Below are 144,179 nucleotides of genomic sequence, written 5' to 3' on the forward strand. Positions count from 1 at the left end.
GTGTTGTTATTCTTCAGGTCAAAAGCTCCAAAGTATTATACGGTGCTTGCCTGAATCATAACTTTTACATCTTGAATTTGGTTGGGATAAGCATGAGGTGTTTTACTTCAGGTATGATTGAAGTGATCCACTAAGGAGCTTTCATCAAACAAACTTTATTTAAGAATACAGTCAACGTGTATAGTAAGAAAATTAAAACTTTTTATCCATTACAAACAAGAAACAAAACCACTGCTCTAATGTAAAAACCTTAATGAATATTTCTAATGTGTTTCAATTAAAATCGAAATCCATAGACATTAAAAAACCCTTTTCACAGGTTTGACACATCGTAGATGAATGCTCACTTGATACTGGGGTTGATGCCATTAGTTGAATTTTGCAGTCCAATGCTCGAGACTCAGAATAGTCTGAAGATAGAATAACTTCCCAAAGCACCAGACAGATTCTCTACTCCAGGAAGGCTTTCAGTTATTCCCAAAACCAGGGAGAGAGACACTGCTTTCAGTCTGATGTCCACTCCCTCCTAAACTAAAACCCAAACCTGCAGCTCTGAACTGGGAAAAAAAACCTTGTCGCCATTCCATCTCCTAACAATGCAGAGTCATTAAAAACCCAAGTAAAAACAAACAACCCCGTTGAAGCAGTAGGAAGGGCATCTGATAGCCAAGCCCACAACAATGACATCACTAAAACTGAGAGCTGCAGAAATCATGTTCTTAAAAAAAAACCTCTTTTTAAGGGTCACTGACGTCACAGTGTGCTCAATGAATTTAATCTAACAGCCCAATCGATTTCACCAGGCTGCATTTCCATTTCTCAGGCAATTAGCCTACTTTGGGTACAGTTAACTTAATCTATTGTGTCAGAATTCTTTCTTTAATCCGTGAGTGTTTTTAATTAAGCTAAGTTTGAATCACAGTCTTGAGTCTGTCTCAAAGTGAAGGCACTTGAGTAAGTGTAATAAACTGGTCAAAGTGTCTATAGGATATTTCACAAACAGCATTGTGCACGAATTGCAAAAGATTAGTGTGCCGGTGCAGCATGTCATAAGGAAGGCAAATGGATTTTTGGCATTCATTGTTAATGGAACAGATTACAAAATAGGAAGGCGCTGTTGCAAATGTAGGTGAGGTCTATATCTGGAGTACTGTGCACAGCTTTGGTTCCCTTACGTGAGGAAGGACGTAAATGCATTAGATATGGTTCAGAGAAGGTTCACTAGATTGATTCCAGGGATAAAGGAGTTGTCTTGTGCTGAGAGGCTGAGTCGTTCAGGCCTATACTCGCTGGAGTTTAGAACAATTAAACGTCTAATTGAAGTATACAAGATGCCAAAGGCGATTGACAGGCATACAGATGTTTCCTCTTGTTGGGCGTTCTAGAATGAGAAGCCATAGTTCCAAGTAAAAGATGGCAGATGTGACCCCACTTTTTCAAAAAAGAGGGAGAAAATTTGGAATTATAGACCGGTTAGACTGACATCGGAGGTTGCGAAAATGCTGGAGTCAGTTATTAAGGATGCAATAACTAGGCATTTGGAAAGCAGTGACAGGATTGGTCCAAGTCAACATGGCTTCACTAAAAGGAAATCGTGCTTGATGAATCTTCTGGAATTTTTTGAGGATGTAAGCACTGGAGTGGACAAGCGTGAACCAGTGGAGGTTGCGTCTCTGGACTTTTGACAAGGTCCCACATAAGAGATTAGTGAGCTCATGGTATCGGGGGTTATCTATTGATGTGAATGGAGAATTGGCAGACAGGGAGCAGAGACTGGGAATAAACGGGTCCTTTTCAGAGTGGCAGACAGTGACAAGTGGGGTACCGCAAGGTTCAATGCTGGGACCCCAGATACTCACAACACACATTAACGATTTGGACAAAAGTTGAATGCAATATCTCCAAATTTGCAGACGGCACTCAGCTGAGTGGCAGTGTATGCTGTGAGCAGGATGCTAAGAGGCTGCAGGGTGACTTGGACAGCCTGGCGAGTGGGCGAATACTTGGCAAGTACAATATAATGTGGATAAATGTGAGGTTATCCACTTTGGTGGCAAAAACAAGAAGGAAGATTATCTGAATGGTGGCAGGTTAAGAAAAGGGAAAGTGCAAGGTGACCCAGGTATCATGGTGGAACAGTTGCTGAAGGTTGTCATGCAGGTACAGCATGAAGAAAGCTAATGGCATGCTGGCCTTTATAGCAAGAGGATTTCAGTATCAAGTTGGGGTGTCTTGCTGCAGTTATACAGAGCCTTGGTGAGGCCAGTATTGTGTATTGTGTGCAGTTTTGGTCTCCTTGTCTGATGAAGGACACTTTTACTATTTCAGGGAGATCAGCAAAGATTCACCATAAGAAAAAGTGCTGGAAAATCTCAGCAGGTCGGGCAGCATCTGTAAAGAGAGAAAAGAGCTGACGTTTTGAGTCCAGACGACCCTTTGTCAAAGCTAAAAAGCATACAAAGTGGGAGATATTTATACAGTAAGAAGTCTCACAACACCAGGCTAAAGTCCAACTCGGACTTTAAAGTTGGACTTTAACCTGGTGTAGTGAGACTTCTTACTGTGTTTACCCCAGTCCAGTGCCCGCATCTCCACATCAGATATTTATACTGCAGGGTGAGGGAATGAAAGATGAGTCATAGCCACAGAAACCAGGGGAAACGAATGCTAATGGCTGTCCACAGAGAGAATAAAGGGTATGAATGGCCAAGCGGCAGAGAAGTTCTAAGCTGTGACAGATGAAGAGTTTGAGGGTTGGAGAGAGTGAGCGAGAGGAGGCGGGGGGGGGGGGTGGACAGAAATAGGATGTACCAAAGGGGGAGAAAATGTAAGAGAAGGGGGATAAAAGAGGGAATGAAGTCCCCAGTTACATTTCATCCTCCACATCATTCGGCAACTTAACAAAAAAAACAAATTCCACCCCATATGTAACCGCCAGGATTACAGGTACTTCCAAGACATACAACATTCTTTGAACTGCAGTTCTTGCCACATCTTGAAAGTCACACTCAGTTCCATGCGCCGCCAGATGAAGACATTCAACATCGCTCTCTCCTGCAACACTGTCCTACACTTTCTCAAACCTGTCTCTGTCCGCCATTGAATAAGATCACAGCTGATCTCATCTTGGCATAACTTTAAGATCAGAAGTGGGCGTTCAGGGGTGATGTCAGGAAGCTCTGCCTCGCAAAGGGAGCAAAAATCCATCACTCTTCCCAAAAAATCGAGTGTGGCTGAATCAATTCAAAAGTGACCTTGATAAATCTTTGTTCTACCAGGATGTTCTGCAAACAAATCAGGTAAAATGGAGTTTAAAAAACATCACTAATTTTCTGTCTCGATTTAATAGACTAGAATAATTCAATCTATTCTATTACTGAACAGAAAATAGGCTTATTACCTACCTATTATTCTCTATTTGTCATGTTATTAAAATATCATGCATGTCGATGCTCCTGTTAAACTGTAACAGACTCTGCAAAGATAAATCAGGCCCTGGGCATTGAACAAATGAAAGATCGATGGCAGAACATTTTAAGGCCTCCCCCAGGACATCTCTGCTTTAAATTTCCCTTGGTGGTGACACATTCCTCTCAACCCTCTGAAAAGACATTGTTTCCCCTTCATCGCTCTTGTCAGAATCTTTAGTCCAAACCCTTGGTTGCAGACTCACCAACAATGAGAACAACATTTCACCTGCCCTCCAGGAACCTTGGAAAAATTCTTCGCTCCTGACTAATGAGTGTTTAAATGAGTAAAGCACATTTTTATTGGTGAATTTTCCCTCTTTGTAATTCTAATTCTCTTCACACAATGAGGTGCCCAAAATGTAAAAATTCACCATCAGTTTCTCAATTTCATATTTAATAGCTCTCTGATCCAAACCCAGGACCCTACCTTGCTTTTGTCATTACAAGGATTCCCATTCTGTTGCTCTGTGAAGAGCTGACTTCAGGTGTGCCTTCCACTGCATTCCACCTGTCTTTTCACACCACTCACCTCCATTATATTCTGTGATGGATCTTCCCAAGAGAGTCCAGGAACTTGTGTCCTTGGCCTGACACATTCCTTAAAACATTTTCTTTCTGTCCTTTCTCGACAGTGAAGAGAAATGGATGACACATGGGCACCCAATGCTTTCAGTTGAAGTTAGTTTAATGTTTGAGAGGGGTTATTATTTAATTACCTATCTTTTGATTGCTCTTTTCATGGCCCCAGTATATTACAATGCCCTTTTTGTCAATATAACCGTGACTACACTTCAAAAATGTTTCAATGTAGGAAACACAGCAGTCAGTTTGGGCGCAGATTCCACAAACAGCAATGAGACAACTGCCAGATAATCTGTTTTAGTCTACGTTGATTTCAGGATAAATACTGATTATAACAATGAGGAGAACTTTGTTTTTTTTTAAACGATGCCATGGAATCTTTTACCAGGGAACACACACAGCCTCAGTTTTGCATCTCAACTGAAAGGATTTATGACTGTGCAGTAATCCTTCGGTATTGAGGGCCTCGGGACAGCCCTGTTAGTGTCAGCCAGGATTATGTCACTGGACTGGGACTAGAACCCTCAATCTTTCAACTGAGGCAAAATCATTTTCCTTTAAAATGGAGCAGAACCAAAACACATGTTCATCCAATAATTATTCCATATTTGTGGCAAAGGTAAATGGTTGCATTCAGTTGCATCTCGCAGCTCAAACAAAAATCAATGGGAAGTTCAAACATTGTCAAGATGCTCTCAAGTCAAAGCCATTTAAGATTTGAACAGAAAATGGCCTAACAGCAGCACACAAAAAGGTTCCAGAATATGTAAAGCTTCAAAACAAAGTTAAGCTTTGGACAAGAGGCCAGAAACACAAAGTAACTGAGTAAATCCAAGTATCATTAGACCTAAAATGAGGAATATACCAGACTTTGTCATCAACACCTAAGCAGCATGAAAGGTTTTGCTCAAAGAACGGTAAAGTAATACAGCTGCGGGCATGTGGTGTTTGTCAATCCCACACACAGGGCTGGCTCTCTAGGGAGTCTCCTTGCACCCACAAACATTGAGGACATTTTGACTAAACGAGTCAATCGGGCTGACAGACATATTCCATTCATGGTAAAATCAAAGAGAGATCTGTTAGACGGTATGACAGGAAAACTCTCTTTAAATCTCCCCCCAAAAGCCTGTCAGGGCTGGGGGGTGTCAACTGTAAATTTCCAGACTAAGATTTGTGATTTGCATTCAAAAGGCTTTGAGAGGTTATGGACACACAGCAGGTTGATGGAATGGGACATCACTCAGCCTCAATCTGAATGATGGGAACAGGCCTAACATGTTCAGAGCCCAGATGACAAACATTTCAACAAAGACAATAACCAAGTCAGTTACAGCAGAAACCAGCCACCAATTTATTCACACAGCATAGGAAAGGACTTTGCATATTCAAACAAACTGTTAAAAAAGACAAAACACTACATGGTACCAACAAAAGAGGCTAGATCATTTAGTGAAAGCTGAGTTAAACCCCATCATTTTTTTGAACTTAAAAACCATGTATATTTGATCTTTTTCATTCTCAATCCTCGTTTTTCATTCATTTTGAAAGAATACATTTCGCAAAGGAGTGTACAAACTGCTCTGAATCCTACATTAAATCGAGCAAGTGTGACTGTGCACTGGGTAAAGTGTAGCAGACACAGATTTCATTCAATGCTGTTCAATTACAAACTCACTTGGAATTCTCTGCATACAGAATGGAATTCTCGGAGTGTATCCTCTGATATTTAAGTTAGGAATTATGCCACTGGGCAGGACATGGCAAGAATCGCTGACCTTTCCAGGCTAGACTCCAGCCAGTTCACAGCCACTGGCCCTGACTTACCCTAGGGGGCAAATGCCACTCACGCTCATAGCCCATGGACAGCAAGAGCATCCATAATGATTCTAAACACAGTGGCATGACACGGTCCTTGACTGAAATTACTGTAGAATCCAGCACTGTCCAAGTAACAATTACTTTCTGACCTGCCCTGAAATCTCAATCTCAAAAAATCAGTTTAATCAGAAGGAAGCAATCACAGGCCCCCTTTTCCTGGAGGCAGGTTTAGAGACTTCTCCACCGAGACTTCAGGATGCCCTGGTTGAATAACATGGCACTGAAATGCACAAACCAGGAAGACTCCACTACAGAAGAAGTCTTTTGTTTGCCTCTTTGATCTCTTTTGTGTTAAGCCTTAGCTGGGGTGACAATATCTGCATTATAATCAGTATTCCTAAACTTAGCTTGGAGAAAGTTCAGGCTTCGATTGCACTCCAGACTGCTGCCCATTGGCTGTTGCTATTAAGTCGATGGTACCTGTTATCACCCAGCCTGCGAGCGTTCACTGATTTAATACCGGGGATCTGAGTTTACAGTCTCACCCAGGATATCAGAATCAAAGTCTGCTCTGCTGATGACGGCCCTATCTTGAACATAGCAAGAATACCCTTGGTTCAGTCACTAGCAAAAGCTATAGTACTGGTCGAAAATCCCACTCTTAGGCTGCAAGATATCTGGTGTATTTCTCACAATTGTGCAGTAAGACCTCCCTGCCATTCACAGCAGTCGTTCAGTAGTGATGTGGGGGGGTTGGGGGGATCATCAGGATCATCCCATGGGTCCCTAATGATTATGTGGGCCATGCGGCGAAGACTAACAGGTAAGGGAGGCCCTTGTTTCAGTTCTGGCACCTACACTCAGTCTCAGCCCAGCCAGCCCTCCAAAAACTACGTAACCTGGTCTTGGGGATAAAGAGGAATCATTAGCCTGTCACAGGCCAGCAGGAGGGAATGGGCCGAGGCAACGAATGAACCATCAGACTGGCTGCTTGGGGCGTCTGCACCAGCAGAACCCAAACATCTCACGACAAGGGATTAGAGCGGGGATTCATAGCAAACTGCTTCAGAAGTAACCAGCAGCCATACACCAGTTGATATCTGCAAAGGAGCATTCTTTCCCAGCAAAGTTCAGCAGGTGCAACCGTGTCGACACACGGGAATGAATTGCACTATTCACTAAAACCGTGCTTAACAGGCTCTGTGATTTCTATGTGTATATACAGACACACTTATATAATCTATATATTAAAAAAACACGCACTCGACAGGATGCAGTGCAGACAGCATAAATAGAGCAGGAAAACAAGCTTCACATTTCCAAAAAATAAACACTTACGTAGTTGCTATTCCCTCCCTCCTATCTGTGACTGGTAAAATGCTGGGGGACCAGCGAACAATTGACTGTGGTCACAGAAACTGGCGATAAAAAAGGAAATATATATATGTATATTTCAAAATACACATCCATATATGGCAGGCTGACTGCTCAGACTGGGCCAGAATGCTTCAGCACTCAGACACAGAGCTCCTCACCCTTCACCAAGTATAAAATTCATTGTGAATGGCACATGGGATTCCATAAAACTGCAGCCAGCTTTTATTTTTGCATTCCAGATTATGTAAAGGAGTTACTATTTCTTGTCTGTCACTGTTACATTGCATATTTGTTTGTCCAATCTCTGGCCAGTTTGTTGTACCTAGAGAGAGTGGGAGAAAGAGAGAATATTATTGCCAGTTTTAAATATCAAAACTTTCTCTGTCCATCCACCCAATCAACTTGCAACAGCATTCGAAGAACCGTGCACCTGTTCCCCAACCTACAGGGATCCAGGCCATGCCCACCTCACACAGATCCCAGCCACATCCTGTGTCTCCGCACCCAACCTCTCAGATCCCAGGTGTGTCCAGCGTCACCCTTCAACTCTCAGATCCCAGCCATGCTCCCCTTCCCACCTCACTCAGATCCTTTGCTGTGCTCGCAACCACATCAATTCTGGCTATATTCAACCTTTAGGCAGATCTGCATTGTGTCCCCATTCCTTTGAAAAGTGTGTTTGGGACCAACCTCTATTGATTAAATTACAAGGTACCTTCTCGTGTCTTTCCATTCAACACGATACCCTCCTGAAGTTCTGACCTGAATCTAGTACTCAAGGTGCAATTTTGCATTTCATGACGAAAATATTGGGAATTCCTTTGTTCAAACAATGGAGGTTAAGTGGAGTCTAAAACTAGAGGGCGTAGGCTTAAGGTGAAGGGGGAGAGATACAAAAGGATTCAGAGGGGCAAGTCTGAACTCCATACAATATGGAGCAGGGCAAGCTTTCTCATCACACATTCGAGGAATCCCAACAAGTATATTAATGTCGGCATCATGTAAAATCCAAACTGTTTTGTAAACAGGACAATTGTTCCATCCCAGAGTGAGCTGCAGTTCTGAATACTTACTTCTCCCTGTCAGATTTGTAGGTGTGTGCAATCTCCGGTACCAAAGGATCATCTGGGTTTGGATCACACAGCAGTGAACAGATAGACAGAAGAACTGAAAGAGAGACAGAGAGAGAGAGATGGCAACAGGTTATTTAACAACACATTGCATTCAACCATCATCTTGGTGCCTGAAATTCCCAACAGGTCAAGGGAGCAAGGATCAGTCTATGATTCCCCAAAGGGTGATGGACAAGATGGTGCCAGGGCGAAGCGACTTCTTGCAAGCTGTGCCCAGCATACCTTCTAATTCTATCTTTTACTCTCGTTCTATGCTTCTAAAACTTAATTCTAACTCATTTAAACTCTCTAACAATGCTATGAATGTAACACTGCATTCTGCATGCTCGCATTTCCTTCTCTATGAATGGTATATTTTGTCTGTATAGAGCGCAAGAAACAATGCTTTTCACTGTATGTTAATATGTGACAATCAATCAAATCAATCTGTGTTTCTTAATTTTTCCCAGTCCCACTTCAGTGGACCAGGAACCACTGAAACCAAGGCAACTTACAGAGTCAGAGGTTTACAGCCTTTGGCCCAACTTGTCTGTTCCACTCTTTTTTGAATCTTGAAGCTAATCCCAATTGCCCACTTTTGGCCCATATCCCTCAAAACCCATTGTACCCATGTAACTATCTCAATGCTTTTTAAAAGATAAAATTGTACCCGCCTCTACAGCTACCTCTGGCAGCTTGTTCCAGAGACTCCCCACGTTCTGTGCAAAAATTGCCCCTCTGCACACTTGTGTATCTCTCCCCTCTCACCTTAAACCTATGCCCTCTAGTTTTAGACTCCCCACATTTGGGCAAAGATGTTGACTATCTACCTTGTCTACGCCCCTCATTATTTTATAGACGTCAAAAGGTCACCCCTCAGCCTCCTCTCCAGAGAAAAAAGTCCCAATCTATTCAGCCTTTCCGTATAACTCAATCCATCAAGTCCCAGTAGCATCCTAGTAAATCTCATCTGCACTCTTTCTAGTTTAATAATATCCTTTCTATAATAGGGTGACCAGAATTGCACACAGTATTCCAAGTGTGGCTTTATCAAGGCCTTGTACATCTTCAACAAGACGTCTCAACTCCTGTGTTCAGTACTCTGACCGACGAAACCAAGCATGCTGAATGCCTTCTTCACCACTCTGTCCACCTGTGACTCCACTTTCAAGGAGCTATAAACATGTACCCCTACATCTCTTTGTTCTCTAACTCTCCCCAGTGCCCGACCATTAACTGACTGTGTCGTGCCCTGGTTCAACCGAACAAAATACATCACCTCACATTTGTCTAAATTAAACTCCATCTGCCATTCGTAAGCCCACTGGCCCAACTGATCAAGATCCTGTTGCAATCTGAGATAACTTTCTTCACTGTCCACCATGCCACCAATCTTGGTGTCATCTGCAAACTTACTAACCATGCCCCCTATATTCTCATCCAAATCATCAATATAAATGACAAATAACAGTGGGCCCAGCACTGATCGCTGAGGCACACCACTGCTCACAGGCCTCCAGTTTGAAAAACAACTCTCTGCAACCACCCTCTGGCTTCTGTCAAGAAGCCAATTTTGGATCCATTTAGATACCTCGCCCTGGATCACGTGAGATTTAACTTTATGCAACGTACCATGGGGTACTTTGTCAAAGGCCTTGCTGAAGTCCATGTAGACAACATCAACTGCACTGCCCTCATCTACCTTCTTGGTTATCCTTCAAAAAACTTAATCAAATTTGTGAAACATAATTTTCCACTCACAAAACCATGCTAACTGTCCCTAATCAGTCCTTGCATCTCTAAATGCCTGTAGATCCTGTTTCTCAAAATACCTTCCAACACCTGTGAGGACCATTAGCTCTGTTGATAGGTTGCGACTGGAGCAGCCGTTCACCGATGATGTGGGAGGACAGAGTGAATCGTACTGTTTCCAACTTGTGTATATTACACTGAGTTCAGAAGAATCCTGGTGAGGGCCTGCAATTACAGTGTGCAAACTAAGGATGTCATTCTGCCCATTGACTTGCCTGGAGGCGATGGTACTCACTGCCTGAAAGGGTGCTAACAGCGTAGTATACGTGGCTGTGGACCAAATGCTGGAAAATGGGATTAGAATAAATCAGTGCTTTATGGCTGGTTCAGATACAATGCACCAAAGATCCTTTTTTTTTGTGCTGTAAAATTCTCCGACGCTATGACTTAACATTCCAAAGGGAACTCAGATCTGATTTTTGAGCAACATTTTTACGACAAAAACATTGCTAGCACGAGAAAGGCCAAATAGCATTCTTTTCCCCAGTTTAATACTATTCAGGATTATTCTTTCCTCAACAACTTTGTGTTATATTTTCAAAGCCCCATTTTTCTGTGTTTCTTTTGTTGTAATTCTGTTGGTCATTCGACCCACCAAGTCTGCACCGACGCAATCCCATCAGGCCCAATCCCCATAATCCCAGATATTTACCCTAGTTAAAGGGCAATTTTGCATGGCCAATCAACCTAAACTGCACATCTTTGGACTTGTATTCTATAACTCCTGGTCTGGTAACACCCAGACCAGGAGTCATAGAATCATGGATCATACAATCATACAGTGCAGGGGAGGACCTTCAGGCCATCAAGTCTGCACCGACATGCGAGAAACACCTGGCCTTCTACCTAATCCCATTTACCAGCACGCGGCCTATAGCTTTGGACATTAGGTACTTTTTAAGGGATGAGAGGCAATCTGCTTCTCCTATCCTCCTGTAATGGTAACATGATATGAGGGTCAGTTGACCAAGTCTGATTGGTCGCAGATGGGATTATGGTGAGTCTTTGTGGCCCAGGGTGTGGCCTAAGTGGTGGTGTAGTTAAGTTTCTTTATTAAACCTTTTCTTTGAGTTACTTAGCAATGTTAGCTCTTTTATTGACTGCTCTTACAGTGCCCCCAACTGCCAGATGAACATTCCAGACTGTTACCACCCTCTGGATAAAAAAGTTTTTCCTCACAGTCCCCCTAAACCTCCTCCCCCTCATTTTTAACCTATGTCCCTTCGTGACTAACCCTTCAGCTAAGGGGAACAGCTGCTCCCTATCCATTCTGTCCATGTCCCTCATAATCTTGTACACCTGCAACAGGTTGCCTTCAGTCTTCTCTGCTCCAATGAAAATAAACCAAACCTATCCAACCTCTCTTCATAACTTAAATGATCCATTCCAGGCAGCACCCTGGTGAATCTCCTCTGCACCCCCTCCAGTGTGTTCTATAATATGACGATCAGAACTACACACACACTCTAGCTGTGGTCTCATCAAAGTTCCATACAACTCTGACATGACTTCCCTACTTTTGTAATCTGTACCTCGATTGTCCTGGCAGGGAGCTGAGGGATGGGGGTGAGCACACGCTATCGACATTAAGAATGCTTGGAATTCACCAATGTTCTTGGGAGGTCACTGGAGATTCCGCAGCCTGAAACGTTTTAGACCTCCATCAAAACTCACATCAATCATCTTTAGACCAGAACCCCAACTTCCCAACCAACATCTCTTATCCCCGGAGCCATTCCGAGTAAATCTCCTCTGCAGCCTCTCAAGGATTCTCACGTGGCCTAACCAGAGCTTTGTACAAGTTCAGGATAACTCGTCTTTCATTTTCAAAACCCCGATTTATGAAGCACAAAATTCCATTTATTTTGCTGATTGCTCACTCAATATGTTCTGCCACTTTGAAAGATCGACGCACATCTATCCCTAGGTCTCCTTATCCATGCACACTCTTGAGAATTGTGTCATTAAGTCTGTACTGCTTCTTTCTATTAGCTCTGCCAAAATGCATCACCTTTCACTTCTCTGTATTAAATTCAATCTGCCCCTTGTCTGTACATTCTGCTGGCCTAACATGGACCTTGATTGCTAACAGCCTCATTGTTTTCCAACATCGAAGTTACATATCTGGCAACATCAGCAATGGTCCTTCACTAAACTTTGTGGTTCAATGCCTACCATCCTCCTGAAGAACATTAACTTACCGCAATTCATTGTTTTCTGTCCTTCAGTCAATTTTTAACATCCAATCTCAAACTGTCAACTGATTCCATGAGCCTCAATTTTATTAAGCAGCCTTTCACATTGTACTTGTCAAACAGTTTAAAATTCAAAAATAAAACACTCACTGCACTTCCGTCATCAACTTTCTCTGCTACTTCAACAAAAAAATCAATTAGATTAGCCAAGCATGATCTTTCTTCAACAAATCGATGCTGACTCTCCAGTTCAGTCAACCCCCCAGCACAACGACTGAGGAATCTTTCTGGTCAGCAGGATGAGTACAGTCAACAGGCCATGATCTTATCCACTGATCCCCTGCTCAAACAGGACAATAAAGAGAAGCTGCCCTTACCTTTTGACAATGTTAAAGCTGGAGACCATTGTGAGCGGAGAATATCAAGGCAAATGCTACCATTACTGTTAATGTTTGGATGATAGATCTTTGTTGTAAATGAAACCTGTGGAAAGCCAGGTGAAGAAGAAAAGACTTTTACTCCCTCTGTAGCAGGCACATTGACAAAGCAACAATGCTTTGAATAGCTGTCACTTTTACCTTAGGTGGCTTGAATGGATAATCTGAGGGGAAGTGGATATTCAGAAAGAAGACACCACCTTGGTAAGGGCTGTCACTCTACAATAAAACAGCAGAGAAGGGAGTCAGCAAAAAAATTGGCAGAGACAGTGAAAGACACTTTGTACAAAGACAGGATACTTACTGGTCCCATGATAGTAGCTTGCCAGTGAAAATCTGTGAAAGAAAGAGGAATGTAAGTTGTCGTTTGACTCGAAGTCAGAAATTATTTCATTCCTGTTCTCTATTTCTCAATCTCTCAACTCAGGTTTTAACTTTCCCTGAAGACTAGGGCACAAGACTTCTGAAATGGAAGAAAAACTTGGTGGATGTGGGGGGTGTCCAAACAGTGTGTGAAGAAAATGAACAATACACTGGCCTCTCTGCGTCCTTTGGCCCAAGCCTCAGTTAACTGAGCTTTCTGTTTTTGTCCTTCCCAATAGTCAGCCTCCAGAGGTCACAGACATCAGCCACTGTCACCCAGTTGTTTATTTCAAGGACTGTCAGCTATACATTGCTCTTATGTGTGCTTGTAGTGGAAGTACTAACACACAGGTCTTGACCCAGTGACCAGCTCGTGCACAGACCGTTTGATAAACAGCCATCATCCACTCGATGCATGTTGCTGGGCTGAAATTATGTTGCTGAATGCATGCTGACTGAACAGGATGCTCCAGGTCCTCCAAGTTGGCAACCCTGCCCTGCCAAGTGGCCGAAGATGGCAACCGTTCATCTTTTTCTAGCCTCCATCACTGCAGAAGAGTGCACTGGGAACAGGGGCGTGGTAGACTCTGGTTTGGTGTTCTCAGTCAGGTTGCTGTGTTCCACATGCTCATACTCAGCCCATGTTGCCCTGGTCAGACTGCAGACCTGGCTGAACACATCCACCTTGAATCCCTTCATGCCTACAGAGATGTCTGCTTCCATACCAGGACTGACGGAAAGCTATTCAGCCTTGGTTGCCTGAAATCCACAACAAGGGTGGACAATGTCTTTATCAGAGTGCTGTGCTATGTTCATGATCCATACCAAGGAACACTTTCAGCGGCAAACAGACTCTATCACATCCATAAAGAGTGACCACCAGCATCAGGAAGACACATTATGGTCATGCAGTCAGAGGTTTACAGCATGGAAACAGGCCCTTTGGCCCAACTTGTCCATGCTGCCCTTTTTTTATAACCCGTAAACTAATCCCAATTGCCTGCATTTGGTCCATATCCCTCTATATGCATCTTACCTCATGTAACTGTCCAAATGCTTTTTAAAAGATAAAATTGTACACGCCTCTACTACTACCACTGGCAGCTTAGACGTTTGCACGGAGGAAAGAAGAAACATTACAAAGACGCACTCAAGGTTTCCCTGAAGTCACTTGACAGAGACACGACCACCTGGGAAACGCTGGCACAAAACTGCCCTACCTGGCACTGCCTCATCCACAGGGGCTGTCAAGCTTCCGAAGCAAGGTGTATTGCTGAAGCACAACTTAAGCGCGAGCTGTGCAAGTCCAGAGCCATCAGCGCAACAATGACAGTGCCTACACAAGTCTGCCCAGTATGTGCCAGAGCATTCCGAGCCCAAATTGGCCTGATCAGTCATCTTCGAACACACCGCAGCCAGCCTCAAAATGACTAATGGTCAAAATGACTAATCGAGGTCCTCATCGAAGATGATGGACAAACAACCACCACCTCTGGCAGCTTGTTCCAGACACTCACCACCCTCTCTGTGAAAAAATTGCCCCTCCGCTTTTGTATCTGTCCCCTCTCACCTTAAACCTATGCCCTCTAGTTTTAGACTCCCCTACTTTTGGGAGAAGATATTGACTATCTAGCTGATCTATGCCCCTCATTTTATAGACCTCTATAAGATCACCCATCAGTCTCCTACGCTCCAGAGAAAAAAGTCCCAGTCTATCCAGCCTCTCCTTATAACTCAATCCATCAAGTCCAGGTAGCATCCGAATAAATCTTTTCTGCACTCTTTCTAGTTTAATAGTATCCTTTCTATAATAGGGTGACCAGAACTTCACACAGTATTCCAAGTGTGGCCTTACCAATGTCTTGTACAACTTCAGCAAGACGCCCCAACTCCTTTGTTCAATGTTCTGACCAATGAAACCAAGCGTGCCACCCTGTCCACCTGTGACTCCACTTTCAAGGAGCTATGAACTTGTACCCCTAGATATCTTTGTTCTTTAACTCTCTCCAACACCCTACCATTAACTGACTAAGTCCTACCCTGATGCAATCTACCAAAATGCATCACCTTGCATTTGTCCAAATTAAACTCCATCTGCCATTTGTCAGCCCACTTGATCAAGATTCCGTTGCAATGGGAGATAACTTTCTTGGTCCTGGAAGTTATTTATATCACTATCTATTAGTGTTGACAGTGCAACGTTAACAGTTGTTGATGGTCTCATTTCCCTAAGCTGCACAATTATCAGCAACCTCTCCCTTGATACTGAAATCAGCATATACATCGCAAAAGGTGTTGTATTCAAGTAGAGTGTGCGTGCACAGGTCTGTCACCGATTCACACTGAGGTACAGTACTGGTGGTCTGTGTTGCTGTATAACACTGGGATACAGTACTGGTGGGGATGGGTCTGTCACTGTATAACACTGGGGTACAGTACTGGTGGGGACAGGTCTGTCACTGTATAATACTGGGGTACAATACTGGTGGGGAAGGGTCTGTCGATATATAATACTGGGGTACAGTACTGATGGGGACAGGTCTGTCGATGTATAACACTGGGGTACAGTACTGGTGGGGATGGGTCTGTCACTGTCCAACACTGGGATACAGTATTGTTGGGGAGGGGTCTGTCACTGTATAACACTGGGGTACAGTACTGGTGGGGATGGGTCTGTCACTGTACAACATTGGGATACAGCACTGGTGAGGACGGGTCTGTCGATGTATAACACTGGGGTTCAGTAATGGTGGGGACAGGACTGTCGCCGTATAACACTGGGGTACAGCACTGGTGAGGACAGGTCTGTCACTGTATAACATTGGGGTACGGTACTGGAGGGGATGGGTCTGTCGATATATAACACTGGGGTACGGTACTGGCGGGGACAGGTCTGTCGCTGTATAACATTGAGATACAGCACTGGTGAGGATGGGTCTGTCGATGTATAACACTGGGGTACAGTACTGGTGGGGACAGGTCTGTCGCTGTATAACACTGGGGTACAGTACTGGAGGGGATGGGTCTGTCGATATATAACACTGGGGTACGGTACTGGTGGGGACAGGTCTGTCGCTGTGTAACATTGGGGTACAGTACTGGTGGCTACGGGTCTGTTTCTGCATAACACCACATTCAGATCTGAACAAAATAGCTGCATGTTACCCAGTCTCACCTTTGTGGATAGGATATAACTGACGAGTTTACATTGGCACATACATTCTAAACATGCACTGTGGAAATAAGAATGGAAAAAACCAACGAGAAATATGTGCATAAGAAATATTTTGAATGTATTAGTCAGAGAAATCATTTCACAAAACTGGAACCAGGCAACATTTTGGAGACCATACCTGACAATGTTTAAGCTGGTTCAACCAACAGGAGTGACCAATTCACCAGACAGCCATGCATAACCTCCCCTAAAGGCCTGAGGCCTTTTCTGTAACACTGATTTCAGAATAACAGCCACTCATCGCCTTTCTTTACAATAGAATAGACACAGACAACTGACACCAGAAATTCAAAAATGATATCAACACTTTTAGACAAAAAAACCCTTCCCACCACGCGTCCTGATTGAGTCAGAATGAGGTTTTTTCTTAAGACGTATTGGAATCGCTGATGTAATTTAGTGGGGTGACGACTGAATTCCTTCTCCCCCTTTCTTTCTCGACCAATGATCTCTGTCCCGACACTTATTGTTAAATTTAGCAGTTCAATTTGATCTCTCATGTTGCATTAACAGACCTGTCCCATCAGTACTGTACCGCAGTGTTATACGGTCACACCTATCCCTACCAGACTGTACCCAAGTGAGACAGAATAACAGATCTACACCCACCAGCGCAGTATTCCGGTGTTCAGCACAGGTCCCTACTGAGTACATATTATAAACCTCTTTTCCAATCAATAATGCACAGCAAAAAGGAAAATGACAGCCAGTGCAAAATGATGCCTTTGCTCACTTGTGGTCGATTCTGTGTTTGCGTTTGTCCTCAATGGACAATACCTGCACTGGAAGCGGTTCAGAGAAAGTTCACTAGGCTGACTCCCGGGCTTAAGGGGTTGTCTTCTGAGGAGAAGTTATGCAGTTGGGCCGATACTCAAAAGTTTGGAAAAAATGATCTTACTCAAACATAAATGATTCTCAGGATGGAATACAAAAAGGAGGGTGCACTAAGTTTCAAACGAAGGGGTTTAGGTCAGAAACGAGAAGGAATTCCTTCTCACAGAGCCATTAATCTTAGAAATACACTGCCACATAAAGTAATAAAGCTGGGTCATGTATTCACGACTGAGGTACTGATCTTTTAATCTACAAGAGAGTCTGTTGTTATGGGGGATGGGCAGGAAAATGGACTTGAGGTCACAATCAAGTTAGCCATGATCTTATTGAATGGTTTAGCAGGCTTGATGAGCTGAACGACCTACTCTTGCTCCTGTTCTTATGTGATTCCTGCACAGAAAAGCCAAATCCCTCTGATTTAATAATTACAAAGAACAAAGTACAGCATAAAAACAGTCCTTTTGCCCTCCCAGCCTGTGCTGATCATGATGCCCTAAGTAAACTAACTAAACCAACTAAACCTTCTGCCCTTACTCAGTCCATATTCTTCTATTTCCTCCCTATTCATCTATCCACCCAGATGCCTCTTAAATGTTTACTTGATTGTCTCCAACTTGCGTTAATATTCAGGACGCTGGGGGAGTGACTGACAAAGGGCAACAGTCATGGTTTTGATTGGCCTATCTCCTACATTGTGCAGAGTGAATTCAGATCTAAAAACAGGATCCAACTGGATCACAGCAAATCAAACATATTTTCTCCCCATTTTGCACTCACAAGCTTGGTCTTTGATTCCAATGTGAAGACCCACTGAGGCAGCAATGGTGTTGTTGTGGTGGAGCCTTCCTTGGCAACAAGGTGTGTTTACACTGTGCCAACTTTACCAAAGTGGTTAAAAATAAATGGCCGCAGGAAGTATACGCAAAGGCTGATGGATAGAATACGCAGACGTTGGATTCTCAATTAAAATAATATAGTGCTGATTTCGCTCAGCAAATGTCTGAATATATAGTAACTGTTGGCCCCACAAGTATTAATACAGTATTATTCATATTAACGTAAACATATTGTGATACCGACAAAGGGAATTCCATTATCCCATTTTCAGCACATTTCACAAGAAAACCTAATCTTGTCGTAACTCCAAAAATTCTACTTTATTCCCTAAAATTCATTTGTGTCATAATTTGTCACAGGCATGACCGCAGCGTGCCCAGGGCTGGGAACTGAACAGCGAAGGGTATTCCTTATTTAGAAAGGACAAACAAGAACGAAGAGGCGGTGGAGTTTCATTGTTGGTTAAAGAGGAAATTAACACAGCAGTGAGGAAGAATATCAGCTCCGACAACGTGAAGTCTGTATGGGGAGAGCTGAGAAATATTAAGGGGCAAAAAAACTTTAGTGGTGGCTGTGGACAGAACCTCAATCTCTTGTGGTGATCTTCGGGATGGCATTAAAGAGGAAATCAGAGATGTATGCAACGAAGAAACATCTATAATTCTGGGTGCCTTTAATCTGCATCTAGATTGGGGCAGAAAAGTGGCAGATGGATTTTAACTGATGAGTGTGAGGTAATGCATTTAGAGAGGTCAAACAGTAAAAGAAAATAAACAACAAATAGGAATATACTGGGAATAGATGGAGAGCGAGATCTTGGCATGCAAGTGCACAGGCCCCTGAAGGGAGCAGTACAGGTGTATGAAGTTGTAAAGGTGGCATATGGAATGCTTTTCTTCACTGGCAGAGAACAAAGAAAATTACAGCACAGGAACAGGCCCTTCGGCCCTCTAAGCCTGCACCGACCATGCTCCCTGACTTAACTAGAACCCCTTACCCTTCTGAGGACCATATCCCTCTATTCCCATCCTATTCACGTACTTGTCCCTTCAAAGTCACTACTGTATCCATTTCCACTACCTACCCTAGCGACGAATCCAGGCACCCACTACTCTTGTGTAAAAAAAAATCTGCCTCGTACATCTCCTTTAAACCTTGCCCCTCGCACCTTAAACCTGTGTCCCCTAGTAATTGACTCTTCTACCCTGGAAAAAAGCTTCTGACTATCCACTCTGTCCATGCCTCCCATAATCTTGTAGGCTTCTATCAGGTTGCCCCTCAACCTCCATTGTTCCAGTGAGAACAAATGAAGTTTCTCCAATCTCTCCTCATAGCTAATGCCTCCATACCAGGCAACATCCTGGTAAGTCTTGTCTGTACCCTCTCCAAAGCCTCCACATCCTTCCGGTCGTGTGGCGACCAGAACCGAACACTACATTCCAAGTGCGGCCTAACTAAGATTCTGTAAATCTGCAACATGACTTGCCAATTTTTAAACTCAATGCCCCAGTGGGCGAAGCCAAGCATGCCATATGCCTCATTGACTACCTTCTCCACCTGCATTGCCACTTTCAGTGACCTGTGTACCTGTACACCCACATCCCTTTGCCTATCAATACTCTTAAGGGTTCTGCCATTTACTGTATATTTCCAATCTGTATTAGACCTTCCAAAATGCATGACCTCACATTTGTCCAGAGGTACACAATACAGACATAGAGATATAATAATGAAACTGTATAAGACAGTGGTGAGGCCACAACCAGAGCAGTGTGTGCATTTCTGATCACCACATTAGAGGAAGGATGTACTGCTTTGGAGAGAGTGCAGGAAAGATTTAATAAAACGTTGCCAGGGCTGGAGAACTGGAGCTATAAGGAGAGATTGAGGTAATTTCTCTCGGAACAGAGAAGACTGAGGGGTGACACAATTGAGGTATCAAAACTATGCAGGGTCGGGAGAGAATAGACAGGAGGAACCTGTTTCTCTTGGCAGTGTTCAAAACCCAGGGGTCATAAATTCAAGCAAAGTGGCAGAAGGATTAAAAGGGACAAGCAAAAAACATTTTCATAGGTTTCTGGAATTCACTGCCTGAGTAGGTGGTGGGGGCAGAGAGCCTAAACACGTTTCCAAAGTACTAGCATCTGCACCTTAAGTGCTGTAAATTGCAGGGCTATGGGCCATGTGCAGGAAGATAGGATTAGAAAGGGTGCCTAGGTGTCTGGTTCAGCATGGAGAAGATGGGCCAAATGGCTCTCTTATAACTTCTTCCTCCAAGAGCACCGAAAGGAAGTGGCCCTCGAGGTAGTGGATGCATTGGTGCTCATCTTCTGAGATTCTCTCGGCTCTGGGACCATTTGGAGGGCAGCTGAAATGACCCCACCATTTAAAAAGGGAGATAGAGGGAAAACAGTAATTATAGACCATTCAGCATGATGTCAATAATAGGGAAATTCTGCAGTCCATTACCAAAGATTCTGTATCAAAGCACTTGGATAACAGTGGCAGAATCAGAGAGATCAGCAAAAGGGAAAATATACTTGACAAATCTACTGGAATTCTTTGAGGATGTAACTCGTGGAGTTGATGAGGGGGAGCCAGTGAATGTGGTTTACTTAGACTTTCAGAATGCTTCTGACAAAGTTCCACAGAAGAGATTAGCGGATAAAGTTAAAGTGCACAGGATGGGGGGTAGTGTATTGAGATGAATAGAAAACTGGTTGGCAGACAAGAAACAAATAGCAATAAACAGGTCTTTTTCCAATTGGGGCAGCACAGTGGTTAGACCGTTGCCTCAGCATCAGGGACCCGGGTTCAATTCCTGGTTTGGGTCACTGTCTGTGTCGAGTTTGCACATTCTCCCCACAAATGCATGGGTTTGCTCCAGGTACTCCTGTTTCCTCCCACATTCTGAAAGATGCGCTGGTTAGGGTGCATTGACCCGAACAGGCATCTGAATGTGATGATTGGGAGAATTTCACAGCAACTTTATTGCAATTTTAATGTAAGCCTTACTTGTGACTAATTAATAAACTTTTTTTTGTAACTTTTTGGTAGGCAGTGGCTAGTGAGGGACCACTGCATTGGATGCTGGGGCCCCAGCTCTTCATAATGTATATTCATGATTCAGATGAGGAACTAAACCTATCTCCAAATTTGCAGATGACACAAAGCTGGGTCAGAGGGTCAGCTGAGGAGGAGGATGCAAAGATGTTTAAGTGCGATTTGGACAATCACTGAGTGGGCAAATGCATGGCAGACGCAATATAACGTGGATTATATGAGGTTACCCACTTTGGTAACAAAAGCAGGAAGGCAAATATTTGAATGGCTATAAATTGAGAAAGGGGAATGTGCAACGAGACCTGAGTGCCTTCGTGCTGAAGGCAATCATGCAGGTTCAGTAAGCAGTAAAGGGGGCAAATGGTGTTATTGGCCTTCATGAGAGGATTCAAGTGCAGGAGCAGGGATATCTTGCTGCAATTGTACAGTGCCTTCCACACATGGAACAGCGTGTGCAGTTTTGGTCTCCTTATCTGAGGGAGTTCTAAGAAGGTTGACCAGACTGAGTCCTGGGATGTAAGAGAAAAGATTCACTCAGTTAGGATTATATTTGCTGGGTTTCAGAAGAATGATGGGGGTCTCATAGGAGCCTATAAAATTCCAACACGACAAGTCAGGGTAGATGCAGGAAGGATGTTCCTGACAGTGGGGAGTCCAGAACCAGAAGTCACAGTCTCAGCAATTAGGGTAAACCTTTTCAGATCGAGATGAGGAGAAATTGCTTCACCTTTTCAGGCCTAATTCTAGTCTTGTACCCACTTTGTGTCATGGAACCATGCATCCTTCAATTGCTAATATTGAGTCGTCAATGTCACAACACCATCAAGGGTTAAACTGAAACTTTCGTCAGTGTGTCAAAGTCTCTTTGAACTTCATCTTTAGTCAGAACGCTAACTCATCATTCCAGCTGAGTATTTCTCGGAAAGTAAAAATTTAAATGTGTTTGGATATTGGACCAGAATTCCAATGTATAGAATGAAGGCAGACGAGACCCCAATAGTGTTTTCTCTTTTGGTATAAATGTGAGAAGATGCTTCACTCCATGAGTAATTCCACTGACAAAGTAGGGATCTTTTACAGTAAAAAAATTTATTTAACACAGTTTAACTATAACTCTAACAAATGAAGCAGCTTAACCATTAACAGTTGAACAATATTTAAAAATGAAAGGAAACAACTTTCATTTCTAACTTATTACTGTTTCAGTTCCAAATAAGCAACATTTCTATTACAGACTTACAATGCCACTTTAAGTACCAGTTAGCACCCAAAAATATATTTGCTATCAAGAGTGCGGACAGTCTTCAAGCTTTGAGAAAGAATGAGTTTCAGCAGTTTGTAGAAAATTTGTCTTCAAGCAATTCTCAGCCAGAACTAAAAAGCTGTTTTTCTGCTACAGTTCTTGCTCCTCTCACATTATCACATGACCCTGTATATCTAAACCTACCTCCCATTCCTTTACTCAAAACCCCTAGGAGAAATTGTTATCTATAAACAAAAATCCATTAATTCTATCCTAAGTAAACATGGCATGAGTAATTATCTTGTTCTCCTAGTAGCTCAGCTAAAGGTTTTCCAGACACACCGGTTGCCTGCAGAAAAAAAGCTGAATTTTAAACATCCCCTAATAACAGAAAAAAGCAATATATGATATATATATATAGATTGCACATATATCATTACAAATGTAAGTCTTGCCCTCAACTGAACACCACAGAAAAAACATTCCCGTAAGTTCAGTGCACTTACAGTCATCTCCTACTGGACCTGCTGAACACAGTGCTGGAGGGTCACGCTCCAAGTCCTGGTATTCCTGGGGAAGAATAAGTAATAAACTTAAAACTCTCAGGTTTCATTTAAATGCAACTCTCAACATACATGTTCAGCAATACATTATGGATTCACTTTGATAGCAACAGTTGGGCTATAGAGCAAGAACCACAGTGGATATAGACTGAGGATTGACAATAATATACATAATAAAGCTTACGTCCTCATTGGCTTTTTTTTTTGCACACAATAAATCTTACTATTACTGCTGCAATTCACAGACTATATTCAGACCAATACCCCAAATTCAAAGTTTGATTTTAACCCTATCAACAGGAGAAGGGTAGCATGGGATTAGCAATGATCACAACCAAGACAAGCTTTGAACCAGTCATTTGTGTTTTCCAAAATCTTCGATTAACCCTTAATACAACACACAATGAAGCCATTTGGCTGCCCACACTGATGTAACTGTCACAGATGGCTCTTCCTCCATAACAGTACCACTGAAGTGACCATTGCAAAGTTCTAGTGGGGACTCTGTTTGCACTGAGATACCTGTGATATTGCGTGGCACTGATGAACGATACAGATTCAAAACAGACTCTCATGTGTCAAAATGGTGCTTTGGGCTATCAACTGTAGAGTTGTGATCAACCACAACCTGCAGCTTCGTGGTCAGGCTTATACCCATCTCTACTGTTAAATCAGGCAATCAACCCTGGGTCAGTAAGGAGTGCAGGAGAGCATAACAGGAGGATCAAGCATACACGGAAATACAATGTCAAGCTGGTGAAGCTCGAACACTCGCTTAAACAGCTGAAGGAGCTAAGCAATCCCCAACCAAGAGAGCCAATTGGCATTCCACAGTACTGTCCCACACAACTGTAAATGGTGTTGGACAAAGCAACAACTAACGTGAACATTATAACTGATGTAAATCTAGCACCGAAATCCAAGAGAGGCAAAAGCATTTGCAACCATTTTCAACCACAAAGGTACGTCAGGTTGAGAAAATGAAACTGTCTTTTCAAATTATGAGTCACTTCCAAAGAAAGGGAGAGGTGGTCACGAAAACAAAGGACTTGTCATATTTGTCTGTTGTGGTCATTTTACTTCAGGCCGAGGATTTGAGAGTAACTGGAGTAAGAGACAGAGTGACAGAATCAAACTAACATAAGAAGTGTCTGATATGGTAACTAACATGTCAGTACTTAAAAATGTGTGCACAGGAGATTTGGATGGGTTATTCTGATTCAAAAGAGAATAAATAAAGCTCGTATAAAAGATGCAAGGAAGTAAAGATTGGGCGAGTTTAATTTTCTTTTACACTTGGTGAGACAATGGAGCAATCAAGGAAGAACAGATTTAAGGAGACAGACACATGAACATGCAGGGGATAGAGAGATACAGGCCTTGATGGATTGAGTTGTAAGGAAAGGCTGGATAGACTGGGACTTTTTTCTCTGAAGCATCGGAAGCAGAGAGGTGATCTAAGAGAGATCTATAAAATAATGAGAGCGAGAGATCAGTTAGATAGTCAACATCTTTTCCCAAAGGTAGGGGAGTCTAAAACTAGAGGGCATAGGTTTAAGGTGAGAGGGATGACATACAAAAGTGTCCAGAGGGGCAATTTTTTCACACAGAGGGTGGTGAGTGTCTGGAACAAGCTGCCAGAGGTAGTAGAAGAGGCGGGTACAATTTTATCTTTCAAAGAGCATTTAGATAGTTACATGCGTACGATGGGTATAGAGGGATATGGGCCAAATGCGGGCAATTAGAATTAGCTTTGGGGTTTTAAAAAAAAAGGGCTGCATAGACAAGTTGGCCCGAAGGGCCTGTTTCCATGCTGTAAACCTGACTCTATAGGACCACATGATGAGCTCAGGCTTGATGGGCTGAAGGGCGTTTTCTTTATTCTTTGAGATACTGAAACCTGTGCGAGAGGTAACTGTTTAGATTTCCAGCAGACAGCAGGAATAGCTGGGTGGAACTCCAGAAAGCCGTGATCAAAATCAGACCTGAAGCCAGCCATTTTCAACCTCAGAGGACACCCCAAGATAAAGCAAAGGCATAGTACAGTGACAATTACTGGGATTTTAGAGGCTGCTGAACAGAAAAGGGGAAGGTTAGCTCTCAAGGCAAGTCATCCCTGGTTCTGCCAGGGAAACACAGTAAAAAGTCTGACAACACCAGGTTTAAGTCCAACCGATTTATTTGATAGTACACTCACCAGCTTCCAGGTTAGTCCCTTCGCCAGGTGAATGGAGAGTTCTGGCCTCAGACAGAGCATATAAAGCACAGACAGTTTACAGATTACTGATTAGAATGCAAATCTTTACACCTCACCTGCTGTTCAAGTCTTAAAGTGGCCGACAATATGAGTGGAAGGAGCACTGATCACAGGTTAAAGAGATGTGTATTGTCTCCAGACAGTACAGTGAGGTTTTGCAAACCCAGGCAAGTCACGGGGGTTAGACCGTGCGACATGAACCCAAGATCCTAATTGAGACCGTCCTCATGTGTGCAGAACTTGGCCACATGAGGCTAAGCGTGGCTTTATGGTGGAGAAGTAATGCCTGACAAATTTATTAGAATTCTTTGAGGTGGTAATGAGCAGGGGAACCAGTATATGTCATATATGTGGATAAGGTAACACACAAGTGACTCATAATACAAAAGCCCATGGTGCTGTGGGTAGTACATTAGCACGGAGAGACAGTTCATTAACTGAGAGAAGACAGAGTTGGGAAAGGAGGGGCAACTTAATAATGGCAACCTGTAACCATTGAAGCGCCACAGGGAGCGCCAGGGTCTCAGTTTTTACGAGACATATTAATGACTTCGATGAGGGAAGTGAATGTCAAGTTTGCAAATGACACAAAGATAGGTGGAAAGGCAAGCGGTGAGGATGGCACAGTCTATAGAGAGATATAGACAGGTTAAATGAGTGGGCAAAAACTTGGCAGGTGGAATATAATGGAGGAAAATGTGAAGTTGGAAGGAAGAATAAAGGAGCTGAATATAATCTAAGTGGAGAAAGATGCAAAAAATGCAAAACAGAAGGATTTGGGTGATCTTGTGCATAAATCACAAAAAGTTTGCATACAAGTTCAGCAGGTAATAGGGAGTCAAATCGAATGCTGATATTTATTTCAGAGGGTCAAAATAGGCAAGCGTTGCTAAAAGGTACAAGTGAAAAACTGCCAACAGTTTTGGTCCCCTATCTCAGGAAACATATACTGGCATTGGAGACAGCCCAGAGAAGGTTCGCCAGTTTGATCCCAGGTACAAAGGGATTTTATGAGGAGGTCGAGTAGGTTCGGCCTGTACCTACTGGAGTTCAGAAGAATGAAAGACAATGTTATTGAGACATTTAGATTCTCAGGGGCTTGACAGGATATATGTTGAGATATTGCTCCTCCCGTGGGAGGGTCTAGAACCAGAATAATCTCAGTAATGGGTTGCTCATTTAAAGATTCAGACTCGCATTCTAACCAGTAATCTGTAAATTGTCTGTGCTGTTATATGCTCTGAGACCCGAACTCTCCATTCACCTGACGAAGGGGCAAACTCCAAAAGCTTGTGAGGTTACTCTCAAATAAATCGGTTGGACTTAAACCTGGTGTTGTCAGACTTCTTACTGTGTTTACCTCAGTCCAATGCCGGCATCTCCACATCATTGCTCTTTTAAGACAGAGATGAGGAGGAATTTCTATCAGAGGGTAATGAGTCAATGGAATTCTTTGTGAAGGCTGGATCAATAATTCTGTTCAAGGCTGAGATAGATCGATTTTTAATCAGTAAGGGAAATTCCCCCTCCCCCCACATCTCTACCACCTAGAAGGACAACTGCAACTTCCCCATCATCCATACCATCCTGTCTTGGAACGTATTGCCAATCCTTTATCGTTGCTGGATCCAAATTCTGGAACTCCATCCCTAGCCCTACAATGGTTTCAGTTTGCTTCCACCTTCTCAAGGCTGGGTGTTATACCACTGATGCACACATTCCATGAACAACCAAAACAAATGACAGCACTTTTAATAAGAGCTATCCAATCAAGCCATTCCCTTGCTTTTGTTCTATAGGCTGTAATCCTTTTCCCTTAATTTATAAAAGAAATTGGACAAATACATCAATTATTTAAACAGCTTCCACACCTCCTTTGGCATTCCAGATCACTTGGGGAAACAAAGTTTCATTTTGCCTCTGGCTCTTTTGACAATCACTGCAAATGTGCCCTCTGGTTACCAACCTTTCTGCCGCTGGAAACTATTTCTGTTCATTTCCTCATCTCAGAGCTCACCGTCATTTTGAATAACTCTTGGTTCCTTAATTTCTCTCCATTGCTGAAGCCCCTCAACCAAGTATTCTTCTGGTACATCTCCTCTGCATCCTCTAAAAGGCATTGGTATCCAGAATTAACACATTGCTCCATCTGAGGCCTCAGTGTTTCTGAAAGCTGCAGCATAACCAGCTTGTTTTATAAAGAGCATTGTAGCAGGTTAAGGCCAGAAATGTGAGCACGAGGACAAGATAGTAAATTGAAATGGTAACCAACAGGCAGTAGGGAGCCATAACTCCAGACTGAGGGGTGTTCCCCAAAGTGGTCACCCAGTCTGTGTTTCCTCTTCCTAATGAGTGGAGATCACATTGTGAGCAGCTCTCAGTAAATTTAAATGCCTAGCTTTGAAGAACAATCATATGAACTCACAAAGTTAATTCTATTTCTCTCTCTCCAAAGATGCTGCCATACCTGCTGAGTTTTTCCATTATCTACAATATTTTCCTTTTATATAGCTGCTTGTTTTTGTACTCTAAATAAAGCCAATCACACATTTTACTGAAGAAAACAATTTTCTAACTTTGTTCCTTCATTCCCAAACAATTCTGCACACACACATGCCCAGAGCATGTAATTCCACACGTCACACAAGTCCGCATCCTCCTGCAGTCTGTTACTGACACCTTCACTGCTTCATCCATTAAAGCCCCGGAGAGCAGCAGTACAGTCTGAAAAACAATTAATCACCACTCCTTTCTGCTTTCTATCCCTTAGTCAATTTCACATCATCCTCACTGTCCTTTCAATCCCAACAGCGCTAATCATAATTGAGTGACGGTCCCTTGCACTTTCAAGGCAAGTTAACTTTTATGGAGGATTCATTGTTAACAAAAGGAAATGGAGGTAGTCACTAAGCGGCAAGAAACTCTGGAATTGCACAACTAAGTGTCTCATAAATAAGTGTTCAAAATCTAAAACAAATCTGCAAAAGTTTTTATGTCCAGTTTTGGGTTGTGCTGAAAAGAGTCTGTCTGGCCGAGGCCATCTCTGCAGTGTCACCAATGGGAAATGGAGACATCGAACCAAGGAATTAATGGTATTGGGAGAACACCATTGACACCATTTGGCCAAATCTCCCAAGGCAATGGACACAAAAAGATCAACTGTCATATTCTTCACTGGACAATTGTCTTCTTGCATTCAGATTGCCAAGCTGAGTTCTGGTGAACAACGATAAGTACAGCACAGGAACATGTCTTTCGGCTTGCCAAGCCTGTGCCAATCAGGATGCCCTTATTAAAGAAACTCTCTGCTCTTACTTGGTCTGTATCCCTCTATTCCCTCCCTATTAATGTACCCATCCAGATGCCTCTTAAATGTTGCTGATGTGCCTGTTTCCATCACTTCCTCTGGCAGTGCATTTCACCCACCACTCTCTCCGTGATAAACTTCCCCCACATACCTCCCTTAAACTTTCCCCTCTCACCGTGAACCTGTGTCCCCTTGTAATTGACACTTTCACCCTGAGAAAAAGCATCTGACTATCCACCATATATATGCCTCTCAATTTTGTAGACCTCTACTTCAGTGTCCATCTTTCCAGGAAAAACAATCCAAGTTTATCCAATCTCTCCTCACAGCCAACACCCTCGAGAGCAGACGACACTCTGGTGAACCTTCTCTGTATTCTTTCCAAAGCTTCCATGTCCTTTTGGTAGTGTGATGACCAGAAGTGCACATAATACTCCAAATGCAGCATAACCAAAGTTTTATAGAGCTGCAACATGATTTCCCAACTCTTGTACTAATACCCCGGCTATGAAGGCAAGTACGCTGTGTGCCTTCTTAATCACCTTGGCCACTTGTGTTGCCACTTTTAGGGAACTGTTGACCTGCATGCCCAGATCTCTCTGTATGTTAATGTTCCTAGGGGTTCTGCCATTTACAGGATAATTCACACCTAAATTTGATCTTCCAAAATGCATTACCTCGCATTTGTCTGGACTAAACTCCATCTGCCATTTCTGTGCCCAAGCCTCTTGTTGGATCTTCTGACAATCAGCACTAACTTCGTGTCAAATTTATTAATAATACCACCCACATTTTCCTCCAGATTGTTTATATATACGACAAACAACAGAGGTCCCAGCACTGATTTCTATGGAACACCACGAACTACAGATCTCCGTTCTTAAAAACACCCTTCCACTGTTAATCTGTCTTCTGTAACCAAGCCCGTTCTGTATCCATCTAGCCAGCCCACTTGAATCACGTGATTTTAATTTTTGTACCAGTCTGCCATGCGAGATCTTGTCAAACGCCTTACTGAGGAGTCTGCTGATGACTTTCAGAAACAGGCACATAGCGAGTGCCTGTTTCTGAAAGTCATCAGCAGACTCCTCAGCACCTCATCCTTGGAGATATGGAATGACTGGATAGAAGACGGTGCAGAGGGACCTCGGGGTCCTTGTGCATGAGTGGCAAAAACCCAGCCTGCAGTTGCAGCAGGTGGTCAGGAAGGCGAATGGGATGCTGGCCTTCATAGCGAGGGGGATTGAATATAAAAGTAGGGAGGTCTTGCTGCAGCTGTATAGGGCACTGGTGAGGCCGCAGCTGGAGTACTGTGTGCAGTTTTGGTCGCCGTACTTACACAAGGATATTTTGGCCTTGGAGGGAGTGCAGAGGAGGTTTACTAGGCTGATACCGGAGTTGAGGGGGTTGAGCTATGAAGAGAGGCTGAATAAACTAGGCTTGTACTCGTTAGAGTTTAGAAGAATGAGGGGAGATCTCATTGAGACGTATAAGATGATGAATGGGATGGATAGGATAGAGGTGGAGAGACTCTTCCCGCTCAGAAAGGACAGTAGGACTAGGGGGCACAGCCTCAAGATAAAGGGGGGGTGGTTTAGAACGGAGTTGAGGAGGAACTTCTTCACTCAAAGGGTGGTGAATCTCTGGAATTCTCTGCCCGTTGAGGTGGTGGAGGCTGCCTCGCTAAATATTTTTAAGATGCGGGTTGATGGGCTTTTGATAAGCAAGGGTATTAAGGGTTATGGGGAGAGGGCAGGAATGTGGAACTGAGACACGACAGATCAGCCATGATCTTACTGAATGGTGGGGCAGGCTCGAAGGGCTGGATGGCCTACTCCTGCTCCTATTTCTTATGTTCTTATGTAAAGTCCATCAAAACTACATTTACAGCCCATCCCTCATTATTCATCTTTGTCACCTCTTCAAAGAACTCAATCAAGTGATACATAGTGGTTTTAGCAGGCAAACTACATTTTCGATAACATGGACCAAGCTGCAGATTTGGATTGCATCAACACCTCACAATCTTAAGATAACTACTGATGTCATTCAATTAAAAGCATTCCCTCCAGCTCCATGGAAACTGGATATCATGATGTGGAGATGGATATTGACAGCTATCTTTGGACAGATATAATCTGACTTTGCCTCCAGAGACAAATAATTAAGGAAGTGTTTTGTTTTAAATTCGCAATATCACAGGTTAATTAAAAAGAGCTAAATTACAATTGAAAACAAACTGGGTTTCCATTCTACACTAAACTGTGGATACAAATTAGTTCTGATTGCAGGTCTGCATTGTCATCCATAAGAAACATATCGTTCTGATGAAGGTCAACTTGAATGTAAACTGTTTCTCTCTTCAGATACTGCCTGACCCGCTGCTTTCTGTTTTTATGACACATTTGCGTGGGGCTGGTGTCTGAGCTGAGGTCTTTCCTGTTGTTTATGTTCTTAAGCATAAAGATAGCTCACATGCCTGAGGACTTATTGTGGCCAACTGCAACAACATCACGGCCTTGACAGAAACCTACCTGAGGGGAGCTGAGAATTTCCTCACCCGGATCTTCCATCACTTGCCCCATTAAAACTATTGAATGTGACTCATTTCAAGCACAACGGATTTGACATGTCCATCTGGCACTTGCACCTCCTTGAGAATCTTATCTTGCTGCATCTCACTCAGTTAAGCCATTCACCAACAGATCTGGCTGGACCATATGAATCACTATCAGGTCCTCTCTAAACTGCCAAAGTGGCTCACTTACCTGGAAATGCAAATACAATCCTCAGCTTCTTTGTCAAACCCCTTTTCCTAGTCAACACAAATGATAAATGCGAGATTTGTCACTTGGAGTTAATTTGCCACTTGGATTGGGACCATCTCATCAGCTGACTCCCTTCCCCTAAGCCCACTGGACCAAACTTTCTCATAATTCTCCTTTACCCTTGCCCTGAATTTTTATTTTTCTGTGTCCCTCCAAACTCCTGTTCACATGAGCCATCTCCTGCTCCCATAATCCTATTAGCATTGAATTCAGATCCACACAACTTTCTCTGTCAGAGGTATAGGACAGATGTCAGAGCTAGGTTCTTTATTCAGAGTAGTAACGGCATGGAATATCCTGTCTGCAACAGTCGTGGACTCACCAACTTTAAGGGCATTTAAATGGTCATTGGATAAGTATATGGATGATATTCAAATAGCATGGGTTGGATGGGCTTTAGATTGGTTTCACAGGTTGGCGCAACATCAATGGCCGCTACTGCACTGTAATGTTCTATGTACTCTACACCATATACTATTTCTTGGTTCTCAGGCTGTCTGGATCAACTACAATTGGCCAATCACCCCAACAGGTCCACAGGAGATGCCATCTCCCTGGCTCTGCATTCAACCCAAGAAAATGACACCAATGTCAGACTCCTAGTCATAGATGACAGCTCAGCCTTTCACAGCATTATTCCGACTTGGATTCATCTCCAAACTTTGTGGCCTGGAGTTCAGTTCCTCCTCCTACAACTGAATCCTAGACCTCCTAACCCACAGACGGCGATCAGTAACGATTGACAACAATACCTCCTCTACAAACATCCTCAACACCAGTGCTGTGCCCTCAGCCCCTTACTATATACTGCTTATACACTTATGATTGTGTGGCCAAATTCCCCTCCAACTCAATTTTCAAGTTTGCTGATGACACCACCACAGTGGGTCAGAACTCAAACAATGGTGAGACGGAGTACAGGAAAGAGATAGAGAATCTGGTGAGCTCGTATGGCGACAATAATGTCTCCCTCAATGTCAACAAAACAAAGGAGATAATCATCAACTTCAGGAAACATAGTGGAGGGCATGCCCTTGTCTAAATCAATGGGGACAAAGTAGAAACGGTTGAGAGCTTGAAGTTTTAGGTGTCCAGGTCACCAACAACCTGTCCTGGTCCCTCCATGTGGACACTATAATGAAGAAAGCCCACCCAAGTCTCTACTTTGTCGAGAGACTAAGTAAGACAATTTGGCATGTCTGCTACAATTCTCACCAACTTCTTCAGATGCACAATAGAAAGCATTCTTTCTGGTTGTATCACAGCTTGGTATGGCTCCTGCTCTGTTCAAGACTGCAAGAAACAACAAAGGGTTCCGAATGAAGCCCAGTCCATTACTCAAACCAGCCTCCCATCCACTGATTCTGTCCACACTTCCCACTGCCTCGAAAAAGCAGTCAGCATAATCAAGGACCCCATAGACCCTAGATATACTTTCTTCCACCTTTTTCCATCAGCAAAAAGATACACAAGTCTGAGGTCACGTATCAACCAACTCAAGAACTGCTTCTTCCCTGCTGCCATCAGGCTTTCGAATGGACCTACCTTGCATTAAGTTGATCTTTCTCTACACCCTAGCTACGACTGTAACACTACATTTCCCACGCTCTCCTTTCCTTCTCTATGTAGAATATGCTTTATCTGTATAGTGTGCAAGAAACAATACTTTCGACTCCATACTAACATGTGACAATAATAAATCAAATCAAAAAACCACATTAGCCAATATTGTTCTCGCCCTTCATGTATTGCTTCGTCTTCTAAACTGCCACCATCACCTTTCACTTCAAGAAGCTAACACTCAACTTGGCCATCCTGGCAAATGCCTGCTCCATTTCCAATCTGCCTTTCCTCTCCAAGGTTCTCCAATGCACCGATAGCTCCAAAACCTGTGTCTTTCCTTCCCAGGCCGCGATGAATGAATCATTCCATAACAGCTTTCTAATCCTGCCAAAGTATCAAAATGACTCTTAACTCAGCATGGTTAACAACATCAGCCTATTTCAAAACCTCTGTGTCATTGACGAGCTGAATGGAACTGCACTTCCCTAGTTTCATAGCAATATCATTAAACTCATAATTATCACTTGCAATGGCTTCTCTACCTACTTACGTACCTTGGCCTGCACCTATTCCTCAACAACATAGGAATAGGCCATTCAGCTTGTTGAACTTGCTCCACCATTCAACCAGACACTTCAATGGCTTTTACGCACACTATCCCCATAACTCTGCACCTTGGCAACATCATGCAAAAACAGTCAGTTTTCATATCCATGCTGATGACCCAGTTCTTCAGTACTGCCTTTTGTCTCTTCCCACCCCAAGTGAAAATAAAGGGCGTTCAGCCCATCGAGTCTGTACTGACTCTACGAAAGAGCATCCCACTCAGCCTCCTCATTCCCACCCTTACCCACAACCCAATGCATGTTATCATAGCTAATCCGCCTAACCTACATATCTTTGGATTGTGGAATGAAACTGGAGGACCTGGAGGAAACGCACGCAGACACAAGGAAAATGTACAAATTCCACAGTCATCCAAGAGTGGACTTGAAACCGGGGGCCTGGCGCTCAGACAGCAGTACTAACCACTGTGCCGCCACAATGCTCACAATCAGACTCCATGAACAAAATTCAGAACATTTTTTCTCTTTGGAGGAGGCGGTTCAGCCCATCAAGCCTGCTTCACTATTTAATATAATCATGGCTGATGATCCAATTCAAAGCCTCTTTATCCAGTGTGACCTTTATTTGATATTAAAATCATCATCCTTGCTTTCAAATCCCTCCAGGCCCAAGTCCATCCCCATCTCTGAAATCTCCTCCAACTCCATAACTCTTTGTGCTCCTCCAATTCTGTCCTCTTCAGCATTCCTCATGTTAATCGTTCCAGCGTTGGGGATCATCAGTTCAGGACTCTGAACTCTGAAGTGTGAAATTCCCTTCTGAAAGCTCCCTCACTTTTTGCTCCTTTAAAACATGACTTAAAACCCACACGTTGTCAGCTGCCCGAATATCTCAAGAGGTTCAGTGCCAAATTTTAGGTTGATTTGTTAAAGGTGCTATTTAAACACAACAATGTAATGGCAATTGCAGTCTTTTTCAGATGTGTGCTAACTTGATGCAGCTTTTGTAATAAGCTTGTGGTTTCAAGTCTCTCTCCAGGGATGTCACGATAATGCAGGAGGGAGTATTCAAGTTTCACCGAGAAACAGCAAGCCAACCATTCAGCCCCTTAACTCTGAAAAGTGAAAAACACCATAGCTCATGTGGATTTAATTCCCTGCCTCCCATCCCCATCTTTCCATCAGATTTCCCAACATTGAACCAACTCCACCAAAGGTCATTCAGCTGTGAGCTCTCTGGCCACAGACTCCTCTCAGCAGTGTGTATGTTTATTTATAATTTCCACTTCGGGATTATTTTAGCTTATTTTATTCAATAACCTTTATGATCTTGTGATGCAGAAAATGGGATCTTGATGTTGAGGCTCAAGCTGTCCACAGGCTGCAGGGGAGGGAAGGAGGTTCAGGGACCCTGGCTGTGGCTGCTGCTGCCTGGGGTGGGGCACCAGCTCAGGGTCAGGGAGAACCAGCGGCCCCGCTGACTCGGACTCTTTCCCCCCCACCCCCGGGAGCTGCAGGCCCGGGGCCTCGGGATAAATCTCAACCGCCCCCCCCTCCCCCACAGCCCGTTCTGACCTCCCCAACTCGGTGCCCGCGGGACCCGGCGTCCCAGTGCCTGAAATCAGTGCCCAAATCGGGGCCTAAGCCAGGCCGGCTCCCTCCCTCTGGCCAGCGGCCTCGCTTACCTTCTGGATCCGCCTGAGCGCCATCCCCCGCCGGCCGCACAATCCGCTCCGTCACCGGGACCGGGGCCGCACCCTGTGCGCAGGCGCAGCGGCCAGTGCCGGGCGGCAGCCCATAGCGCATGTGCGGGAAGCTGCCAGGCAGAAAGTGGTCCCAGCTCGGAGCTCCGAGTCGCGCCGACCGGTCCCAGCCCGGAGCTCCGAGTACGCCGGCTGGCCGCAGCCCGGAGCTTCCCCACCCGCTTCAAGCCACGAAGCATCACTCTTCCCAACCAGCCCCAGCTCGGAGCTCAAGCCTGCTGTGTGCTCTCAAAACGGCGCCTCCAGCCCCCTCAGCCTGATCTGTCCCCTGTTCCAGGCCCAGCATTCGCCCCACATTCCCACCACAACTTTTTTTTAATCAGGAATTCCCCTTTTTTTTGCAGCCTTTTTCAGCCCCCTCCTTATTGGGCCCCATGGAGCAATCCAGTCCACTTTCCCGACCCCATCCCAAGAGCTCTGCAACTTGATTTTCCTATTAGTAATGATGGCCTGTTCCCATAAATGGCAATGTTTGTGTTTGTTCCATCAAACCAATGAGTTTTGTCTACATTTTGATACTGATTCAAAGAAATGAAAAGGTTGCATATTCATCAACTTTGGCACCAGAAACGACGTTGGTAAACTCTGCCCTTTTCTCCTTACTAACATCTGCAGGCTGATAGCAAAATTGCACAGACATGTCAAGCTGTACTCATGAAATAATATCTTACTGATCATGTGCCATGTATGTCCTTCCTACCCATCAGCAGAACAGACCCTGCAGAGATGGCAGCACAGCGATATACATAATGACATATTTGCCCTCTGCACAAGCCTCATAGTTCATGGGTCTGTTTCTCCAAGCCACATCCCCCCACTGAACACCACTTAGACAAAGCATTGAGGGTGGCAAGGGAGGCACCTTGGTGAAGGACTTCAGTGTCCATCCCCATAAGTGACTCAATAGCACCACTACTAACTGAACCGGTCGCGTGCTGTGGCGGCAGTAGGTGGAGAGAGAACTCGCCTGAGGGAAAAACTGACTTGACCTCAACCTTATCCATGTGCCTGATGCACAGGCTCTTTGTCAGTATTGGTAGGAGTGACGACCACACTGTCCCTCAGGAAATGAAGTCGAGTTGATTTTTCTCTACACCCTATCTCCGACTGCAACACTACATTCTGCATTCTCTCCTTTCCTTCTCTATGAATGGTATGCTTTGTCTGTGTAGCACGCAAGAAACAATATTTTTCACTATTTTAATATATGTGATAACAATAATTCAAAGCAAATCCTGTCTTCACATTAACATTACTCTCTATCATGTTGTGTGGCACTACCACTATGCAAAATGGGATAGACTTTGAGCAGATCCAGGAACTCAAAATTCAGCATCCACGAGGTGCGGTGGGCCATTAGCAGTATTCAATCACAATATGTAACCTCATGTCCAGCATATGGAACGTAGAACACTGCAGCACAAACAGGCCCTTCGGCCCACTCATTGCACCGATCACTTCTATACCTACTAAGCCATAGACCTATCTATAACCCCCAATCCCATAAGATCCCATATACTCATCCAGAAGTCTCTTAAAAGACCCCAGCAAGTTCGCCTCCACCACCACCGACGGCAGCCGATTCCATTCACTCACCACCCTGAGTGAAAAACTTAGCCCTAACATCTCCTCTGTACTTGCTTCCCTGCACCTTAAATCTGTGTCCTCACGTAGCGACCATTTCAGCGCTGGGAAATAGCCTCTGAGAATCCACCCTGTCTATTCCTCTCAACATCTTATAAACCTCTATCAGGTTGCCTCTCAACCTTCGTCTCTCCAGGGAGAAGAGTCCCAGCTCCCTCAACCTATCTTCATAAGGCATGCCTCCCAATCCAGGCAACATCCTTCTAAATCTCCTCTGCACCCTTTCAATAGGTTCCACGTCCTTCCTAGAGTGAGGCGACCAGAACTGCGGACAGTACTCCAAGTGGGGTCTGACAAGGATCTTATAAAGGACAAACCAAACCAAGCCATGGGATAAACCCCAGTTCAATGATGATTACAGGAGGGCATGCCAGGAGCAATACCAGGTTAACTAATAATAAGATGGCAACCTAGTAAAGCTACAAAACACAATGACTTGCATGCCAAACAGCAGAAGCAGCAAGTAAAGCTAAGCCCTGCCACATCCTTCAGCAAATGGTGCTGGACAACTAACTGGAGGAAGCAGCTCCACATATATTCCCATCCTCAATGATGAAGGAGCCCATGTAAAAGGCAAGTTAAAGCATTTGCAACAACGTTCAGCCAGAAACATCGAGTGGATGATCCATCTTGTCCAGAGGTCCTTGCCGTTACACATGCCATTTGTTAGCCAATCAGATTCACGACACATGAAGAAATGGTTGAAGGCACTGGATACTGCAAACACTATGAACCCTGAAAATAGTCTGGCAAAAGACTTGAAGATTTGTGTTCCAGAACCTGTTACAACCCGAACCAAACTGTTCCAGTATAGCAACAACATTAGTATCTACTCAGCAATGTGGAAAATCATCCAGGTACGTCCTGTACACAATAGCAGGACAAATCTAACCCGGCCAGTTACCGCCCCAGTTTACTCTCAATCATCAGTGAACGGATGGAAGGGACCATCGACAATGCTACTGAGCGGCACCCGCTGAGCAGTAACCTGCTTACTGAGGCTCATTTAGGGTTCTGCCAGGATGACTCAGCTCCTGGCCTCATTACAGCCTTGGTTCAAACGTGGACAAAGTCTCAGGTCATTTAAAAGGTCCCTGGGTCTTCATCTGAAGTGCTGTAACCTGCAAGGCTATTCAAAGACATAATCATCACTGAATTCCCAACTGGCAAGGTGCTGGAAAATGGGATTAAAATAAGCGGCTAGTTTCTTTATTCGCTTTTGTAGCCATGCAGACATGATGGATTGAATATCCTGTTTCTGCACAGTAACATTGCTATGATTTTAAAAAAACGCAACTCCAGAGGTGAGGTGACAGCCTTTGACATCAAGGTAGCATTTGATGGAATTTGGCATCAAGAAACTCAAAGAAAACTGGAGTCAATGGGTATTAACGGGGAAAACACTCAGCTGATTGGTGTCATACCAAGACAAAGGGCGGTGGCTGTTTGTCACATCACAGGCCCAGGGCATTGCGCAAGGGGTTCTTCAGGGTAATGTCCTCCACTGAACCAGCCTTAGCTGCTTTATCAATGACCTTCCATCATAAGTTTGGAAGTGGGGATGTTTGTTGATAATTGCACAATGTTCAGCAATATTCACAACTCCTCAGATAAAGCAGCAGTACCTGGACAATATCCAAGCTTGGGCTGACAAGTAACATTGGTGCCACACAAGTATCAGGCAACGACCATCTCCAACAAGGGAAAATCTATGGCAGATTTGACTTGAAAGCCCATCGATACTGAAAGGCATAATCATCACTGAATTCCCAACCAGTAACAACCTGACAGTTACATTAACCGGAAACTTAATGGGCTGGGCTCTCAATTTAAATACTGTGGCTACAAGAGCAAGTCAGAGACGAGCCTGTGGCAAATAACTTCCTGAATCCCACAAGACCTGGATGAGCACAGCTCTGACAATTCTCACAAAGCTCCACAACACCAACACAGCCCTCTACATCTGAACCTCAAAAATCAACTCCCTCCACCACTAACACCATCTGCAAGATGCACTCAGGAATTCAACAATGATCCTTAGACAGCAACTTTCAAACCCACGACTGCTACCATGTCCAGAATTCAAGAAACACCATCACTTGGGACACCCCTCCATGGCACACAACATCCTGGTTTGGAAATGTATCATGATGTGCAAATGCCAGCGTTGGACTGGAGTAAACACACCAAGAAGTCTCACAACACCAGGTTGAAGTCTAACCAGTCTATTTGATAGTAAATCCACAAGCTCCGTGCTTGTGGGTTTACTATCAGTTTCTGAGTTTACTATCAAATAAACTAGTTGGACTTTAACCTGGTGTTGTGAGACTTTTTACGATTGAAAAATCATCTGTCCCCATCACTCTGCCTCCCCATTTTTCTCCCCCAGCACTCTTGCACTCACTCCCCCTTCCCACCAGTGCTCTCCACTAAATTATTCCACAGATTCACTAGCAGAGAAATTCCTCCTCATCTGTTTTGAATGGACAAACCCTCACTCTGAGATTATGTCCTCAGTCCGAGACTCTCCCACAAGAGGAAATAACCTCTCAGCATCGACCCTGTCAAGGCTTCCAGAATCCTACATGTCTCAATAAGGTTGTCTTACATTCCACTAAACTCTAATTGGTACAGGACCAACTACTCAACCACTCCTCATAAGAAAATTCCTCCAAGCCTGGCATCAAATTCGTGAGCCTTCTCTGGACTGCGTGCATTGCCTGTACATGTTTCCTTTGAAAAGGGGACCAAAACTGTTCACAATACTCCACGTGTGGTCTAACTGGTGTCTTGTATAGTTTAATTCCCTCTGAAGTAAATGCTGTTCAATTTGACTACCTATTTATTACCTGCTGAGCTTGCATGCAAACTTTGTGATTTATGCACAAGAACACCCAAATCTCTGTGTTGCTGCATATTTCTCCATTTAGATGGCATTCAGCTCCTTTATTCTCCTTCCAACTTCACAGTTTCCTCCAATAGATTCATCTGCCAAGTTTTGGGCCACTCACTTAATCTGTCTATATTTCTCTATAGACTCTTCCATCCTCACCACTTGCCTTAAAGTCATTGAGGTTTACAACTTGGAAACTGTCCATGCTGCCCTTTTCTCTGAAATCACTAAGCTAGTCACAATTGCCCGCATTTGGCCCATATCCCTCTATATCCATCTTACCCATGTAACCGTCTACATGCTTTTTAAAAGACAAAATTATACCCACCTCTATTCCTATCCCAGACAGCTTGTTCCAGGCATTCACCACCCTCCGTGTGAAAAAATTCACTCTGTACACTTTTGTATTTCTCCCCTCTCACCTTAAACCAATGTCCTCCAGTTTTAGACTCCTCTACCTTTGGGAAAAGATATTGACTATCTAGCTGATCTGCGCCCCTCATTATTATATAGACCTCGATAAGATCACCCCTCAGCCTCCGACATTCCAGAGAAAAAAGTCCCACTTTGACCAGTCTCTCCTTAAAACTTAAACCATCACGTCCCAGTAGCATCCTAGTCAATCTTTTCTGTACCACTTCTAGTTTAATAATATCCTTTCTGTAATCGGGTGACCAGAACTGTACACAGTATTCCAAGTGTACAGTTCAAGGGGAACAACACTGCTAGTTTTCCAATCCTCTGGGACTTCTCCAGAATGCAAGATTCTTGGAAAATCACTACATGTGCATCCATAATATCTGTAACTTCCACCTTTATCCCAAGATAGATTAATTGAATTATACAGTGCAAAAGAGGACTGTCAGCCCATCACACGAGAAACAACTGACCTCCCACCTAATCCCATTTACCAGCACTTGACGCATAGCCTCAAATGTTGTGACATGTCAAGTGCTCATCCAGGTACTTCTTAAAGGATGTGAGGGAACCCACCTCTATCACTCTTCCAGGCAGTGTATTCCAGACCGTCACTACCCTCTGGGCAAAAATGTTTTTCCTCACATCATCCCAAACTCCTGCCCACCCCTCACCTTGAACCAAATGCCCCTTGTGACTGACCCTTCAACTCAGGGGAACAGCTGCTCCCTATCTACATCCGTCAATCACGTGTACCTTGAACAGATCACCCCAACAAGAGGGTCTCTGCTCCAACAAATCAACCCAAGCCTACCCAACCTCTCTTCGAAACTTAAATGTTCCATTCCAGGCAGCATTGTGGTGAATCTCCTCTGCATGCCCTCCAGCGCAATCACATCCTTCCGATAATGTGACCAGAACTGCACACAGTATTCTAGCAAAGTTCTATACAACTCCAACACGACTTCCCTGATTTTGTATTCAATGGCTTGATTGATAAAGTCACGATGTGGGTATGCCGGCGTTGGACTGGCGTAAACACAGTAAAAACTCTGACAACACCAGGTTTTAGTCCAACCTATTTATTTGTCAGCTGTTTGAACAGCAGGTTAGGTGTAAGGATTCGCATTTTAATCAGTAATCTCTAAACTGTCTGTGCTTTATATGCTCTGTCTGAGGCCAGAACTCTCCATTCACCTGACGAAGAGGTAGTCCCCTCGAAAGCTTGTGAGTATATTATCAAATAAATAGGTTGGACTAAAACCTGGTGTTGTCAGACTTTTTACTTGATTGATAAAGTCAAGTGTCCCATCTGTCTTTCTCATCCCCTACTTCAGAGATCTGTGGACAAACACACTAAGATCCTTGTTCCAAAGAACTTCCTCGTGTCATGCCTTTCATCGAATACATTCTTATCAAATTACTCCTTCCGAAAAGTATCACCTCATACCTTACAAAGTTAAATTCCACTTGCCGCTTATCTGCCTATTTGACACTCCCTCAGCCTGATTGTTAATCACACAGCCAATCTTTGTGTCGTCTGTAAACTTCGTAATCCGACCCCACAAAGTCCTCCAGGGCATTTACATAAATGAATAATAGGGGGCCCAGCACAGATCCCTGCGGTATGACACAGTCAGTAAAGCAGCCTTCTGTCAACACTCCATCTCCTACAATTGAGCCACTTTGTCAAATTACCCAGTATCCCATGTACATTTGCCTTCTTTTTAAGACTACCCTGTGGGACCTTGTCAGAGGTTTTGCTGAAATCCATATAAACTGTATCGACTGCACTATCCTCATCAACACAAAATAAAATCCCATTTGTTAGGCCTCTCTCTGACAAAGCCATGTTGACTAGCCCTGATCATGCTTTGCCTCTCCAAACGGAGATAGATCTCTCCTTCACAGTGTTTTCCAATAGTTTCCCTACCACAGATTTGAGACTCACTCAATTTAAATTTCAAAAAAATAGGCAAGTTGCAAACAAAAATTTTGTGGGAGAGCTGATTTTTAGTAAAATAGGGTAGGATCTGGCCAAGGTAGACTGGAACAGCTACCAGCGAGGATACCTACACACAAATAGTTGCAGGGGGGGCAGGCGTTCAAAAAGGAAATGAGGTTACAAGCCCAGCATATTCCCTACAGTTCCCTGGCTTTGCTCTATAACCCTTCTTAAATAGCAGAATTACTTTAACTATTCTCCAGTCCTCTGACGCCACCCCAATGGCCAGAGGGGAATTAAAAATTTGGGTCAGACCCCCTGCAATTTCTTCCCTTGCCTCTCACATCGGCTGGACCTGGAGATTTATCTACTTTTAAGACCACCAACACTTCCAATATCTCTGTCAATTTGCTCAAGAACGTCACAGTCTCTCTCCCAAAATGCCATACCTTCATCCTCTTTCTCTTGGGTGAAGACAGATCTCAAGTATTCATTCAACACTCTACCAATGTCCTCTGGCTCCACCACAGATTGCCCCCTTGGACCCTAAAGGGCCCACTCTTTGCCTGGTTATCCTCTTCCCATTGATATACTTGCAGAATATCTTGAGACTTTGAGATTTTACCAGCTAGTGCTTTCTCACATCCCCTCTTTGCTTCCGTAATTGCTTTCTAACGTTCCATCCTGTGCATTCTGTACTTCACTCTTGGCTGATGTGCACCCTTTGTACCTGCTCAAAGCCTTTCTTTTCTTTCTCATCTTGTCCTGAATATCTTTGGCTGTGGGATGAGAGAAGAATTGGCGAATGTTGACTGGGGGAGCGCGTTGGAGGGAGGGTCTGCTGAGGAGCAGTGGAGGATCTTTAAGGAGATCTTTCTTGGTGCTCAGCGGAAATTTATTCCGATGGTCAAAAAGGACAGTAGGAGGGGAGGTAATAAGCCGTGGATAACGAAGGAGGTGAAGGAAAGTGTTAAATTAAAAGCGGAGGAATTTAGAGTAGCTAAGAGTAGTGGGCGAGAAGAGGATTGGGAGAGGTTTAAATGAAGCTGGGCTAGCGCTTAATATAAAAAAGGATAGCAAGAGTTTTTATAAATATATAAAAAGGAAGAGGCTGGCTAGGGTGAACGTTGGTCCTTTAGAGGATGAGAAAGGGGACGTAGTGGTAGGGGATGGGGATATGGCTAAGGTATTGAATAACTTTTGTGTTTCTGTCTTCACGGAGGAGGACGTGAATAATTTGCCGGGTGTTAGTGATGGAAAGGTGGTAGGACTGGAGGGTCTAAATGACATTACTGTTACTAGAGAGGCGGTGCTCGACAGACTGGAGGGGCTGATTGTGGACAAGTCCCCAGGACCGGATGGAATGCATCCGAGGGTTCTGAAAGAAATGACGGAGGTGATAGTGGATGCCTTGGTGGTTATTTTCCAGACGTCGCTGGATTCCGGGGAAGTGCCGGAAGATTGGAAAACGGCTAATGTTACGCCGTTGTTTAAGAAGGGTGCCAGGCAAAAGGCGGGGAATTATAGGCCGGTTAGTTTAACGTCTGTGGTAGGTAAAATGTTCGAATCCGTCATTAAGGAGGAAATTGCGAGGCATCTTGAAGGCAATTGCTTGATAGAGCGGACGCAGCACGGTTTCATTAAAGGGAAGTCGTGTCTGACAAATTTACTGGAGTTCTATGAGGATGTGTCTAGGGCGGTGGATAGAGGAGAGCCGGTGGATGTGGTCTTTCTGGATTTTCAGAAGGCGTTTGACAAAGTACCTCACAAGAGGTTATTGCAGAAGGTCGAGGGACATGGAGTTGGGGGTAGGGTGTTAGCGTGGATAGAGGATTGGTTGTCAAATAGGAGGCAGAGAGTGGGAGTCAACGGGTGCTATTCGGATTGGCGGATGGTGACTAGTGGAGTGCCCCAGGGGTCGGTGCTGGGGCCTCAGCTTTTTACCATTTATATAGATGATCTGGAGGAGGGAACCGAGTGTAGGGTGTCGAAATTTGCTGATGACACCAAGATTGGGGGAATGGCAAATTGTGCGGAGGGTGTGGAGAGTCTGCAGAAGGATCTAGATAGGCTGGGCGAATGGGCCAGGAAATGGCAAATGGAATTTAATGTTGGCAACTGTGAGGTGGTCCACTTTGATAGGAAGAATGGTAGGAAGGACTATTACTTACGTGGTGAAAAACTGCAGCAGGCGACGGTGCAGAGGGACCTCGGGGTCCTTGTGCATGAGTCGCAAAAACCCAGCTTGCAGGTGCAGCAGGTGGTCAGGAAGGCGAATGGGATGCTGGCCTTCATAGCGAGAGGGATTGAATATAAAAGTAGGGAGGTCTTGCTGCAGCTGTATAGGGCATTGGTGAGGCCGCAGCTGGAGTACTGTGTGCAGTTTTGGGTGCCGCACCTGCGCAAAGATATTTTGGCCTTGGAGGGAGTGCAGAGGAGGTTTACTAGGCTGATGCCGGAGTTGAGGGGGTTGAGCTATGAGGAGAGGCTGAATAAACTAGGCTTGTACTCGTTGGAGTTTAGAAGAATGAGGGGAGATCTCATTGAGACGTATAAGATGGTGAATGGGATGGATAGGATAGAGGTGGAGAGACTCTTCCCACTCAAAAAAGACAGTAGGACGAGGGGGCACAGCCTCAAGATAAAGGGGGGGGCGGTTTAGAACGGAGTTGAGGAGGAACTTCTTCACTCAAAGGGTTGTGAATCTCTGGAATTCTCTGCCCGTTGAAGTGGTGGAGGCTGCCTCGTTAAATATTTTTAAGACGCGGGTTGATGGGTTTTTGATAAGAGAGGGGATTAAGGGTTATGGGGAGAGGGCGGGAATGTGGAACTGAGCCACAACGGATCAGCCATGATCTTACTGAATGGCGGGGCAGGCTCGAAGGGCTGGATGGCCTACTCCTGCTCCTATTTCTTATGTTCTTATGTTCTCTGGGCTTGTTACTCTTTCGCAGCATCCCAGAGGGAATATGCTGGGCTTGTAACCTCATTTCCTTTTTGAATGCCCGCTGCCCCTGCAGCTGTTTGTGTGTTTCCTCGCTGGTAGCTGTTCCCAGTCTACCTTGGCCAGATCCTACCTATTTTACTAAAAATCAGCTCTCCCGCAAGATTATTTTTGCAACTTGTCTATTTTTTTGAAATTTAAATTGTACCACATTGTGATTGCTGTCACTAAAATACACCCCTTCCTATTATTATTATTTTTACATACCTCTGCAAATTGTTCCCACAAAGCTGCATCCGATGCCGGCTTCAAGATACCACCTCCTTACCGCAGTTACTGACTCCTTAACTAATAATGCAATGTCTCTTCCTCTTTCACCCGCTCCTCTGTCTCACCTGAAAATTCTATGCCCTGGAACTGTGTCCTTCCTTCAACCACATCTCTGTGATGGCTGCTCTATCACACTTCCATATGCCAATCATCACCCTCAACTCATCACCTTATCGGCAACACTCCTGGTGTTAAAGTAGAGGCCATCCAGCCTGGCCTTACTCCCTTGAAACTTAGTACAAGTGCAGCTGTTTGTGTTACTATATGATGCGGCGCTCTTATTCTGCGAACCGTCTGTGCTGAATTAGTTTAAACTTTTCCCAACAGCACTAGCAAAACATCCCACAAGGATGTTTCTGCAGACATGAAAGAGAATCCAGGATGGTATGTTGCCTCCCTGGTGCGAGGGTGTCTCTGAATGAGAAGAAAGCATTCTGAAGGGCGAGGGTGAACAGCCAGAGGTCATGATACATGTCAATACCAGCGACATCGGCAGGAAGAATGATGAGGTCCTGCAGCAACAGTTTAGGGAGCTAGGTAGAAAGTTAAAAAGCAGGATCTCTAGGGTTGTCATCTCAGGATTACTCCCTGTGCCATGTGCTAGTGAAGCGGGAATTGGAAAGCAGAGCAGCTCAACACATGGCTAAACAGCTGGTGTCGGAGGGACGATTTCAGGTATCTGCACCTTTGGGGCCTCTTCTGGGGCAGGTGGACTTGTACAAGGAGGATGGGTTGCATCGAAACTGGGGGAACATAAATATTCTGGCCAGGAGGTTTGCTACTGTCATATGGGGGGATTTAAAACTAGTTTCGCAGGGGGGTGGGGAACCAAAGCAAAAACGAACTAACTGAAGGGGAACTAGAGAGCAGGGCCAATAAGACTCAGAGAAAGAGTAGGCAGGGTGAGGTTGCTAATCAACGAGGCTCTGGTGGACTGAAGTGCATTTGTTTCAATGCAACAAGTGTGACAGGTAAGATAATGAACTTAGAGCTTGGATTAGTACGAGGACTATGATGCTATTGCCATCATAAAGTCTTGGTTAAGAGAAGGACAGGATTGGCAGCTTAACTTTCCAGGATACAGATGTTTCCAACAAAACAGAGTGAGATGTAAAAGGGGTGGGAGAGCTGCACAACTGGTTAAGGAGAATATCACAGCTGTACTGCAAGAGGACACGTCAGAGGGCTCACACAGACAGGCAATATGGGTAGAGCTCAGGAATAGGAAGTGTGTAGTCACAATGTTGGGAATTTACTGTCGGCCACCCAACAGCCAGTGGGAGATAGAGGAACAGATGTGTCGGCAGATTTTGGTAAGCAGTAAAAATAACAAGGTTGTGGTGGTGGAAGATTTTAACTTCCCTTGTATTGACGGGGACTCACTTTGTGCTAAGGGAGTGGATGGAGCAGAGTTAGTAAGCTGCATCCAGGTGAGCTCCTTGAAACAGTATGGAAATAGTCCAACTAGGGAAGGGGCCATACTGGATCTGGTATTGGGGAATGAGCCCGGCCAGGTGGTCGACGTTTCAGTTGGGGAGCAGTTTGAGAACAGTGACCACAATTCAGTCAGCTTTCAGGTACTGATGGATAAACTAAGTGTAGTCCTGAAGTGAAGGTGCCAAATTTGAGGAAGGCTAATTACAACAATATTAGACAGGAACTTAACAATGTAGATTGGCGGCAAATGTTTGAGGACAAATCCACATCTGGCATGTGGGAGGCTTTCAAGTATAAGTTGATCGGGATTCAGGACCGGCACATTCCTTTCAGGATGAAGGACAGGTATGGCAAGTTTTGGTAACCTTGGAGAACAAGAGATATTGTGAGCCTAATCAAAGAGAAAAAGGAAGCATTTGTCAAGGCTATGAGGCTGGGAACACACAAAGCAAGTGTGGAATACAAGCAAAGTAAAAAGAAGTTAAACAAGGAATGAGGCAGGCTGAAAGGAATCATGGAAAAGCGTTGGCCAGCAGGATTAAGGAAAATCCCAAGGCTTTTTATACATATATAAAGAGCAAGCGGGTAGTCAGGGAAAGGATTGGCCCATTCAAGGAGAGGGTAGGGAATCTATGCATGGAACCAGAGAAAACGAGTGAAGTATTAAATGAGTACTTTGCGTCAGTATTCACCAAAGAGAAGGACTAGGTGGATGATGAGTCTGGGGAAGGGTGTATAGATCGTTTGGGTCATCTAAGATCAAAAAGGTGGTGGTATTGGGGTTCTTGAGAAGCATTAAGGTAGACAAGTCCCCTGGACCAGATATACCCCAGAACATATAGACTCAAGGGAGGAAATTGCTGGGGCCTCGTGAGAAATTTTTGCATCCTCACTGGCTACAGGGAAGGTCCCAGAGGATTGGAGGATAGCCAATGTTGTCCTTTGTTTAACAAGGGTAGCAAGGATAATCCAAGTAATTTCAGGCCAGTGAGCTTTATGTCAGTTATTGGAGAGGATTCATCGAGACAGGATTTACTCCCACTTGGAAATAAGTGGACATATTTGTGAGGGGCTAAATGGTTTTGTGAAGAAGGGTTCATGTCTCACAAACTTGATTTGAGTTTTTCGAGGAAGTGACAAAGAGGATTGATGGGGGTAGGGCTGTGGCTGTTGTCTACATAGACTTTAGTAAGGCCTTTGACAAGGTCCCTTCTCTGAGGTGAGCTGACAAGGTGGATACAGAACTGGCTTAGTCATAGAAGACAGAAGGTAGCAGTGGAAGGGTGTGTTTCTGAATGGAGGGCTGTGACTAGTGGCGTTCCTCAGGGATCAGTCCTGAGACCTTTGCTGTTTGATTTGGAGAAAAATGTAACTGGTTTGATAAGTAAGTTTGCAGATGACACAAAGGTTTATGGAATTGCAGATAGCAATGAGGACCATCAGAGGATACAGCAGGATATAGTTCAGCTGGAGGTTTGGGCGGAGAGACGGCAGATGGAGAACAATCTGGACAAACGTGATGTAACACATTTTGGAAGGTCTAATACAGATGGGAAATATACAGTAAATGGCAGAACTCAAGAGTTTTGATAGGCAAAGGGATCTGGGTGTACAGGTACACAGGTCACTGAAAGTGGCAATGCAAGTGGAGAAAGTAGTCAAGAAGGCATACAGCATGCTTGCCTCCATCAGCCAGGACACTGAGTTTAAAAATTGGCAAGTCATGTTGCAGCTTTGTAGAACCTTAGTTAGGCCACACGTGGAACATAGTATAAAAGCCAATTACCGTGGATGCTGAAACCAAAAGAGAAAATGCTGGAAAATATCAGCAGGTCTGACAGCTGTAACGAGCGAAAGGAGCTGATGTTTCAAGTCCACCCGGACTTTGTCAGCTCCTTTCTCTCCTTACAAATGCTGTTGGACCTGCTGAGATTTTTTAACATTTTCTCTTTTGGTTTATCAGGATGTTGCCTGGTGTGGAGGGCATGAGCTGTGAGGACAGGTTTGTTCTCATTGGAGCAACGGAGGTTAAGAGGTGACCTGACAGAAGTCTACAAGATTATGAGGGGCATGGACAGATTGGATATTCCCCCCCAAGAGCTGAAGAGTCAATTACTAGGGGGCATATGTCTAAGGTGTGAAGAGCAAGGGTTAAAGATGTACAAGGCAAGTTTTTTTTTACACACAGCGGATGGTGGGTGCCTGTAACTCACTGCCAGGGGAGGTAGTGGAAGCAGATATGATCATGACTTTTAAAGGGTATCTTGACAAATACATGAATAGGATGGGAATAGAGGGATACGGTCCCCGGAAGGGTAGGGGTTTTAGTTCAGTTGGGCAGCATGGTCGGTGTAGGAGGACCAAAGGGCCTGTTCCCGTGCCGTAATTTTCTTTGTTCTTTGATGCAAGTCCTGCTCTAGTTCAGGTGTAAACTGTCCCACTTTCCCTCGAAATGGTCCCAATGATCCAGGAATCTAAAACCCCCCCCACCTGCATCAACGCTTAAACCACACATTTAACTGCATTATCCTCACTGGCATGTGGCAGTGGGAAAAATACTGAGATTACAACCTGACAGGTCCTGCTTGTTAGTGGACTGCCTGACTTGCTGAATTCTTGACGCAAGACCTCATCCCCTTTCTATCAAGATCACCGGCACCAACACGTACCATGACTTCTGCGTTATCACCCTCCCTCATTCACAACACCTTGCCCCAATGCAGTGATATCCCAGACCCTCGCGCCGGGAAGGTATCACTCCATCGTGGACGCTCGTCGACAACCACAGGCGCACCCATCTGTTCCTCTGACTACAGGGCACAAAGCTCTATTGTTGGTCATTTTTTAAAAACGCTCAGTCCTTTGCCATCCTATTAATCCAAGCCAAAATGAGTATTTTTTTCTTTCATTTTAATATTGTCCTTAACTGGCTTAACTAGATTTAACCCCTTCCTAAAATCCTCCTCTCAGTGGAATCCAGCCTTCTCTCCCTTTATTACTTCTCCTCCACCTCCCCATCTTCCTCCATCCCCCTCCCACAACCTCCCCTTGCTCAAGCTCCCCAAATCCCTCTTGCCCCCATTCCAGCCCCTGTCCCTCTACACCCTCACCCTGACCACCCCCCCTCCCCCGCCAAGAGTTGACAACCATGGCCTGGGCCCCCGAGTAAAAGAGCCGGGGGATTGGGGGAGGTTTGGCCTGAGGTGCGGGGGACCCGGGCCTGAGGGCTCCCCGGGATCGGTGCCTGGGCTGCGGGCTCCCGGGCCTGAGCTGAGGGCTCCCCCAGGAGCAGGACCGGGGTCTGGGCTGCGGTCTCCCCGGGCGGCCTTACCTTCAGGATCCGCCTCTTCGCCATCCCCGTCCGGCCGAGTGTCCAACACGACGCGCTCACGTCACAGCTAGGGCACGCAACGCGATGGTGTCACAAGAGAACGCTTGGCGTCAAAGCTACGGCGTGATGACGCACAGTGAGCGCTCGCTGACGTCGCTCAAGGACAATCCACGCATGCGCAAATCCACCGAGCTTGATGCAGCAGCGGGGAATGGGCTGGGGGGTCAGAGGGCAGGAATTAACCCTCGCCCTCCCCCCCCCGGCCCAGACAACCACCAGGTTAACGTCCAACAGGTTTATTTGGTAGTGCAAGCCACTAGCTCCTTCTTTAGATCAGTGGGGAGTTCTGATCACACACAGGGCATCTCAAGGCACACAAATTACAGAGTATTGATTAGAATATGAGTCTTTACATCGAATGAAGTCTGAAAGGTGCAATCTCAGTGGAGATAGCATTTAGCACCAAATCAAGAGATGTGTATTGTCTCCAGCCAGGACAACGAGTGAGATGTTGCAAGCCCAGGCCAGTCATGAGGGGTTTCAGATTGGTGTGACATGAACCCAAGATCCCGGTTGATGCCATCGTCACGTGTGCAGAACTTGGCTATCAGTTTCTGCTCAGTGACTCTGCACTGTCTCGTGTCGTGAAGGCCACCTTGGAGAACGTTTACCCGAAGATCAGAGGCCGAATGCCCATGACCGCTCAAATGTTCACCAACAGGAAGGGCACAGTCTTGCCTCATTAGTATTCTGTAAACTGTTCGCCTTTATATGCCCTGTTTGTGATCCGAACTCCCCCCTCACCGAACAAAGGAACAGCACTCCAAAAGCTAGTGGCGTTTACTACCAAATAAATCAGTTGGACTTTAACCTGGTGTTGTGAGACTTTTAACTGTGTTTACCCCAGTCCAACGCTGGCATCTCCACATAGTGAACCAAGACAGAGAGATCCTGACATTGAGCTGCTGCTGCTACTGCTGTGTGGGAAGCCCCTGTTTCACACAATGGCTCTTTCAATCATTCAACTCTCCTCGTTTCACCCTTTATCATTCTCACTCAAACAGCCAGAATGTTGGGCAGATTCCTGATGGACATCCTCTCTTCCCTCCAGGACAACGTCTGTACTGATCATCACTGACAATGCACCTTCCCTTTTCCAGATCGTTGTTGATCACTTCATATTCTTGAATCACAAGGGGCAAGTCTTATTTGTCAGTCACCATGGAATTATAAGTGCAGATGGAGGCCATTTGGGCCATTGAGTTTACACTGATGCTCTGAAAGAGCATCTATCCCCGTAACCCCACGCGTTTACCATGACTATGAGAAGGGGTGGGGAATTTTTTTTCCTTTACACCAATGAGGTCCCTATCTGCTTCAAGAAGACAACCCTCATCCCAAAGAAAAGCCAGACAACATGCCTTAATGACAATTGTCCATTGGCTCTGACATTGATCATTATGAAGTGCTTTGAAAAGCCAGTCATGCCACAACTCAATTCCTGCCTTCCAAACTGACTGGACCCACTACTTCTGCCCTCCAAGCCTGCACCGACTATGCTGCCCAGCTTAACGAAAACCCCCTACCCTTCCAGGAACCATATCCCTCTAATCCCATCCTATTCATGTGTTTTTCAAGATGGCCCTTAAAAGTCACTGTCATATCTGCTTCCACTAGCTCCCCCGGCACTAAGTTCCAGGCTCCCACTACTCTGTGTAAAAGAACCATTAAACCTTGCCCCTCACACCTTAAACCGATGCCCCCTCGTAATAGACTCTTCTACCCTGGGAAAAAGCTTCTGACTATTCACTCTGTCCATGCCTCTCATAATCTTGGAGACTTCTATCAGGTCGCCCTTCAACTTCCATTGTTCCAGTGAGAACAAACCAAGTTTCTCCAACCTCTCCTCACAGCTAATGCCCTCTATACCAGGGAACATCCTGCTAAAGCTTTTCTGTACCCTCTTGAAAGCCTCCACATCCTTCTGGTAGTGTTCAATTCTGGTTGCCACATGATATTCCAAAGTGCAGCCCAAGGTTCTATAAATCTGCAACATGACTTGCTAATTTTTAAACTCAATGCCGATGAAGGCAAACATGCCGTATGCCTTCTTGACTACCTCCTCTGTCTGCATTTCCACTTTGAGTGTACCTGTGTACCTGTACACCCAGATCCCTTTGCCTATCAATACTCGTAAGGATTCTGCCATTTCCTGCGTATTTCCTTTTTGAATTAGACCTTCCAAAATGCATACCTCACATTTGTCTGGATTAAACTCCATCTGCCATCTCTCCACCAAAGTCTCCAACCGTTCTATATCCTTTCATGTCCTCATTGCTATCTGCAAATCTACCAACCTTTGTGTCATCCGCAAACTTACCAATCAAACCAGTTACATTTTCCTCCAAACCATTTATATATATTACAAACAGCAAAAGTTCCAGCACTGATCCTGAGGAACATCACTTGTCACAGCCCTCCACTCAGAAATGCACCCTTCCACTGCTACCCTCTATCTTCTTTGACCGAGCCAGTTTTGTATCCACTTGCCAGCTCACGTCTGATCCCATGCGACTTCAGCTTCTGCGCCAGTCTGCCATGAGGGACCTTGTCAAAGACCTTACTGAAGTCTTCGTAGACAACATCCACTGCCCTACCCTCATCAATCATCTTTGTCACTTCCTCCAAAAACTCAATCAAGTTGGTGAGACACAACCTCCCCTTCACAAAACTATGTTGCCTCTCACTAAAACGCCATCTCCCTGCCCTGCACTCAACCCTGGAACCCAGACAACCAAGACACGAACGTCAGACTCCTATGTATTGATGACAGCTCAGCCTTTAACACCATTATTCCTCCAAGACTCATCTCCAAACTTCAGGCTTGGGACTCGGCTGCGCCCTCTGCAACTGGATCATGAACTTCCTAACCCACAGACCACAATCTGTAAGGATAGGCAACACCTCCCCCATGATCATCCTCAACACTGGTGCCCCACAGGCCAAAATCCTCAGCCCCTTACTATATACCTTTGACTCTATGGTCAAATTCCCCTCCGACTTGATTTTGAAGTTTGTTGATGACATCACCTTTATGGGTCAGATCTCAAACAATGATGAGACAAGAAAGAGATAGAGAATCTGATGAACTGGTGCAGCAACAATAATCTCTCCATCAACGTCAATAAAAAGGAGATTGTCATTGACTTTAGCAAATGTAAAGGAGGACCTCCTCTGCCTACATCAATGAGGATAAAGTAGTTTTTAGATATTCAGATCACCAACAACCTGGCCTAGTTATTCTTCCCACCCCCACACCCCCCTCCCGCCACCAACCCAATGCTGATGCTATAATTAAGAAAGCCCACCAACGCCTCTACTTTCTCAGGAGCCAAAGGAAATTTTGCACGTCCACTACACCTACTACAGATGCGCCACACATAGAAAGCATTCTTTCCAGTTGTGTCACAGCTTGGTATGGCTCCTACTCTGTACAAGACCACAAGAAACTACAAAGGGTCACAAGCGAAGCCCAGTCCATCAGGCAAACCAGCCTCTCGCCCATTCACTCTGTCTCCACTTCTCGCAGCCTCGGAAAAGCAGTCAGCATAATTAAGGATCCCGTGCATCCCGGACATTCTCTTTTCCACCTTCTTCTGTCAGGAAAAAGATACAAATGTCTGTGGTCACGCACCGACTGACTCAAAAACAGCTTCTTTCCTGCTGCCATCAGACTTTTGAATAGATCCAATTCACATTCAGTTGATCTTTCTCTACACCCTAGCTATGACTATAACAATACATTCTGCACTCTATCCCTTCCTTCTCTGTGTACAGTCTGCTTTGTATAGCACACAAGAAACAATACTTATCACTGTATACTAATCCATGTGACAATAGTAAATCAAATCAGTGCAAGACAAGTAGGGTTACATTTGAATACACTGTATATGAAATAAGGTAAATGAGCTTGTAGCACAGATTGAAATTGACAGGTACAATGTTGTGGGCATCACACAGATGTGGCTTCAAGGGGATCAGGGCTGGCAGCTGAATACCCAAGGTTACACATCCTATTGAAAACACAGACAGGTGGGATGGGGTTGCCTTGTTAGTAACTGAAATTAAATCAAAGGCAAGAAGTGATATCGGGTCAGTAGACGTAGAAGCTGTGAGGGAAGAGTTCAGGACTCACGAAGGTAAGAGGACCATGATCAAAGTTATGTACAGGCCTCTGAGCAGTAGTCAGGATGTGGGGCACAAGATACACCAGGAGGTTAAAAAAAGGTGTCTAAGAAAGACAAGGTCACAGTGATCATGGGGACTTCAATATGCAAGTGGATTGGGAAAATCAGGTAGGTATTGGATCCCAAGAAAAGGAATTTGTGGAATGTCTACAAGGATCAGGGGTTATGGGAAAAGACAGGCAAATGGGGATGAGAAAAATATCAGTCATGATTAAATGGCAGAGCAAACTCAATGGGCCAAGTGGCCTAATTCTGCTCCTATTCTGTGTTGTGGTAACGGTATTACGAGGCATGATGGAGGATCTGGTCAAAATTGATTGGGAGAGGAATCTAGCAGGAAAGATGGTGGAACAGCAATGGCAGGAGTTTCTGGAAGTAATTCGGGAGAAACAGCAGAATTTTATCCCAAGAAAGGAGGGGGATTCTAAGGGGAGGACGAGGCTTCCATGGCTGGCAAGGGAAATTTAAAGTTTATTTATTCGTGTCACTGGTAGGCTTACATTAACACTGCAATGAAGTTACTGGTTGCCACACTCTGGCACCTGTTCGGGTACACTGAGGGAGAATTTAGCATGGCCAATGCACCTAACCAGCATGTCTTTCGGACTGTGGGAGGAAACCAAAGCACTTGGAGGATACGCATGCAGACACTGGGAGAACGTGCAAACTCTGCATAGACAGTGACCCAAGCCAGGAATCAAACCCGGGCTTCTGTTGCCGTGCAGTCCACTGTGCCACCATATCATCAGGGACAACATGAAAGCAAAAGAAAAAGCATCCAAAGCACGGCAAAGATTAACGGGAAGCGAGGGGATTGGGAAGCTCTGAACGACCAACACAGGACAACTAAAAAATAAATAAGAGGGAGATGAAATATCAGGGCAAGCTAGCTCGTAATATCAAAGAAGATTGATTGTCAGGTTTTTTTCTCTAGATACATAAAGGGTAAGAAAGGCAACAGTGGACATCGGACAATTGGAAAATTCCACTGGAGAAATAGTTATAGGGAACAAATGGTGGAGAAACTTAATAGGTACTTTGCATCAGTCTTCATGGCAGAAGACACCAGTAACATGCCAAAAGTTCAAGGGGGCAGAGATGTGTGTGGTAGTCACCGCGAAGGAGAAGGTGCTAGGGAAACTTAAAGGCCTGAAGATGGATAAATTACCTGGACCAGATGGACTACACCCCAGAGACTGTGAAGAGATCGTGGAGGCATTCGTGGCGATTCCTGAAAGATCACAGGAGTTAGGGAGGGTCCTAGAGGACTGCAAAATCATGATTCTAACATCCTGATAAGAAGGGAGGGAAGCAAGACAGAAAATTACAGGCCGGTTAGCCTGACCTCAGTAAGGTTTTAGAATGCATTATTAAGGATGAGATTTTGGAATACTTGAAGTACATGCTCGAACAGGGCACAGTCAGCATGGTTTCATCGAGGGGACATCATGCCTGACAAATCTGTTCGAATCTTTGAGGGTATAACAAGCAGGCTAGACAGAGGAGAGCCAGTGAACTTTATCTACTTGGATTTACAGAAGGCCTTTGACAAGGCGCCACACAGGAGGCTGCTGAGTAAATGCCCATAATGTTACAAGCAAGGGACTAGCATGGATAGAAGATTGGCTGACTGGCAGAGAGTGAGGATTAAGGAGTCCTTTTCAGGATGGCAGCCAGTGACGAGTAGAATTCTGCAGCAGTCAGCGTTGAGACCACAACTTTTCACTTTGTACATCAATGATCTAGGAACTGAGGGTATTGTGGCTAAGTTTGCAGATGATACAAAGATAGTTGAAGGGGCAGATAGTATTCAGGAGGTGGGGAAGCTGCTAAAGGATGTTTGTGCTTCATCCTCTGTTTAAGTCAACCATCGCATAAACTTTTGTTTCCCAAGAAACCTCAGTTTCTTGCACTTTCCTCTGTATTCATTTAAGACACACACAGAAACATAGAAAAGAACAGATGGAAGGTGGTCATTTGGCTTATCACACCAGCCAAATTGAATGATAATCTTGTAAACTCGAGGAATAAGTTTCTGCCTCTACCACTCACTCCTTCAATCTTACCTGTTTGACCACACTCTATGTGGCTGTGTGTCAAATTTTGTTCAGGAACAATCCTGTAAACTGCCTTCGTACATTTTAAGAGCGAGGAACACAAGTTACTGTTGGAATTCTTTCCTTTACTTCCCCACTTGTCACCTTGTACTTACTTTGTACTCTCTCCACTTTATTCCCACCACTTCTCCTTCAACTCATTTGCTACATTTTCTATAGTTAAAGGAAGCAGGCCCTTCAGCCCAACTTGTCTATGCTGCCTTTTTTTTCAAAAACCCCCTAACCTAATCCCAATTGCCCACATTTGGCTCACAACCCTCTATACCCATCTTACTTATGCAACTGTTTAAACACTTTTTAAAAGATAAAATTGTATCCACCTCTACAACTACCTCAGGCAGCTTGTTCCAGATGCTCACCACTCTCTGTGAAAAAAACTGTCCCTCTGGACACTCTTGTATCTTTCCCCTCTCATCTTAAGCCCATGACCTCTAGTCGTAGACTCCCCTATCTTTGGGAAAAGATATTGACGATCTACCTTGTCTGTGCCCCTCATTACTTTATAGACCTCTATAAGGTCACCCCTTAGCCTCCTACGCACCAGAGAAAAAAGTCCCAGTCTATTCACCCTCTCCTTTTAACTCAATCCATCAAGTCCCAGTAGCATCCTACTAAATCATTTCTGGACTCTTTCTAGTTTAATAATATATTTTCGATAATAGTGTGACCAGAGCTGCACAGAGTATTTCAAGTGTGGCCTTACCAATGTCTTGTACAACTTCAGCAAGACATCCCAATTCCTGTATTCAATGTTCTGACCAATGAAACCAACCATGCCAAATGCCTTCTTCACTACTCTGTCCACCTGTGGCTCCACTTTCAAGGAGCCAAGAACATGTCCCCCTAGATCTCTTTGTTCTGTAACTCTCCCCAACACCCTACCATTCACAGATTAAGTCCTGCCCTGGTTCAATCTACCAAAATGCACCACCTTGCAATTGTCTAAATTAAACTCCATCTGCCATTCGCTAGCCCACTGGCCCAATTGATCAAGATCCTGCTGCAATCGGAAACAACTTTCTTCATTGTCCACTATGCCACTAATCTTGATGTCATCTGCAAACTTACTAACCATGCCCCCTATATTCTCATCCAAATTGTTGATATAAATGACTGATAGTCGCGGGCACAGCACTGATCCCTGAGGCACACCGCTGGTCACAGGCCTCCAGTTTGAAAAAAACCCTCTACAACCTTTCTGCACTATAGAGTTTCTATGATTTTATGATTCAATCATCCTCTGGCTTCTGTCAAGAAGCCAAGTTTGTATCCATTTAGATACCTCACCCTGGATCCCGTAACATTTAACCTTATGCAACAACCTACCATGCAATACCCTGTCAAAGGCCTTGCTAAAGTCCATGGAGACAACATCAACTGCACTGCCCTCATCTACCTCCTTGGTTCGCCCTTAAAAAACTCAATTAAATTTGTGAGACATGCTTTTCCACTCATGAAGCCATGATGACTGTCCCTAATCAGTCCTTGTATCTCTAAACACAGGTGACAGGGACCGGGAGCTGAACGTCCAGGGGTATCAAGTGTTTAGGAAGGATAGAAGGGACGAAAAAGGGGGTGGGGTAGCTCTGTTCATTAAGGATAACATCAGGGCGGTAGTAAGGGAAGATATAGGTGTCAAAGAGCAAAACGTGGAATCGTTGTGGGTGGAGATAACAGTAAGGGGAGGAAGACGCTGGTGGGTGTGGTCTATAGGCCCCCAAATAATAACTTAGAGGTGGGGCGGGCTATAAACAAGCAAATAAATGATGCGTGCATAAACGGAACGGCGATAATTATGGGGGATTTTAATCTGCATATTGATTGGTTGACCCAAGTCAGATGCGGTGGGCTTGAGGAAGAGTTGTTGGAAGGCTGTCGGGATAGTTTCCTCGAACAGTATGTGACGGAACCTACGAGGGAGCGAGCTACCTTAGATCTGGTACTGTGTAACAAGGCAGGTAGAATTAGGGATCTTATTGTGAGGGGTCCTCTTGGGACGAGCGATCATTGTGTGGTTGAGTTTTTGATGCAGATGGAGGATGACAAAGTAGGGTCCCAAACCTGTGTCCTCTGTTTGAACAGAGGGGAGTACGATAGGATGAGAGAGGAATTGGCGAATGTAGATTGGAGGCGCAGATTAGTTGGTCGGACGGCTGAGGAACAGTGGAGGATTTTTAAGGAGATCTTTCTCGGTACTCAGCAGAAATATATTCTGATGGTCAAGAAGGAAAGTAGGAGAAGGGATAACCTGCCGTGGTTATGGAAGGAAATAAAGGAGAGTATTAAATTAAAAGCTGATGCGCTCAGAGTGGCTAAAAGTAGTGGGCGATTAGAAGATTGGGAAAAATTTAAAAATCAACAAAGAATGACGAAGAAGGTGATAAAGAAAGGAAAGATAGACTATGAAGCTAAATTAGCACTAAATATAAAAAAAGGGTAGTAAGAGTTTTTATAAGTATATAAAGAGGAGGAGGCTGGCTAGGGTGAACGTTGGACCCTTAGAGGGTGAGAGGGGGGATTTAGCGGTGGGAGATGAGGAAATGGCTGAGGCTTTAAAATAGTTTTTTGCCTTGGTCTTCACGGAGGAGGACACGAATAGTTTGCCAGATCTTAAAGATAGAAGGATGGAGGAGTTGAGGGCCTGAATGCGATTACTGTCACTAGAGAGGTAATGCTTGATAGACTAACGGGACTGAGGGTGGACAAGTCCCCAGGACCGGATGGAACGTGTCCCAGGGTTCTGAAAGAAATGGCAGAGGTGATAGCGGATGCCTTAGTAATTATTTACCAAAATTCGCTGGATTCCGGGCAAGTGCCGGAAGATTGGAAAATGGCTAATGTTACGCCGCTGTTTAAAACAGGGAGCAAACTAAAGGCAGGGAATTATAGGCCGGTTAGTTTAACGTCTGTAGTTGGAAAAATGCTCAAATCCGTCATCAAAGAAGAAATAGCAAGGCACCAACAAAAGAATGATTTGATCGAGCAGACGCAGCATGGATTCGTTAAGGGGAAGTTGTGCTTGACAAATTTATTGGATTTCTATGAGGATGTGACTAGTGCGGTAGACAGAGGGGAACCGGTGGATGTGATGTTTTTAGATTTCCAAAAGGCATCTGATAAGGTGCCTCATCAAAGGTTGCTACAGAAGGTTAGGGTGCATGGAGTTGGGGGTAAGGTATTAGCGTGGATAGAGGATTGGTTGTCTAATAGGAAGCAGAGAGTTGGTATCAATGGGTGCTATTCTGGTTGGCAGTTGGTGACTAGTGGAGTGCCGCAGGGATCGGTACTTGTGCCTCAACTGTTTACCATTTATATACATGATCTGGAGGAGGGGGCTGAGTGTGGGGTGACGAAATTTGCTGATGACACTAAGATGAGTGGAAAAGCAAATTGCGTGGAGCGTGTGGAAAGTTTGCAGAGGGATCTGGATTGGCTAAGTGAGTGGGCGTGGACCTGGCAGATGGAGTATAATGTTAGCAAGTGTGAGGTTATCCACTTTGGCAGAAATAATAGGAGGGGGGCTTATTATTTAAAGGGCGAAAAGCTGCAGCATGCTACAGTGCAGAGGGACCTGGGGGTCTTTGTGCACGAGTCGCAAAAACCCAGTCTGCAGGTGCAGCAGGTGATCAAGAAGGCGAATGGAATGCTGGCCTTTATAGCGAAGGGGATAGAATATAAAAGTAGAGAGGTCTTGCTGCAACTGTACAGGGTATGGTGAGGTCGCAGCTGGAGTACTGTGTGCAGTTTTGGTCACCGCACTTGCGCAAGGATATTTTGGCCTTGGAGGGAGTGCAGAGGAGGTTCACGAGGCTGATACCGGAGATGAGGGGGTTGGCCTATGAAGAGAGACTAAATAGACTGGGTCTGTACTCGTCACAGTTTCGAAGGATAAGGGGGGGATCTTATAGAGACGTATAAGATAATGAAAGGGATGGATAGGGTGGAGGTAGAGAGATTCTTCCCGCTTAGAAAGGATAGCAGGATTAGAGGACACAGCCTTAAGATAAGGCGGGGGGGGGCGAGTTTAGATCAGAGTTGAGGAGGAACTTCTTCACTCAAAGGGTGGTGAATCTCTGGAATTCTCTGCCCGTTGAAGTGGTGGAGGCTGCCTCGCTAAATATTTTTAAGTCACGGGTTGATAGGTTTTTGATAGACAAGGGAATTAAGGGTTATGGGGAGAAAGCGGGAAAGTGGAACTGATCCACTTCAGATCAGCCATGATCTTATTGAATGGCGGGGCAGGCTCGAAGGGCTGGATGGCCTACTCCTGCTCCTATTTCTTATGTTCTTAAATGCCTCTAGATCCTGTCTCGCAAAATACCTTCCATCAACTTACCCACCATAGATGTGAGGCTCACTGGCCTGTCGTGCCCAGCCCTTTTTAAACAAAGGCACAACATTTGGCACTCTCCAATCTTCTGGCACCTCACCCGTGACTATCGATGATTCAAATATCTTGGCTAGAGGACCCGCAATTTCTTCCCTAGCCTCCCACAATGTCCAAGGATACACTTCATGAGGTCCCGGGGATTTATCTACTGCGATGCACTTTAAGACTTCCAGCATCTCCTTCTCTGTAACATGTACACTCCTCAAGACATCACTGTTTATATCGCCAAATTCTCTAACATCAATGCTTTTCTCAATAGTAATTGCTGATGAGAAATATTCATTTATGATCTCACCCATCTCTTGTGGATCTGCACATAGATGACCTTGTTGATCCTCAAGAGGCCCTACTCTCCCTTGTTACTCTTTTGCCCTTTATGTATTTATAGAAGCTCTTTGGACTCTCCTTTGCCTTATCTGCCAAAACAATCTCCTATCCCCTTTTTGCCCTCTCAATTTCTTTCTTAACTTTACTCCTACACCCCTCTACTCTTCAAGGGATTCACTTGATCCCAGCTGCCGATGCATGTCATGTGCCTCTTTCTTCTTGACCAGGGCCTCAATATCCCAAGTCATTCCGGGTTCTCTACTTCTTCTAGGCTTGCCCTTCACTCTAAGAGGAATGTGTTTACCCTGAACTCTGGTTAACACACTTTTGACTATTTGGGGGCCTAGAGTACAACCCTATAAAAGTGATTTTCCCCCTTCTTATTTCTCAGTTCTACCCATATAGACTCAGTGACCGAACCCTTGGATATATCGCCTCTCAGTACAGCCGTGATGCTTTCCCTAGAAATTCAACACCACCCCACCTCCCCTCCTCTCTTACTTCTTTTTCTATCTTTACTATAGCATCTGTACCCTGTAACATTGAGCTACCAGTCCTGCCGCTCCCTTAGCCATGTTTCAGTAATTGCTATGATATCCCAGTCCCACGTACCCATCCATGCCCTGAGTTCATCTGCCTTGCCTGTCAGGCCTCTTGCATTGAAATAAATGCAGTTTAATCTGGACTTCCCTTGCTCTCTGTCTTGCTTTTGCCTGATCTGTCCGTTACTAGGATGACTGACACTGCCTTTACTACTTAATGTGTCCTCTTTAACTTCGATGCTGTCCTCAAACATCTCTTCTGTCTCCCTCCTGCTTTGGATTCCACCCCCCTGCCAAATTAGTTTAAACCCTGCTGAGCGGGTCTAGCAAATGCTCCCCCTAGGATGTTAGTCCCCCTCCAGTTCAGATATAACCTGTTCCTCGATCAGGTCGGCCCTCCCTGGAAAAGATCCCAATGATTCAAAAATCTAAATCCCTGCCCCCCACACGAGCTCTCAAGCTATGCATTCATCTGCATGATCTTCTTATTCGTTCTCTCACTAGCACGTGGCAGTGATAGTAGTCCTGAAACTACTACCTTCAACGTCCTGCACTTTAGCCTTCTGCTGAACTCTCTATGTTCACAGTTCAGGATGCAAAAGTGCCTGTCGTTGGTACCAATGTGTACAACGACCTCTGGCTGCTCCCTGCTCCCCGCTCCCCACCCCCCCACCACCCCCAACCACTTAAGAATGTCCTGCAATCGCTCAGAGATGTCCTTGACCCTGGCACCAGGGAGACAACACACCATCCTGGAGTCTCGATTGCACCCACCTGCCGCTCCAATTGAACAATGCAGTCTGTGAGCAACTACAGCTGGACACACTGCTTGCAGTTGTCAGGGAGACTGGATTGCTCCCTAATATCCCACATCTAGCAGGAGGAGCAGACCACTGCCCGAGCTGCCATATTGCCCTAATATAGGTAAAAGGATAAAAGAATCTCAACTCACCTTTTCCTTGCTTGTGGTCCTCCTGCCGACTTATCTTTTCGTTAGAGGAGGAGGTAGGGAGGAAAAGACTGAAATAGTGCTTGGGGTTTTACTGTCCCTTCAAAGCAGCTCCTCCACAAACCACCACTGGTCATAGTGACTGCACCTATACATATATTAGCTGCAACTGCCAATCACCTTCACCACTCTGCTGCCCTCACCTGGACTAAATTCCTGTGCACTTTCCCAAATACTGCCTTTTCCCACTCCAGCTCCCAAATCATAGGCTTTTACAGACTAACACTGAAGCAACATGTGGTCACAATTCTTTTCCTACTCTCACAACCATTATTTTTCTGACTTCATCTCCAACAACAGAAATACTTGGTCTTTGTAACATGTCACTATCACCCAATTTCAATCCCTTGAGGGACAATTACTGTTACCCTGCATTGTTTCCCTTTATTATTTCTGTTTTTACGATCTGAAGATTACATTTGGTGGCTTGCAATGTAGTGAGAATTGTACTATTTCTTCCATTAATTAATATTCTCAGGATCTGGCTGTCAACAGCCTGGCCAGCATTTATTGCCATTACATGGTGCCACAAGGAAGTGGTGTTGGGCTTATAAGAACAAAAGCAGTTTGGCAAAGGCAAACGGCAACTCCAAAGAGTATTAAAAATGACAATGTCTCCTGCCAATGCAAGGAAGCCACCAACATGCTCTAGTGAGCATGCACATTGTCCCACACTGCCCAAAAAAACAAATGCCCCAGTATATGGCTTTCATTTATTTAATTATGGTCTGTAATCTTAACTGGAGAGTAAAATTTTGAATGGAGGAGAAATTGGATCAGGATTCGAAGGATACTGAGCAGCACGGTTTCGTTAAGGGGAAGTCGTGTCTGACAAATTTATTGGAGTTCTATGAGGATGCGTCTAGGGCGGTGGATAGAGGAGAGCCGGTGGATGTGGTCTTTCTTGATTTTCAGAAGGCGTTTGACAAGGTACCTCACAAGAGGTTATTGCAGAAGGTAAGGAGGCATGGAGTTGGGGGTAGGGTGTTAGCGTGGATAGAGGATTGGTTGTCAAATAGGAGGCAGAGAGTGGGGGTTAATGGGTGCTATTCGGATTGGCGGTTGGTGACTAGTGGAGTGCCCCAGGGGTCGGTGCTGGGGCCTCAGCTATTTACCATTTATATAGATGATCTGGAGGAGGGAACCGAGTGTATGGTGTCGAAATTTGCTGATGACACCAAGATTGGTGGAACAGCAAATTACACGGAGGGTGTGGAGAGTCTGCAGAAGGATCTAGATAGGCTGGGCGAATGGGCCAGGAAATGGCAAATGGAATTTAATGTTGGCAAGTGTGAGGTGGTCCACTTTGGTAGGAATAATGGTAGGAAGGACTATTTCTTACGTGGCGAAAAACTGCAGCATGCGACGGTGCAGAGGGACCTCGGGGTCCTTGTGCATGAGTCGCAAAAACCCAGCCTGCAGGTGCAGCAGGTGATCAGGAAGGCTAATGGGATGCTGGCCTTCATAGCGAGGGGGATTGAATATTAAAGTAGGGAGGTCTTGCTGCAGCTGTATAGGGCATTGGTGAGGCCGCAGCTGGAGTACTGTGTGCAGTTTTGGGCGCCGTACTTACGCAAGGATATTTTGGCCTTGGAGGGAGTGCAGAGGAGGTTTACTAGGCTGATACCGGAGTTGAGGGGGTTGAACTATGAGGAGAGGCTGAATAAACTAGGCTTGTACTCGTTAGAGTTTAGAAGAATGAGGGGAGATCTCATTGAGACGTATAAGATGATGAATGGGATGGATAGGAGAGAGGTGGAGAGACTCTTCCCGCTCAGAAAGGACAGTAGGACTAGGGGGCACAGCCTCAAGATAAAGGGGGGGCGGTTTAGAACGGAGTTGAGGAGGAACTTCTTCACTCAAAGGGTGGTGAATCTCTGGAATTCTCTGCCCGTTGAAGTGGTGGAGGCTGCCCCGCTAAATATTTTTAAGATGCGGGTTGATGGGTTTTTGATCAGCGAGGGGATTAAGGGTTACGGGGAGAGGGCAGGAATGTGGAGCTGAGCCACGACAGATCAGCCATGATCTTATTGAATGGCGGGGAAGGCTCGAAGGGCTAGATGGCCTACTCCTGCTCCTATTTCTTATGTTCTTATGAGCTGCGGTTAGGATGTGATATCTGAATGAGAGAAGCATCCTACTGCTTTGTTAATTTTTTGCAGACAAAGTCATGTATCAAGCCTTTATAATTCCAGGGATATGTCAGAAATGATGATTCAAATTTTCTCCTAAACACACTTTGCCAAAACATTTATAAGAAAATATTTTGTCGCTATGTTGACAAGAAAGATCATTGTGGTTATGCAATGATTTCATGGAGTAAACAGTACAATGGTACATGCATAACATTGGCAGCAAACAGCCTAACCCTAAATCATGTTAACACCAGTCTGCTGTCACATACAGGTCCAGACTGGGCCAGGATTCCTTCCCTAAAAGACATAAGTAAACCATTTGTGTTTTATGACAATTCAACAGCTTTTCTGTCACCTTACTGAAACATAATTTTCAAAACTGAATTCCAAGTCTCAAACTGTTACGATGGGATTGAATTTCCATTCCCCAGCTTGTGAGTCAACACTTTTTAATTGGATGGATAACGTTACATTTGGTTAAAGTCTTAACTTTTATCATGACCTGAAAGGAGGAATGAGGGGTGGAGGGAGAGCTTGAGGAATGGAATTCAGGAACCCAGGCAAACATGGCCATCAATGCTGGTGCTAATTGAAGCTCATCATTTCCAAGCTTCCCCAATTCAATCATTCCTCCTTCCTGGCCATTCTGCTTCTTCCCAATTTCACTCCCCAAACTTACATCCCACCCGACTGATCATTCTACCTCTCCCCAACCTGCTGATCCCAATGTTTCACCTCTCCCAAGCTGGGCACCTCAGCTGCTGAGGCTCCTATTTCTCCCTCCTTCAGGTTACCTTGCTAATCTTCATGTTGACCCTCTTCTCCAGATTTCTCTCTCTTTTCACAAAAGCAGGTCCAAATAATCTTCCAGAAATATTAGGGGACCAAGGATCTCATGAAGGAGTGCAATTGAAGGAAACCAGTATCAGTAAGAAAACAGTGATGGGAAAATTAATGGGGATAAAGGCTGACAAATACCCAGGTCCTGATAACCTACATCCCTGAGTATTCAAGGAAGTGGCTTCATTGATGGTCATCCTCCAAAATTCCATTGACTCTGCAGCAGATTGGAGGGGAACAATTGTAACCCCATTATTTAAAAAGGGAAGGAGAGAAAAAGAGGTGGAGGTTACAGACGAGTTAGCTTTACATCAGTAGTCAGGAAGATGCTAGAATCTGGTATAAAAGACATGATAACAGAATATTTGGAAAACACAATGGCAGAACCTTGGCAGAAGGTTGAGAGGCGACCTGATAGAAGTTTACAAAATGTTGAGAGGAATAGATAGGGTGGACTCTCAGAGGCTATTTCCCCGGTTTGAAATGGTCGCTACGAGAGGACACAGATTTAAGGTGCGGGGAGGGAGGTTCAGAAGTGATGTTAGGGGTAAGTTTTTCACTCAGAGGGTGGTGAGTGAATGGAATCGGCTGCCATCAGTGGTGGTGGAGGCGAACTCGCTGGGGTCTTTTAAAAGACTTCTGGATGAGTATATGGGGTTTAATGAGATTGAGGGTTATAGATAGGTCTGTAGGTTGGTAGGTGATGTGGTCGGCGCAACTTGTGGGCCGAAGGGCCTGTTTGTGCTGTAGTGTTCTATGTTCTATGTAACCTTTAAGAGTATTGATAGACAGAGTGATCTGGATGTACAAGTACACAGGTCACTGAAAGTTGCAACGCAGATGGAGACGGTAGTCAAGAAGGCATACGGCGTGCTTGCCTTCATCAGCTGGGGCACTGAGTTTAAAAATTGGCAAGTCACGTTGCAGCTTTATAGAACTTTAGTTAGGCCACACGAATATAGTGTCCGATTCTGGTCACCACACTACCAGAACGATATGGAGGTTTTGGAGAGGGTACAGAAAAGATTTACCAGGATGTTACCTGGTATAGAGGGCACTAGCTATGAGGAGAGGTTGGAGAAGCTTGGTTTGTTGTCACTGGAGTGACAGAGGGGCGACCTGACAGAAGTCTACATGATGATGAGAGTGGATAGTCAGAAGTCTTTTCCCACGTGGAAGAGCCAATTACTAGGGGGCATAGGTTTAAGGTGCGAGGGACAAGGTATAAATGAGACGCATGTGGCAAGTTTTTATACACAGAGGGTGGTGAGTGCCTGGAACTCGCTGCCGGCGGAGGTAGTGGAAGCAGATACGATAGTGACTTTTAAGGGGCGTCTTAACAAATAAATTAATAGGATGGGAATAGGGGGATTTGGACCCCAGAAGGGTAGGGGTTTTAGTTAAGTTGGGCAGCGTGGTCAGTGTGGGCTTAGAGGGCCGAACGGCCTGTTCCTATGCTGCAATTTTCTTTCTTTTTAAAGCCAGCATTGTGTTATGAAAGGCAAATCAGACTTAGCAAATCTACTGTTGTTTTTTAATTGGCTCTTCCATCCTGGGAAAAGGCTTCTGACAATCCACTTCGTCCACGCCCCTCATAATCTTGTAGATTTCTATCAGGTTGCCCCTCTGTCGTTCCAGTGAGAAGAAACCAAGTTTCTTCATAGCTAATGCCCTCCATATCAGGCAACATCCTGGTAAATCTTTTTTGTACCCTCTCCAAAGCCTCCACATCCTTCTGGTAGCCTGACAACCAGAATCAAACCACTGTATTCCAAGTGCAGGTGTAGCTAATAGGATAAGGGAGAACCAGTGGATGTGATGTACTGGGACTTTCAGAAGGCTTTTGATAAGGTCCCTCATAACAGGTTAGTGGGCAAAATTAAAGGAAAGGGGGTAATGTATTGGCACGGATGGGCAATTGTTTGATAGGGGAACAGAAAGACCCATTTATTTCGACTTTCTCCAAGTGGCAGGTGCTCTCTAGTGGGATATTACAGGGATCAGTGCTTGCGCTGAGGCAAAAAACTGGAATTGTGAGGAGGACGCAAGCAGGCTTCAAAGTGGTTAAGATAAGCTTACTGAGTGGGAAAATTCATGGTAGGTGGAGTACAATGTGGCTGTATGTGAAGTTACACACTTCCATATGAAAAACAGAAAGGAAGAGTATTATTTTATATTGTAATATATTGCCAATTGCAGATGTTCAAAGGGATCCGGGTATCCTTGTCCACTAGTCACTGGAGAAGGTAATGCAGCAAGCAATTTGAAAGGCAAATGGTATGTTGGCCTTTATTGCCATAAGGATTGAAGTTCAGAAGTAAAGATGTCTTCCTGCAGTTATACCAGGCTGTGGAAAGACCACACCTGGAGTACTGCATGCAGCTTGGTCTCCCTACGTAAGAAAGAATATACTTACTATCGAGGGAGCACAGTGGAGGTTCACTTGGCTGGTATTATGGTTGGCAGGACTATCCAATGAGAAGAGATTGGTTCAATTGCGCCTGTATTGACTTGAGTTTAGAAGAATGAGAGAAAATCTGATTGAAACGCATAAAATTCTAAAGGCTGGATCAGACTAGATACAGGGGAAGCCTGGAACCAGGAAGCACAGTCTCATGGTATGGGGTAGACCATTTAGGACTGTGACGAGGAAAACTTCTTCAGTCAAAACTTGAAACTTTGTTTATTACTGTCACAAGTAGGCTTACGTTAACACTGCAATGAAGTTTCTGTGAATCCTCTAGACACCACATTCTGGCACCTGTTCAGGTACACACAGAATTTAGCATGGCCAATGCACAGAGCCAGCATGTCTTTCAGGTAGTGAGAGGAAACCAGAGCCCCCAGAGGAAATCCACGCAGACACAGGGAGAACTTGCGAACTCTACACAGACAGTGACCCAAGCCAGGAGTCAAACTCAAGTCTCTGGCGCTGTGAGGCAGCAGTGCTAACCACAGTGCCAACCCCAGAGAGTAAACCTGTGGAATTCTCTATTACAAATGGCTGTGGAGGCCTAGTCACAGAACATGTTCAAGAGATAGATTTTTTTTAAGATTGTAATAGCATCAAGGAGCAGGCGGAGATAGGGAGAACATATGAGATTGATCATATTGAATGGCGGAGCAGGCTCGATGGGCTGAATGGCCTACTCCAAGTTTGTATGTTTCAGCGAATACCAGTTGGCGTACACTCGGAACCCAGGTAGCTGGAGGTGGGAGCCTACATGAAGAGGAGCCAGGAAGTGTGGCCCAGAATGAGGCACTGGAAGTGGGGTCCAATGGTGTCCAAGTGAGTGAGTGACTGGAGATTGAGAGAGTGGGGGAGGGGGGTGTGGGAGTGGTGGGGGGAGGGGAGGAAAGGAAAAAATGGACATACAGCGCGCCAGAGGGAGGATGAGAGTGTAAGGAGGAGAAGAGGATGACAGAATGTAAAGGGGAGAGGGTGAGAATGCTTAAGGAGGAGAACAGATAAAAGAGCAGAAGGAACGGGGGAGAGAGGGGAGAAAGAGAGCAAAGAGAGAGCAAAAGCAGAGAGGATGCGTGCGGCACAGTGTCTCCTTAGTTCCGATATAGTCTAATACTATATTCACCTTCACACACACAAGCACACACGCACACGCATCAACATGTCCAAAAGTTACCTCCAGTGTGTCTTTGCCTCAGGATTTCATTATATTTTTGCTCCAAAGCCACTGATTTGTTTTGGTCCTGTAGATGCCAGGGCAGCCTACTAACTCACTCTGAGACTTGGAGAGCAAAAGGAAACTCAATTTTATTCAAAGGTTCTTCATTTTCTCCCACCTTACCCCCCCTCCCCCCAAAAAAATTTACATGTGTTGCTTCAGTTTATTTACACATCTCAAACACAAAAGAACATATTGGAAGCAAGACGCTGACTGTAAATCTGTAAAAACCCCTAAATACAAAGAATTTTTAATGTACAATGTTTATGCAGAAATTTTTTTACATTTTTTAAAACAAGGCAAATTAAAAATGAAAGGAGAGATTTTACAGACGGAAAGTGGAGGTGTGGATATAGCCAATAAACAGCTGAATGGAGCAGGCTGGGGTCTGTTTGAGTATATTCCCCAAGGTTTGGGTCTGTTTGGACCCATTCCCCAATGTCTTTCTGAACTATCAAAAACTATGCTTACGTTGAGAGAGGAACATGTCTTCCGTTTGGGTTGACCAGTCTTTGCCAAATCGGCAAATGAGGCTCCTGTCTCTCCTCAGCAACGACTTGCACCGGAATCTGATGCCCTGTAATTTGTCATTTATATTAATGATTTGGATGAGAACATCGGGGGCATGGTTAGTAAGTTTGCAGATGACACCAAAATTGATGGCTTGGTGGACAGTGAAGGTGGCTATCTCCAATTGCAATGGGATCTTGATCAATTGGGCCAGTGGGCAGACGAATAGCAGATGGAGTTCAACTTAGGTAAATCCGAGGTAATGCATTTTGGTGGACTGAACCAGGGCAGGACTTACGAAGTTAATGGTCGAGCATTAGGGAGAGTTATAGAGCAAAGAGATCTGGGGGTACGTGTTTATAGCTCCTTGAAAGTGAAGTCACAGGTGAACAGTGGTGAAGAAGGCATTCAGTACGCTTGGTTTCATCGGTCAGAACATTGAATACAGAACTTGGGACGTCTTGTTGAAGTTGTACAAGACATTGGTAAGGCCACACTTGGAATACTATGTGCAATTCTGGTCACCCTGTGATAGAAAAGATATTATTAAACTAGAAAGAGTGCAAAATGGATTTACTAAGATGCTACCGGAACTTGATGGATTGAATTATAAGGAGAGGCTCAATAGACTGGCACTTTACTCTCTGGAGCGCAGGAGGCTGAGGGGTGACCTTATAGAGGTCTATAAAATAATGAAAGGCATAGGCATGGTAGATAATCAGTATCTTTTCCCAAAGGTAAGGGAGTCTAAAACTACAGGGCATCGGTTTAAAAGGTGAGAGGGCAGAGACACCAAAGTGTCCAGAGGGACAATTTTTTCACAAAGAGTGCTGAGTTCTGGAACAAGTTGTAATAGAGGCAGGTACAATTTTATCTTTTAAAAACTATTTACATCGTTACATGGGTACGATGAGTATAGAGGGATATGGACCAAATGCAGGCAATTTGGGATAAAAATAAGGGCAGCACGGACAAGTTGGGCCGAAGGGCCCATTTCCATGTTGTAAACCTCTATGGCTCATTGACTCTAATTATTCTGTCAGATACAGGAGCATCGCATATTTAACAGCATCCCTCCAGAGGGACATTTCTTTCATCTGACACACAGTCGCAGCACAAGGGGCCTTGGCCATCCCAGATCAACAGCAGAAGTGGTCTGCTCTTCCCAGCACTATGTAGGATGGCTTAACTCTCTTATCCAGCTATCAACAAGGTTCTGTTTCACCCAAAAACTCTGCATTAAAAATCCTACCTTTTTTTAAATCAAGGAGTTGCAATACCAGCTTTGGCAGAGAAGCTACCCATCTTCCAAGTTAAAATTTCTGGCAGTCCACCTGGAATGATTCATGGAGTGAAATCTACAACCCACATTCATCATTCAACAGAAAAAAGATTCATACGTTTCTTCTAGTCTCCCCTTCCCATCAAGCACCAAGACTGGCATGACTTACCCAGCTGGGAACTGCTCCTGGCAGGGAGGTGGCGAGTGTCAGTTTCAGTTGTACCATGATTGTCTCACTTGTTCATGAATCCATCGCCTATGCCACCAAACACCTGCTCTCCAATAAGGCTCAGGTGGAACCAGTTCAAGGTTCCTCCATCTCTCCAAAATCCTGACTGGCTTGTCTTCAGGAGCCCCAGGCCTTTATTTAAACCCCGGTCAACAACCTGTCATCCACCACGTATCTCCCTCTGCACCAACCCAGACTAATACCTTCCACCTTCCCTCCCCACCCCACCCCATCTTCCCTACTTCCTACCCACCCAACTCTTGGTCAATAACACCCCTTTCCATAAGAGGCTAACATCCCCCAGAGCTCCAGTGATAGCTGGGAATTTAGCCCTCTGAAACCTGATCCCCTTACCGAGATAAGATAGAAATTCCACAAGAACTGGAACTGAATTGGTTCAGACAGAGAGCGAGAGAGAGAGAGAGGTCCCATAGCCATGGGAACTTTCCCCTGACCTCACCCCCTCTCACCAGCCGCAACAACCGAAAGACATATTTACAAGTTTCAGCATAAGAATTGGGTCAAATATTGACCAGCAAGGAACATAGTTTAAAATCTCTCTGGGAGGATGTGGGTCTACAACGTTGGCCACACATGATGTCACTCTGTGGACTTGGTTACCAGGGACAGCGGCTGCGTCTGCATGGCAGGTATAGCATGTTGGGAATGTGTCGCAGCCTCCACCGATGAGGGAGGAGTCAAGAGGAAAGTAGGGATAGCGGTGTAGGAGAGTTGGCGAGCGCTGGCAGGTGAAGGGCTACTCTCAGTCAGGCTGGTAGCTGGGGTGGTCGAAGATGGGGCACTCAGCTTGGTGCTAAGCGATAGGGGCTGGGATTGCTCAGAGGCCGGGGGATCCGGCAGCAACTGCAGGGTGGACGGTGAAGGCGGCGAGTCCAACACACTCCCGCCAGCAGAGATGGGCGCAGCACTGCTCTCATCTGCCCGCAGATACTGGACACACTTCAGCCTTCGCCGGGACACTGGCAGAGTCAGGTCTAAAAGAGAAGGAACAATCATCAGAACAAGACAAGAAACTGAGCAAGTCACAGCGAAATACACCATACACAATTCCATCTCTTGCACCATCATACATTTCACATTATACCCACTCTGCATTCAGACATCCCGCTAAACGGCTAACTGACAAGGATGCAGAAGGGGGCAACGAAGTCGTGTTTCGGTGGGGAGAGGGGGCTAAGGACTGCCAGAAGAGCTGTCTGAGGGACTCTGGAGAGGTAACAAAACTGAAAGAAAGCTCATAAAATTGCCATAAGAGGCACAGATCCTGACCAATGCTCAAGATACAACTAAGTATAAAGGGTGAGAAAACTGATGCTAAAAGCTAATACAGTCTGAAAATAAATCTGTAAGGAATATCAATATCAACACAGATATATTACACTGTTATTTGGAAAAGGCAGGTAGTCTGGAGGTATATGGGCCCTTCAAAATTAATTTGCCAATCAAAATGAAGTAATGATGGAATTGTTGATTACTTTGTGTCAGTACTCACAGTAGATCAAGAGGTAGGATATTCGCAAAATTAACAAAATAACGATATTCAAGATATTATTGCACTAAAAATGATAAATCTCCAGGATCAAGTGGTTTTTATCTCAGGAATTTAAACTAAGTAGTTATTAAGTTGTTTCACTTTGAAGGGAGATCTAAAAGGGGAGCACAAAATTATGACAGATTTAGATCAAGGAAACAAGAAAAGATGTTCCCATTCGTTAAATGGTACAAGGAAGGGGCAGACAGGGAAATGTGGATTTCAAGAGCAGGGGGGCAGGAATGTGAAGAAGAACTTCATTATGTAGCCAGTTGGAATAACGTGGCACTTAATGCCCATAATTAAGATGGTAGCAAAGGTGGTCAATACTTTCGAAAGGAAATCAGATGGACACCTGAGGGAAATAAACTTGTTCATCTACAGGGATAGAACAGGAGTATGACTGTGACTGGACTGATCTACACTGAGCTAACATGATTACACTGTTCACTCTGTCCTGGTGGTGAAACATAGCCCACATCAGGGGAAGGTGGACTGAGGACATTGCATTAGGCACCAATCACTTGCAAAATGCTGGCTTCCAGCTGACCCAAACTTAACACACAGCGCTTCAATCACACAAACTATAACACATAGACAACTCACCTCGACTCTCTGTCTCTGTCTGCTGCTTGTCCCGTTTCCTCTTCTTCCTCTTCCCCTGTTAAATGACACTTAAGAGTCAATCAGTGCTTTCCTTTCACATCCAACAGTTAACAGTGAGATGTGGGGCACAGCAATGCTGTGATGGTCAGGAGACGGTTAGCGCACTTTTGACTATCATGGTGTAGTGGGCCTGACCCAACTCTGCCCTGGAGAACCTGGGGAGTTCCAATCTCACAAACATTTCAACTTTAATCACATCCCCCAGCTTCTCCCGCCTCCCACTGTCTACAGGCCATTTTTACTCAACCCAAGCTGGATACTCACATAATTGTCCCGTGCTGACCACCCAGGGTACAGCTGAGAGTGGAGTTGTCGTTCCTTCCTTGCGAGTTCGTAATATTTTGATTGCTCTTCTCTAGTCAATGCATGCCACTGTCAGGAGATACAAGGAGAGGGTTGACCTGTTGGAAAATACTGGAGGAGACCCTGGGTCTCACAATTCTCCCTTGTCCCTCCCAACTAAAGCTACTACATCCACCTCCAGCTCATTCAGGAGAGGGACTGAGGCACCTTTCAGTGAAGAGGTTTTTGACAATTAGCTTTGATCACGACTGTGCCCCAGGTCCAGCCGAATCCAAGTTGTAATTAGAAGGCACCTTGAATTTCGCAATAGGTCATAGGGCACTTCCCAGGAACAATGATCAAACAGGAAATGGAAATCAATTGTCGCACACCTTAAAGGATAACATGGAGGAATTGACCAGACACAGCACTTGGGTCCAGAGTCTGTACAGATTTTGCAGCCATCTTCCATTGAGATACATGGGACCCCGTGGCCCTGGCCATGACTAACCTTGCGTCCCAGGATCTGGTTAATGGCAGCACTTTCCTTGAGTGTACACTCTGCCACCACTTTAGCCCGCATCTCTTTCATGTACAACATGAACGCATTCAGTGGCTTCTTAATGTGAGGCTTCCTCTTTTCATCCTCCTTCTTCACTACCAGGGGCTTCCTGAAATACACACATGGGTCACACCAAGGAGAGCAGGCCAAAACAGGGAAGGCAGGATCAGGAGATACAGACACACAACAAACCCCTTCCCAGGCTAAACTCATTCCGTACTTCCTGTATGTCACTCCTGGGAGCAGGACTGAATCCAATGAACATAATCCCAATGGAGCAAACTCCTTTCCGTTCACTCCCACTGTTGTCGACTCCCAGTGGATTAAACCCCGTTCACATTGGAACCAATACAGGAGCTGGTTTCTCACTAAGTCTGGGGTGGGAAATTAATCTTCTTTTCATCATACGGCCAGCATCATGAAAGTTAAGATTTAAGCCTTCTTCACACCTTGAACTAAAACCAGCATCTCAGACCCTCACAAATCAGAGCCAATTGATATACTATGTATACCATTCTAGTTACTGCTTAACTTCCAAACCCTATCTCAGGAAGGGAGGAGTAGCATACTTACGAGGTATGGTTGGGGCTGGGTTCGCTATGAAGCCGCTCCTGTTTGATACCTGTTGTTACAATGGCTGGATGAGGAATTCCAGTTGTATGTGAAGCATGTGGCGCTGGGGCCATGTGAGGGGAAAACCTTCAAAGAAAAAGCATCTGTCACCAAGTGAACAAAGAGCTCAGCCAGGCAACTGAAGCAGCACCTTCCATTGGTCAGCGCAAAGCTCATTCAGTTTGAAACTCAGATATAATCTGGCCATTATCAAAGCATGCTGACCCAAATCTCCAATTATCTGAACCAAAAAAAAACAAAACTATCTTAACTCCTGCATTAAAAACTCTCTGGCTTTCCCTAACCCTCCACTTCAATCTCAGAGAACCAGAGAAAGATTATGGTGCAGAAAGAGGCCATTTAGCCCATTGGGTCTAACCAGCCAAAAAGAGAATAAAGAAACTAGCTCTCATTTTAATCCCAGTGAGAAGTCTCACAACACCTGGTTCAAGTCCAACAGCTTTCTTTGGTATCATGAGTTTTCAGAGCGCTATTCCTTCATCAGCTGAGTGGGACTCACTCACGTTGGGCTTTAACCTGGTGTTGAGATTTTTTTAATGTGCCTACCCCAGTCCAATGCCAGCATCTCCACATCATTTTAATCCCATTACTACCTGGTCCACAGCTCACATGAGACAGCCTTTCAGCCTCAAACACCAATTTAGGCAGTGAATTCCAGACACCTACCACCCTCTGCATGGAAGTTTTCCTTCACATCCCCTCTAATCCTTCTACCAATCACCTTAAATCCATGGCTCTTGGTAACTAATAGCCCCCAGCAAAGGGAAACATGTTTTTCCTGTCTACCCCAGCTCAGCCCCTTATAATTCTGTACAGCTCAATTAGGACATCCCTTAGCCTCCTCTGTTCTAAGGAAAACAACTGCGGCTTTCTCAATCTCTCCTCATAGCTATAATCTTCAAGCCTGGACAACATGTTTGATTGATGATTCAGACTTCTTTGTGGATAATAATAAACACGGTGGATCAAAGGGAAAGAATTTCATTTTCCAAATTTCCAAAAGGTGTCACATGGAAGGTAAAGTTCAAGTGGGGATAGCATAATCAGCATATATCAGTGGACTTACAGCAGTGTCTTAAAATGGTTCATTTTCAGGTTGGCAAACTATCACTGCTAAACTGATACAAAGATCAGTACTCAACTATTTACTATATATATTAATGACTGAATGAAATGATCAACTGTACTGCAGACAAATTTGCTGATAGTACAAAAATGGACAGGAAATCAAATTGTGAGAATACAAAGTCTGTAAGGGGATCTGGATAGATGAAGTGAGTGGATGAAAATTTGGCAGATGAAGCATAATGTGGGAAAATCAGAGGTTGTCCTCTTCCCTGGGAAGAACAGAAAAGCAGAATACTATTTAAAATGTAACTCTGTTCCCAAAGGTAGGGGAGACTAAAGCTAGAGGGCATAGGTTTAAGGTGAGAGGGGAGAGATACACAAAAGTGTCCAGAGGGGCAATTTTTTCACACACAGGGTGGTGAGTGACTGGAACAAGCTGCCAGAGATAGTAGTAGGGGCGGGTAAATTTTGTCTTCTAAAAAGCATTTAGATAGTTACATGGATACGGTGAGTATAGAGGGATATGGGCCAAATGCAGGCAATTGGGATTAACTGAAGGATTTTAAAAAAGGGCAGCACGGACAAATTGGGCTGGAGGGCCTGTTTCTGTGCTGTGACTCTATATGCAGAAAGACTACAGAATTCTGCGACATGGAGAGATCTGGTTGCCTGGTATATAAAATATTAACATGCAGGTACAGCAAGTATTTGTAAAGGAAAGAGAATATTGGCCTTGATTGCAAAGGGGCTACAATATTAAGATAAGAAAGTCTTGCCTCAACTCTATGGACATTGGTGAAACCCATTGAGAATACTGAATACATTTTTGATTTTTTTTGGTATCTTGACTGAAAGAGAAACACACTTGCATTGGAAGCAGTTCAGAGAAGATTCACTAGTCTAATTCCAGAAATGTCTTATGAGCAAAGATTGAGTAGGTTGTGTCTGTGCTGATTGGAATTTAGAAGAATTGGAACTGATCTTACTGAAACAATTCTGAGGGGGATTGACAAGGGTACGTACTGAGAAGATGGTACCCCCTCATGGGGGGATCTAGACCTAGGTAGCAGTTTCAAATTAATGGACCTCTCATCTGAGATGGAAACAATCAGCAACTTCTTCTGAGAGGGTCACTCGTTTTAGGAAATCATTTCCCCGGAGGCAAGGCGACTGGCTCATTGAATATAAGCCAAGTGAAGTTCGATAGATTTTTTTTTATCTCCAACAGCCATGTTCTCACTGGTTGCAGGAGAAGGCTTGAAGGGCCGAATGGCCGATTGTGTTCCTATTTTATATGACCAATCAGGCTGAAAGCTTTAACCTGAATGCCAAGCCCACATCTTGCCAAACTTAAAGAACAAGTGGTAACTCCTGTTCCTTTAGTCCCTTTCAGGACTTGAGGGCAACAGTAAACACTTCAAAGCCAATGAAGTATTTTATGGCAAATAGTGACAGGAAACATCGAACAAAAGATGACCATTCAGCCCCTCAATGAGATCACCATTCAATGAGATCATGACTGATCTGTATCTTAACTCTTATTTATTATCCTTTGTTCCAACCGCTTCGTATCATTGGCCGGCAAAAATCCGTTGATCTCAAATTTGAAGTCCAATGACTTGTTGTGCGAGACAGTTCAAACTTCTACCACCCTCAGTCCAGCAAGAAGCATTTCCAAACTTGTCAATGCTCTGGCTTAGAGTTGTTAGAGTTAAGATTATCCTCTCCTTGCCTTGCACCTTTACCAGCAGAATATGTTTCTTTTCATCTACCCCACTAATTCCTTCAAAACCCAAAATATCACATCACCTTCCGTTTCCCAGGAATTACAAACCTATTTCTCTCAAGGACATTTGGAAAGGGCAACAAATGCTGGTGAATGTTCATATCCCAGCAAACCATTTTTAAAAAATCTTAGTGTTGGTAAAATTTGGTCAACTTCTGCATGCTTCCTCCCAAGGTGCAGGGGCCAGACCTGTCCACAGCACTCCAGGGGTGTTCTAGTCGAAGCCTTGTACAGCTGTGATAAAACGTATTCCCTTTTAACAAACCCTGTCAGAGAGGTGGTGCAGGCTCGATGGGCTGAAGGGCCTCTTCTGCATTGTAGGGATTCTATAATATTCTAGATATAAAAGCCAATGTGCCACAAGCTTTCCAGATTATATTTCATGCTGACCAGTACATTTCAGTGATCTGTGCACATGGATCCCTCCAATTCTTTGGACCTCCATTTTTCCTAACTTTTTATAATTTAAATAATACTTCGATCTTTCTATTTTACTCTCATAGATGACCTCATACTTGCCTGTGTTTCACCCACTCAATCTATTCAACTGCCCCCCACTCCATTTTCTGCATACTGACAATCTTTGTCATCACCAACCTTGGAAATATGGCTTTCTACTGGAGTGTTGAATAGATCAAAACAGGTCCTTCTGGGATGACCCCAGTCACTTCCTTCCGATTCAAATCTATACCCATCATCTCCAAGTTCTGTCTTTTATGTCTAACCAATATCCTAACTAGTTGAATCATTTGCTTTCAATTTTATGAGTTTGGAAAGAATCTCTTCTATGGAACCCAAGCTGAGGGTGTGAGTGGGGATAGGAGCAGGGCAGAAGACCTGCACTGGACCCTCACTGGCTGCAGGGAAACTGCACTGGCTTTGCACATGCTACAATTCTGCTATCTGGGCAGTGGTCACAGGAGGACAGTGGAAACTATACTCTTCTGCTGCAGAGGGAGAACTCAAACAATAGGTAAAACACAAAGTGCAGAGTCTCCACATACCTCGACATGGAAGCATTGACAGTCAGCGCTGTGTGGTAGGAGGGTCGGAAGCTTCCTGCTGGAATCGGATAGAGTGGCGGACTTTGCCTGGGACACAACAATATCAGTGAACAAATTGGAATCTCACTCCACTGACTCAAAACAAAACAGGAGGTAAACAAGAGGCAATAAACAATAAGTGCCACCAGGTTGGCAACATTCCCATATCCAGCACTTGGTCACTGTCCAATCCTTCCCACCCAGGGAGCAATTCATGCCACCTCCCCCCACCCCCCACCCCACCTCCGAGTGTAACTCATCCACCCACACCAGACAGAACGCTCAGAGTTCCCGGGGACTCCAGTGCCAGAAACCCCAGATTCCATTCAAATTTTAACTCCATTGCCAATACAGGAACCAACAGCCAAATGGCTTTCTTCTCTGTGCTAAGAATCAATAATTCTAGTTCTTTGCTGATCTGGGGCCCACTCTGCTCCCTTAGACATCAGCTTAGATGCTTTGGGTTGGACACAGAGGACGTGCCTTCTTTTCTTCATGCTCTGCCACTTTTCTTTCAGCTCACAACCAACCTTTGTTGCCCCCTGTGAGTTATGGTTAGGGACAGGTGCAGCACATGGTTAGATACAAAGTAAAGCTCCCGGTACACTGTCCCCCTCAAACACTCCCAAACAGGTCTAGCACAGGGTTAGATACAGAATAAAGCTCCTTCTACACTGTCCCCATCAAACATGCCCAGGACAGGTACAGCACAGGATTAGATACCGAATAAAGCTCGCTCTACACTGTCCCCATCAAACACTCCCAGGGTAGGTGCAGCGCTGAGTTCAATAGAGTCAATAGAGTATGTCTATAGTACATTTCATGATCTCAGATTATCCCAAAGTGCTTTGAAAGCAATGAGGTACTTTGAAGTGTAACGTAGGATACATGACAGCAAATCTGCATACAGCAAATTCTGCAGACAGCAACGCTCTTGGCACCTGTTTGGGTGTAATGAGGGAGAATTTAGCAGTCAATACACCTAACCAGCATGTCTTTGGAGTGTGGGAGGAAACCCATGCACACACAGGGAGAACATGCAGACTCCACACAGACAGTAATAACCCAAGCCAGGAATTGAACCTGGGTCTCTGGCACTGAGAGGCAGCAACGGTAACCACTGTGCCGCCAGGATTTTACAATCCTGTTTGTGTCAGGTAGGCTTGGTGATAGGAGCAGAAATATTATGAAAACAATGAAGTCACTTTTGGTGTCAGCATATATGTGTGACACAACAGTGACACGCTTGACCTACATGATCAGGCCTCTATGCCAGAATCATTCCCACTCTGTCAGAACAGCCATCCACAGCAGCAGGATGGATGCCTGGGTCCCACTCCTCCCATGGCAGAATGATGATCCTTTTATTTCAGTACTGATGGTCAGACCAGAACCCAATGATCACCGAGGTTGGTGGTCAAAGTCTGACCCTGTAACTGCCTGAGTGGGCACAGTGCTGCTCACAGGAAGCAGAACATGGACATAATCTACACCACCCACTGCTGCAATTCCAGGAGACAAAACAAAGGCCAAAAGAAGGCTGCCGAAGGTGGGAGAGAGAAAGAAAAGAATGTCTTACGGTGGCATGACCCAGCTCAGTGGGTGGGCAATCTGCCCCACAGTTCCTGGAGACAAGGGGTAGTAAGGAGACAGCTCAGAAGGGTGTGGAACCCGAGGAAGTCCTGCAACAAAGGAACACGAGAGCAGAAAATCAAGCTGGTGATCAGAATTCAAGAAAGGCCGCGGTTAGAGGCGAATTTCATTACTCACCAGCCTTGGAGTCGAGTTCAGAGGATAGGTGAGAGGTTGGGTTCCCTGGCGAGAAGTGCTCATTGCTGTAGGTAATGAGTGGAGTGAGGGGATGCATATGGTGAGCATGCTGCACCAAAGGCAACCGATTCGTCTACAGGAAACAAAGAGATACCACAGAAGTCAGCAAGTTTCCACAGATGCCCCGACCCCTGTAGTCCAATGCTAAGAAATCTGTCTCTCCACATCTCAGGATCCCTCACACTTCAATCAACCCCTACTCTGCAGATCTGAAGGGTGAAGGGGGCAGGAAGTGAGGGATGTTGCAATACTGAAAGAATGGGGAAAAGGTGAGAAAAAGACTTATTAAATTTAATTTACAGGACATGGACATCGCTGGTTAGGCCAGCATTTACTGCACTTTCAGAATTGCTCGAGTAGATGACAGTGAGCTGCCTTCTTGAATTGCTGAAGTCCATATGATGGAGGGACAGTGCTGCTTGGGCAGAGTCCCAGGATTTTGACCCAATGACAGTGCAGGAAGAGTGATACACTTCAAAGTATGGAGAGGTTTGGAGGGGATCTTGAAGGTGTTGGTGTTATCATGTGCCTGCCGCCCTTGTCTTTCTAGATGATAGTGGTCATGGGTTTGAAAGCTGCTGCTGCTGAAGCTTTGGCGATTCCTGCAGTGCATCTTTATAGATAGTACACACTGCTGCTACTCTATGTCAGTGGTGGAGGAGAGAAAGTTGGCAATTAAATGGGGCTGCTTTGTCCTGGATGGTGCCAAGCTTTTCAACTGTTGTTGGAACTGGACAAACGCAGACAAGTGGAGAGTAGTTCATCGCACACTTTGCCGATATTGGACAGGCTTTGGGCAGTCACAAGGGGAGTTACTCGGCACAAGATTTCTAGCGTTTGACCTGTGCCTGAACTCCATCGACAACCCCCCCCTCCCGAATACCAACATACAAACCAGAAGCCAGAGGAGGCCATTCGGCCCCTCGAACCTGCTCCACCATTCATTTTGATCATGGCTGATCACCAAATTCAATATCCTGATTTCCCAATATCCCTTTAGCATCAAGAGCTATATCTAATTTCCTCTTGAAATTAGACAACATTTTGGCCTCAACTACATTCTGTGGTAGTGAATTCTACACATTCACCACCCTCTGGGTCAAGAAATTTCTCCTCACCTCTGTTCTAAAAGTTTACCCCTAATCCTCAAAGTATGACCCATAGTTCTGGACTCCCCCACCACTGGGAACATTTTTTCTGAATCTACTGTCTAACCCTGTTAGAATTTTTTAAGTTTCTATGAGATCCCTTCTCACTCTAAACTCCAGGGAATATAATTCTAACTGACTTCGTCTCTCCTCTTTTGACAGACCTGCTATCCCGAGAATCAGCCTCATAAACCTTCGCTGCACTCCCACCATAATAAGGACATCCTTCCTCAGATCAGGACACCAAAACTGCAAACAACACTCCAGGTGTGCTTTCACCAATACCCTATACAATTGCAGCAAAACATCCCTTTCCCGATCATCAAATCCTCTCGATGTGAAGGCCAACATACCATTTGCCTTGTTTACTGCCTGCTGTACCCACACGCTTACTTTCAGTGACTGCTGCATGACAACTCCAAGGTCTCGTTGAGTATCCAATTCTCTCAATCTACACCCTTTCAAGTAAAAAAATGTCTTCCTATTATTGCTACCAAAGTGAATAACTCACATTTATCCACATTACACTGCATGTGCCAAGCCAGAATGGCCTGGCTCTGATATGCAGGTTTTTCCACTTGTTCTGGACTACCCAGACCTAATTGTTTCTGTTGTGATAGTACTGTGCCTTTCAGAAATATATTTTCGAATCATGTTGTCTGCAGTTTGTGAGCAAGGTCTGTTTTTTTTCATTGTAGCACTGGCTACCTGATTAGATGTCTTTTTATTGCTGTTGGAATGGTTTAAATGGGGTTTTGTTTATTTTACTCTGGCCAAATGCAATGTCTGGGATTTTTATGACCCTGAATTGCTGGACAAAGAATGATTGATCAGTCAGGCGGGCAGTCTTCCTCCCCATCCCCTCCAAGACTTCTTTCCCTTCCAGTTTGAACTGTTGTGTTAATTAGAAGGCATTTTACTTCAGACTCTTTGCAGCATTCTGTGTGTCTCTCTCTCTCTCCCTGGTATTTTGGGAAACTGTTCTGACTTCAGGCTTGTCTGCAGGTGTGTCAAGAAAGCTGCAGAATGCCACAACATCACTTGAGCATCCTTGTTTTCTGTGCTAAACTTGTAGCAGGTGTCTGTTTATAAGGAGGTTTGTTGTATTGGAACAGTGCATTGAGTTGTTACGGTTTATACAATGTTGTGTGTTTTTTTTCTTGTTTGTAATTGGTAAAAGCTGTCGCTAATTTTCTGCATTAACTGTATTCTTAAATGAACTTTGTTTGATAAAAGCTCCCCAGTGGGTCATTTGAATCATACTTGATGTGAAACATCTCATGCTTACCCTAGCCAAACTCAAACTGCAAAACTTATGATCCAGGTGAACTTCATAAAACACTTTGGTGTTTCTGACCTGGATTATAATACTGTCTACCTACACTGTTCTTCAATAATTTTTATACCTCAATTCAAATGCTCTTTAATCGCCCACACTCAAGAGATAACACACTGAGAGTCTGTGAAACCAATCATTGCAAATAAACCCTTTTAAGTCTATGCTACACATCCTCCAAGGACAATACATTCTTCTGGAGATGTGATGTCCAGAAATAAACACAGTTACTCTAGATGGATTCAAACCAGAACTCTTCATAACAAGAATAACATCAAGGGGAATTTCACAGCAACTTCATTGCAGCGTTAATGTAAGCCTTACTTGTGACTTATAAATAAACTTTACTTTTCCTTTATATTTCAATTTGTTTGAAATTGAAGCCAATATCCCAGGAGTAATTTAATGATTTGTGCCTCTGGACCCTGAAATCTCTCGGCTCATTCACAATTCTTCACTTATCATCATTTTGTAATTTCACAAAGATCCGAATTGAAGTCCAAAGTGGATGACTTCACACTTTACCCCAATGCAGTCTGTCTGCCAGTTTTGTAGGTGCTCACCACCCACCTCGAAGAAACGAACGGATGGCTCCCGTGGAAGTGGTCAGCTATTCACCTAGCCCACTTCTCCAGCCAACTCTCAGATAACTTCATGTTACTCACCAGGTGGATGGGGGATGGTGAATCTTTGAGACAGCTGGCTGCTTGTACATCTAACAGAGGCCATTTCATCTGCAGATACTGGAAAGAATCAAAAAGGAGTCAGAATATGGCAATAGTTCCAACAGAATACCAAGTCACTGTTTCAACCAGACGGGAATAGCTGCTCTCTCCCTGTCATCCTCCATCAATCCCAAACCAATCCTAATGCCTCAATCTTCATATAGTTCTCCATCAATCCCAATGTTTTTTTAAATTCATTTACAGGATCTGGGCATTACTGGCTGAACCAGCATTCATTTTCCATCCCTAACTGCCCTTGAAAAGGTGGTGGTGAGCTGCCTTCTTGAACACTGCAGTCCCGGAGATGTAGGTACACCCACAATGCTGTTAGGGAGTGAGTTCCAGGATTTTGACCCAGTGACAGAGAAATATATCCCTGATCCTTCAAAGTCAGGGCGGTGAGTGACTTGGAGAAACTTCCAGGTGATGGTGTTCCCATGTATCTGCTCCATGTCCTTCTGGATGGCAGTGGTCATGGCTGTAGAAGGTGCTGCCGAAGAAACCTTGGTGAACTCCTGCAGTGCATCACGTAGATGGAACACATCTAATCGCAATGTTCCCCTCTCTCGCTGTAGCCCTGGCTCATACCCAAACCAATGCCACTGCCCCAATCTCTACTTTCTCAGAAGACGAAGGAAAATTGGCACGTCAGCTACGACTCTCATAAATTTTAACAGATGCACCATAGAGAACATTCTTTCTGGTTTATCACAGCTTGATATGGCTCCTGCTCTGACCAAGACCACAAGGAACTAGAAAAAGTCATCAATGTTGCCCAATCCATCACACAAACCAGCCTCCCATCTACATTTCCTGCTACCTCTGCAAAGCAGCCAGCTTTATTAAGGACCCCATGCACCCCGGACATTCTCTCTTCCACCTTCTTCCTTCGGGAAAAAGACTGAGGTCACATACCAACCAACTCAAGACCAGCTTCTTCCCTGTCACACTGTTGAATGGACTTAGCTTGCATTAGCCGATCTTCCCCTATACCCTAGCTATGACTGTAACACTATATTCTGCACTCTCTCCTTTCCTTCTCTATGAACGATATGCTTTGTCGGTATAGTGCATAAGAAACAATACTTTTCACTATATGTCAATACATGTGACAATAATAAATCAAATAAAAATCTCCTCATAATCCTGCATCAAGGGCAGCCCCAATGGTTAGCACTTCTGCCTCACAGCACCAGGGACCCAGGTTCAATTCCAGCCTTGGGAGATCATCTGTGGGTACTTTGCATGTTTGCCCTGTCTTTGCATGGGTTTCCTTAAAAAAGGGTGATCAGAAGCAGGAATACATCATTGCAAGGTGAACAATGGGCTGATGTTAAAGAAGGGTTGATTCAAATACAATCAAGGTATGTTCCCATAAAGGAGAAAAAGAGGACAAATAAAGCTGGAGCTCCCTGGATGATGGAAAAGGCAGAAAAGATGAAAAAGAAACTATGTTCATGAGGAGAGACGGTGACATAATGGGAACCTCACTGGACTAATAGTCCAGAGTTTCAAGCTGATACTTTGGAGGCATGGGTTCATATCTCACCTTGACAGTTGGTTAATTTATATTCCATTAAACCTGGAAATCAAAAGCAATAGTGACTATGACAACGATCATTGATTGTGGTGATGCAGTGCATTAAAGCCCTTTACGAAAGAAACCATGCCATCGTTACCCTGCCTGGCCTCGGGGTTACTTCAAGGACAACAGGAATGTGGTTCACTCTGAAAATGCCCCCTGAAATAGTGACTTGCTGAGCAACTTGGGAGTGACATTGACAAGTTAACCAAATGGGCAGACATCTAACAGATGAGTTTCAAAGCAGCGAAATATGAGATAAACATGGGGGGACAATCCAGGCTCAACTGTACAGCTTTGATGGGAACACAGGAGTAGAGGAAACTTGGGGTTCAAGTGCATAATTCTCTGATGGTGGCTAGGCGAGTTTAAACAGTTGTTAAAAAGGTGGATGCTTAGGTTTATAAATAGAGGCATGGAGCATATATGCAAGGGAGTGATGCTACATCCACTACAAATCATTGGTCAGACCACATTTGCAGTACTGTGTTCAGTTCTGGGCACCTTATTTAAGAAAGGACGTTAAAGCCCCTGAGACTGCAAAGGAGATTTACTAAAATGATATCAGGAAAGAGATACAAGGGAAGATTAGAGAAATTGACTTATTCTCCTTCGAGCAGAGAAGATTAAGAGATGACTTTATTGAGGTGTTCAAAATGATGAGTAATTCTGACAGGGTAAAGGAGGATATTCTGTTAGTATGTCAGTGACTCGGGGGCAATGATTTCAAGGTGATCAGCAAGTGAGCTCAGAGCAAGATGAGGAGGAACTTCTTTCCTCAGAGAGTTGTTGGGATTTGGGACACGCTGCTGGGGAGAGTGGTGAAGGCAGATGACACATGACTTTCGAAAGAGCACTGGACACCTATCCGAAAGTGATGAATTTAAAGGTCTACAGAGACAGGGCAAGCGTGGTCGCTCTTTCAGGAACTGGTGCAGACACAATGGGCCAAATGGCCTCTTAGGATGCTGTAAAATTCTATAATTCTAAATGATAATGCAATTAGAAATCCAGGGCAATTCGGCAGAGGCAACAAATGCTCCCGTTGCCAGCAATTCCATTAAAAAAATGGCCCGTGAGCTGGATAATACAACTGAGAACCAGGCTGAATGAAAAAAGCTGAGGACAAATGAGAAAAGAAATAAGGGAAGGAAAGAGAGAGTATAACAGAGTGACAGCAAACAATGGGAATGCCAAAGTCTTCAAGAAGGAAATGATTAACAAAATAGTGGGGAATGAAGCAGAGGGACTAAATAGTGACCAACAGAAGATTCATGTGTAGAGGTAGAGGGTTGGCTCAGGTGGTAAATTATAACTTTGCTTCTGTCTTGGTCAAAGAAGGCAATGTTTCAAGACTGTTGATAAAACACGGTGGCACAGTGTTTCGTACTGCTGCCTCACATTGCCAGGGACCCAGGTTCCATTCCAACCTTGGATGACTCTGTGGAATTTGCACATGCTCCCCACGTCTGTGTGGGTTTCCTCCAGGTGCTCCAGTTTCCTCCCACCCTCCAGAGATATGTGGGTCAGGTACACTAGCATGGGAAATTGTCCCTCGGTGTCAGGGGTCTAGCAGGGTTACAGGGATAGGGCTGGGTGGGATTGTGGTTGGTGCAGACTCGATGGGCCGAATGAGCTCTTTCTGCATCGTAGGGATTCTATGTTAGTTTACACACTGAATGAGCTATTAGATTGGTTGGTTGTACTTAAACTCATTAAGTCACCAGGGTCAGAAAATACAGACAGGAATAAGCATGGAAATTGCAGAGGCGCTGACAATCAGTCTCCAATATGCCTTTGACTCAGAGATGGCGCCAGAGGATTGGGCCTCAGTCATGTTGCATCATTGAAACGACGAAACTAGAAGCAGGAGGAGGCCATTCAGCCCTTCCAGTCATTCATTTTGATCATGGCTGATCATCAAATTCAATATCCTGATCTCCCCTTCCCCCCATATCCCTCAATCCCTTCAGCCCCAAGAGCTATATCTGATTTCTTCTTGAAATCAGATGTTCTGGCCTCAACTACATGCTGTGATAGTTAATCCCACACATTGGCCATCCTCTGAGTGAAGAAATTTCTCCTCACCTCAGTTCTAACTTATCCTCAAACTATGACCCCGAGATCTGGATTCCCCCACCAGTGGGAACATTCTTACTGAACCTACTCTTTGTAACCCTGTTAGAATTTTCTAAGTTTCTATGAGATCTGTTAGAATTTTCTAAGTTTCTATGAGATCTCCTCTCTAAACTCCAGGCAATCTAATCCTAACTGACTTCGTCTCTCCTCATATGACAGACCAGCCATCCCAGGAATCAGCCAGGTCAACCTGCGCTGTACTCCCTCTGTGTAAGAGCATCCTTCCTCAGATAAGGACACCAAAACACCACGGCAGACAATACTCCAGGTGTGATCTCACCAATGCCCTAATCAATTGCAGCAAAACATCCCTATTCTATACTCAAATCCTCTCCATGTGAAGGCCAACATACCATTTGCCTTCTTTACTACCTGCATGTGCCTGCATGCTTACTTTCAGTGACTGATGTACGAGGACACCAAGGTCTCGCTGAGTATCCATCTCTCTCAATTTACACCCATTCAAGTAATAATCTGACTTCCTATTATTGCAAAGTGGATAACCTCACAATTATCCACATTATACTGCACCTGTCATGCAGATGTCTACATACTCAGCCAGTCCAAATCACATTGAAGCATCTCTGCATCCCCCTCACAGCCCACCTTCCCACACAACTTTATATCATCGCAAATCTGGGGAGAAATTCAGCTCCCTCTTCCCAATCATGAATATATAATGTGAACAGTTGGAGTCCTAGCACAGGTCCCTGTGGGTACCTCACTAGTCACTGACTGCCAATCAGAAAAACACCCATTTATGCCAACTCTTTGCTTATCTGCCAACCAGCTTTCTATCCATCTCAAGACATTATCTGCAATCCCCTGTGCTTTAACTTTACATAGTCGTCTGTCATATGAGATGTTGTCGAAAGCCTTCCGAAAGTCTAACTGAGCCACATCACTGGTTTTTCTCAGTCAACTCTACTAGTTACATCTCCCAAAAATTCCAATGGATTCACCAAGCATGATTTTCCTTTGGTAAATCCATGCCAACTTTGTCTGATTATTGGTGGCACAATGGTTAACACTGCAGCCTCACAGTGCCAGAGACCCAGGTTTAATTCCAGCCTTGGCACATTCTTCCCTGATGTGCATGGGTTTCTTCCATGTGCTCCAGATTCCTCCCACAGTCCAAAGATGTGCAGGTTACAGGGACTGGCCATACTAAATTGCCCTTCAAGTTTCCAGAATGTTTTGCTTAGGGAGTTAAGCAGGGTAAATATGTGGGGATAGGGCCTGGGTAAAATACTCTGTTGAAGACTTGGTGCAGTCTTGATGGGCCAAATGACCTCCTTCTGCACTGTAGGGATTCTATGACTGTTCAACAAATGGGTGTTTTTCTGATTGGCAGTCAGTGACTAGTGAGGTACCCACAGGGACCTGTGCTAGGACTCCAACTGTTCACATTACATATTCATGATTGGGAAGAGGGAGCTGAATTTATCCCCAGATTTGCGATGATATAAAGTTGTGTGGGAGGGTCAGCTGTGAGGAGGATGCAGAGGTGCTTCAATGTGATTTGGACAGGCTGAGTATGTAGACATCTGCACGACTAACCCCACAATTACAGGTCAGTCTGTTGGACTTTAGTCATTTGAACAAGTGTGAATTAATAAGGAAAGCCAGCTAAGAAAACTCTTCCACTTCCCACCCATCCCGCACATCTTCACCTGTCACAGCTTACCCTCTGATTTCATTTTCTCTGCCATTTGGCCATTCATACCCTTTATTCCCCATGAGCTGCCATGAGCAGCCTTTCCCCTGGTTTCTGTGGCTATGACTCATCTTTCATTCCCTCACCCTGCAGTATAAATATCTCCCACTTTCTATGCCTTTTAGCTTTGACAAAGGGTCATCTGGACTTGAAACATCAGTTCTTTTCTCTCCTTATAGATGCTACCAGACCTGCTGAGGTTTTCCAGCGTTTTCTCTTTTGGTTTCAGATTTGAGCATCTGCAGTAACTTGCTTTTATTAAGAAAAAAGTGTGTTAACTCACTTGTTTCAGACTTTAGAAGAGGTAACAGACACTTTAATTAGAGTAATTTGGTTGCTGTGGAATACCTGGGCTTCCATAAGGCATTTGGTAAACTGCTGCACAACACAGCTGTCAGCCAAGTTATAGGTTATTGAAGGAAAGGGACAGAATCAGAGTAATCAAGTTGGACAAGTGACAGGAAACAGAGCAGTGGTGAATCATTGTTTCTTTCAACAGTGTGAAGGAAGGAACTCCCAAGGGGTCAATATTAAGCTCCACTGCTTTTCTTGTCGATATTAACTGACCTTGACTTGGGTGTAAAGGGCATAATTTGCAGGTGCCACAAAGCTTGGAAGGATTGAGATTACTGAGGACAGCTATAGACCTCAAAAGGACTTGAACAGTGGGTGGAATCGCTGGACAAGTGGCAGATGTAATTTAGTGCAGACAAATGTGAAAAGTGGAAACAAGAAGAAACAAAGGATCCAATTTTAAAGAGAGTGCAGGAGAAGGGGCCCTGGGGTACAAACGGCATGGAAGGTTGAGAAGTAGTTAACAAAGCATCCAGATTCCTGGGTTTTATTAAGGCAGAAAGCACAAAAGCTTGGAACTCACAGTAAGCCTTTATAAAAACATAAGTTCGACCGCAACTGAAGTAATGCATCCAATTCTGAGCATCACGCCCGAGAAAGGAAGTAAAGAGAGAATGCAGAAAAGCTTTGCAGCAATGGTTCCACAGAAAACACGATTTCAGCTCGAACCCCAGCAACATCTTGGGAAGGCGATGGCCGAGTGGTATTATCACGAGACTATTAATCCAAAAACTCAGCTAGTGCTCTGGGGACCCAGGTTCGAATCCCGCCATGGTAGATGGTGGACTTGGAAATCTAATGACAATCATGAAATCGAAAAAAGCCATCTGGTTCACTAATGTCCTTCAGGGAATGAAATCTGCCATCCTTAACTAGCCTGAACTATGTGACTCCACAATAACGTGGTTAACTCTCAATTGCTGTGTGCATTGGCCTGGCAATCCATCGTACAAGGGTAACTAGGGATGGGCAATAAATGCTGACCATCCAGCGAAGCCCATGTCCCATGAGTGAGTAAAAAAAAGAGCCAAGTGACCTCTGCTTGTACAGTCCATGGTGGTCTCCCTTTATGGCCATCGCCAGCAGGAACTCCCCCTGGTCTTACCCAGTCAATCTGACACCAGTCATGGTGATTAATTAAAATCCATCAAATTAAAACGCCCTGAAGTTAGGATTCCCAGCCTCCTGTCAGTGATTCAGTCACTGCATCTTCACCATCAGCCTGCTCAGGTTGTTTTGAACTTTTTGTTCTTCAAGTCTCTTTGGTTTAGGGATCATTGGAAAGGTTGTGAGAGAATAGCAGGATGGTCCTTTTGGAAAGCAAGACATTATCACCATGGCAACACTAATGTCATCATTTACAAAAACCGAAAACTGCAAGCATTTGTGCAAAGAAGTGTTCCAGCTGCCAACAAGGTCCAGATGATAAGACAATTTTCACACTTTGCAACTGCTCCCTCGATTACACAACCAGGAAAGAGTGAAATTAGGTTCACAAACAGCTCACAAGATAAAGCTCCCTCGACACTGTCCCCCATCAAACACTCCCAGGACAGGTACAGCACAGGGTTAGATACAGAGTGAAGCTCCCTCTACACCATCCCAACAAACACTCCCAGGACAGGAACAGCACAGGGGTTAGATACAGAGTAAAGCTCCATCTACACTATCCCCATCAAATGCTGTCAGGACAGGAACAGCAGAGAGTTAGAATAAAGAACAAAAAAAATTAAACGCAGGAACAGGCCCTTGACCCTCCAAGCCTGCACCAAGAATGCAGCCTGACTTAACTAAAACTCTCTACCCTTCTGGGGACATATCCTCTATTCCATCTTATTCACGTAATCACCATCGTATCTGCCACCACCACGTCCCCCAGCAACGAATTCCAGGCACCACCTCTATTTCAGATATCTGCCTCGTACATCTCCTTTAAACCTTGCCCGTCGCACCTTAAACCTGTGCCCCCTAGTAACTGACTCTTCCACCCTGGGAAAAAGTTTCTGACTATCCACTCTGTCCACGTCTCTCATAATCAGGTCTATCAGGTCACTCCTCAACCTGCTCCTTTCCAGTGAGAACAAACCAAGTTTCTTCTCATAGCTCATGCCTTCCACACTAGGCAACATCTCACTAAATCTCTTCTGTACCTCTCCAAAGCCTCCACATCCTTCTGATAGTGTGGCGACCACAATTGAACATTATATTCCAATACAGCCTAACTAAGCTTCTGTAAAGCTGCAGCGTGACTTGCCAATTTTTAAACTCAATGCCCTAGGCCGATGAAAGCAAGCATGCCATATGCCTTCTTGATTACATTCTCCCCCTGCTTTGCCAATTTTTATGACCTGTGTAACTGTACACCCAGATCCCTTTGCCTATCAATACTCTTAAGGGTTCTGCCATTTACTGTGTATTTCCTATTCATATTAGACCTTGTAAAATGCATAACCTGACATTTAATATAGAACATAGAACAGTACAGCACAGTACAGGCCCTTCAGCCCTCAATGTTGTGCCGAGCTACGTCCAAACCCAAGATCAAGCTATCCCACTCCCTATAATTCTGGTGTGCTCCATATGCCTATCCAATAACCGCATGAAAGTTCCGAAAGTACCCGATTCCACTATCACAGCAGGCAGCGCATTCCACATCCCAACCTCTCTGAGTAAAGAATCTACCTCAGACATCCCTCCTAGATCTCCCACCGTGAACCTTATAGTTATGCCCCCAAGTAACAGCTACATCCACCCGAGGAAATAGTCTCTGCACATCCACTCTACCTATCCCCCTCATCATCTTATAAACCTCTATGAAGTCGCCTCTCATCCTCCTCCGCTCTAAAGAAAAAAGCCCCAGCTCCCTCAACCTTTCCTCCAAAGACCTACCCTCCAAACCAGGCAGCATCCTGATAAATCTCTGCACTCTCTCCAATGCTTTCACATCCTTCTTACAGTGACCAGAACTGCACAAATATTCCTAAGGTGGTCTCACCAAGGTCCTGTATAGTTGCAGCATAACCCCACAGCTCTTCAATGCAAATGCCATGTTAATAAACGCTAACACACGATAAGCCTTCTTCACGGCTATCCACTTGAGTGGCAACCTTCAGAGATCTGTGGCTATGAACCCCAAGATCTCTCTGTTCCTCCACATTTTTCAGAACCCTGCCATTGACCCTGTAATCCACATTCAAGTTTGTCTTATCAAAATGAATCATCTCGCACTTAGCAGGGTTAAACTCCATCTAAGAACATAAGAAATAGGAGCAGGAGTCGGCCATCTCGCCCCTCGAGCCTGCTCCACCATTCAATGAGATCATGGCTGATCTGAAGTGGATCAGTTCCACTTTCCCGCTTGCTCCCCATAACCCTTAATTCCCCTGTCTATCAGAAACCTATCTACACGTGACTTAAATATATTTAGCAAGGTAGCCTCCACCACTTCAACAGGCAGAGAATTCCAGAGATTCACCACCCTTTGAGTGAAGAAGTTCCTCCTCAACTCTGATCTAAACTGCGTTCCCCCCCCCACCCTTATCTGGAGGCTGTGCCCTCTTTTCTGCCCAGCTCTGCATCCTATCAATGTCTTTTTGCAGCCTACAAGAGTCCTACACCTCATCCACTACTCCACCAATCTTGGTGTCATCAGCAAATTTACTAACCCACCCTTCAGTCCCCTCTTCCAAGTTTTCATTAAAAAAAAAATCACAAATAGCAGAGGACCCAGCATTGATCCCTGTGGTACACTGCTGGTAACTGGCCTCCAGTCTGAAAATGTTCCCTCCACCACCACTCTTCTATGAGACAGCCAGTTACTTAGCCAATCGGCCAACTTTCCTTCTATCCCACACCGCCTCACTTACTTCATGAGCCTACCATGGGGAACCTTAACAAACGCCTTACTAAAATCCATGTATATAAGATCAACTGCTCTACCTTTGTTGACACACTTCGTTATCTCCTCAAAGAATTCAATCAAATTCGTGTGGCAGGACTTAACCCTCACAAAACTGCGCTGACTATCTCGGATTAAGCTGCATCTTTCCAAATGGTCACAAATCCTATCTCTCAGGACCCTTTCCATTAACTTACCAACCACTGAAATAAGACTAACTGGCCTATAACTACCAGTAATTTAGATACAGAATAAAGCTCCTTCGACATTGTCCCTATCAAACACTCCCAGGACAGGCACAGCACAGGGTTAGATACAGAGTAAAGCTCACGCCCAAGACAGGTACAGCACAGGGTTAGATACAGAGTAAGGCTCCCTCTTTACTGTCCCATCAAACACTCCCAGGACAGGGACAGCACGGGGTTAGATACAGAGTAAAGCTCCCTCTACACTGTCCCCATCAAACATTCCCAGGACACGTACAGCACAGGGTTAGGCAGGGAACAAAGTTCTGTCTAAATTATACCAAATCTTTTCACTCCAAGCTGTAGGGGACGATGGGCAAACGCTTGTCCCTTGAGGAATTGAGGAAGAGGGCGGGAAAGTGGAGTTGAGGCAGATCATCAGGAATAAAGGGACTGAACGAGAGATTCAGCTCAAGGCAAAGTCTGGTTTACTCCTGTTCCAGTCTCTTAAAATATGCTGTTAATTGGGACTGTGTGGTGCAGGACAGAAACAGGCTGTGCAGAAGCATCAGACTATTTAAGAAATGTGCACGTGTGCTTGAGAAGCAAAATGAAAAGGAGCACACAGTGCAACTAATGAGCTGCACACAGTGAAGGGAACTTAGAGACCACTGCACAGGATAAGAGTGAGGGGGTGGAGGAGTTTATTAAGAGTGGGGAAAGGAGGACTGCTCAGAAAGGAAACAAAAGGCACAGAGATTTCCCACATTCCAGTCACTGAAACCCCGCTTTATTCTCCACCTAATCTGCAACCTTACATCCCAAGTGCTGCGGTTGTGCTACGCTGCATGGTTGTGGCTCTGGAGTGGAGTGGAGGGGGGAGGGGCAACAAGCAACTCCCAGCACAGATCTCCAGAAGGTGGCAGCTTATTCCCACACTGTAAACTGGAAACAGAGGTGCAATTGTGAAGTAGCCGCTCACCACTGCATACTTTAAATGTTTGTAATGAAAACAAAACGGAACAACTCGTCACTGACTCAAACCAGTTTATAATCGCTGATACAGGACCAGGCACTGATTGAGACTCCATTAATAGGGTTAACAGGGAAAGGTAGAGTGAGAAGGTTGGAAAAGCAAGAACTTAGGAAAGAGTGGCAAAGAGAGACAGCACAAAGTCAAGCAGACTCTTGCAGTTTAATCTGTTGACAGAATGCCTTCTCTGAGCAATCCCTTCTCAACAATAGACACTGGGGTTCATTTGACTGACTGCATCTGACAGAGGACAGCAACAGTACCCAGGTTTGCACACAGGGGACCCATAACAAAAGGGGATGCTCACATTCAAAACTTGCCCAGCCCTACAGCACGAAGGGAGAGTCCAGAAACCAAGGATATTTGAACTCTCTCCACATGACTTAAGCAGGGACAGAGTGTAGACGGTCAGCCCATCCTAATCAGGATTTACCACTATGGCAGTGATCATCAAACACACCTGGATGGGAATGCACACAAGATATACTCACAAAAAGGAGCTTCACTCCAAATCAGCCAACTGCCGCTCAACCAGTCTCAACTTGCAATCATCGGCAAAGTAATGGAAGGTGCCATCAACAGTGCTATATATTTACAGAACAATAATCTGCTCACTGACACGCAGTGTGGGTTCCACTGGGGCTCCTCAGCTCCTGACTTCATTCCAACCTTGGTTCAAATATGGACAAAAGAGGCAAGGTGAGAGTGACAACCCTTGACATCAAGACTCAGTGTGACATCAAGAATCTCTCAAAGTTCTCTCAAATAGAATATATATTTAAAAAAATCAATCATTTGGCCCCTTGAAACTGTTTTGCCATTCACCAAGATCACTGCTGGCCTGCTTTTAACTTCAACACCACTGTCCTGCCTAACCTTTCACTCTATGTTAATCAAGAACCTCTGCTTAAAATATTCAAAGACTTTGCTTCCACTGCCTACTGGCGATGAGTTCCAGAGACTCTCAACCCTCAAGAGAGAATAAAATTCTCATCTGTCTTAAATAGCGGCCTCTTATTTTTAAACAGTGACCCCAAGTTCTAGTTTCTCCCACGAGAGGAAACATCCTCTCCATATCCACCCTGTTAATACCTCTCAGGATCTTAAAGGTTCCAATCAATTCACCTCTTACTCTAAACAATTCTAACCTGTCCAACTTTTCCTCAGAAGGAAACCCGTCCACTAATTTGTCTACTACTCAAACTTTTCCAGCCATGGAACCAAGAGTGCTGAAGGAACCACTGAGAAACATCCTGACTCTACCCAAGAATTAAACACAGATTGTAATTGTGCAATAGGTGCAAACATACAAAAACAAATGTGTTTTCAGGTTTTATATATATGCATTTATTATAATTAACAAGTTCTGTTCCTCAACAAATACTTCCAAGTCTTACCTTTTTGTTATTTTTAGTGAGAACACCAACTCTCACACCCCACCCCCCACCTCAGTTTTTCATAGGATCCACTCCGCCCTTCTTCTCAGGGCCCCTTCAGGGAGTACCCGAGTCAGCCTTCTCTGACCTGTTTCTAATGCATTTACACGTTTCCTTAAATAAGGAGACACAATACTCCAGTTGTGGCCTCATCAATGCCCTGCACAACTGAAACATAATATCCTGGGGGTTATCATAGACTAGAACTGCAACTGGACCAGCCACACAAATATTGTACCTCCAAGAGCAGGTCAGAGGCTGGGAATTCTGCAGCGAGTAACCCACGTCCTCACTTCCCCAAAGCCTGTCTACCATCTAAAAGGCAGAAGTCAGGAGTGTGATGGAATAATCTCCACTTGCCTAGATGAGTGCGGCACCCCATTGACAAACATTCACTCCCTCCTCCACCAATGTATAGTGGCAACAGTGTGTACTATTTACATGATGCACTGTCCCCATTCCCAAGGCTCCTTCCACATCACCTTCCAAACCTACAACCTCAACCACCTCGGTCAAGAAGGGCAGCAGATGCGTAGGCACACCACCACCTAGAAGTTTCCCTCTAAGACACACACAATCCTGACTTGGAAACATATCACCACTCCTTCGCTGTCCCTGGTTCAAAATCCTGGAACGTCCTCCTTAACAGCACTGTGGGTATACCTACACCACATGGACTGCAGCAATTCAAGAAGGTAACTCACCACCAACTTCTGAAGAAGAATTAGGAATTGACAAAAAGTACTGATTGAACTAACGACACTCACATCCCATAAATAAACATGGAGTGTGAGAAGCGGAGAGCCCACAGATTATAAACCAGAAGTATTCTCCCTCCACCTTTCCCTCACTTCATGTCTATCTCTGTCCTCCCCATTATACTTGCTCTGCACACTTGCCATCTGAAAAGCATACCATAAAGCACAGAATGCACAGCATTCCCTCCAGTCCACACATTCTCAATCCTCACTCCCCACCCCCTCTTATATTCTTGCCTCATTACAGACACTTTTTTGGAGCCAGTCCCCAGCTCTCATACCAGAGAGGGGGTTTAGAAATGTTTCCTCTCTCCTGCATGGTGACAAAGTAACAGCCAAGTGCCCATTAATAGATGTTTGTTGACAGGAGATGAGATACCCACGATTCATGCTGCCAGTGAGCAGTGGATTTGGAAAGAACACAGACAAGGGCTTGATCACTGCACACTAGTCATTTATCAGTCATATCTAGAGTCAACAATTGAAAACCCTAACCAGCAGAAAGCACAGTGCAGAGGGAGCTTTACTCTATACCTAACCATGTGCTGGACCTGTCCCGACAGTGTTTGATGGAGACAGTGTAGAGGGAGATTTAGTCTGTATCTAATTCCATGCTGTACCTGTTCTGGGAGTGTTTGATGGGGGCAGTGTAGAGGAAGCTTTACTCTGTATCAAACCCCCATAATGGGTCGGATCTCAAACAATGACAAGATGGAGTACAGGAATAAGATCCAGAATCTTGTGAACTAATGTGACAACAATAATTTCAACGTCAGCAAAATGAAGGAGATGGTCATCAACACCAGGAAGTGTAGTGGACGGCATGCCCCTGCATCAATGGAGACAAAGTAGAAATGGTCAAAAGCTTCAGGTTTTTAGGTGCCCATATCACCAACCTGTCCTCGTCCCTCCATGCCAATGTTATAGTTAAGAAAACCCACCATCACCTCCACTTTCTCAGAAGACTCAGAAAGTCCAGTATGAATCTCACCAACCTTTGCTGATATATCACAGAAAGCATTCTTTCTGGTTGGATCACAGCTTAGTATGGGTCCTGCTCTGCCCAAGATCGCAGGCAACTACAAAGGGTTGTGAACGAAGCCTGGCTTATCACACAAACCTGCCTCCCATTCACTGACGCTGTCTTTACCTGACACTGCCTCAGAAAGGCAGCCAGCATTATCAAGGACCCACCCACCGCAGAGAACGCTCTTCCACCTTCCTCTGTCAGGAAAAAGATACAAAAGTCTGAGGACACGTACCAACCAACTCAAGAACAGCTTCTTCCCTGCTGCCGTCAGACTTTTGAATGGCTCTACCTTGTATTAAACTGATGTTTCACTACACCCTAGCTATGACTGTAACACATTAACATTATATTCTGCACTCTCTCCTTTCCTTCTCTATGTAGCGCAAGAAACAATACTTTTCACTGTATACTAATACATGTGATAATAATAAATCAAATCAAAAATGCCACACTGTACCTGTCCTGGGTGTGTTTTGATAGGGACAGTGTAGAGCGAGCTTTACTTTGTATCTAACCCCGTGCTGTACCTGTCCTGGGAGTGTTTGATGTGGGGGAACAATGTAGAGGAAGCTTTACTTGGTATGTAACCCCATGCTGTGCATGTCCTGGGAGTGTTTGATGGGGACAGTGTAGGATGAACTTTATATCTAATTCTGCTGTATCTGTCCTGGGGGTGTTTGATGGGGATGATATAGAAGGAACTCTGTATCTAACTGTTGCTTACATCAGGATCAAGCACAAGTCAAAGGCAAAAATGAATCATTACCTCAAGAGCACTGACAAGAGCTCACATTTCGACACAATCTCATGACATCACCATCAACCCAGTATTTTGCAAATGCTGCAAAGCAGGAAGGAAGATGGCCCAGCATATTTTCACAAGTAGCAATGTGATGACGTTGGATGAGGAATAAATATTGACCAGAGCAATGGAGTGAGAGCCTCTGCCAAATCCAAAAAGCATTATGGTTTTTTTTCCCCCTCAGTAGATAGGGCAGACAGGGGTATTCGCAGGCATCTTCAACCTCTCTTTACAATCTGAGATCCCTATCTACTTCAAGAAGGCAACGACCATCATCCCGGTACCTAAGAAAAACTAAGCAGTGTGCCTTAATGACTATTGGCTGGTGGCTCTGGTGTCCAACATCATGAAGTGCTTTGAAAGCTAAGTCATGGCACGAACCAATTCCAGCCTCCCGGACTACCTAGATCCACTACAGTTTGACTACCGCTGCAACACATCTACAGCAGACGCCACCTCCGTGGCCCTGCACTCAACCCTGGAACACCGAGATAACAAGGACACCTACATCAGACTCCTCTCTATTGTCTACAGTGAGCCTTCAACACCATTATTCCAACAAAACTCATCTCCAAACTCCATGGCATGGGCCTCAGCATCAGCACCTCCTTCTGCAATTGGATCCTGAACTTCCTAACTCATAAGCCACAATCAGTAATGATAGACAACAACACCTCCTCCAGGATCATCCTCAACACCAGTGCCCCACAACATTGTGTCCTAAACCCCGACTACACTCCATAAACAGCTATGACTGTGTGACCAAATTCCACTCCAAACGATTTTCAAGTTTGCTGATGACACCACCATAGTGGGTCAGATCTCAAACAATGACGGGACAGCGTACAGGAGCGAAATAGAGAATCTGGTGAACTGGTGCGGCAACAATAATTTCTCCCTCAATGTCAACAAAACGAAGATTGTCATCGACTTCAGGGAGCATAAAGGAGAACATGCCCCTGTCTACATCAACAGCAACAAAATACAAAGGGTCAAGAGCTTCAAGTTTTTAAGTATCCAGATCACCAACAACCTGCCTTGGTCCCCCCCATGCCAACACTAGAGTTAAGAAAGCCAATTAATGCCTCTACTTCCTCAGATGACTAAGGAAATTTGTCATGTCAGCTACTACTCTCACCAACTTTTCCAGATGCATGACAGAAAACATTACTTCTGGTTGTGTCACAGCTTGCTATAGCTCCTGTTCTGCCCAAGACTGCAAACAACCACAAAAGGTCATCAATGTAGCCCAATCCATCACGCAAACCAGCCTCCCATCCTTTGATTCTGTCTACACTTCCCGCTGCCTTGGCAAAGCAGCCAGCATAATTAAAAATGCCATGCATTCCGGACATTCTCTCTTCCACCTTCTTACTTCAGGAAAAATATACAAAAGTGTGAGGTCACGTACTAACTGACTGAAAAACAACTTCTTCCCTGCTGCTGTCAGACTTTTGAATGGACTTATCTTGCATTAAATTGCTCTTTCTCTACACCCCAGCTACGACTGTAACACTACATTCTGCACTCTCTCTCGTTTCCTTCTCTGTACAGCGTGCAAGAAACAATACTTTTCACTGTATGCTAATACATGTGACAAAAATAAATCAAATTCAAAATTTAAAATGAAGATCAAATCTCCAACTGCTTTATCACCCGACCGTCCTTCCAATAACGTGGTGACCCACAGTCCTTCCCACCCCCAAGTGCAGCATTCCCTTAGGGCACCCCCAGCCAATGTTCCTGTGGGTTTGGCCAAATGCTGAGGCTGTCACTCAGCCTTTGCGACATTCCCTCTCATCCAACGCTTCCTTGTTGCTGATCCTCTGGCAGCGCAGAGCTCCCTCAGCACCCACTCTGGAATTTCAGTGCTTCCACACTGGAACTTCAGCCTGAAGCATTTACCCAATCTCTGGAATAGAACGCCAGCTGTTTTTGCCATCTGACTCTCTTCCCTCAGTCCATCAGACAGATACCCCTGAAAGTTTTCCCAAGAAATAGCATCCACCTCTGCTTCAACTCTAACTTTTTAACTCCCGTATGTTTTGGCACTATTGTGATTACCAACTCAGTAACAGAGAAACAAAGAGCTGGACTAACGAAGTGAAGAATATAATAAATGTAGTCTTCAACAAGGTTACCAAGAATCTAACAGTTTGTTATGAATCCCCATTTAGTTCACTCATTCTCCTTTAGAATGGGATCTGCCATTCTTACCAGTTGAGTCTGGATATGACATCAAAGTCACATCACTGTGTCACCCCCGAAATGGCCTAGTATGCCATCCCTTTCTATTAAATTCGACAAAAAAATGACTATCCAGCATTCACTGAGGCAGCATAAAATGGCAAAAGCACACACTGCACAGGTAAACCTCACTGACATACAGGATCTCCGCGATCTTCCCACAAACTGGCCAGGCAGCAGCTTGACAGTCATCCTCATGTAATCATAACCCATGTCCTGAACTCCTCCATCATCGTAAGTAGTCTCACAACACCAGGTTAAAGTCCAACAGGTTTATCTGATAGCACGAGCTTTCGGAGCACTGCCCCTTCATCAGCATCCATCATCATGAACATTCAACACGAAGACAAAATGTGGGAACATTCAGATTATCTGGCAATATCCCGTTGAGAGCAAAAGCCAGACATGTCAACACATCAGTTCTGATGATAAGCCCTTGATGAAATGATAACTCTTTCTCTCTCCATTGATGCTGCTACACCTATTGAGTATTTCCAGAATTTTCTTTCTCCCCATCCCTGGAGAAGTTCTATTCAGCCTCCCGTACATGCTCACCAGACGCACAGTGGTATACAGTCAGGAAAGAAGTGTTCTGCATCTGAATGTCATCAAGTCTCAAGACATGAACATTAAAATCTCCTGCCGATACCCACCGACTACTCTTCCCCTGCTGCTGAATCAGCATTTCAGGAGACGACAGATCCATAAACATCACAGTTCTCATTAACGGCAGAGCTTAACATATCAAGGCATGTTGAAGCATTTGCAATTATAGAGTTAGAATTTTTTTTTTGTTATTCATTTGTGGGACATGGGCATCACTGGCTGGCCAGCATTTATTGCCCATCCCTAGTTGCTCCTTGAGAAGGTGGTGGTGAGCTGCCTTCTTGTTTTGCTGCAGTCCATGTTCTGTGGGTTGACCCACAATGCTGTTCGGGTGGGCATTCCAGGATTCTGACCCAGTGACACGAAGGAATGGAGTTTTATTTCCAAGTCAGAATGGTGAGCGGCTTGGAGGGGAATTTGCAGGTGGTGGTGTTCCCATGTATCTGCTGCCCTTGTCCTTCTAGATGGAAGTGGTCATGGGTTTGGAAGATACTGTCTAAGGATCTTTGGTGAATTGCTACAGTGCAACTTGTAGATAGTACACACTGCTGCTACTGAGCATTGATGATGGAGGGATTGAAAGTTTGTAGACGTGGTGCCAATCAAGTGGGCTGCTTTGTCCTGGATGGTGTCAAGCTTCTTGAGTGTTGTTGAAGCTGCATCCATCCAGGCAAGTGGGGAGTATTCCCTCACACTCACGACTTGTGTCTTGTCGATGGTGGATCAGCTTTGGGGAGTCAGGAGGTGAGTTAACTGCTGCAGTATTCCTAGCCTTTAATCTGCTCTTGTAGCCACTGTGTTTATGTGGTGAGTCCAGTTGAGTTTTTGGTCAATGGTAACCCCAAGGATGTTCACAGTGAGGGCTTCCAGTGAAGGTAACACCATTGAATGTCAAGGGGTGGTGTTAGATTGTCTCTTATTGGAGATGGTCATTGCCTGACATTTGTGTGACGCAAATGTTACTTGTTACTTGTCAGCCCAAGCTTGGAAACTGTCCACATCTTGCTGCATTTGGACATGGACTGCTCCACTACCTGAGGAGTCGCAAATGGTGCTGAACATGGCGCAATCATTGGCAAACATCCTCACTTCTAACTTTATGATGGAGGAAAGGTCAACGATGAAGCAGCTGAAGATTGTTGGGTCTACGACATTCCCTGAGGGATTCCTGCAGAGATGTCCGCAACTACAATCAACTTCTTACGTACCAGATATGATTGCAACCAGTGGAGTGTTTGACTCCTGTCACTCTCACCTCACAGACAGGTCATTAATGCCAACTCTCTGCAGAGTGCTTCAGACAATTCCACTCCCTTGATCTAACCTTGTAATCCTGCAAGTTTATCTTCTCAAGTACCCATCCAATTTCTTTTGAAAAATCACTGAATGACTACATTTGCAGAACCTTCTAACGCAGCAGGTTCCAGTGTGAAAACACTTTGCTCACCCCACCGCCCCAAGTCATCTCTTGCCCTAAACCTTCAATGCATGTCCCCAGAACATTTACCATCAGCTCCTAACAACAACCTCATTTTGTCCACTGTATCTATTGAAGGGAACGACATAATGGTGACAACAAAATCAGGATCTCCATAAAAACAATCAGCTCATCCCATTGCCCGACCTTATCCCCCCCTTTTCTCTTCAAACTAACAATTCCCTTTTGAAAGCCACAATTTAATTTGCCTCAACCGTACACTCCAGCAGTGTATTTCTCATCTTAACTACTCACTGCGTAAAAAAGATCTCAGGTCACCACTGCATCTTTTGGCACTCTCATTAAATCAATGTCATCTGCTTCTCAATCCTTCTGGCAATGGAAACAACATTCCCCCAATCTACATCTCTACGAAATCTCCATGCAAGCTCCTCAAAGAAAACAGCACCAGCTTCACCAATCCAGTCTCTGAAATAAATAACTCATCTCCACAACCATTTGCAATTGTGTTAAGTATCTTATCTAATACTTTGTCAACCACTTTCATAAAATCCATAGACAACATCTATTGCATTGCCTTCATCATCCTTCCCTGTTCCTTCATCAAAACATTCAACTGGACTCATCAAGCATGATCGATCGATTACAAATCCATGCTGACTCTCCAGAACTGATTTGAACCTCTCCAAATGCCTGTGTATTTCCCCCTCACTACTTTTTCTTAAACATTACCCAAATGCCAATGTTGGACTGACCAGCCTGTCGTTAATGGCAATGTCCTAACAGCATGTCCTGAAAAATTTTCCAAACCCCGAACTTTTGGTAACTCCCTCAGATCTATAATCTTTTACTCGGTCTGGGACATGATCACATCATACCGCAGCCCACTCCCTCATCTGGAATAGTGGCCTTTGTCAGTAAGCCTCACTCAGGAATCTGCTCCTTCACCAATACCATTTCAGGTGGCTGGCAGAGGCATGGGCTATGGCTGCTGGAATGACCAGGGCTAGGGTCATACTGGGTTCTTGAGGAGTAGGTTAGATGACGCCCCATGAGCTGGCTCATGGAATGGCGGTGAGCGTCCAGCACGTGACCAATGACATCCATGACCTCAAAATGGATCCCTAAAGTCCCAGCCACCTCATGACAATACCCTCTATGCCCTTTTGCACTGCACAGAGGGGTTTCCTGTAGTGGCTGCTGCACACCCTTCAGTTCTGTCCTTGCCTGTCACCTGGAGATGCCCAATCACCCCCAGTGGAAGTTCCTTTACAGAGGGTTCACTCCCTTCACATCGGGGGCTGAGGTGGAGGGTGCTTCATGCAGCATTTCCTGATAGACTGCATTGGTTCACAAATTCCCAAGATACCTACCCTTGTTGCAGTTTGGTAGCATTCATAGACCACATATTTGTAAATTTTTTTAGACTACAATCCCTTTTCAGGTTCTGACAAAAATCTTTCGCTACGGTTTTGTTTGCACTTCAGTCACACGCTCCTGATCTGTGGGCCCCTGGTGCAGAGAGGGATGGGAAAGGAGGAGGATTTCCTCGTAACCTTGCTCCTGGGCCTGGCCAAACTTACCACTAACAGGTTTAGGCAGCAGGTGACCTAGGGGCTGTCTTGACTGACTGGCCGCCCCTCTATTGTGGCTACATTTGCAGCCAAGTCTCCCTGGAGAGGGAGTGTGCAATGTCCACAAGCACCCTTGAGGCCTTCTGTGCACATTGCAAGGACTGGGTGCCTTGTTGACCCTTTGAATCACATTTTGATTTAATGTTTTTAAGCTTTGGTTTTGTTTAGGGCAGTTCCCCTTTGAGGGCTCCCTCACTTACTTCGTCCCTCAGTTTGTTTAATTGAGTTTAATTTTTTTTCCAACGGAAAAGTTGGAACATTATGGTGAGTTCTTGTGCCACACCCACCCCACCTCATAGTGCAACTTGCAATGCAGGCCATCCAGACTAAGCAACTTTGTCGCTAATAACAACCAGCCACATTAAGCCAGAAGTGCCAACAAAGTGCCATCTCAGCCTCTCATGTGCCCCATCATCAGTCTTCAATCAATATGATTCATTCCATCTAACATGAAGCTACAGCTGTCCATACTGGATACAGTAAAGGCCATGGACCCTCACACCAATCCTGCTGTACTCCTGGAAACTCGTGTTCCAGAAAGCCACAGCCTATCCAAGCTGTTCTGGTACAGCAACGATGTTGGCTATCCATCTGATTAGGTGAAAATGTCATGGGAAGTCATAGGGAAGACATCCTGTGACTGCAATCATGCCTAACACAGAAGATGCTGATTGCAGTTGTTGAAAGCCAATCATCTCATTCTTAGTATATCCCTCAAGGTTCCTCAGCTTAGTGTCCTAGGCTCAACTACCTGAAGGTGCTTCATCAATGACTTTCCTCCATCATAACGTCAGAAATGGGAATGACAGTGTTTAATACGATTGGCAACTTTTCTAGATACTGAATCAGTGTACGTTCATCCATAGCAACTTTTGGGCTTGAGTTAATATGTGGCAAGTAACATTCAGGCAACGACCTGTTAGAATTATAGAAAAATTACAGCACAGGAGAAGGCCATTCATCACAACTTGTCCATGCTAACTCAAGGATACCCAGTCAGACTAACAAATCTGATCACCTCCCTAAACACTCAATGGCATTACTATCATAAAATCCCATTCCATCAATATCCTGAGAGTCAATGTTAATCCAAAACTTACTGAACCAGCCACATGACTATTGTGGCTACAGGGTTAAACCAGCGGCTGAATATTGTGGTGAGTAACACACCTCTCTGTCTGGATGAGTGAAGCTCCAACAACACTCAATGAGCTTGACACCATCAGGAGAAAAGCAGCCTGTTTGATTGGTTTCCCATCCCATCCCTTTAACATTCATTTCCTCCACCACAAGCACACAGTGGCAGCAGCATGTACCATTGACAAATAACTGCAATAACTAACCAAGGCTCCCTTAATAGCACCTTCCAAATCCACAACCTCCACCACTTAGAAGGACAAGGGCAGCAGATGCATGATCACCATTACTGATATTCATATTTTAATTCATCAAATTTAAACTCCCCAACTGCTGTGCTGCCTCCACACTATTACCCAGGCCTCTGGTTGACTCACCAATAACTATGTTACTGTACCACTGTGGCTGAAACCCATAACCATATTTTTATTCAATGTTCTCCTGACTGGCTTTTCATCTTCCACTCAACATAAAACTGAGCCAAACAACTGAAATTGTGCTTTCCATATCCAAACGCTGAATAAATCCCATTCACCCATCAGCCTCTGAGCTTTAACATTTGGAAGTTTATTTATTAGTATCACAAGTCTGGCTTACATTAACACTGCAATGAAGTTACTGTGAAAATCCCCAGTTGCCACACTCTGGCGTCTGTTCAGGTCAGTGCACCCAGCCAGCACATCTTTTAGAATGTGGGAGGAAACCAGAGCAACCTGGAGGAAACCCACGCAAATACAGCGAAAACGTGCAGACTCCACACACTGACAGTGACCCAAGCCGGCAATCAGATCTGGATCTCTGGCGCTGTGAGGCAGCAGTGCTATTCCTCATGTACAAACATCTCCATTTCAAAATTTTTACCCTTGTTTTCAGATCCCGCCCGCCCCCCCCCCACCCCATGATATACATCATGAGGCTTCACACTTTCTGATTGACAGCACTAGAGTGACAGAAGGTTTTGGGGCAGAGGCAGAATACAAGTGTAGCCAGATGCAGTAGCACATCGTAACATCTCTCCGTATCGGTCACCTCCTCTAGCCCTGCAAGCCTCTGCTCGTCCTCCAATTCTCAACTCTTGCACACACACAATTTTAACTGCTGCATCATTGCACCCATGACTTCAGCTGCCTGGAATACTCTCCGAAACTTTTGTGCTCTTCTCACTCTCTCTCCTGCTTTGTGACAATTATTAGAACCTCCTTGATCAACTTTTCAGTTGTCTGTCTGAATATCTCCTCCTCTGATTTTTTCTACGTGCCCACAAGGCACCTTTGGATATGGAAAGAGCTGCATAAAAATGGCATACTCTTTGCTGTTTAACAACAACAAACCATTGGAGTCAATTCTTGCTCAGTATTTCAATGACTGCCTCAAGTAAATGGGGCTTTGACATCCTGTCACGTTGTCCATCCTAACATAGCCAGGATTCATTCCAAAGTGCAGCACATCCACACCAACCAGCTCCAGCTCAAGTCTTATCCAACATGCCCCAGAGATCCTCAGGGTGGACACATCCTGAAAATTTACAAGCCACTGACCCGACACAGTCTGAAGGTCACAACAGAATGAGCCAAAATTACAAAGTCAATGCCGTTGTTCAGCACAGATCGAGAGACAAGGAGACACTGCAATCAGATAATAACTTAATACGGTTACAGACATACTAGTACACAGAAACATATGTTGGTGAGGGATTGATAGACACCAGCAGTTAGAGATCATAAGATATGGGAGCAGAATTAGGCCATTCAGGCCATCGAGTCTGCTCCACCATTTAATGATACATTTCTCAACCTCATTCTCCCACCTTTTCCCCTTAACCTTTGAGCCCCTCACCAATCACGAACCTATCTATCTCTGTCTTAAACATACAGAATGACTTGGCCTTCACAGCCTTCTGTGGCAATGAACTCCAGATTCGCCATCCTCTGGCTGAAGAAATTCCTCCTTATCTCGGTTCTAAAGGGCTGTCCCTTTATTCTAAGGCTGTGCCCTTGGATCCTAGTCTCTCCTGCCAATGGAAACATCTTCCCCACGTCCACTTTATCCAGACCTTTCAATATTCTGCATGATTCAAGGGAATTCCCCCCTCATCCTTCTAAACTCCATCGAGTACAGGCCCAGAGTTCTCAAACACTCCTCAGATGTCAAGGTTTTCATTCCTGGGATCATTCTCCTCTGGACCCTCTCTGGCACCACTGCACCCTTCCTTCGATACGGGACCCAAAACTCCTGACAATATTCCAAATGTGGAATAAAGTCTCAGCAGTACATTCCTACTTTTGAATTCTAGTCCCCTCGAAACGAATGCTAACATCAAATTTGCTCTCCTAACTTCCAACTCAACCTGCAAGAGAATCCTGAACTAGGATTCCCAAGTCCCTGTGTGCTTCTGATTTCTCTCCCCATTTAGAAAATAGTCTCCACCTCAATTCTTTCTACCATAACCTCACACTTTCCCACATGATATTCCATCTGTCACTTCTTTGCCCACACTCCTGTCCAAGTCCTTCTGCAGCCTCCCCACCTCCTCAATACCACTCGTCCCTCCACTTTACTTGGTATCATCTGCAAACTTAGCCACAATGCCCTCAGTTTCTTCATCTAGATCATTCATGTATAAAGTGAAAAGTTATGGTCTTAACATTGACCCTGCAGAACTCCACTGATCACTGGGCGCCATCCAGAGAAGGACCCCTTCATCTTCATTCTCTGCCTTCCACCAGTCAAAAGTCTGACAACACCAGGTTTAAGTCCAGCCGATTTATTTGATAGTAAACTCACTAGCTTTCCGGGGTTAGTCCCTTCCTCACTAGCTTTCGGGGTTAGTCCCTTCCACCAGTCATCCAAACTTAAATCCATGCTAGTACTTTGCATCTAACACCATAGGACTCATCTTACTCAGCAGCCTCTGTGCGAGGCAGAGAATGTGGAACCAGACACCAGGGAAACCTTCCACTGGGGAGGCAGTGCCCATCAGTCTGAGCAGCCAGTGAGTGGGCTTTACCCCAATCCTCAGCGTAGGCACTGATTCACGCTCTACCTCCCTGTGTTTGGTATTCAGCGCTTGCTCGGGGCAACAGATTCTGAGGCCATCACTTTATGTAAATTACCCTCTCCCTGGGGCCCTTCCCAACTGCAGAAAGTTGTGCTAAACTTTGCAAACATAACAGGGAAAGAGGCACAGACTGTCTGCCCATCCCGGCTGAGTCCCAGCCCAGAACAAAAGGCTGAGAGGCCAGTCCTGGGGGGGCGGGATTACGTTGGGAAAAGGAAACGGGAAAAGGAGTGGGAACAGGGAAAAGCTCCTGTTTCTCCCCACCCTCCCCCCCCCCCCGCCCCCCAAACAACGATTCCCACCCAGCCCCCAACAAACAAAACAAGCCAACCGCAGCTAGTTGGAAGGGGGGGGGGGGGGGGAGTTTGCGGAGACTTACCGTGCGGGCCCCTGGGGACAGAGATCCAGCTGGGAGGTAGGGAGCCGACAAGTCCGGGATCATGATGAAGGGATAAGCTGCTCCTTTGAACAAACCTCCATCTTGCCTTTTGACTGGGAATTTGGGAACATGGCGAGAGAGAGAGAGAGAGAGAGGGAAAAAAGTTGGTGAAACTTTGTGAATTCTGAGCAATGTTGCAAAGTTGTGAATGCAGAGAAGGGGGCGTTTATAAAGCACTGGGTAAAGTGTGTAGCTTCTACCTTCCTGCTGATAATCCCGGGGTTTGTCCACAAAACTCTCTGCGCTCCTGGGCTGGGGGCGTCGATCAGCCTGGAAGAGACAAGAGCTGTGAAAAGTGGCAGGGAGGGTGCGGGCCGGGGACGGGGGTGGGGAATGGTGGGCAGGGGGGGGGGGGGGGGAGAAGGGGAGAAGGGAAGGCAAGGGCAGAGGGGAACGACGGGCTGCCCCCATCCCAGTGGCCTCACCTCGGACTCTGGCGAGCTGCTGCGGCTGTCCGGCTCCTCCGTCTCGTTGACCAGCGACGACTTGACATCGGCCAGGTCCCGTTCGGCGGACACGCTGCCCGGACTCTTCTCCTCCTGCTCCCCCTCGTCCTTAAAGGAAATCATCTCATCACTGGCCCCCAGATCATCCCCTCCATTAAGCTGCGGCATGACTGTGGCACTCTCTCCTTTCCCTCTCTCTCCCTCCTTTTCTCCCTCTCTCCCTCCTGTAGCTCGGCTCCTCTCCGCTCTGATTGACACATTGATGGACAAGGAACTTCCAAACCTCTCTCCAATCAGCAGCCCCCCGGGGGCGGGGCTATTGCCTTGAAATTGACTCCATCCCAAGAATGACCCTTCCCTTTCCCTCTTCGCTCCCCCCCCCCCCACCCCGCCTCCTCTCCATCCATCCCCTCCTCCCAACTCCTTCACCAACTCCCCGAGTTTCTCACCGACAACCCCCTCCCCATTCCCCGGGGCTGGAGTAACTCCTGTCGGTCCCACTGCAATCTGCGCTTTAACAGAGCTGGAAAACTCCTGCTGGAAACAGAGTGAGTGTGAGAGAGAGGCGGACAAAAAAGGCAGCGGGGACAAGCAGACTGCAAACTGCCAGAGGAATGAGCAGCCAGAGAGAGAGAGAGGAAGAGGGAGGGAATGAGCAGACAGAGAGAAGAGAGAGGGAAGGAATGAGCAGACAGAGAGGCAGAAGAAATAGGCAGACTGCAAACTGCCAGAGGAACAAGCAGCCAGACACAGAAAGAGAGAGAGGGGGGGGAATGGGCAGACTGATTGGGAGACAATTGGACAGACAGTTTGTCAGGCAAAAATAAAACTGAGGCGACAAAATAAGATTGAGAAAATAAACCGACGACAGATACAAGTGCCATGGAGAAGGAAATGACAATACAGCAAGAAAACTCCCCATATACACCGCACCCCTCAGACTGGTCCCTCTATTGACACCGCACCCTTAGACTGATCCCTGTATGTACACCGCACCCCTTAGATTGGTCCGTCTATATACACCGCACCCCTCAGAGTGATCCCTCTATATACACCACACCCTTCAGATTCATCCCTCTGTATACACTGCACCTCTTGGACGAATCCCTCTAAAAACACCGCACCCCTCAGGCTAATCCCTGTATATACATTGCACCGTTCAGACTGATCCCTCTACACACACCGTACCCCTCAGACCAGACTCTGTATACACAGCACCCCTCAGACTAATCCCTCTATTGTTACGGTATCCCTCAGACCATCCCTTTATATGCAATCACCGCTGAGACTAATCCCTCAATATAAACCACACCCCTCAGAATAATCACTCTATATACACTGCACCTCTCGGACTAATCTTTCAATATAAACCACACCCCTCAGACTAATCTCTCCACATAGACCGTATCCCTCAGATTAATCCCTCTATATGCACTGGACCTCTCAGACTAATTCCTCTATATTATCACACCCCTCAGACTAATCCCTCTATATTCACCGCACTGTTAGACTGGTCCCTTTATATACACCGCACCCCTCAGATTAATCCCTCTATATACATTGCACCCCTCAGACTGATTCCTCGATATACACTGCACTCCTCAGAGTAATCCCTCTATATACACTGCACCCCTCAGACTAATCCCTCTATATACACTGCACCCCTCAAACTAATCCTTCTATAGACACCGCACCCCTCAGATTAATCCCTCTATATACACTGCAGCCCTGAGACTAATCTCTCTATATACACTGCACCCCTCAGACTCATCCCTCGATATACGTTGCACCCCTCAGACTGATCCCTCGACACACCGTACCCCTCAGATGAGACCTTGTATACACAGCACCCCTCAGACTAATCCCTCTATTGTTACTGTATCCCTCAGTCCAGTCCCTTCATATACAATGCATCGCTGAGACTAATCCCTCAACATAAACCACACCCCTCAGAATCTCTATTGTTACCACACTCATCAAACCAGCACCTTTATATACACTTTACCCCTCAGACTGATCCCTCCATATACACTGCATCCCTCAAACCAGTCTCTTTATATACACCTCACCCCTCAGACTAATCCCTCTAGTTTCACCGCACGGGACTAGTTTAAGTAGGGAGCTCACCCTCACCTTCTTAAGGACAAGTGGAGGTGGTGTTTGCCATTTCAACAGATATTTCACAGCAGTGTTCAAGGGCTTCACTAACATTTTAAAATTGGAACCTGGTGACACATTTCAGACCTAAACAAAATTCCGACTGGCTGGTCCACGCTTTACTGGGAAATATTGGGTACCAGGGGATGCAAGCTCAGAGAAAGGACAACAACAGTTCATCCTTTTTATTTCATATTGGATTCCTAATGGACAGTAAAGTAAAGCAAAGTTTATTTATTAGTCACAAGTAAGGCTGACATTAACAATGCAATGAAGTTACTGTGAAATTCCCCTGTCAGAAGGGAGGAGCAGGAGGGATTCTCTTGATACCTGATACCTCTGTCATGTTAGTTACTTTCTGTAACACTTCACTATCACACATTATATAATTACAAGCCTTCAATACTGCAGCATAATAAGCAGTGTAAATGTCACTGTTTGATACAACACATTCATATCATCCTATAACATCATTAATATCAAATTATAGTACAGTTACTATCCAAGGCTCATAAAGCATATTAATAGCTCTAAGTAGTGGGAAGGAGAAAGACAATGTGCAGACAAATGACAAAAGCTGTAAGAACCACAGAGTCATAATAATGGAGAACTTCAATTATCCTCATCCACACTGTGGGAGTAACAGCGCGAAAGAGAAAATACAGAGGGGGAGTTCTGTTTTATGTGCAAGGAAATTTCTTAATCAGTGCAATTTCATCCGAATGAGGAAAGAAGCAGTGCTGGTTGCAGTCCTGGAGGATCAAGTGGCAAGTGGATCATGTGGGGGAGCAGTTGGGGAACAGTGATCATAATATCGTAAGATTTAGAATTATTGTTTGGTAGTATAGAACTTTAATTTTGCTGAAGACACATTGTCAAGGTTTTTTGTCTTGTGTTCATCAGGACAATTTGCAAGAATATCACATAGAAAGAGAACAACGATTTATGCTTCATGCGAAGAGGATGCTGTTTGGCTGTCAACTGGACTCTGATTCATAGGGGCATTGCTGTGGAGAATGCATCCGTTAACTAACAACTGACAGTCAACTGCCAAGCTTGGTTTCAATTCCTTGCTAATCAATCAGCACTTTTCTCATGAACTATAATTTGTTATTTGCTTGACATTTGGTATTCCTATAAATTGTCCTGATAAATACAAGATAAAATTTCTGGCAACATCTTGCTCTTTTTAAAGTAAGATTTGTAATAGAAAAGAACAAGGGCCAATCAAATGTAAAAAAAAATTGATACTCAACTTAAGCAAGTCTGACTTGAGTTCAAAAAGGGTCTGACCCAGGTGAACTAGAGTTACACATTGATAGGCCAAAGAGTTATTAAACAATAAGCAACCTTCAAAGAGGATATGAATCAGTTGCAGAGTGGTTCTCCCGATGAGGGAGAAAAGAAAGGCATCAAAAGATAGAACTCTCTAGGTGACTAAAAATATCAAGGTCAAATTGAAATAGTAAAAGGAAGCTGCTGTCAATGTTAAGGTTAGTAATATAATAGAGAACCAAAATGAACTTAGAGCAGAAACTAAGGTGGGAAAACAGAGAATGAGAATAGATTAGCAGCAAACCTAAAAGAGAACCCAAAAATATTTTACATATACAAATAATAAAGGAGTCATCAAACAAAAAATGGGATTGATTTATGAATCAGAAAGATCGATTTATGGAGGTAGAGGGTATGATGAATGAGCTATATGAGTATTTTGCACTTGTCTTCACCAAAGAAAGATGATGCCACATCAGTAAGGTTGACGATCATTCCATTAATCGGACAATGGCAGTATCCCTATAAAATTGGCGAATGGAGGAGGAACAGAGTGGTGATGTGCTGTCCTCTTCAGACCGGATGTAAATATACATGGTGTTCCTCGAGGTCGTAACAGGGACCACTATTCTTTTTGATAGAAATTAACAAGCTGGACTTGGGTACATAAGACATAATTTCAAAGTTTGCAAATGATATAAAATTCATCAATATTGTAAACAATGATATTAACTGATTTCAAGAAGACAGAAAGAGACTGGAAAAATGGACAGACACATGGCAGATAAAATTTACCAAAGAAGTACAAAGTAATATATTTCTGTTAGAAGACGGAGGAGAAGCAATGTGAACTAAATGGTAAAATTCGAACAAGATTGCAGAACAGAAAGCACTGGGGTGTATAGACATAAATCTCTGAAGCCACAGAATATGTTAAGAAAGCAGCTCATTCAACAGATAAGGTCCTGGACTTTATAAATAGTGGCATAGAAGACAAAAACCAGAAAGATATAATGAACTTTCATAAAACACAAGTTTGGACATACCTGGAATATTGTATTCCACTCTGGGCAACCCATTTGGGAACGCTGTTTAGACCTTTGAAAAGTTCAGAGGAGGTTCACTAGTATGCTTCATGAATGAGGGTTTGCAGATAAATGGAAAGGCTGGTATTGTTATCCAAACATGGGCGACCTGATATGCTGCAGGAAAGATGTCCCAAGGCATGGTACAATGGGGAAACCATGCAGATCTTACCACAATGGGTGAATGAACACCGCTCGACAATCACCAGGCAAGACTGTTCTCTTCCTGTTGGGGAACACTTCAGTGGTCACCAACATTCGGCTTCTGATCTTGGGGTAAGCGTTCTCCAAGGCGGCCTTCATGACACACGACAGCGCAGAGTCGCTGAGCAGAAACTGATAGCTAAGTTCTGCACACATGAGGACAGCCTCAACCGGGATCTTGGGTTCACGTCACATTATCTGTAACCCCGACAACTTGCCTGGATTTGCAAAATCTCACTAAGTTTCCTGTCTGGAAACAATACACATCTTTTTAACCTGTGCTTAATGCTCTCTCCACTCACATTGTTTGTACCTTAAAGACTTTATTAGCTGTAAAGACTCACATTCCAATCATTATTCACGTAAATTGAGTTTATGTCTTTATACGCCCAGTTTGTGATCAGAACTCCCACCCACCTGACAAAGAAACAGCCAGTTCCGAAAACTAGTGTCATTTGCTACAAATAAACCTGCTAGACTTTAACCTGGTGTTGTAAGTCTTCTTACATTGTTAGCCAAACAGCAGAGAAGGGTGAGATTTGATGGAGGTATTTCAACTTTTGAAGGGTTTAGAATAATTAAAGAAAAAGTGTTTCAAAAGTGTTGAGAGCCAGAGGGGACAGATTTAACATGACAGAGAAAAAAAGCCTGGAGTGACATGAGGGTTTGCAGATTTATGGAAAATATTTAAAATGGAAGATATTTCCCAACATAGAAAACTGCGATTTGGAATGCACTGTCCAAAATGGTGGTGGACATAGACTCGGGAGTAATTTTTAAAAGAGAATTGGATGGAGATTAAGGGAAAAGCACAAACGCGAACAGTTTCGAAGAGAAGTTCTTTAATATTATTGTGCAGTGGAATATTTCACTGTGGACTCATTATAAGCTCTCGTAACTAACCTTTGATGTTCCCCATCTTTCTGATCCTGTCACCTGGATTACTTCCCTTCAACTGGGTTTCCACACTTTGTTCAACATGGATTTTTAAATGAGGGGAATTCAGATTTACAAAAGAACATAGTCTTTGTAAAAATGTCAGCGCCTCACAGGCTGTGGATGCACACAGAATAACTATCAGGAAAGAATAAACAGGCTGGAGCTCTTTGCTCTGGAAAAGAGTCTGAGAGGTGACTTGGCAGAGATCTTTAAAAACAGACAAGCCATCATGTAGAAGACATGACACGATTTTTCCACTGGGGAGCAGGACAAACCAAGGGTCTGAAATTTAAGGTTGTTGTGACAAAATCCATCAGAGAACGTGCAACTTGTTACCACAGGGAGTGGCTGAGGCCGAAAGTATAGACTTATGGGGAAGCCGATAACCAGGTGAGAGAGAAAGGAAGAGAAAGAATATTTCTTTGTGATTTTAAGATGTATATCACTCTGGGTTTGTCAATGTTCATTCTTATTCCCAGGTTCATACCTGCTGTTACTCACTTAACAACTACTTTATGTGATCCTTCTTTCTGTGCTGTCATCTGAAAAAACAAGTGTAATCACTGTTGTAATGTCGGTAACATTGCAGCTAGTTTGTGCACAGCAAGCTCCCCTTTGGTGTTCAGATGGTGTTGAACCTGCCAGGTAACATACTTGCATCTTGGGGCTCTTTCGGACTCCAAGATTGGAGAATCTGGTGGCTATGCCATGGGGTCTTTTCTTCTATGGAAAACAAAGATTCTCACCACCACTGCCCAGTTGTGCTGTCAGGCCCCCTTTCAAGGGTCTGACAGGATCACATGACCAAGGCTGATCAATCAGGAACCAAGTTGGGGCTTCATTCCAACTTGGCTGGGCTTGTCCCAGCAGTTAGATCTTGGAGCCTTATCTGGAAGTACTAATTCTGCATAACCCTGTAAATAGTTGTTGTTTGTTAATAAACTTCTATCGTTTATTTGTAACTGGCGGAGCCAAGTTACCAAACCATTATTGCCTCTCCCCACTCTCCAGCATAAAAAAAATTTCAGCAAAACCAGTGAGCCAACAAGGGTCCATTGGGCAGTTCTGTCACTTCTGATTCGAAAATGTGGTGGGTGAAAGTACCAGTACAAAAACTTGAGGAAAATGTAGCACTGAGGAAGTGCAACACTGTCAGAGGTGAGCGAAGACAATAAGATGTAGCTGTCACAAAACATTACATCAAGGAGTTCCATGCCCTCAAATGTGGATGTCAATGTTTCCACGGCCACAATTGTCAGAAGAGTAGGGGAAATCTTCCTGGTGTACTAGGATTGGAAAAGGATTGATATAAATGAAAGCCCCTTTCCCTAGGAAAACCCATGGCTCAAACCAATTAATATATTACTCAGTTGAAAAAAGCTACAGCAAAGATAAGCAAAGTGGAGAACCAGCATTGGAGGAAGGAAAGAATAGTAAAGTGGTGAAGCCGTAGGGGAAATCAAAGTGGAAGGAAGCTGATGAATAATCCAGCTCATGTCTCTGTTAGCCCTTGCTCCCACTACTGGTCATTCCTGCTCCTTGCTCAACACATGCTGGGAACTCACCATTCTAGGGGAAAAAGCATCTGGCAAGGTTAAAAAGAGATTATTACCAAGCAAAGTGCTGAATTCAATCCATCAACACACCAGACCCGAGAAACTCTTAATATTGAGATGACGAGCTGTAAACATGAGGCTAAGTGCAAGAGCTGTGAAGCCCAACTCCCCTGAGCAACCCATGAATTTAATGAGATCCGCTGGGACTGACAATTTGTCAATCATCCCTAACTTCTGACACCATAACAACATCAAATGCTTCTTGCGATGGAATTGATGAGACGGATGGACAAGCACAAAGCAAAATTCCCAGGCCTGACAGCCGTGCTTTCTCCAAGCAAGGAACTGCATGAAGCCTTTGACTGAGTGCCAGGGCTTGGAAAGAGTAACAAGGGCTCGACACATTACTATCTGCAAATCAGTCCCTCCTTTACATCCAAAACAAATGGAAGAAACTGTTGCGGAAGACAGTGATTAAAAGCCTCCCCAAAAAACCCTTTCTGAGGGTCTGCATTAGTGCATATCTCAGACTGACGACTCCACTCAGGTCACCAGAGAAACTTGGATTTCTCTTCCTCACGGGATCGCTACCCCTGGCATCTGAGGAGCCAGGAAAATTTCAAGACTTCCCTGTAGAGACAAGAGATGGAGCTCTGGGAATCCTATTGGTATCTTTCCCTTTCTCCCAATCTCCATTCCACCACTCATTTCTGCAATGAGGCACTTAATTAGTCTTCCAAAGACAGCGGGCTCTCTGAACCATTCAACTCCAGACTCGGTCATACTCTCAACTCAGTCTGTGAATTTTCTCAGACCTGAGTGCCCACATAGACATTTTCACACACAAGCACTCCCTCAACAATGCGTGCATATAAACTCCCAGCCGCATAATCCACATGCAACACGTATGTGGATGTAAGTGGAACATATGAACTGGACAGCTATAATCACCACACCCACAGTGAACCAGCCTCACAATCAGGAAACCATTTAAAGTAAAAATTTAGTCTGAAGATTGCATATTCCACCAGGACATGAAAAAATAGGTTGGAGGTCTGCAGACATAATCCACAAAAATGCAATGTTCCCACCTCCGTACCTCTCTTACACGAAGCGTGGAATTTTACCCAAAGAAAGCATTTGGACGGTTACATGGGTAAGATGTGCATGGAGAGATATGGGCCAAGTGCGAGCAATTGGCACTGGCTTAGTGATTTTAAAAAAAGGGCGGCATGGACAAGTTGGGCCAAAGAACCTGTTTCCATGCTGTAAACTTTTATCCCTCGAAATGACCAAGTGTTATTTTGGGCATGAAAACTGGTGCAATTCCTGCTGACTCAGGTGATGAACCATCACAATCTTCCCAGTTTTCATGCAATAAATTATCCTCCATATGAAACACGCCAAGCCTACGTCCCCATTGGAAGGGGGCAAAGGAATGTGGCCTCACCCAGACAGGAGCCTGGGAGTCACTGCTCAGTCAGCGGACAGATGGGAGTCAGAATGAAGCAGAACCTGAGGAGCATCACAGCTTTCCTCACAGCAAGTTGTCATCACGCTCCTGCCTTGGCAAGCTGCTCACTAACATTGCCAATGCATGCCCTGGTGAGATGTCAAAGAGATCTTCGCTGGTGGGGGTCGTGGAAAATTTGGTGTGGGGGGTCAGGGGGAGAGGGTTTGATGATGGGGGAGGTGTGGTGGAGCTCCCAGACACCAAGTCTCTGAATCCGCCAGTCTGGATCATAGAATCCCTACAGTGCAGGAGGCCATTCGGCCCATCAAGTCCACACCAAAACTAATCCTACCCACAACCTCACATATTTACCCAGCTAATCCCTCTAACAAACATCCCAGGACACTAAGGGGCCATTTAGCAAGGCCAATCAACCTAACCCGCACATATATGGTAGAAAACTGGAGCATCCGGAGGAAACCCACATGGGGAGAATGTGCAAACTCCACACAGACAGTGACTGAAGCCAGGAATCAAACCGGGTCCCTGGAATTGTGACACAGCAATGCTAACCACTGTACCGTCTGGATGCTATCAGGACCTCCCTGGTCGTCCTGGTTTGTCACACCCTGTCTGTCCTCCATTCCCCAGGTCCTCTTTCAATTGGTCCTTCACTCCCTCCTGTTCCTCCTCCTCCTCATCATACAAAGTGGAAAGTTCCACCTCCTCCTCCAGAATGTCATCCTACTGCTGCACCAGAGTTGGAGGGCACAGAAGACAACAACAAGGCAGGACAGCCTCTGGGTGCTGCCCTGAAGAACACCACCAGAACAGTCGAGGCAGCATCCGTTCCATGTCTACTTTATCCATTCCTTTTATCACCATGTGTACCTCATTTTGATCTCCCCTCATTCTTCTAAATTCCAGAGAAAATCAGCCAACCTCTTGTCATACAACAAACCCCTCATCTCTGGAATCAACTAGTGAAACTCCACTGAACTGCCTCCAATGCCACTACTTCCTGAAATGAGGGGACCAAAACTGTGCACAATACTCCAGGTGCGACCTCACCAATACCTTGTATAGTTGCAACAATATTTCCCTACCTTTATATTCTATTCCTTTAGCTATAAATGCCAACATTCCATTTGCTTGCTTTATTATCTGCTGTACCTGCATGCTAGTTTTCTGTAACTCATGAACGAAGACACCCAGATCCCCCTACACCAGAGCACCCTGAAGTCTCTCCCCATTCAGATAATAAATCTCCTTCCCATTTTTGCAACCAAAATGCATGACCTCACACTTATCCACATTAAACTCCATCTGCCACATTTTGGCCCACTCTCCTCACCTATCCATATCCATTTGTAGGGTTATTTCCTCATTACAACTCGCTGTCCTGCCCCCCGCCCCCCCGCCTATTTCTGTGTCATCTGCAAATTTGGCAATATAGCCTTCTGTCCCTGCATCCAAGTTGTTCATATAGATTGTAAATAGCTGGGGCCTAGGGACCAAACCCTGTGGCACCAAACTAGCTCCTTCTGGCCACCTAGAAAAATCCCGATGATTTATTTTCTATCCATCAGCCAGTCACCTATCCAAGCTCATAAATTACCCGAATCCCATGTGATCTAACTTGTGAATTAACGTTTTGTGTGCCACCTTATCAAATGCCTTCTGGAAGTCCAGATATAATACATCTACAAGATCCTCATTATCCACTTTGCTTGTTACACCCTCAAAGAACTCTCGTGAATTAGTCAAATATGATTTGCCCTTCATAAAGCCACGCTGACTCTGATGGACAGCGTTTTGACTTTTCAAATGTCTTGATATTGTTTCCTTCATAATTGATTCTATCACTTTCCCAACAACAGATGTTAAACTAACTAGTCTGTAATTTCCCACATTTTGCCTCCCTCCCTTTTTGAATAAGCTGGCTGTTCATTACATATGTGCTGATGATTGAGAGTTGACACGCAAGTCACCACTCAAGCCCTGAAATAACTTGGTTGTGTTAAAGTTCAGGGCTGCCATGAACTTCATGGCCACCGTGAGTGGGTGTCCTCCTCCTTCTCCTCCACGTGGTGCCAAGTCTGAAAGGACATTGCAGAGGTCCTACACTGTCTCCTTATTCAGGCAGAGTCTTTGGCAGCACATGGCATCTGCCAGCTCAATGAAGGATGTGGTGGACTGTACACCTGAGGTTTCCTTCTCCAGTTTCTTCCACTCCTCTCCTTGGTCTGATGGGCGGCCAGGCCTTGAGACTGACCCGCAGCCTCCTGTTATAGTAATGTGGGTTCCAGCTTGGGTTGGGCTTGTCACAGTCAGCGCTGTCTATCTGCCTTCAGAGCAGTGACCAAGATAATCAGCACCCCCACTGGCTCTGAACTGATACAAATCCGTTATTGGGAGGAATAGGACAAGGGGAGAGAGAGAGAGAGAGAGAGAGATACCGTCAATTAGGGCATCCATCCCATGATCCTCAATCCCTGCACCACTTGTCCCCATCATTCTGAAGGCTGATAACTATACACCAGCCAATGTCACCTGAATTAGCTATTGCCCATAACACCATCACTTCAAAGGCCATGATCACTGCCCTCACCCGTTATCGTTTACAGCCTCCTATCTGTTTGTTCCCTCCCTTCATGTTAGCAGAAGTGTTCCACCATGTGTTGTGGCAGCATATGGATAGCCATGTGAACCTTCAGGCCTCATGCATCTCCTAGTAGTCAGCGGTCACAGTACCACAGTACTTAGCCCCCAACCCTTGACGCTTAAGGATTCAACTCCTCACCTTCAGCTGGAGAATGAGGGCAGCTGAGATTAATAAAGGATAAATGATGGTCAATTGGTTGGAGAAGCTGCACAAATGTAAGAAGACACAAGTAATCTCCAAGGCAGAGAAAGGCAACACTTAAAGGCACTGTGGATACTCAGGCTTGGACATCCTGCGATCTAATTTCTGTCATGCCTTCACACTCAGGACATCTGAGCAGCCACTGAATGAAACTGTGATTTAAAGTCCACTAACACAGCCCTTTGCCCCAGCCTGAATATTACCGTCCTGCCTTCTCCCTCTGGGTTACATGCAGACAGCCCCTTCGGCTGGCAACTTTTGGTCTTAACCCTTCCTCTCATGAGTCCCGACTCCCACAACACGCAGCTCCCTTGAGGGAACCCCTCTTGGTCTTAGTGCAGCCTGGTACTAAGTGCTGAGCAGTACTCACCTCCTTCCTCCCTCTCGGAGTCCATGGTGCCTGGTTCCCAGTGGTACAGTAACTGACACTCACGTGACATCCCACTGACAGGCAAGATGATTCAGAGATCAAAACATCGAACTTCAATCTTGCCCTTTCTTGGTGGGATCCTGATCATGCCAGTAGAAAGGGCCTTGAAAGATTTACTGGTCAAACAGAAGCCACCAGGGCTGGAAAACAGCCCCCAAATATTCTAGAGTATAAGCTCATCAAACACATTGTGATCTTTGACACAAATTGCTGGTCACACTTTTGATAGCTCACCCCTCGCTATCTTCCTTTGAATCCCATTCGCAGTCTCCCTCTTTCTCTCATTTAGTGAAAATGGTACCAACTGACTGCAATGCAACATGGCTAGACTAACAGAATGGAGATACAGAGAAGTGTGAGGTGATGCACTTTCGCAGAAGGAATAAGAGATGGTACAGACTGAATGATACAGTTCTAAAGAGTGTGCGGGAGGGCATATGCATCGATATTTGAAGGTGCCCAGACATCTTGAGAGTGTGGTTAGCAAAGCATATGGAATCTTAAAGTTCCGCAAATATAGACTTTGAGTACAAAAGCAGTAACACATGAACTAGGAGCAGGAGTAAGCTACCTGGCAGTTGATGGTGAAGTGATTCACTTTAGTGGGAATAAGAATCTGAATATTATTTAAATGGAGAAAAACTGCAGAAAGCTGCAGCACATAGGAATTTGGAGATTCTCATATGTAAATCACAAAAAGGTTCAGTTCAGATCGTGCCAGGGTGCACTAAGACCGAGAGGGGATCCCTCAAGGGAACTGCATGTCGCGGGAGTCGGGACTCATGATTTGGAGAGGAAGAGTTAAGACCAAGTTCAGCAGATAATAGGGATGCAAATGGAATATTGGCCTTTATTTCAAAGGGAATAGAGTATAAAAATAGGCAAGAATTGCTGAAACTATACAAGGCACAAGTGAGACCATACCTGGAATACTGTGAGCAGTTTTGTTCACCTTATCTAAGGAAAGACATACTGGCATTGGAGGCAGTCCAGAGAAGTTCACTCAGCTGATCCTGGGTGTGGAGGATTTTCTTTTGAGGAGAGGTTGATAGGTGGGCCTGCACTTTATGGAGTTTAGAAGAATGAGAGGCGATCTTATTGAGAGATATAGGATTCTCAGAGGGCTTGACAGGTGGATGCTGAGAGGTTTCCCTTTGTGGGAAACTCTAGGATCAGAGGGCATAATCTCAGAGCGAGGGGCTGGCCATTTAAGACAGAGGTGAGTGTGGTGAATCTATGAAATTCTTTATCACAAAGAGCTGTAGAGGTGGGTTGTTAAGTATGTTAAAGGCTGAGATAAACAGATTTTGAAGCAGTAACTGAATGAGGATTATGGGATAAAGTGGGAAAGTGGAGTTGAGGATTATCATCTCAGACTAGTTCTGCTCTCATTGAACAGTGGAGAACACTCAATGGGCTGAATGACCTACTTCTGCTTCTACGTCTTTTGGTCAGTGAGGGGTGTGGGATATATCAGTGCTCACATTGGGGGGGTGTGGGCTACATCAGTGATCATGGTGAGGGGTATGGGATATATCAGTGACAATGGTGAGGATGTGGGATATATCAGTGATCACGGTGAGGGGTGTGAGATATATCAGACTGAGGGGTGTGGGATATATCAGTGATCAGAGTGAGGGTTGTGGGATATATCAGTGGTCACGGTAGGGGTGTGGGATATATCTGACTGTTACAGTGAGGCATGTGGGGTATAACAGTGATCTCGGTGTGGGGTACATCAGCGTTACACTGAGGGGTGTGGGATATATCAGAGTGTTACAGTGAGGGATCTGGGACATATCAAAGTGTTATCGTGAGGGGTGTGGGATATATCAGTGAATCATAATGAGGGGTGTGCGATATATCAGAGTGTTACAGTGAGGGATCTGGGACATATCAAAGTGTTATCGTGAGGGGTGTGGGATATATCAGTGAATCATAATGAGGATGTGTGCGATATATCAGAGTGTTACAGTGAGGGATCTGGGACATATCAAAGTGTTATCGTGAGGGGTGTGGGATATATCAGTGAATCATAATGAGGGGTGTGGGATATATTGGCGACTCACAGTGAGGGGTGTGAAGTATATCAGTGAGTTAGAGTGAGAGGTGTGGGATATATCAGCGGTCACAGTTGGGGTGTGGTATATATCAATGAGTTACGGTAAGGGGTTGGGATATATCAGTGATCGCAATGAGGGGTGTGGGATATATCAGCGACTCACAGTGAGAGGTGTGGGATATATCAAAGAGTCACAATGAGGGGTGTGAGATATATCAGAGCTTAATAGTGAGGGTTGTGGGATATTTCAGTGAGTCACAGTGAGAGGTGTAGGATGTATCAGCGAGTCATAGTGAGGGGTGTGGGATATATCAGAGTGTTAAAGTGAGAGGTGTGGTATATATCAGCAAGTCGCAGTGAAGGGTGTGGGATATATCAGAGTGTTACAATGAGGGTTGTGGGATATATCAGTGAGTCACAGTGGGAGGTGTGGCATATATCAGAGTGTTATGCTGAGGGGTGTGGGATATATCAATGAATCACAGTGAGGGATGTGGGATATGTCAGAGTGTTACAGTGAGGGTTGTGGGATATATCAGCGAGTCACAGTGAGGGGTGTCGGATATATCAGCGAGTCACAGTGAGGGTTGTGGAATATATCAGCGAGTCACAGTGAGGGTTGTGGAATATATCAGCGAGTCACAGTGAGGGATGTGGGATATATCAGCGAGTCACAGTGAGGGGTGTGGGATATATCAGCGAGTCACAGTGAGGGGTGTGGGATATATCAGCGAGTCACAGTGAGGGGTGTGGGATATATCAGCGAGTCACAGTGAGGGGTGTGGGATATATCAGCGAGTCACAGTGAGGGGTGTGGGATATATCAGCAAGTCACAATGAGGGTGTGGGGTACAGGAGCTTAGTGGTTATTCTATTGGATCAGTAATTCAGAAGTATGAATTCCAATCCCACCATGACAGTTGGGGAATTATTCAGAGAATGAAATGAATCTGGAACTAAAAAGTTAGTCACAACGATAGTGATTGGTGAGTTTGGGTTTCTAGAATTTAAATTGGAGAGTGAGTAATTGCTGGATTTTGCCAGTCAAGTTGGGATAATGAAGATTTGTGTGTTGATGGGGGACTGCAGGGAATGTCTTTGATGGGAGTTGTGGGATTTATTTTGATTAGAAGTTAGGGGATCAGAAATGGGCTCCAGATAAGATTTTAGCTGGTATAATCACAAGCCAAATGGATTTTTCTGGTCAGGCTGATCTCTGAAACAAAAACAAGTATCTGTCAAATGATATGTTAGCCACACACCTCGGTTAACGTTACAAGCTTTGCACATAAAGATGTTAGTGTTGTTGAGATGAAAGGGAATGATTTAAATTGGTGTAACCACAGCAGTAAGCCTCTCATTACCAGTCGATTGAGTTGCCTGCTCCAGTTCGAGTCGTGTGACCTTCCAATCTGAATATGTATGACCAGCTGGCAAAGACAACTCAATCAGATAAGAACCACCATGAGGCTTGCATCGTTTCCTTGCAAATGAACAAGTAGCAGCTGTAGTGGCAGCCTCTTTGCCCCTTCTTACTTGTTGCCTTGTGTTGCCCCCTTGAGGCTTCGCCCCTTTAACTGTGCTGTCCTGGCACAGGCCCTGAATCATCTCACAAGAAATTCATCTACTTACATTTATATGGCACTGGTAATATCGTACAATGTACGAAGGTGCTTCATAGGAGTCGAACTGAGCTAAACTTGGATCCAAGAGGTAGATTTGAAGAAGCATCTGAAAGGAGGAATCATAGGGTCATTACAGTACAGAAGGCGGCTATTCAGCCCACTGAGTTCATGATAGCCCTCTGAAGAACAATTCCACCATTCTATCCCCGTAATCCTGCAAATTTATTTTGAGGCCGAATGACCTAGTCCTAATTTCCCATAAGTGCTATCCAATTTCCTTTTGATATAATTCGTCTTCTTTGTTTCTACCTCACCTCGTAGGCAGCGAGTTCCAGAACATGAATGTTTCTCACAATTCCCATGTTGTGAGGAATGTGTTGCCAGCTGGTATGGTGGGTGCTGACTCTCTGTCTTCAGCAGGGAGCTGAACTGATTGTGACTGACAGGAAGATTAATCATACAGAAGTTGACTCTTTATCGAGTTTCAGCCATCTTCTCAACCATTCTGAGAAGTCACAAAGGATTGTTTTCCCTAAGTAGCCCTTGAATTCCCTAATTTCTCTGCCTCTCCCAGATTGATGTGGATGCAGTTTGTGGTGTTGATTGTAGTCATGATGTCCCAAAGCATGGTACATTGGGGACAACGTGTAGACGCTACGATAATGGATGAACGAACACCGCTCGACAATCACCAGGCAAGAGCGTTCTCTTCCTGTTGGGGAACACTTCAGTGGTCACGGGCATTCGACCTTTGATCTTCAGGTAAGCGTTCTCCAAGGCAGACTTCACAACACACAACAACGCAAAGTTGTCGAACAGAGACTGGTAGCCATGTTCCGCACACACGAGGACGGCCTCAACCGGGATCTTGGGTTCATGTCACACGATCTGTAACCTCCAAGACTTGTCTGGGCTTGCAAAATCTCAGTAACTGGAGACCTGTCTGGAGACAATGCACATCTCTTTAACCTGTGCTTAATGCTCTGTCCACTCACATTGTCTTTACCTTTAAGACTTGATTACCTGCAAAGACTCACACTCCAACCATTATTTTGTAAATTGAGTCTGTGTCTTTATATGCCCTGCTTGTGAACAGAACTCCCACTTACCTGGCGAAGAAGCAGTGCTCCAAACGCGAGTGGCTTTTGCCACCAAATAAACCAGTTGGACTTTAACCTGGTGCTGACAGACTTTTTACTGTGTTCTCCCAGGTTGCACAGGTGAAGAAGTGGGGGTGACTGTGGATGGAGAAGTGAAGAGTGGGAGGGCAGGGAAGGAGAGGGATTCACTGGGACAGATGCTGACTATACCAGCATTTATTGCCCATTCCTGGTTGCCCATGAGAAATTGGGGGTGAGCTGCCTTTCTGAACCACTGCAGTTCAATATGTCGGTACACCCATAGTGTTATTAAGGTGGCAATTCCAAGGTTTTGACCCAGTGACAGTGAAGGAACGGTGATATATTTCCGAGTCAGGTTGGTGAGTAACGTGGAAGGGAACCTCTAGGTGATGATGTTTCCAGGTATTTGCTGTTCTTGTCCATCCAGATTGTAGTGGTTTGTAGGTTTGGAAGGTACTACTGAAGGAACCTTGGTGAGTTCCTGCAGTGCATCATATGGATGACCTATACGGCTAATCTAATCGCAATGCTCCACTCTCTCCCTATAGTCCTGCCACAGACCCAAACCAATCCCACTGCCCCAATCTCATTGTCCTGCATCAAGTGGTCAGCACCTGCTAACTCACAATGCCACACTGCTGCCACTGTGGTGGAGGAATTGAATCTCTGAGGAAGGGGTCGCACTCAAGCGAGCTGCTTTGTCCTGGATGCTATTAACATAAGAACAAGGAACAGGAGTAGGCTATCTGGCTCTTTGAGCCTGCTCTGCCATTCAATAAGATCATGACTGATCTTTCGTGGACTCAGCTCCACTTACCCCGCCGCTCACCATAACCCTTAATTCCTTTACCGGTCAAAAATTTATCTATCCTTGCCTTAAAAACATTCAATGAGGTAGCCTCAACCACTTCACTGGGCAGGGAATTCCATAGCTTCACAATTCTTTTTGTGAAGAAATTCCTCCTCAACTCAGTCCTAAATCTGCTTCCTCTTATTTTGAGGCTACGCGCCCTAGTTTTAGTTTCACCCATCAGTGGAAACAACTTCCCTGCTTCAACTTTATCGATTCTCTTCATACTATGTTTCTATAAGATCTCCCCTCATTCTTCTGAATTCCAATGAGTATACTCCCAATCTACTCAGTCTCTCCTCACAAGCCGACCCTCTCAACTCCGAGGTTAACCTAGTGAATCGCCTCTCCAGCCTCTCCAGTGCCAGTACATCCTTTCTCAAGTAAGCAGACCAAAACTGTCAATCATGGCTGCTTGGAAATGTCTGACAAGTGACTGGTATGACCAGGTCTGCAACAGACCCTGGACTGTACCTCTAACTGTGATGACCACAACATTCCGAGCAATAGCTGGCCAAGTCAGAGAAAGAGAAAACTACATGACTATCCACAGATTTAAGATTCTGATAAAAGATCTCACAACACCAGGTTAAAGTCCAACAGGTTTATCTGGGAGCACAAGCTTTCAGAGCAGTGCCCCTTCATCAGGTGAAGGAGCAGTGGTCCAAAAGCTCGTGCTACCAAATAAAACAGTTGGACTTTAATCTGGCATTGTGAGACTTCTTACTGTGTCCACTCCAGTCCAACACTGGCACCTCCACATCTGATAAAAGGACAGGGGTTGAATGGTCAAGTCATGTTTCTCAGGCTTTTTCGGTCCCTGGTAAACCCCCGAATGATGCCTCGTCAACACCAAGTCAAAGGCTGCTTGCCCACCAGTCAAGTGGTACCCCTGAGTCAGCCCCCTCAACAAGACTCTGGGCTATCCTTGGATGGGTTCTTTGCCTTGTGAAGTCAGTGCTGATTTGTGCCATTCTAACATCATACCAGTGTGGATGCACGTTTCGATGGGGGATGGTGGGGGGCGGCGGGGACCGAGCTGCCACTGACAGGGGAGGCCGGCAATCGTGGCAAGCTTTCACACCGATGCAAAATGCAATTTTGGCCTTCCTGCACTTTTTCCACTCCCACTCGCCAAATCCCCCTGATGTTTAGAGGAGCAGAACATCCAGGCCATAAAGTTCTACATCCCCCCCATCCCCAGGTAACTAATATACTCCTTTTCTCATCTTCCCACCAGAATGAACATCTTGACTTATTACTCCAAGTGCCAAATTTCCATCCAGTCACTTCACCTGACCATATCTCTTTGTAGGCTGATTTCCTGCTTTCCTACCTATCTTAGTGCCATCTGTGAATTTAGCTGTTGTACATTGACTCCCTTCCTCTGAATCATTGATGTAGATTTCAAGTCGTTCAGCCCCCAGCTCCGATCCCTGTGGCACTTCACTTGATACAGCTTGCCAACCCAAAGAAGACTCATTCATTCCCACTTTATCCACGCCAGCACGTTTCTCTCGAAACCATTTGCTCTTTATTATCTTGTGTTGTAACACGTGATTCAACACCTTATCAAATGCCTTTGGAAAATCCGCAGATTCCCCTTTATCTACATTGCTTGTTACTTCCTAAAAGAACTTCAAAAAATTAGCTAAACACATTTTTTTCTTTCACAAAGCCATGTGGGCTCTGCCTGATCCTGTCATAAATCGTCACAGGATAAACCCAGCAATTACAGACCAGTCCATTTAACTTCAGTGGCGGGGAAGGTTCAAGATACAATTACTTGAATTAGACTTCGTAGTCACATGGAAAAATGTGGGTTGATTAAGAAGAGCCAGCATGGATTTCTAAAGGTGAAATCATGTTTAACTAATTTGCTGGATTATTTTGAAGAGCTAACAGAAAGGATTGGTGAGGGTAGTGTTCTTGATGATAAAGAATATGATAAATAACCACTTAGACAATCATGATCTGACCGGGCAGAATCAGCAGTTTGACAAATTTGTTGAAATTTTTTGAATATATTACTAACAAAATCAATGGAGGAGAGTCGATGGACATGGTACGTTTGGACTTTCAGAAGCCTTTAGATAAAGTGCCCCACAGGAAGCTAATTAGCAATATGAAAGCACATGGGATAGGACGCAACACACTGTCATGGATTGAGGATTGGCTAATCGGCAGAAAGCAGAGCATAAAATAAATGGGTCATTCTCACGTTGGCAGGCTGTGGCTGGTAGGGTATCACAAGGATCAGTACTTCAACCCCAGCAATACACATCAATGATTTGAATGTGGGGAAGAAAACGTAATATTTCCAAGTTCATGGATGATACAAAGCTAGATGGGAATGTGTTGTGAGGAAGATGTAAAGTGGCTGTAGGAGATTTGGACAGACAGTGAGTGAGAATATAAAGTGGAAAAATGTGAAGTAATCCATTTTGGGAGAAGAGTGCAGAGTATCTCTCAAATGGTCAGAAATTAGAAAGTGTAGTTGCAAAAAAAAAAGGGACCTGGGTGTCCTTGTCCATCAGTCAGCTAAGGCTAGCATGCAGGTGCAGCAAGGTATTAGGAAGGTGAATGAAATGTTAGTCCTATTTAGCATGGTAGTAATGGCTTTTTATTTATTTGTACGGAGATGTTGGGGTCGCTGGTTGGGCCAGCAATTATTGCCGATCCCTCATGACCCTCAAACTGAGTGGCTTGCTGGGCCATTTCAGACAGCAGTTGTGTGTGAACCATATTTCTGTGGGTCTGGAGTCATATGTAGACCAGACAGGGTTAGGATGGCAGAATTCCTTTCCTAAAGGACATTAGTGAACCAGGTGGGTTTTTATGGCAATCGACAATGGAGCGTGGCTTTTAATTCCAGATTTTTGTTAACTTCAAGTTTCACTGATTGCCAAATTGGGATTTGAACCTGGATCCCCAGAGCATTTCCCTCAGTTTCACAGAATCATCAGAGAATCTCTACAATGCAAAAGGAAGCCATTTGGCCCATCGAGACTGTGCTGACCATAATACCACACAGGCCCGATCCCGCTAATCCCAAATACCCTGTTAGTCTCACTGACATGAAGGGGGGATTTAGTGCGGCAATCAACCTAACCTGCACATCTTTGGAGTGTGGGAGGCAACTGGAGCACCCGGAGGAAACACACACAGACACAGGGAGAACATGCAGACTCCACGCAGACAGTGACCCGAGGCCAGAATTTAACCCAGGTCCCTGTCACTATGAGGCAGCAGTGCCAACCACCGTGCCACCCATTTCTGGATTACGACTCCAGTGACAATATCATAATACAATCACCTACAAACTGCTTCAATTGTATATGAGCTTGGTGAGAACACACCTGGAGTATTGTGTGCAGTTTTGCTCCCCTTACCTTAGAAATTATATTATTGTCATAGAGGGAGTGCAACAAAGATTCACCTGACTTGTTCCAGGGATGATGGAACTGTCTTATGAAGAGAGATTGGGAAAACTGGGCCTGTATCCTCACAAGTTATAAAATATTTAACTGGAAATAGACAGGGTAGATGTAGGGGAGTTGTTTACCTTGGTCTGGGAGTCTGGAACTAGGGGTTACTATTTCAAAATAAGAGTGATGGCATTAAGGATCAAGGTGAGGGGAGATTTCTTTACAAAGAAAGCTGTGAGTCTTTGGCATTCTCTACTCCAGAGGATTATGAGTGTGCATGTTTAAAGCGAAGAGGTCTATAAAATAGTTATCTATAGAATAATGACTGGCACAGATCAGCTATCTTTTCCACAAGTAGGGGACTCTAAAACTAGAGGGCATAGGTTTAAAGTGAGAAGGGGGAGATACAAAAGTGTCCTGAGAGGCAATTGTTTCACACAGAGGGTAGAGAGTGTCTGGAACAAGCCGTCAGAGGTAGAAGTAGAAGCAAGTACAATTTTTAAAAAGCATTTAGATAGTTACATGGATACAATGGGTATAGAGGGATATGGACCAAATGTGGGCAATTGGGATTAGCGTTTAAAAAAAGACGCATGGACAAGTTGGGCCAAAGGGCCTGTTTCTATGCTGTAAATTTCTATGACTCAGAGATTGATAGATTTCAGATTAACAATAATGCAAAGGATTATGGATATAGTGGGTCAGAAAGCACTGAAATGTCCAATCGGTCACATTCACGTCAAATGGGGGAACAGGCTCAATGGGCTGAATGGCTTACTCCTGTTCCTATGTAGTTTGCACAGACTTTCAAAAGTCACTCAATACAATGGCGCACAACAGACCTTTGAGAAAGTTATAGCGCCTGGAATAAACAAAATTGACAGACTAACAGGAATCAGAGAGTAACAGTCAATGGATATTTTTCAGGCTGGAACAAGGTTTGTAGTGGTGTTCACCAGGGGTCAGTATTGGGACTCTTGCTTTTTCTGATATATATTATTGATCTCGCTCACAGTGTGCACGGGGACCATTTCAAAATTTGCCAATGATATGAAACTTGGAAGCATTGCAAACTGCGAGGATAGAAGGATTCTAACTGCGTAGGTTAGAGGGATTAATGGGTAAATGTGTCGGGATATGGGGTAGGGCCTGGGTGGGATTTGGTCAGTGGAGACTCAATGGGGCAAATGGCCTCTTTGTGCACTGTAGGGTTTCTATGATTCTACGACAGTGCAGAACTTCAAAAGGGCGTAGACAAGTTGGTGGAGTGGGCAGATTCGCAGTGGAAGCACCTTCAATCACGGCATTCGAGAAGGCATTAGATGATTATGTAGGAGTACAGGGAAAAAGCAAGAGAATGGCACTAAATCACTGTGCTTTTTTTTGGACAATGGGGGCAGACACAATGGGTCGAATTGCCTCCTTTCTCACTGTAACATTTTGGTGATTTTGTGATGAGTCCCCTAGTACTGTTTCAATCTTCCTTCCTCCTGTGTACAGCAAAGCAAGTCGCAATGCTATGGGCTTGAGTCTGTCTGAGGCCAGAACTCTCCATTCACCTGACGAAGAGGCTGTCCCCGCGAAAGCTTGTGAGAATATTATCAAATAAATAGGTTGGACTAAAACCTGGTGTTGTCAGACTTTTTACTGTGTTTACGCCAGTCCAACGCCGGCATACCCACATCATTACACTTCCCTCACCATTATCTGGAAGTGAATACTTGTTAAGTCGTACTGAGGACACTCCTGCACTACATGTTGGGTTCTCCTTGACTGTCTGGTGGTCACCTCTCTGTTTATGTACTCAAATTGCAGGGTAACCACTTCTGGAAACGTGCTGCTACATAACTCTCAGAGCAGCAGAATGATACAAACTGCTCTTCAAAGCTCCTCCAGCTGATGACATTTGCCGCACATTCAAGACGGTGGAAACATCCTTGTATTCCCACGTGGAACGGGATGTTCATCAAACAGGACTGAGATGCCTGCACCTCTCTGCACTCTGTGGATCAGGGATCCCCAGACTAACTCTATCCTGGGTCAGTTTGCAGAGGGAGGGGAGCCCCTCAATGGAAGATTCGCACAACTCATTAGGATTCTGATTTAGTCCAGGAATTGTTAATAAATTAAGACTTGTATTGCTCGAGCACCATTCCTCACATTCACATGAGGATTGACTGGATACATTCCTGGGAATTTCTCACATGACCTTCCACCATAGGTCACCAAACACATTCACAATCTTCCCAACAATCAGAAAGCCAGCAGAATCCTGAATCTTTAAGTTGATTGGATGGTTTTTGATTGTCAAACAGTTTTTTCTTTCACTTCCAGTTGAATAAATAAACAAGAATGTTAAAAATGTATAATTTTCAAGGCATGATTCATTTTTCTCCTAGTTTTACAGCATGCTGGAAAATAATCTTTAGTTCCTAGGGGATTGCTGTTCCTCCTTCATTCACACCCACTTGGGGCTTTCACTGAGAATAAGTCTCAAATACTGTGAGCAATGAAGAAGATTTGTTCCTTTAGTGCATCGCATGGTAAACGTTTGTCTTTTGAAACAGTTGGAAGAGTGATTTGGGCCTGGGATTGGGCAACGCAATGATAACTGGCCCTGTCTCCTCCAGTGCAATGCCCTGCTGCCCCCCACATCTGAGGTTGCTGAGCTGAAACACTAATGAGAGGAGAGGTTTTGAAGTGTTGCTGAAAGGCCTCAGCTCCAAGTGTGACAGCAGTTAGCAGGCACCCCACAGCTGGGGCACACTGACATTCACCTGGCTAGAACCAGCTCTGGGATTGCTGCACATGCCTGCCAGTCCCCCAGAGAGACAGATTAACTGAGCACATTTGTTCTTGCCAGCACATAACTATTAATTAAGGACCACACCATGAAGGAAGATTTTGGGGGAAGCCACTTCAACTGGCCACAACATTTATTTCCATTTCACTCGTCAGAACAAAAACTGATACAAATAACTCCCCTATACATCCCGAGGGCACTGAAAAGCTTGCCTGACAGCTAAAGAGGCAGCAACATGCACAGCCATACAGTTCAGCGCACACATTCTCACCAATACACACATAAACACACAGGTACACAATATAGACACACACACACAAACAAATATAGATACACACACACAGGTACACAATATAGACGCACACACAGACACACACACACATGCACGCACACAGACACACAGGTACACAATACAGACACACGCACAGACACACACACATGCACAGACACATACATGCAGGTATACAACAGATACACACGTTCACCATGCACAGGCACATACATGCAGGTATACAACAGATACACACATGTACACCACACACACACTGACACACAGGTACGCACATGTACACCACACACACTGACATGCAGGTACACAGACATGACGCACAGACACACGCACGTACACCATACGCACAGACACATACATGCAGGTATACAACAGATACACACACGTTCACCATGCACAGGCACATACATGCAGGTATACAACAGATACACACATGTACACCACACACACTGACACGCAGGTACACACACGTGACGCACAGAGACACGCAGGTACACACACGTGACGCACAGACACACGCAGGTACACACACGTGACGCACAGACACACGCAGGTACACACACGTGACGCACAGACACACGCAGGTACACACACGTGACGCACAGACACACGCAGGTACACCATACGCAGACACACGCACGTACACCATACGCAGACACATGCACGTACACCATATGCACGTACACCATACGCACAGACGCACGCACGTACACCATACGCACAGACGCACGCACGTACACCATACGCACAGACGCACGCACGTACACCATACGCACAGACGCACGCACGTACACCATACGCACAGACGCACGCACGTACACCATACGCACAGACGCACGCACGTACACCATACGCACAGACGCACGCACGTACACCATACGCACGTACACCATACGCACAGACGCACGCACGTACACCATACGCACAGACGCACGCACGTACACCATACGCACAGACGCACGCACGTACACCATACGCACAGACGCACGCACGTACACCATACGCACAGACGCACGCACGTACACCATACGCACAGACGCACGCACGTACAACATACGCACAGACGCACGCACGTACACCATACGCACAGACGCACGCACGTACACCATACGCACAGACGCACGCACGTACACCATACGCACAGACGCACGCACGTACACCATACGCACAGACGCACGCACGTACACCATACGCACAGACGCACGCACGTACACCATATGCACAGATGCACGCACGTACACCATACGCACAGACACACGCACGTACACCATACACACAGACACACGCACGTACACCATACGCACAGACACACGTACACCACACGCACAGACACACGTACACCATACTCACAGACACACAACATGCACAGACAGGTACACAATACAGACACACACATGTTCACCACACATGCATACAAACACATGTACACTACACGCACAGACACACAAACATATGTACACCACATGCACAGACACACACAGGTATACAATACAGACACACACAGGTACACCATACACACAGACACACGGGCAAACGTACGTACACCACAGACACATGTACAGACACACACACACCACATGCACAGACACACACATATACACTACACACATACATACACCACACAGACACACACATCCACCATGCACAGATACACGTACACCACACGCACACACGACACACTTGTACTACACACATGTATACCACACGTGATACATTGCACTACACACATGTACTCCACATGCACACAGACGCACGTACACCACAGACACATGTACACCATATGCACACAGACACACGTACACCACATGCACACCACACACACACAGACATGCACACCACACACACACAGACATGTACACCACCTGCACACAGACACACGTACACACAAGCACAGACACACATATACCATATGCACACAGACACACGTACACCACATGCACAAAGATTCATGCACACCACACGGACACAGACATAAGAACTAGGAGCAGGAGTAGGCCATCTGACCCCTTGGGCCTGCTCCGCCATTCAATAAGATCAGAGCTGATCTTTTTGTGGACTCAGCTCCATTTACCTGCCCGCTCACCATAACCCTTAATTCCTTTACTGTTCAAAAATTTATCTATTCTTGCCTTAAAAACATTTAATGAGGTAGCCTCAAATGCTTCACAGGGCAGGTAATTCCACAGATTCACAACCCTTTGTCTGAAGGTTGTGCACCACACACATGCACCACAGGCACACAAACACACGTGCACCACATGCGCACACCATGTATGCATGCACAGACACGCATCATGCACAGGAGCATGTGCACACATACAGAGACACACACATGTACACCACATGCACACCAACACACGTACAGTGACATGTACACCACACACGTGCGTAGGCACACCACACATCGGCACACACACATACACAGAAGCACACATAGGTACACCAGACATGCACACACACACATGTATACAGGCACATACACCATACACGTGCACACACATGCACACCAGACATGCATACACGCACATGCGCTACACACAGGAGCGCACATGCGCGCGCACACACAGGTATACACATACACAGGCACACACAAACACGTGTACACCACATACACATGTACACCACACACATGCACAGGCACACACACGCGCAGACACACACACACAGGCACACATAGGTACACCACACATGCACACACGTACACCACAAACACAGATGAAGTGTGCATGTTCTCCCTGTGTCTGCATGGGTTTCCTCCAGGTGTTCTGTTTCCTCCCACATTCTGAAAGATATGCTGGTTAGGTGCACTGACCCAAACACTGGCAACTCGGGGAATTCCACAGCAACTTCATTGCAGTGTTAACGTAAGCCTTACTTATGACGAATAAATAATTTTACTTTTTACACACACAGACACCCACATACACCTCGTGCACGGACACACACTTACTCACTTATTCTGACTGCTTGTATGTTCCCAATTGTAATCACTCCAGCCATGCCTTCAGGTATCTATGCCCCAAGCTCTGGAATTCTCTCTCAAGACCTCTGTCTCTGCCTCACTTTCCTCCTTAAAGACACTTCTTAAAAACTACCTCCCTGACCGAGCTTTTAATCATCTCCTTCTGTGTTGAACTTCAGCCGATTCCAACATTCTAAATTTAAAATTTACACTCAGTGCTGAACTTTGCTTTATAATACTCCTTACAGCGTTTCGTTATGTTAAAGCAGCTAAATAAATATAAAAGCAATGAAAAGTGCTAACAGGAAATAAGCATAGGCAGAAACACCATGACACTTTGACAAAGGGTCATCTGGACTCGAAACGTCCAGTTACAGATGCTGCCAGACCTGCTGAGATTTTCCACGAATACATTTGTCTGGACCCAGCAAGAGAATAAAATGTCACTGACACAGACTAGATGATCAAGAGTGAAATAGTGTCTCAGACAGAGAGACAGAAATGGAGACATAAAGGGACAGAACACGAGAGAGACAGAGACAGAAGACAAACAGAAACAGAGAAAGAGAGAGAGATACATAAAGAGATAACAAGTGAGACAGAGGCAAAGAGAGAGCAGGAAAGTGAATCAGTGAGAGACAGAGACACAGGACAACACATTATGTGGAGGATGGAGACTCACCCCCACTGAAAGCAAAGTGGGCAAGGGGCCTACTTGCTCCTTGCTAGCGAGGCCTCCAGCTATAATGCATTGTGGCTGGCGAAATATTCCACCAGTGGGATTTCTACCCTTTGCTGGGGTGCAAATCCCACCCTTGGGATGGGCCAACAGCTGCAGGCATCTGGGCAGTACCAAGAGCACATCAGTGACCCCTGGCAGGCCAAAGAAAGTGGCTCATCGATCCCGCAGCAAATTGATTCCAGGGTACTGGGCAGGGAAGATTTGGGAATTTAGGGAGCGATGGGGGATAGGAAGAAAGAGGGAGTACTATCTTAGGGAGGGACTGCCCTCAATATGCAGAGGGCAGCCCCCAAAGATAGTTCTCTCCTTCTTTCTGATCTTTTGCAAAGTATTTTACCCCAGCCTGGCCAGCAAGAGTGGGCAGCATATTATTGGGGTTGATTGGCTTGTTAACAAGTTCAATTGACCCTTGATTATTTATTTAAACATCCTGGCAAGTTGCCAATTACGGGGGTGAGCTGGAAACAATTCTGCAGAGAGAGAGAGAGAGAGAAGCAGAGTGAGAGATAGAAGGAAACAAACGAGAGTGAAGGACAAAGACAGAAAATAAAGCAAATGAGTGACAGAGACAGTGAGAAACAACAACAGAGGCAGTGAGAGGCAAGGAAACAGAGAGAGAGATTTACATCGAAGCTGACGGTAGGAGAGGGTGAGACAAAGAAGGAGACACAATGAGTGAGTGAAAGAGAGAGTGGCAGAGAGAACCATAGGTTAGATGAACAAAGGGTGGAGGAGTGGGACAAAGGGAAGTACTCATTCAAAACGCAGGATCCAGGCACGAGAGACCAAATGAACAAAGAAAATTACAGCACAGGAACAGGCCCTTCGGCCCTCCAAGCCTGCACCAACCATGCTGCCCAACTGAACTAAACCCCCGACCCTTCCCCCCACCCCCCGACCCATACCCCTCTATTCCCATCCTATTCATGCATTTGTCAAGACGCCCCTTAAAACTCACTACCGTATCCACTTCCACTACCTCCCCCAGCAACAAGTTCCAGGCACCCACCACCCTGTGTAAAAGAAATCTGCCTCGTCCATTTCCTTTAAACATTGTCTCTCGCATCTTAAACCTGTGCCCCCTAGTAATTGATTCTTCCACCCTGGGAAAAAGCTTCTGGCTATCTATTCTGTCCATGCCTCTCATAATCTTGTTGACTTCTATCAGGTCGCCCCTCAACCTCCGTCATTCCAGTGAGAACAAACTAAGTTTCTCCAGCCTCTCCTCATAGCTACTGACCTCCATACCCGGCAACAACCTGGTAAATCTTTTCTGAACCCTCAACCCTCTCCAAAGCCTCCACATCCTTCTGGCAGAGTGGCGACCAGAATTGAACACAATATTCCAAGTGCAGCCGAACTGAGGTTCTGTAAGGCTGCCACATGACTTGCCAACTTTGAAACTCAATGCCCTGGCTGATGAAGGCAAGCATGCCGTATGCTTTCTTGACTACCTTCTCCACCTGCATTGCCATTTTCAGCGACCTGTGCACCTGTACACCCAGATCCCTTCACTTGTCAACAGTCTTAAGGGTTTTGCCATTTACTGTATTTTTCCGATCTGTATTAGACCTTCCAAAATGCATTACCTCGCATTTGTCCAGGTTAAGCTCCAACTACTACCTCTCTGCCCAAGACTCCAAATGGTATCCTTTATATCAATGATGGGCAATCTAGGCTAACCAGTGGCTCTCCTTCATCTCAGTGGGCCGCAAGATTGAAACTGAGGTTCACTGACCATGGGCCCATGAATCAGACTGAATACATTTAATACACGCCAAATATTTCATAACGAGTTACAGAAAATTCTCAATCACTTCTGCATTAATAGAATGGTCATTAACCGCAAAGAGTAAAACCAGAATAAATATTGACCTAGAGGGAGCGCACGGCTCTCACAGTCAATGTTGTGAGCAATCAGCACGTCCCTCACTTCACTTGCCCTTGTGTTACGCATGAATCACTTCATCAGGCCAGTGGGAAAAAAAACTGTGGAGACAGAAATCAGTGGACTGTGATAACCCTGCTCACGGACAAGTCAATAAATTGTCTCATGGGCTGCACTCAGAACCCAGAAGGGATGCAGTGTGCCCATCACTGCGTAAGATAATGCACCATGTCTGGGTGCTGACAGGCACATGAAGCATTCACAGCACATGTTTCCAAAGCTAATATTTCCTGAAACAGGTTGCTAACCTGTCACCAGAGGCTACAGCTCATGGGGCACCACTCCATCAGGAATTCCTCTGCTTTTAAAAGCTGCCACTGGCATGTTGGAAGCATTTTGCAATGTGTTGGCCACAGTATGAATGCACCTTCCTTGACCATCTAATCCTGGGATTCAAACCCAGAGCTCTGGCTCAGAGGTAAGGGCATGCTGCACTAAAGGAGTTCCTTTATGTGCTGTATGGGACTTGCTAAATAATGACCAGTCTCCTTTATCCTTCCACAGAGTCTGTCACAGGGTCATGACAGACAGAATGGCATTCAACCAAAGGAGGAGAGATTCAAACCTATCAATCAGGCATTTAAAACTGATTATTGATTGAGAGTCAATGTCTTTTGTGGAAGAGATTTCTGACCGCCAAACTCATCCAAAACTCAAACCAAATCTCATTCAGCCGAATGTCAGGGAATACAGTGATACAGGCAAATGGTCTGGATAGGACAAAGTGATTGACACAGGCTTGGTGGGCCAAATGGCCTCTTCCTGTGCTGGACCATTCTTTGTTCAACCCAGCCATGCTCACCGACTGACACGAGCTCCCAGATAAGCAACTGCTTGGTTTTAAAATTTTCATCCTGGTGTTCAAATCCCTTTCTTGCTCTTGCCCTCCCTACCTACAGAATGACATACACTGGGGACCTGAATATGGAAGGGTTTGTGACATTTCAGAAGGACAGGAAGTTCAGAAAAGGTGGAGGTGTGGCTCTGTTAATCAATGATGTCTCAGCACATGATCCAAATTCAGGAAACCAGGATGTAGAAGCAATTTGGGTTGAGATATGAAATGATAAAAGCAAGAAGTGAAAGTAGTGTACAGATTGTCTAATTATAATTACATGATAGGACAGTGTATAAATGAAGAGATAACTGGAGATTGTTTCCAAGATATATTGATAATCATGGGGAGTTCTAATTGACGTATAGATTGGAAAAATCAAATGGGCAAAGGTAGTGTAGATAAGGAGTTCACAGATGTTTTCCAGTTAGTTTCTGAGGACAGATTATACTTGACTTCGTAAAGTGCAATGAGATACACAATAAATGGCAGAACCCTTACGAGTATTGATAGGCAAAGGGATCTGGGTGTACAGGTACACAGGTCATTGAAAGTAGCAATGCAGGTGGAGAAGGTGGTCAACAAGGCATATGGCATGCTTGCCTTCATCAGCGAGGATATTGAGTTTAAAAATTGCCAAGTCATGTTGCAGTTTTATAGGACCTTAGTGAGGCTGCACTTGGAATATGGTGTTCAATTCTGGTTGCCACACTGCCAGAAGGATGTGGAGGCTTTGGAGAGGGCACAGAAAAGATTTACCAAGATACTGCCTAGTATGGAGGGCATTAGCTATGAGGAGAGGTTGGAGAAACTTGGTTTGTTTTCATTGGAATGACAGAGGTTGAGAGGCAATCTGATAGAAGTCTACAAGACTGTGAGAGGCATGGACAGAGTGGAGAGTCAGAAGCTTTTTCCCAGGGTGGAAGAGTCAATTACAGGGTGGGGGGTGGCACAGGTTTAAGGTGTGAGGGGCAAGGTTTAAAGGAGATGTCCGAGGCAGATTTTTTTACACAGAGGGGAGTGGGTGCCCAGAACTCGTAGCCGGGGGAGATAGGGGAAGTGGATAGGGTAGTGACGTTTAAGGGGCATTTTGACAAATAGATGAATAGGGTGGGAATAGAGGGATGTGGTCCCCGGACGGCTTGGGGGCTTTAGTGAAGTCGGGCAGCATGGATGGTGCAGGCTTGGAGGGCCGAAGGGCCTGTTCCTGTGCTCTTTGTTCTTTGAGATAGGATTACTCAATATCCTGATCGGGAAAGCACCCGAGGTAACAGCAATCATAATATGATTGAATTTTACATTCAGCTTGAGGGAGAGAAAAGTGCATCGAAGACTATTATTTTAAACTTAAATAAGGGCAAATATAAAGGCTTGAAAACAGAGTTATTGAAAGTGAACTGGCAAATGTGCTTAACAGTGTGGCATTTAAAGGGATATTTCAGAATAGATAAATGTGAATGAGGAAGAAAATTCCATGATTAACTAGAAAAGTTAAAAGAACCATGTTAAACTTGAAGAAAAGCATACAAGTGCTGCAAAGAGAGATGGCAGATGGCAAGATTGGAAAAAATGTGAAGAACAGCAAAGAGTGACTAATAGATTGATAAGGATGGAAAAGTTAGAGTACGAGAGAACATTAGCCAAAGATGGATAGTAAAGGGTGTGATGGATAGTTAAATGAGAAAAGAGTTCACAAAGTGAGCGTTGTTACTGCAGAAAGTGCAAGTTGGGAATTAATAACAAAAAGTAGGGCAATGTTGGATGAATTAAACAGGTATTTTACATTGGTCTTCACAATGGAGGACCCAAGTAACATACCAGAAATAGCTGAAAATCAGGAATTGAGGGTGCAGAAGTCAGGAAAATTACAATCACCAGAGAAATTGTTTTGAGAAAACTTTTCCATCTACAGGTTTACAAATTCTGGGTCTGCACGAACTTCACAATAAGGTCTTGAAAGAAGTGCCTAATGTGATAGTTGATTTCAATAGCTGGTTTAAATTTTCCAAAATTCCTGAAATTCAGGGAAGATTCCATGAGTTTGGGACACAGCAAATATAACTCCTTTATTCAAAATAGAAATAGAATGCAGGAAACCATAAGCTAGTTAGCCTAACATCTATCAGTGGGAAAATGTTTTAGAAGCCATTATTAAAGAAGTTATAGGTGATTGCATGAAAAAATTCAAGGCAACAGGACAGAGTCAGCATGGTTTTGTGAAAGGAAATCATGTTTAACCAATTGATTGGAATTCTTTGAAGGAGTCATATAAGCTGTGGATAAAGGGGAACTGGTGGATGTACTGTACTTCGATTTCCAGAAGGCATTTGATAAGGTGCTATATCAGAGGTTATTGTGGAAAATAAAAGCTCACGGTGTGGGGTAACATATTGGCATGGACTGAATATCAGTTAACTAACAGGAAAAAGAATAAGCATAAATAAGTCTTTTTTTGGTTGGCAGGATGTGAGGAGTGATGTGCATCAGGATTAGTGCTTGGACCTCAACGTTTTTACAATTTAAAGTTTATTTATTAGCGTCACAAATAGGCTTATATTAACACTACAATGAAGTTACCATGAAAGTCCCCTAGTCGCCACACTCCGGTGCCTGTTCGGGTACACTGAGGAAGAATTTATCATGGCCAATGCACCTAACCAGCATTTCTTTCAGACTGAGAGGGGAAACCGGAACACCCGGAGGAAACTCATGCAGACACGGGGAGAACATGCAGACTCTGCACAGACAAACCCAAATGGGGAATTGAACCCAGGTCCCTGGCACAATGTGGCAGTAGTGCTAACCACTGTGCCACCCCATCTATATAAATGATTTGGAAAAAGAGACTGAAGGTATGGTTGTTAAATGTGCTGATAACAGAAGGTAAGAAGAAGAGTAAATTGTGAGGATGCTGTATGGATGCTGTATTGGGCCACAAAGATTTTGATATGATTTATTATTGTGACATGTATGAACACACAATGAAAAGTACTGTTCCTTGTGCGCAACACAGATAAAGCATACTATTCATAGAGAAGGAAACGAGAGTGTGGAGAATGTAGTGTTACACACATTGCTAGGATTTATAGAAACATCAATTTAATGCAAGGTAAGTCCATTCAAAAGTCTGACAGCAGCAGGGAAGAAGCTGTTCTTCAGTCAGTTGGTACGTGACCTCAGACTTCGGTATGTTTTTCTCGAACGAAGAAGGTGGAAGAGAGAATGTCAGGGGTCCGTGGTGTCCTTAATTATGCTGCTCTGCCGAGGATAGCTTGGGCAAATGTGAAAGTATCCATTTTGGCAGGAAGAATAAAAAATCTTAATGTCTGAATGCTGAGCAATTGCAGAGCTCTGAGGCGCAGAGGGAACTGGTGTCCTAGTGCATGAATCACAAAAAAAGGCTAGTATACAGGTACAACAAACTAACAATGTTATTGTTTGTGAGGGGAATTTATTTCAAGTAGGGAGGTTATGCTTGTTGTCGAGAGCATTGGTGAAA

At 44.9% G+C, this 144,179-nt stretch overlaps 2 protein-coding genes across 3 annotated transcripts; both read right to left on the reverse strand.

Annotated features, from left to right (window-relative positions):
* Window positions 1–5,382: 5,382 nt before the first annotated feature.
* LOC145361454 (ubiquitin-conjugating enzyme E2 D4-like) lies at window positions 5,383–50,250 on the reverse strand. 2 transcript variants are annotated; one of them, XM_080217271.1, is made up of 7 exons: window positions 50,170–50,250; window positions 22,888–22,951; window positions 13,111–13,142; window positions 12,948–13,025; window positions 12,747–12,852; window positions 8,324–8,417; window positions 5,383–7,572 (listed from the first exon to the last, which is right to left on the reverse strand). In XM_080217271.1, the coding sequence occupies exons 1-7, from the start codon at window positions 50,191–50,193 to the stop codon at window positions 7,527–7,529; spliced, it is 444 nt and encodes a 147-aa protein (XP_080073397.1). In that variant the 5' UTR covers window positions 50,194–50,250; the 3' UTR covers window positions 5,383–7,526. The 2 variants fall into 2 exon arrangements, with proteins under 2 accessions (XP_080073397.1, XP_080073398.1); XM_080217272.1 differs by lacking the exon at window positions 50,170–50,250 and adding an exon at window positions 35,151–35,246.
* A 21,488-nt stretch (window positions 50,251–71,738) lies between these two features.
* LOC145361188 (transcription factor 7-like 2) lies at window positions 71,739–110,256 on the reverse strand. The gene is made up of 12 exons (XM_080216822.1): window positions 110,030–110,256; window positions 109,805–109,874; window positions 109,545–109,657; window positions 84,052–84,129; window positions 80,843–80,975; window positions 80,652–80,754; window positions 79,034–79,120; window positions 75,116–75,241; window positions 74,492–74,651; window positions 73,963–74,070; window positions 73,639–73,693; window positions 71,739–72,475 (listed from the first exon to the last, which is right to left on the reverse strand). Exons 1-12 carry the CDS (start codon window positions 110,216–110,218, stop codon window positions 72,081–72,083), a joined length of 1,617 nt encoding a protein of 538 aa, XP_080072948.1. The 5' UTR covers window positions 110,219–110,256; the 3' UTR covers window positions 71,739–72,080.
* Window positions 110,257–144,179: the final 33,923 nt, after the last annotated feature.

The sequence above is a fragment of the Carcharhinus amblyrhynchos genome, chromosome 34 (assembly GCF_965287045.1).
Source record: "Carcharhinus amblyrhynchos chromosome 34, sCarAmb.v2.hapA, whole genome shotgun sequence".
In the NCBI taxonomy this organism is placed as follows: domain Eukaryota; kingdom Metazoa; phylum Chordata; class Chondrichthyes; order Carcharhiniformes; family Carcharhinidae; genus Carcharhinus; species Carcharhinus amblyrhynchos.

Coding starts and splice junctions, on each gene's coding strand:
- LOC145361188 (XM_080216822.1), bottom strand. CDS start 110,218: ATGCCGCAGCTTAATGGAGGGGATGATCTGGGGGCCAGTGATGAGATG. Junction 80,976..84,051: donor CACCATCCCCCATCCACCTG/GTGAGTAACATG, acceptor TGTTTCCTGTAG/ACGAATCGGTTGCCTTTGGT. Junction 75,242..79,033: donor GTCAATGCTTCCATGTCGAG/GTATGTGGAGAC, acceptor TTTTCTTTGAAG/GTTTTCCCCTCACATGGCCC.
- LOC145361454 (XM_080217271.1), bottom strand. CDS start 50,193: ATGGCGAAGAGGCGGATCCTGAAG. Junction 22,952..50,169: donor CGAAGAGGCGGATCCTGAAG/GTAAGGCCGCCC, acceptor ATTCTTCCCCAG/GAATACCAGGACTTGGAGCG. Junction 13,143..22,887: donor AGGTCCAGTAGGAGATGACT/GTAAGTGCACTG, acceptor TTTCTTTCACAG/ATTTTCACTGGCAAGCTACT.